The 135,396-nt window shown below is 40.7% G+C and overlaps 1 protein-coding gene and 1 pseudogene across 7 annotated transcripts; one reads left to right on the top strand and one right to left on the bottom strand.

Moving 5' to 3' along the window:
• The first annotated feature begins 28,049 nt into the window (after positions 1 to 28,049).
• ATL2 (atlastin GTPase 2) lies at positions 28,050 to 108,235 on the top strand. 7 transcript variants are annotated; one of them, XM_007970904.3, is made up of 14 exons: positions 28,050 to 28,189; positions 59,676 to 59,920; positions 84,248 to 84,382; positions 84,628 to 84,732; positions 87,965 to 88,015; positions 88,636 to 88,692; positions 89,694 to 89,786; positions 91,775 to 91,913; positions 92,798 to 92,925; positions 101,858 to 101,914; positions 102,872 to 102,943; positions 103,616 to 104,047; positions 105,496 to 105,510; positions 105,605 to 108,235. In XM_007970904.3, the coding sequence occupies exons 1-14, from the start codon at positions 28,072 to 28,074 to the stop codon at positions 105,710 to 105,712; spliced, it is 1,755 nt and encodes a 584-aa protein (XP_007969095.1). In that variant the 5' UTR covers positions 28,050 to 28,071; the 3' UTR covers positions 105,713 to 108,235. The 7 variants fall into 7 exon arrangements, with proteins under 7 accessions (XP_007969095.1, XP_007969098.1, XP_037862738.1 ...); XM_007970909.3 differs by lacking the exon at positions 28,050 to 28,189 and adding an exon at positions 28,816 to 29,218; XM_073022928.1 differs by lacking the exon at positions 28,050 to 28,189 and adding an exon at positions 49,011 to 49,309.
• Positions 108,236 to 116,283: 8,048 nt separating this feature from the next.
• LOC103220459 (glyceraldehyde-3-phosphate dehydrogenase-like) lies at positions 116,284 to 117,510 on the bottom strand (annotated as a pseudogene).
• Positions 117,511 to 135,396: the final 17,886 nt, after the last annotated feature.

Here is a 135,396-nt window from a genome sequence, read left to right as displayed (position 1 = left end):
AGTTGTGAAATGGTGATAATTTTTAAAGGCTGTGACTCCACCACCAGTAGGGAGCCATATCCTATTTAACCCAAAGGAAGGATTAGCTGTGGAGGCTTCTGTCCTCCCCACCCCTGCCAGCTCCCAACTGCTGAGTCTCATTGTTGGTAGAAAGTTTATAGGAAAAGTACTTGGAAACTGTTGCTGGTCTTCCTTCCTTCCTTTAACCTTGAGATAAGAATGCCTTTGTTTGAGTCTCAAACATGTCTCAAGTTATGTAACTCACTTGTATTAAAACTCTCCCTGACTGTTTTATATTCAGCTTTCTAGCTGCCCTGGTTTGCAGCTTTAATTGAATAGGTGGCCTTGTATTTATGCTAATTTTTTGTCTTTCTCTTTCAGATCTTGATGGGATAACCACATTGGTTTGTTTGGTAAACACTGAGACCAACTCCACCATCCAGAGGCCTGACAGACAAATGGCCTGAGACAGGGCTGGGAAAGCTTTGTGTCTGGTTGGGATTTCAGGAAGAGTTTTTTTTTGTTTTGTTTTGTTTCCCCAAGGGAACAAGCCCTTGAATCCGGGAGGCAGAGGTTGAGGTGAACCGAGATGGCGCCATTGATTTCCAGCCTGGGCAACAAGAGTGAAACTCTGTCTCAATAAATAAATAAATAAATAAGAAAGAAATGTATGTTGATGTCAGACTTTCTGAGCTGGGTGGAAGGACTCTGAGCTTACCAAAGGAAGCGTATTTATAAACCTCTAGGTACTGACTTGTTGCTGAAGGTGTGATACCAGACATTTGCAATGATATTTGGATACATTCAGGGGTGGAGGGGCAGGTTTGGGGAAAGTTCTTTTAAAGAAAAAATGAAAATTTGATTACAAGAAGCTGGGGTGCCTCCCAGGGCCTCGGAAGGGGCTTGCACAAGTGAAGCACCCTGAAGATAATGCTTTATTAGCTTCATAGTGAAGCCACCTCTGAATCTCTGTGTGGTGTTTCTCCAAAATATTGCAAGTCTGAAGGCAGGCCTGATTAAATGATTGCACAGCAATTGCCCTGGGAGAAAAGTCTTTTGCTGCTAGTTCTTCCTTTGCTATGAATAGGTCTTAGTCTCGTGCCCTCTTTTCTAACTATGCCCTCTCCCTACTCTAGGGGTCCCCAACCCTTGGGCCACAGGAACCAGGCCACAAAGCAGGAAGTGAGCAGGGTGATCGAAGCTTCATCCCTATTTACAACTGCTCCCCATTGCTTGCCTTATGCCTGAGCTCTGCCTCCTGTTAGGTTAGCAGTGGCATTAGATTCTCGTAGGAGTGTGAATGCTATTGTGAACCGTGCATGCAAGGGATCTAGGTTGCACACTTTTTATGAGAATCTAATGCCTGATGATCTGTCACTCTTTCCTATCATCCCCAGATGAGACCATCTAGTTGCAGGAAAACAAGCTCAGGGCTCCCACTGATTCTATGTTATAGTGAGTTGTGTTGACAAAAAGAGTCAAACTGAAAAATATTTGAAGATATTTATTCTGAGCCAAATATAAGTGACCAGAGCCTGTGACACAGCCCCCAGGAGGTCCTGAGAATACGTGCCCAAGATGGTCGGGCACAACTTGGTTTTATACATTTTAGGGAGATATGAGACATCAATCAAATACATTTGAGAAATACTGTAGGTAAATTTAAACATTTTCTGATTGACAGTTGGTTGAGTTTTCACCATGTTGGCCAGGCTGGTCTCAAACTCCTGACCTCAAGTGATCTGCCTGCCTTGGCCTCCCAAAGTGCTGTGGTTACAGGCATGAGCCACCGCACCAAAATGGCCCTGCAAAGCTGTCATTTGTGGGGGGAAATTTGCATCTGTAAAGAATCTCCCAATCCTAAAGGCCCTCCCAATCCTAAAGAGATTAACTAAAAATCTAGCACCTTTTAAAGGTCTGAATAGGAAACATTTCTCATCTATTGTCTCTAAGGACGGCCACTGTAAGAACTTAAAGGAACTTTGGCCTCCACAATCTTTTATCTTAACCTGAACATTTCTATCGATCCCCGAGTAGCTGGGATTACAGGAACCTGCCACCATGCCCGGCTAATTTTTGTATTTAGGGACGAGAATTTCACCATGTTGGTCAGGCTGGTCTCGAGCTCCTGACCTCAGGTGATCTGCCCGCTTCAGCCTCCCACCATCTCAGCATCTTTGCATCTGCTCTTCCCTTTGCTTGGAGCACTGTTTCCCCAGAATTTCATTATCATATTCAAGATGTAGCTCACATGCTGCCACCTTCTCAGAGGTTCTCAAGGAGAACATCCCTGATCACCCAACCTAAGGAAACTTCTAGACCCTTTCTATTGCACTGCTTTGCTCTATTTTCTTTTCTTTTGAGACGGAGTCTTGCTCTGTCACCCAGGCTGGACTGCAGTGTCATGATCTCGGCTCACTCCAACCTCCACCTCCCGGGTTTAAGTGATTCTCCTGCCTCAGCCTCCTGAGTAGCTGGGATTACAGGCATGTGCCACCATGCCCAGCTAATTTTTTTATTTTTAGTAGAGATGGGGTTTCACCATGTTGGTCAGGCTGATCTCGAACTCCTGACTTCATGATCCTCCCGTCTCGGCCTCCCAAAGTGCTGGTATTACAGGAGCGAGCCATCGCGCCCAGCCATGGACACTCATTTTTTAAGGACTCCAATAGAGTTCACTGACAGCATTCTTACGTAATTATAATATTTTGCATCTGTACTTTTTACTTTTTAGTTTTCAAAAGGCTTTTACATATGTAGTCTCATTTCCACCTTAAAACAACCAATGAGGTAAGTAGGAGAGGGGTAGTTAATGTCCCTGTTTTTTTAAAGATGAGTAAATTGTGACTCATCTTTAAAACAAATTAAGTAAATTGAGGTGGGATGGCTTATCCGAAGTTTTCCAGCCAATAAGTGACAGCAGCAGTCTTCTTCTGTCAAGACCAGCTCTCTTCTCATTCGGTCTCCTATTTCCAAATCTTGTTATTTCTCCTGGCTCCTTAAAACAAAAGAATTCATCCATGTAAGGTATGAGAAAGCACCTCTCTCTCAGAAGGAAGGAAAAGAGAGCTTGGGTTCCATATGAAGGTTTATGACAGAGAGCCCAGACTTCACTTGTGGTTTACCAGTCAGGCTATTTATGAGCTAATGATAACGATTGAGGTTGGACAATAATAACACACTCCCTCAGTGCAGTAGACTTTGTCACCTGCCATGAAAATGGTGAGAGACTTTAATTGTCATTTTGCTTTAATGTCAAAAGCATTGACTGCAGCACAATTTCACATATTTCACCTTAAAGGCAAATCTAATGATGATGAATGAAAAATGAGAGCTAACTTCACTATTTTTAGAAATAGAGGTAATAGGAATAAGAATAGGAATAATGTTTTTCTAAAATTGCCTAGAGAATCAGTGACGGAACAGGGAGTTAGGAAGCATGAAATTCCTGGTCCTTGTCAAAGACTATTGGAAGTCAGTTTCCACAACTTGTCTGGGGTTCAATTCTCCACTAACAGAAATCTTCTTTTTTTCTTTTTTTTTTTTTTCTCACTCTGTCACCCAGGCTGGAGTGCAGTGGTGCGATCTTGGTTCATTGCTACCTCCGCCTCCCAGGTTCAAGTGATTCTTCCAACTCAGCCTTCCAAGTAGCTGAGACTACAGTCATGTGCCACCACATCTGGCTAATTTTTGTATTTTTAATAGAGACAGGGTCTCACCATGTTGGCAAAGCTGGCCTCAAACTCCTGATCTCAGGTGAGCTGCCTGCCTTGGCCTCCCAAAATGCTGGGATTACAGGTGTGAGCCACTGTGTTCAGTCCATTAACAGAAATCTTTGAAGAAATATGGATGCATTTGTAATACCTGAATGTGACCCTTCTATGGATTTTTAATTGATAAATAACATATATAAAAAAGGGTGCAACTCATATACAGCTCAATAAATTTTCACAAAGTGAACTCAACCACATAAGTAGCTCCTAGATCTAGAAACCAAGACCTCAGAGTTTTCCTTTTGCCTCATTTTAATAAATACCATCCCCAAGGAATGGTAACTCTTATCCTGAGTCCTACTACAATGAATTATTTTACCTGCTTCTGAGCGTTATATACATGGAATCACGTAATATGTTGTCAGCCTTTTTGGTCTGGCTTCTTTTGTTCCACATGATGTTGGTGAGACTCATTCATATTGTCGCTTGTAGCTATAGTTTTGTTTATTCTCACTACCCTGCATTATCTTACTGTCTGAATATGCTACATATCCATTCTACTATTGATAATCATTTGGCTTGTTTTCACTTTGGCTCTATTATGACTAGAGCTGCTATGACCATTCCTTATATCTTTTGGTGAAAAGATATAAGGATTTCAGTTGGATATAAATCCAGGGTTAGCTGGGTGCGGTGGCTCACACCTGTAATCCTAGCATTTTGGGAGGCCGAGACGGGCGGATCACGAGGTCAGGAGATCAAGACCATCCTGGCTAACACGGTAAAACCCCATCTCTACTAAAATACAAAAAAGTTAGCCGGGCGTGGTGGCGGACGCCTATAGTCCCAGCTACTTGGGAGGCTGAGGCAGGAGAATGGCGTGAACCCGGGAGGCGGAGATTGCAGTGAGCGGAGATCGCGCCACTGCACTCCAGCCTGGGCGACAGAGCGAGACTCCATCTCAAAAAAAAAATGAATAAAATAAAATAAATAAATAAATCCAAGGTTAGAATTGCTGGATTATAGGATATACGTGTATTCATAGACATTACCAGTTTTCCAAAGTGATTTTACCAATTTATTCTCCCATTGTTGATGTATGAGGGCTCCAGTTGCTCCACAACCTTGTCAACACTTGGCACTGTCTAGCTTTCCACTTTAGTTATGCTTGAATGTGGCCCATAATGGATTTTAATATATTTAAATTAGGATTAATTTGATCTTTTTTTTTTTTTGTGACAGGGTCTCACTCTGTCGCCCAGGCTGGAGTGCAATGATACCATCTTAGGTCACTGCAACCTCTGCCTCCCAGGCTTAGGTGATTCTCCTACCTCAGCTTCCCAAGTAGCTGGGACTACAGGCACATGCCACCATGCCCAGCTAATTTCTGTATATTTAGTAGAGACAGGGTTTTGCCATGTTGCCCAGGCTGGTCTTGAACTCCCGAGCTCAAGCCATCCATTTGCCTTGGCCTCTGGAAGTACTGGGATTACAGATTTGAGCCACTGTGCCCGGACAGATTAATGTTTTATAATTTTGTAAATTTAACTGTGAAATGATACATAAGAAAACTAAGATTAGACGGAGATTAGACCAATTTTGATGCCCAATTTTGTTCTTGTCTTGTTCCCTAGTTCCTTCATGTGTATAGGTTTGGCCCACTCAACAAGTTGGTAAACTTCCTGAGGTCAAGGTCTTTGTTGTAGGCTTCTTCTATCATTGCTATGGTCCTTAGCACAGTATTGGCACAGAGTAGGTGTTGAGGAAGCACCTACTCTGAAATGGGCTGAATTAAATGACAGAGGCAAGGCCACCAATATCGATGGAATATCTCTCTGTTCACAGTTCTCTGCCTAATCACCCCATCTTCAGGTACTTCTTCTTTTTTTTTTTTTTTTTTTTTTTGAGACAGGGTCTCGCTCTGTTGCCTAGGCTGGAGTGCAGTGGCGCGATCTTGGCTCATTGCAGCCTCTGCCTCCCAGATTCAAGCAATTCTCCCACCTCAGCCTCCCGAGTAGCTGGTATTACAGGCACACCACCAAGCCCAGCTAATTTTTGTATTTTTAGTAGAGACGGGGTTTCACCATGTTGGCCAGACTGGTCCCAAACTCCTGACCTTAGGTGATCCACCCTCCTCGGCCTCCCAAAGTGCTGGGATTATAGGTGTGAGCCACTGTGCCTGGCTCAGGTACTTCTTAGGGTGATGAAAGGACCGAGAGAGAAATTCTAGAAAATATCCAAATCCTTTGTGTTCTTCCAGAGCCTACATTCCAAGTGCTGAAAATCTTTAGGTAGGATGAGCCCTTCAATTTTTTTTTTTTTTTTGGAGACAGGATCTCACTCTGTTGCCTAGGCTGGAATGCAGTGACATGGTAATAGCTCACTGCAGCCTAACTCTTGGGCTCAAGCAATCCTCCTACCTCAGCCTCCTGAGTAGCTGGGACTACAGGTGTGTGCCACCACGCCTGACTAATTAAATTTTTTTTTTTTAGAGACGGGGTCTCCCTATGTTGCCGAGGTGGGTCTCAAACTCCTACAGCCCTTTTATTTTCAACTGCATTTTCTGAAGCATGTACCTTAGACTACCAGAAAGGGAAACAGAAGACTGTCTTACTCTGGCTTGTTAGGAAAGAGCACTGTGGTGTCCCTCCATGCTTAAAGAAATGTTTTGGACTCAAAATGTCTGATCTTATAACACTAACCCGATTTCCTTATGGCTGAATCCAGTTTGATAGAAATTGCTCCGAAGGCCACAGTAATCTCTAGGATACTTAGTTCCCCTTTTTGCTGAGTTTTTAAAAAGCCATACTAATTTTTAAGAACTATTTCTGTCCTCTCAGAAGCTAAAGGATTTGTAATCAATGGCCCATTTCAACATGCAGCACTATGTCATGCTATGCATATTTTTGTTCATATTGAATACTGACTATTTCTGGATTGAGATCCTGAGATGTTAAGCTAGCACATCCTACTAGCTTTACATAGTACTGAGTTTGGCATTAGACACTTATTGAAAATAATTGGTGGAAATACCCCTCCTAGCCTTTCAGTTTTGAGCCCCGCCATCCAACAAGAAAGATGAGTTTCAGGCCAGGTGTGAGGGCTCAGGCCTGTAATCCCATCACTTTGGGAGGCCAAGGTGTGCAAATCACTTGAAGTCAGGAGTTCAAGACCAGCCTGGGCAACATGGCGAAACTCTACTAAAAATATAAAAATTAGCTGGCCATAGTGGCACGTGCCTATAATCTCAGCTACTCAGAAGGCTGAGGCAGAAGAATCCCTTGAACCTGGGAGGTGGAGACTGCAGTGAGCAGAGATTGCACCACTGCACTCCAGCCTGGGCAACAGAGTGAGACTCTGTCTCAAAAAAAAGAAAAAAAAAAGGCCAGTCGCGGTGGCTCACGCCTCTAATCCCAGCACTTTGGGAGGCCAAGACAAGCGGATCATCTGAGATCAGGAGTTTGAGACCAGCCTGGCCAGCACGGTGAAACCTGGTCTCTACTAAAAATACAAAAATTAGCCAGGCACAGAGATAGTCACCTGTAATCCCAGCTATTCAGGAGGCTGAAGCAGGAGAATCACCTGAACCCAGAAGGCAGAGGTTGCAGTGAGCCGAGATCGTGCCACTGCACTCCAGCCTGGGCCACAGAGCCAGACTCCATTTTTTTTTTTGAGACGGCGTCTCGCTCTGTCACCCAGGCTGGAGTGCAGTGGCAGCAATCTCGGCTCACTGCAAGCTCCGCCTCCCGGGTTCAGGCCGTTTTCCTGCCTCAGCCTCCTGACTAGCTGGGACTACAGGCGCCCACCACCATGCCCGGCTAATTTTTTTTGTATTTTTACTAGAGACGGGGTTTCACCATGTTAGCCAGGATGGTCTCGATCTCCTGACCTCGTGATCTGCCCGCCTTGGCCTCCCAAAGTGCTGGGATTACAGGCGTGAGCCACCGCGCCCGGCCCAGACTCCATCTTAAAAAAAAAAAAAGCCAGGCACAGTGGCATGGTGGCTCACACCTGTAATCCCAACAATTTTGGAGGCCAAGGCGAGCAGATCATCTGAGGTCAGGAGTTTGAAACCAGCCTGGCCAACATGGTGAAACCCCGTCTCTACTAAAAATACAAAAATTAGCCAAGTGTGATGGCAGTCACCTGTAATCCTAGCTACTTGGAAGGCTGAGACAGGAGAATTGCTTGAACCCAGGAGGCAGAGGTTGCAGTGAGCTGAGACTGCGCCACTGTACTCCAGCCTGGGCAACAGAGCAAGACTCCACCTAAAAAAAAAGAAAAAAAAAAAAGATAGTTTTCAATGGTCATAATCATGACATGGGGATTAAAGAAGGAAGAAAATTGGACCTTGAGAAACATATATAGAGAGCTAGTAAAACAGAGTCTATCTGAGCCAGTTTCCAGAATCCATTTGGGACAGGCATATCAAAATAGGATGTGTAAGTGTCTGTGGGTAGGGGATGGTAGAAGAAATAAATTCCTGAAAAGCATATTGTGGTAAGATCCTGTGAGCATGTCGGCTAGTAATTGTATACTGTCACTAATGGGAGCAGGCTTGTTCTGCAAGCTGAAATCATGATCAGCAGGTAATCAGATCTAGCGCTCTGGGGCTTCCCATGACTCAGTGATTGTTGTACACTAGAAACAATGTGATGTTTTATTCGCTATTCTTCTACTATCAGTGTTGGCCAGCTTCCCAAGATTTGTGAGGAGAGGGAGGAGGGCTGTGAGGTTCATAGTGTTTTTTTCTTTGGGGATGCGACTCATGTCTCAGATCTCCTGAAATTCCTTCATCAATGTATTTGCTTTTCATTCTCTGAACTGTCTATAACTTTTTTTTTTTTTTTTTTTTTTGAGACGGAGTCTCACTCTGTTGCCTGGGCTGGAGTGCAGTGGTGTGATCTTGGCTCACTGCAACTTCTGCCTCCTGGTTCAAGCAATTCTCCTGCCTCAGCCTCTCAAGTAGCTGGGATTACAGGTGTGTGTCACCACATATGGTAATTTTTTTTTTTTTTTTTTTTTTTGAGATGGAGTCCCGCTCTGTCGCCCAGGCTGGAGTACAGTGGCATGATCGTGGCTCACTGCAACCTCCACCTCCCGGGTTCAAGCAATTATCTTGTCTCAGCCTCCCAAGTAACTGGGACTACAGGTGCCTACCACCACACCTGGCTAATTTTTGTACTTTTAATAGAGACAGGGTTTTACTGTACTGGTCAGGCTGGTATCAAACTCTTGACCTTAGCTGATCCACCTGCCTTGGCCTCCCAGAGTGCTGGGATTACAGAAGTGAACCACCACACCCAGCCAGCTAATATTTGTATTGTTAGTAGAGATGGGATTTTCACCATGTTGCCTAGGCTAGCCTCTAACTCCTCACCTCAACTGATCCAACCTCCTCAGCTTCCCAAAGTGCTGGGATTGCAAGCATGAGCCACCAAACCTGGCCAACTTGTTTTTTTTTTTTTTTAAACTCTTATTTTAGGGTCAGGGCTACATGAGCAGGTTTGTTATATAGGTAATTGCATGTCACTGGGGTTTGGTCTACAGATTATTTCATCATACAGGTAATAAGCATAGTACCAGATAAGTAGTTTTTCAACCCTCATCCTCTTCCCACCATCCATCCTCAAGTCAGCCCCAGTGACTGTTGTTCCCTTCTTTGCGTCCATGTGTACTTGATGTTTAGCTCCCATTTATAAGTGAGAACATGCAGAACTTGGTTTTCTGTTTCAAGGTTAATGGCCTCCGGCTCTATTCATGTCCCTGCAAAGGACATGATCTCATTCTTTTTACGGCTGCATTTTTTGACTTTTTAATGATAGCCATTGTGACTGGTGTGAGATGATGGTATCTCATTGTGGTTTTGATTTGCATTTCTCTAATGATTAGTAATGTTGAGCATTTTGTGGCTTGTTGGCCACATGTATGTCTTCTTTTGAAAAGTGTCTGTTCTTGTCCTTTGCTCACTTTTTAATTGGGGTTGTTTGTTTTTTGCTTGTAAATTTAAGTTCCTTATAGATTCTGGATATTAGACCTTTGTCATAGGTATAGTTTGCAAATAGTTTCTCCCATTCTGTAGGTTGTCTGTTTACTCTGTTGGTAGTTTCTTTTGCTGTGCAGAAACTTTAGTTTAATTAGATTCCATTTGTGAATTTTTGTTTTTGTTGCAATTGTTTTTGGCATTTTTGTCATGAAATATTTGCCCGGTTCTATGTCCAGAATGGTATTTCCTAGGTTATCTTCCAAGGTTTTTATGTTTTTAGGTTTTACATTTAAGTCTTTAATTGGTCTTGAGTTGATTTTTATATATGGTGTAAGGAAGGGGTCCAGTTTTGATCTTCCACATATGGCTAGCCAGTTATCCTGGAACCATTTCTTGAAGAGGGAGTTCTTTCCCCATTGCTTGTTTTTGTCAACTCTGTCAAAGATCAGATGGTTCTAAGTGTGCGGTATTATTTATTGGCTTTCTATTCTGTTCCATTGGTCTATGTGTCTGTTTTGGTACTACTACCGTGCTATTTTGGTTACTGTACTGGCTATGACTCTTGAGTTAGGTCTATTAGGTAACTCCATGGGCATTTTTGATTAGGTAGCCAGGGGCTGTGAGTTCAAATGCTTGAGATGGGCCAGGCAGGTAGCACAAGTGTGAAATGGAGTCTGTGGCATGTTGGAGAATCTATTTCTGATCAAAGGGGGACCCTGTAGTCAGCTTCAGACAGTGGTCACTATATAAGTAGACTGGCTCAGGTGGTCAGATCTTCAGATAGCTTTTAAAACCAGAAATCTACTTTTTTTTTTGAGGCAGGGTCTTGGTTTGTTGCCTAGGCTAAAGTGCAGTGGCACGATGATGACTGACTGCAGCATTGACTTCCTGGGCTTAGCAATCCACCCATCTCAGCCTCCCATGTAGCTAGGACTACAGCTGTGCGCCCCTACACCCAGGTAATTTTTAATTTTTTTTGTAGAGAAAGGACATACTTTAAAAAATATGTGTACTTTTCCGATTTTAATTGTTTGTAATTAATTTAAAAATTTTAAAAACACTTTGTAAGTCAACTATGTGAGTATCAAACAAAACAAACCTTCAGGTTTCACTCAGTCTCCCAATCCTAAGTCCCTTGGCTAAATTGATTTTCTGAAGGGAAAAACCCAACATTTATTCAAGTCACTTCAATTTATGGGGGGTTATATTATAAGGATACACGTGACAATAAGATAAACAGGATTTTCAACCATGCAGCAAGGTCTCATTAAAACCCAGGAACTCTGTACACAACCCAGGTCAAGGGAAGAACAAGGACAGCACATGGCTGATGCTTAATGGTAACTGGAAGGTCCTTTCTCACCATCAGTGGTGTAACTTAAGCTTCTCAATTGGTGGCATGTTTCAATATAAACCACATGTAACTCACATTAATTTCTCTGGGAACTGTAGAATTCTTGATTGGTTCTCAGGGGTTCCTGTTGTATAAAGGCCTTCATTACTTTAGTTATACTCAAGTAAATGGGGCATTTACCTCGTGACAAGTGGATTATAGGAGAAAAAGAGGAGATGGTAGGTCAGAGTGTGCTTAGAAGTCATGCCCAGTGTTCTTATCAATGCCAGACATTACGGGCTGCCCTTCCATCAGCCATTCTACCCTTCTTCCTGCTAACGATATCCCAATTTTGTTAAGACATCAGGCCACTTATATGTTTCAGGGAAAACTGTTTCCAGCCCAAAGCAGTGTGGACTTTGATTACATCAAACTAATCATAGTGAGTCCATTTTCCTTGCCAGAAATTAGTTCAGGAGTGGACATATATATCACTTCTGAGTACACAAGAGACTGAGGGAAAGTCTAAGGGGGCTTCTGGGAAATTTTCCTTCTAATAAGAAGAGATTCAAGGCAGAAAATAGACACTCTTTTGTTCCCCTTTATGGAGCACTTACAACTTTGGCAAACAGTTTGAGCTATGCAGGATAAATATGCGAACAAAAGTCAACCTATAGAGGAAGAAAAAAGCAGAAAATTGGAAAACAAAACAGGTGCCTTAATGCTGTAATTGAGCAGTGAGTTAACCCAACCCTGAAACCATCCTACCTTTGAACTTACTGTGATATGAGATATTACCATCTCCTTTTTTTTTTTTTTTTTTTTTTTTGAGACAGAGTCTTGCTCCGTCACACAGGCTGGAGTGCAGTGGTGCGATCTCGGCTCACTGCAACCTCCACCTCCCAGGTTCAAGTGGTTCTTCTGCCTCAGCCTCCCGAGTAGCTGGGACTACAGCACGTGCCACCACGCCCGGCTAATTTTTGTATTTTTAGTAGAGACAGGGTTTAACCATATTGCCCAGGCTGTCTCGAACTTCTGACCTCGTGATCCACCTACCTCGGCCTCCCACATTGCTGGGATTATAGGTGTGAGCCACAGCGCCCGGCCTACTGTCTCCTTTTTATTGATGCCATTTCTGGTTGGGTTTTCTGTTACTTTCTCCTAAAGCATCCTAACTGAAAAATATATTATCAATGATTTTCCACTTAGAATATTGAAAAAAAACCAGCTTTCTCCTCAAGACTAGATTGTGTCCACAAAGAACTTACTAGAGGCGGGATATAAATGCTAATGTTGGCCTTTATGCTCAAAGAAAAGGCCTCCACAGGTTACAACTCTCCGTGTGTGGAGGAACCTGCTGAAGGTGTGGGTGTGATCAGAGGTCTCACTGGTGGGAGAAGAGAGCTATTTTGGGTATCTGTGGTGGATTGGGAGCTTGTGCCCCATGCCATATCCCTAGGTGCACTATGTGGGGAATCAAGTGCCATCTTGGAAGTTTTTTTCTTTTCCTTTTTTTTTTTTGAGACAGGGTCTCTGCCACTTGGGCTGGAATGCAGTGGTGTGGTCATAGCTCACTGCAGCCTCGAACTCCTGGGCTCAAGCGATCCTCTTGCCTCAGCCTCTCTAGTTGCTGAGACTACAGGTGCACACCATCGTGCTGGGCTAATTTTTAAATTTTTTGTGGAGACAGAGTCTCTCTATGTTGCCCAGCTGGTCTTCAACTCCTGGCCTCAAGCAATTCTCCTACCATAAGTGATCCTCCTGCCTCAGCCTCCAAGTTTCTGGGGTTACAGGATGAGCCACTGAGACTGACCTTGCAGTCTCAGACTTAAATCAGCATGCTTATTGAACTGTGTAAAGGGTCCAGATTATCAAAAGATCTCAATCCTACAAAAGTACCTTTTGGCTATTATCACTATTTGCAAGCCCAGTGCAGACACTGCTCCCCCAGGCTGGGTCTACCAGATTCCCGCCCCCTGTAGATCCTACATTTCTTTCTGTTTCCCCAGCAGCACCTCCTGAGTCTCTCCTCTGTTAAAGTATTTGCTGCTGTTGTCCTTTCTATTTCCCTCCCACCTTCTTTGTCTGCATCCTTCTCCCTGCCCCACAAGGGGAAATGAATAGCTGGCCAAATTACTGCTTTGGGGAATTGCTTTAGTGAATGTTGGAGAGGATAGACCAGAAACTAAGATGTTATTCTTCATTCCTTGCTTGTGGGGCTTGGGACCTCCATTATTTAGTGATTGGGTTCAGATTCTCCAGAATCATATTGGACTTGAGTACATTCCATTATTTCTCTTTTTTTTCGTTCCAGAATTTTTGGTGCCTGATTTCTCTTTCCTTCCACTGGACACACAATGGACACTCCTTTGCTTCAGTTACACCTTTATAAATCTGACTTCCTCTTAGTCCCTCTTTCCCATTCTCAACTGCTCACAAAGAGCTCCTTTACCCCATAATATTCATTTTCCTGACTTTTCATCAGAGGCCTGTTATTTTTTCTTCCACCCTTCTGAGAGCGTCTGGGTGTGTACCTGGAATGGCAGTGGCCTCCTAGAATTCTCCTGATTTACTTGGGGGAAATAACCACGTAGCAGTCTTATGACTATAGTGCTTAATCTCCACCACTTTCAGCTCCCTGAAGAATGGCTACCAGCTCTCCAGTTTTCATATAAGCATTATGATATTAAAATCACTCAATAGTAGTTCTCCTTGTCAAAGAATTAGACTGAAAGAGTCTGTGTTCTTTTACACAATTGCAACTTTTATGAGAGAAATAACCTGCCAATCTTGTAGAGAACAAGTATCCAACCTACAGACATGATGAATTCCTTCTAGCTTTTTGTCATTGACCTGTATGTGATAAAATCCTCTCAGTCACCATCAATTAAGGATGAAATAAAGGAAAAACATGAATGTACGTGAGGAGAGAGCCCTAATTTGGGATACAAGGGAGGTATAGGTCTTGACCTTCAGATTTAAATATGCCCGTGAACTAGAATCTAAAAATGCTGTTTTCCCGTATGAACCTGCACGGTCTTGGTTCTCCCTATTTAAAATAAGAACATGAGGAAAACACTTAATCTATGCTGAAATTACTAACTATGATTATGATAAACATCTGTTATGGGGCAACTTTGACCTACCAAGCTGGGGCCAAAATATAGCTAGTGAGGACAATATTTCTTTTTCAAGTCCCTTTCAGCTCCTGCCTCCCTCCTCCCAGTGTCAGTTTTCACCTACTGTTGTCTCCTTGTTTTGTGCTGGATTGGTCAAACATCCAGGCCCTTGTGGGGAAGACAGATAGGATTCATTGCAAGCAAGGCCTGAGAGGTGAATGATGGGGAACAGGCACAGTCTCTGTTCCCTGCCTGCCCTCTTGGAAGGTGTCAGAGACCCATGGTTAGAACGGTGAGGCCAGAAACAGAGGAATTGGCTTCATGAGACTTTGAGGCATTCCCAGCAAGAGGTGAGAGCAAGAAACCGCAAAACTATTCATGAGAGACTTTAGGAATCTTCAGGCACAAGCAGAATTGCTTAGGAACAAAGCACGGCTGTGCACAGAATTCTTCTCAGCTGTGGTACCCAGTGGACCAGAGACTCTAGGAGCATCAGCAGTCTGCAGGCTTGGCACAGACCCTGGCTTTCTTTATGGGCATCGTCAGCAGCAGCAAGGATATGGCTCTGTCTTGAGAGCGCTGAGGGAAGCAGATGCTGATGGAGGGGGTGTTGGGGGGGATGGCAAGGCTGGGCACAGAATCGCATGAACATCAACACTTGCTCAAGAAATAAACCAACCAACAAGCCTATAAATGATACTGGTATGTTGCACTCCCTTCAGTTTTGTGGTAATGAAGGTGCATAAAGGTTAAGCACATTTTCAAGGGATCTTATCACAAATTCAGAATTGGAATCTGGAGCCCTGTTGCTCCAGTCTCTGGGTTACCCACTGCAAGTGTGGTTATTTCTAAAAATATGCAACACATGGTTGTGCTGGGAGAGAGTGTGGCCTGGAGATGCTGCAGAGGCTTCTCGAATGGAGCAGAAAATGGGTACAAGATACAAGGGTGGGTTGCTGCTGCCAGCACAACCCTGCTACCAGGTCTCCTGGTTACCCCAAGAAGGGCTCTTTCCTGTTCAGCACACACAAAAGTGAAAGTGAGTGTCAAACAGTGCAGGCTTTACTTCATGGCCACGGAATGGGAGAAGTGGGAGCATAGCTCACAAATCAACTTCTCGGCTCCTGGGAACCAGGAAGTTACGCATATAGGGTATTCTTGATGAAGGGGTTGGGCATTAAGATCGAGGAGGGGTATATTTCTGCTTTTTCTTGGGAAGGGACAGAGATTTACTTGGAATCAAGGAACTGCCTCCCTTTTGTCCTTTTTTGGTTTCCTCCTGTTGTTGTCGTGGTAATTGTCAACTGTTATGGTGTCCCTGGGAGTATCATTTAGTATGGAAATTGGATTATAATGAAGTTAGAGGTTCTTCAGAGGTGGAGTAAGCTGCCTAAGAAGGAACCTCTGATCACAGACATCCTGTTTTCTTCTTTTTTTTTGATACGGAGTCTTGCTCTGTCGCCCAGGCTGGAGTACAGTGGCACGATCTTGGCTCACTGCAACCTCTGCCTCCCGGGTTCAAGCGATTCTCCTGCCTCAGCCTCCTGAGTAGCTGGGATTACAGGCGCGTGCCACCATGCCTGGTTAATTTTTGTATTTTTAGTAGAGATGGGGTTTCACTATGTTGGTCAGGCTGCTCTTGAACTCCTGACCTAGTGATCCGCCCACCTCGGCCTCCCAAAGTGCTGGGATTACAGGCATGAGCCACCGCACCCGGTCCCTGTTTTCTGAAAATATGCAGAGTCAAAGCAGAGTAGGAATTTTGCTAAGTCACATAGGCATTGCATTGGGCAACAAAAGCAGGGTAGGGGTCCACCTAAGTCACATAGGCCCTGCAATGCCTTTGTGACTCAACGCAATGGGTAACAGCCCCAGTGTGGTATCCACAGAGTAGTGACAGCAGGCATACAATGCTTTTCCAGCAACTAAGCAACTTGTGCTCTGAATTTGAGAAGCAGACTGCGCTGAATACATTGGAGCAGCACTCATTTTATCTTCTGAGATCTGCCATTGATGTCACATGGTGATGGTGGTGGCCAAAAAAAAAAAAAAAAGCCCAATGGAAACACTATAGGTATTCAACAAGATCTTTGGCTCAGCAGTGGAGAGTTGACAACTCTGAACCCTTGGATGGTTCGTTCATCACCTAAATCCTAATTCAAGGAAGGGAGCTGTGGTGGTGAATGGTTAGGCCAACTCCAAGGAGTTATTTGTATCATACATCTGGAGTTCTTCAAGCTACTACAAGCAACAGAGTTTAGTAGTCCGAGTGTGAACCCCAGAGTTCTATCTGTGGAGTCAAAGCCCAACTCCACTATTTTTTACACTGGGTAGTCTGGGGCAAATTATTTAATTTCTCTTGGTTTCAGGTTTCTCAGCATAAAATATTAAATGTAAGAGTGTCTCTGTTTTAGAGTTATTGTGAGGTTTAACTGGGAAAAAAAAAAAAAAAGTAGGCCAGGCGTGGTGGCTCACGCCTATAATCCCAGCACTTTGGGAGGCCGAGGCAGGTAGATCACCTGAGGTCAGGAGTTCAAGACTAGCCTGGCCAACATGGCGAAACCCTGTTTCTATTAAAAATTTAAAAATGGGCTGGGCGTGGTGGTACACATCTGTAATCCCAGCTACCCAGGAGGCTGAGGCAGTAGGACTGCTTGAACCCAGGAGGCAGAGGTTGCAGTGAGCCGAGATCATGCCATTGCACTCCAGCCTGGGTGACAAGAGTGAAACTCCCTCTCAAAAAAAAAAAAAAAAAAAAAAAAGTAATAAATTATTACTTCATATGAATTTGGCACATATAAGTATCTAATAAATGTTAGATGTTATATTAAGTGTTAGCAGACGATTCTAGTGAGTTATCTCTGCGACTTGAGAATCTGATTCTGGGTATCTTAGGCTCCGTTGTTTCTACTCCCTCCTAGAACAACAGTTAAAGGAACAAGACTGCAGACAGGGTGGGAAGCTTTCTCGTGTGACCACCTAGCAGTGGGGAGGAGGCCTGGGATGTGTGCCTAGATCCTAGTGCTCTTGTGTGGGGCTTTGGTGGGCTCTACTGTGAGGTGGGTTGGCTAGTCTGGTTCCTGGGTCCCTTGTGCTCATATCCCTGGAATTGGAGCTGACCCTATGCTTTGTTCTTTGGTTTTTACCCAGGACCTGGTACTCCTTTTTGTGATTCAGGTCTCCTTGGTGTACCTGTCTTAATCTTACCTACAGCATCCATCTGATTCCTGGCATAGACTGACACCCCTGTACCACTATGATGACCTCTGGTTCTTAACTCAGCTCCCTCCCTAATCCTCTATAGTGAGTGTGGTGACCTCTGGGTCCCAGCCAAGGGAAGCTAAGAAGGGATGACTAAGGCCCATTTCCACCCAACCACCATGAACCATCATGTTTAATTTGCTGAGTCCTTTTCTTTTCCCTCCCTCTCTCCCTCCCTCCCTCTCTCTCTCTTTCTCTCCCTTCCCTTCCCTTCCCTTCCCTTCCCTTCCCTTCCCTTTCCTTCCTTCCTTCCTTCTTTCCTTCCTTTCTCTCTTTCTCTCTTTCTTTCTTTCTTCTTTTTTTAGATAGGGTCTCATTGTGTCACCCATGCTGGAGTGCAGTGGCACGATCATGGCTCACAGCAACTTCAACCTCCCTGGCTCAAGCAATTCTTCCACCTCAGCCTCCCGAGTAGCTGGGACTACAGGTGCACACCATCACACCTGGTTAATTTTTATATTTTTTGGAGAGATGAGGTTTCTCTATGTTGCCCAGGCTGGTCTTGAACTCCTGGGCTCAAGCATTAGCCCACCTTGGCCTCTCAAAATGCTGGGATTACAAGCGTGAGCCACCACACCCAGACTGAAAGAGAATTTTCTAAGTCACAGATAAATAAAAACTTTATTCACTACACTACAGGAAAAACTGAATTGCCTTTCTATTCTCTCTTTAGAAAATGATATCCCCAAATTGGCATAATATGAAGAGTCAAAGACTATACAGCAAAAAAGTCAGAAAAAATGGTTTAGGCTGGGCGAGTTGGCTCATACCTGTAATCTCAGCACTTTGGGAGGCCGAGGCGGGTGGATCACTTGAGGTCAGGAGTTCAAGACCAGCCTGGCCCACACGGCAAAACCCTGTCTCTACTAAAAATACAAAAATGAGCTGGGTGTGGTGGTGCACCTGTAATCTCAGCTATGCAGGAGGCTGAGGCAGGAGAATCCCTTGAACCTGGGAGGTGGAGGTTGCAGTAAGCTGAGATCGCACCACTGTACTCCAGCCTGGGCAAAAGAACTGAGAAGACTCTGTTTAAAAAAAAAAAAAAAAAAAAAAAAAGGAAAGAAAAAAGAAAATGTGGTTTTATTTTATTTTATTTTATTTTTTTGAGGCAGAGTCTTGCTCTGTTGCCCAGGCTGGAGTGCAGTGGTGTGACCTCGGCTCACTGCAAACTCTGCTGCCTCCCGGGTTCATACCATTCTCCTGCCTCAGCCTCCTGAGTAGCTGGGACTACATGGGACTACAGGTGCCCGCCACCACGCCCAGCTAATTTTTTTTGTATTTTTTTCAGTAGAGACGGTGTTTTACCATGATAGCCAGGCTGGTCTCGATCTCCTAACCTCGTGATCCACCTGCCTTGGCCTCCCAAAGTGCTGGGATTACAGACGTGAGCCACCTCACCTGGCCAGAAAATGTGGTTTTAGAAAGATATGCCATGAAGTTAATAAATAAAAAAATTATTTTTCTGTATGTTTGTAATGTTTGTGGTATGTGTTAGATAAAATTTGGGATTTTGAGGGGATTTCTTTTCTTATGCTAAATAAGCATCTACTTTCTTTCTTTTTTTTTTTTTTTTTTTGAGACGGAGTCTCGCTCTGTCGCCCAGGCTGGAGTGCAGTGGCCGGATCTCAGCTCACTGCAAGCTCCGCCTCCCAGGTTCACGCCATTCTCCTGCCTCAGCCTCCCGAGTAGCTGGGACTACAGTCACCTGCCACCACGTCTGGCTAATTTTTTGTATTTTTAGTAGAGACGGTGTTTCACCGTGTTAGCCAGGATGGTCTCGATCTCCTGACCTCGTGATCCGCCCATCTCGGCCTCCCAAAGTGCTGAGATTACAGGCTTGAGCCACCGCGCCCGGCCAGCATTTACTTTCACAGTTTGTTTTTTGTGGGTTTTTTTTTTTTTTTTCTCTCAAGACAGGGTCTCACTCCCATTGCCCTGGCTGGGGTGCAGTGGCACAATGTTGGCTCGCTGCAGCCTCAACTTCCTGGGCTCAAGTGATCCTCTCACCTCAGCCTCCCAAGTAGCTGTGAATACAGGTGTGCACCACCACACATGGCTAACTTTTTGTATTTTTTGTATGGATGGGGTTTTGCCATGTTGCTTGGGTTGGTCTGGAACTCAAGTGATCCACCTGCCTCGGCCTCCCAAAGTGCTGGGATTACATGCATAAGCCATCACGCCTTGCCTCACAATTTGTTTTCTTAAAGAAATTCCTCAAACTTGTAGAAGCTTCAGGCCCCCCAAAATACTAAATCTGTTCCTGATAGGAGCTACATGGCACAGGCTCATTTACAGTGGTCACCAATGGATATTGGGTCACACCTATGGAACATGTCCTGTTGGTGAGTGCCATTTGTCATTTGTATCACTGTAAAATAAAACAATATGAAAAAATTAAGAACCACTGCTTTAGACAGCAGAAGCAAACAAGTAGTTTTATCAGAGAGTGATTAGCACTATCTGAATTCAGAGCTTATTATTGCTATGTATTTGCTTATGCATTTACCACATATATATGTTTATATATTGGTATGACACCCTGGATATGTGTTCTGGTTACCTATTGTTCTATAACAAATTACAGAGATGAAAGGAAATATTTGGCTGCTCTCCAGTTACAAAACAAAATGTCTTAAAGCAACAATCATTTTATTACATCTTCTTTTTCTTTTCTTTTTTTTTTTTTGAGACGGAGTCTCGCTCTGTCGCCCAGGCTTGAGTGCAGTGGCGCGATCTCGGCTCACTGCAAGCTCTGCCTCCCAGGTTTATGCCATTCTCCTGCCTCAGCCTCCGAGTAGCTGGGACTACAGGCACCCGCCACCTCGCCCGGCTAGTTTTTTTGTATTTTTTAGTAGAGACGGGGTTTCACCGTGTTAGCCAGGATGGTCTCGATCTCCTGACCTCGTGATCCACCCGCCTCAGCCTCCCAAAGTGCTGGGATTACAGGCTTGAGCCACCACGCCTGGCTATTACATCTTATTATAGCTAGCCTTCTTGGAGGGTGATCAGGATAAGCTTGAAAGATAAATATTTGCCAGTCCGACCAAGTGGCAGTGGCATTACATGCAATATTTGAGTCTGAGCAAAGAACTATTGGGAAAATGAAAAGATGGAACTCATATTCTGAGCATTTATAATTGAAGACAGACCCCAAAAATATTTGGGAAGGGGAGAAATGGTGTGAGGCTAGGAGGCAGTGTTTGAGGTGAGTACAGATTTCACTATCAAAGTATAATGAAATGACTCTAGTGGCAGTGAATCCAATAATTAAATAGGTTATGACATGGACAGTGACTCTAAGGACATTGTCAAGGTATAGTGGTTCTTCCTCCCAATCAGCCAGCCAGTTTTTAGAAGTTAGGAATTAAGCTTGAGTGTGAGTTGGAAACAAAGATTTGGCTGCTCTCTTACAGAGAGGTTATGTTGGCTGTAACAAGGCCAATGTAGATATTGTCTTAATCTTAAAAGAGGCCAAGATATGCAGTTGCTTCTATGAAGTCTGGATTTCCCACTGATTTCAAAGGCATTCCTGGGGGCAGGCAAGTTATGAGAAACACATGAGGCATGGTCCAGATAGGCTGTCCAAGGAGGATACCATTCATTACCCCGTTTTCAGAGGAAGCTAAAGCACATGGCAATGTTTGCTTCAAACTACAAGCACATTTTCTGTGTCATGGTGTTTACTTTCACTCCTTTATTTTTTGTTTTTATTTATTTAATTGTTGAGACTGAGTTTCGCTCTTGTTGCCCAGGCTGGAGTGCCATGGCACGATCTCAGCTCAACGCTATCTCCGCCTCCCAGGTTCAAGCGATTCTTCTGCCTCAGCCTCCGGAGTAGCTGGAATTACAGGCGTGCGCCACCACACCCAGCTAATTTTTTTTTTTTTTTTTTTTGAGATGGAGTCTCGCTCTGTCACCCAGGCTGGAGTGCAGTGGCGCGATCTCGGCTCACTGCAAGCTCTGCCTCCCGGGTTTATGCCATTCTCCTGCCTCAGCCTCCCGAGTAGCTGGGACTACAGGCACCCGCCACCAAGCTCGGCTAGTTTTTTGTATTTTTTAGTAGAGACGGGGTTTCACCAGGTTAGCCAGGATGGCCTCGATCTCCTGACCTTGTGATTCGCCCGTCTCGGCCTCCCAAAGTGCTGGGATTACAGGCTTGAGCCATGGCGCCCGGCCACACCCAGCTAATTTTGTATTTTTAGTAGAGATTGGGTTTCTCCATGTTGGTCAGGCCCATCTCAAACTCCCAACCTCAGGTGATCCGCCTACCTCCGCCTCCTAAAGTTCTGGGATTACAGGCATGAGCCACTGTGTCTGGCCACTCCTTCATTTTTATTTTTTAAAATGTACTATAGGATATTATATTGTGCCTAGAGTTCCTGCCAGTGTTCTTTTGTATGAGAATTGTAATTAAAAAACCAGTATCTATCTACTTTTCAGAACATAAACAAGTCCAGTTTCTGGATTTGAACTTTTGTTCCTCCTGCTACTAAATCATTTCAGTAACTACAAGACACCTATGAACTCTATAGAAGTCAGTCGTTCAAGTAGGAGCTACCAATTGCATCTAGGACGGTGCTGGTTATCTTGATCATGGGTGACCTAAATCTGAACCTTGTCCTCGCCAGCTATTCAAAACAGTCTCCTGGACATCCAGAAGCCATGCTTCTAGCTATTTAGTTGTTTGTAGAAGGTGATTATAGAGTTTTCAGTACCTAGCCACAATGCTAGTCTGTTATCTGAAGATACATGTTTAAGAACATAGGCTCCAGCCTGACCAACATGGTGAAACCCCATCTGTATTAAAAATACAAAAAGTAGCCAGGCATGGTGGCACGCACCTGTAATCCCAGCTACTCGGGAGCCTGAGGCAGGACAATCGCTGGAAGCCGGGAGGTGGAGGTTGTAGTGAGCCGAGATCACCCCACTGCATTCCAGCCTGGGGACAGAGTGAGACCCTGTCCTTTTTTTTTTTTGAAACGGAGTCTCACTCCCCACCGGGACCAAGACCCAGTCTTAAAAAAAAAAAGAACATGGGCTCTCGTCAGGCGTGGTGGCTCTTGCCTGTAATCCCAGCACTTTGGGAGGCTGAGGCGGGTGGATCATGAGGTCAGGAGATCGAGGCCACCCTGGCTAACAGTGAAACCCCATCTCTACTAAAAATACAAAAAATTAGCCAGGCATGGTGGCATGTGCCTGTAGTCCCAGCTACTCAGGAGGCGGAGGCAGGAGAATTGCTTGAATCTGGGAGGTGGAGGTTGCAGTGAGCTGAGATCGTACCACTGCACTCCAGCCTGGGTAACAGAGCGAGACTCTGTCTCAAAAAAAAAAAAAAAAAAAAGAAAAGAAAAGAAAAAGAAAAAGAAAAAGAAAAAAAGAACATGGGCTCTCAGAACAGACAGAATTCGGTGGTTCAAATTTCAGCTCTTCAATTTACTAGTCATATGGCCTTGAAGAAATTATGTAACATTTTAAAGTCCCTGTTTCTGTAGAATGCTGATGGTGAGGATGATGTCAACAATCCTTGCCTCATGAAAGTATTTCGTAGATTAAAGGAAATTATGAACAGGTATTATTACTAATTGTGTTCTTGCTCTTTAATCCCTTCTTAGACTTAAAAGAGCTGTTTTATTGGAGCATTAATCATGATGGCTATCGTTTATTGCCATGTGCCAGCACTGGGCTACTTTATCTATGTGATCTACAATCATAATGAAAAATGCAAGGAAGAGACCTTTACTTTTTATAGCAGAGGAAACTGAAGGTCAGAGAGGTTAATGATCTTGGTCATAAAACCACGAGGTAGATAGAGCTGGGGTGTGAACTCAAAGCTGCTGTTCTTTCCACTAAGCCCTTCTGATACTCATGTATCCCAGTTTAAGTCATTGTCCCTGCAGAGGAATATGGCTAGGAAGGATCATTATTTCCCTCTTGCATTAACAAGGGACAGCTGTCTATCCCTTGCTCCAGAAAAAAAAGAACTTTGGCCGGGCGCGGTGGTTCATGCCTGTAATCCTAGCACTTTGGGAGGCTGAGGTGGGTGGATCACGTGGTTAAGAGATCGAGACCATCCCTGACTAACATGGTGAAACCCCGTTTCTACTAAAAATATGAAAAAACTTAGCCAGGCATGGTGGCGGGTGCCTGCAGTCCCAACTACTTGGGAGGCTGAGGCAGGAGAATGGCGTGAACCTGGAAGGCGGAACTTGCAGTGAGTTGAGATCATGCCACTGCATTCTAGCCTGGGCGACAGAGCAAGACTCGGTCTCAAAAAAAAAAAAAAAGAAAAGAAAAAGAAAAAGGAAAAGAAAAAAAAGAACACCTAATATTAAGAAGTAAACCCAGGCAGAAACCCATCTACCCACAGTGTTTCATATGGGGCTAATATATGCCTTTGAAGATGCCCGCAAGTCTCAACTTGAACGACTGTGCCAGAGAGGTATGCGCCCATGTCCAGGCTCCTACAACAAGTATTAGCCCCAAAAACCCTTGATGTTCTTTTTCTTTCTTGTTTTTTTTTTTTTTTTCTAGACAGGCTGGAGTGCAGCGGTGGGATCTCGGCTCACTGCAACCTCTGCCTCCCGGGTTCAAGTAATTCTCCTGCCTCAGCTTTCTGTGTAATGGGGATTACAGGCACGTGCTACCATGCCTGGCTAATTGTTGTATTCTTAGTAGAGACAGGGTTTCACCATGTTGGCCAGGCCAGGTCTCAAACTCTTGACCTTGTGATCTGCCCACCTTGGCCTCCCAAAGTGTTGGGATTACAGGCGTGAGCTACCGTACCTAGCAATTCTTGATGTTCTTAATTTGATCTCTCTTAGAAGGTCTTCCTAGACCCTGAATCACTAGCTTTGGATATAAATAAAATTTTTCTGCCAGTCAGTAACCCAGAGTCCCTATTCTATTCTCTTCTATTAACTTACTTTTCAAGTACAAAGATAAAGCCAAGACCAGAGTCCGTTTTCTTGTTCACATCTACTCCAGCAGAAACTCCGATTTCCCTCTTTCTCTACAAAATATTTCCTCCCTGGCCCCTCCCCCAAAGGAAGCCTCGCCTGTGGCAAATCAGTTCATTAGCCACAGTCACTGTACAAGTTCTGGGACAAATCAGTGGTCTCTACTCCTCAGGTCAATGAACGGAGCCTACAGAGTCCATCATGAGAATATCGGCGACTGGGTCAAGTACATTGCTTTGTAGTACCTCCAGTGCTTCAGGTCTCTGAGGCCAATTTACCAGCCCTGTTCTGCTTTTTGTAACCTGGGCCCTGAAGCAGCTCTGCCTGTGTCCAGAACTCCACATAGTCTCAGAGAAACAACTTCTTCATTTCTGTAAACCATGCTTGCACAAGAAAATACGTATCTTCAGGAGCAACAGTTTGCAAGCAGGGTGTAGCTTAAACAAAACTTCCAGGAAACACATCACTGAAAAGATAACAAGGTCTGCAGAGATGCGGTTTGCCCACAACATAGACAGCCTTTTTCATTCTCAGAGAGTGTAGTTTATCTCATTTCAGCCTCAGCAATATCCAACACCTTTTCTATTGACAACACTGCTTTGTATTTGTCTTTGGCTTTTCCCTACTCTAACCTTGCCCCATCCATCTGATATCACGCCAGGCAAGAGAGTGGTTGCCGCGAATGGATATCTAAATCGCTACCTCTCACAGGGAGGACCTTTCCTTCTATCTTTTTTTTTTTTGGTCACCCAGGCTAGAGTGCAGTGTGGTATGATCTTGGTTCACTGCAGCCTCGACCTCATGGGCTCAAGCAATCCTCCCACCTTGGCCTCCTCAGCACCTGGGACTACAGGTGCGTGCCTGGCTAATTTTTGTATTTTTTGTAGAGACAGGGTCTCATTATGTTGCCCAGGTTGGTCTCAAACTCCTTAGCTCAAGGGATCCACCCACCTCGGCCTCCCAAAGTGCTGAGATGACAGGCATGAGCCACCACGCCGCCCGGCCCATTCCTTCTATCTTACACCATCTCCATGAAGGTTAAAATGATCTAGGGCAAGTTCTTGTCAGTTCTCATATTCTCAGTACCCTGTGCTTTCCCATAGAAGACTTATAAGAAGGAATGTCTCCCTGAGAGGTGGCAGGGAAAAAATTTCCTTAGGAATCACTGACTTTTTTCTGGACAGCAAAAAATTAATTAATTAATTCTGTTTTTTGAGCTGGTGGTGTCAGGCAGCAATCTTTTTTGAATGGTATCGCTTCTTGCGGAGCAGGGCTAACTCACAGGCAGTGTACCAAGGGTCAGTATTTTTTTTTTTTTTTGAGATGGAGTCTCACTCTGCCATCCAGGCTGGAGTGCAATGGCATGATCTCAGCTCACTGCAACCTCCGCTTCCCAGGTTCAAGTGATTCTCCCACCTCAGCCTCCCAAGTAGCTGGGATTACAGGCACCCGCCATCATGCCTGGCTAATTTTGGTATTTTTGTGGAGATGGGGTTTCACCATGTTGGCCAGGCTAGTCTTGAACTCCTGATCTCCGGTGATCCTCCCACCTTGGTCTCCCAAAGTGCTGGGATTACAGGCATGAACCACCAAGCCTGTTTTTTTTTTTTTTTTTTCCAATAAGGGTTTGACTTCTCTTGATTCAGGTATAGTAACCACAGACTGGGGAGAGAGTGGGTTTGGAAGACAAGATAGGCAAAACACCAAAAAGAGAAGAACATAGGCAAGAAAAAAAAAAAAAAAAAAGAGCAAAGCAAAGCAAAACATGAAACACACAGGGTGGCAGCCTAGATTAGTAGATAGAATTGAAGTCCTTAAAATCGAAGGCACAGTGAAAGACACCATAAGGTCTTTTATTACATGTAAGATGTTCAATATCTTCCAAAGGAGTGCCTATGCTAAGCATAGAGAGTGATCTGGCTTAGGTAAATACTGCAGTTTGGTAAGGATTCAGGTAGATTTTGTTGTCATTGACTGTATCAACCTTAATTTAGCAAATGGCCTATGCTGTGCTGTTTGTAAATGGTTTCTTTTTTCCATGTGCCTAAGCAAATGTTGTTTAGTGAGTAAATGACAGCAAATAAATCTTTGTAGAACAATCCTTGTGAAGATTTTTTGCCCTTCTTCTCCTCCTCCTCCTCCTCCTTCTTCCTCTTCAATACTATGTTTTTCAGGCCAATGATAAAACAGAAAATGTCTTGACAAAGTGAGCTCTCCAAATCATATATCACAAGGACATAAGAGGAATATCACTTAACAAGTTGATAAAGAGCCTGTCACCAATATGAAGGAGGGGGAAGGGTAACTGTTCTTTGGATTGTGGAGGTGGTTCAAGTCCCAGAACTAGAACCTTAGTAACTCAAAGAATATTGCCAAGAACATGTATATAGTTATTTACCTAGATTTATATGACAATGAGAACAAACTCCATATTCTGTTGAAATATATTTGGATGGGCTGGGTGCGGTGGCTCACGCCTGTAATCCCAGCACTTTGGGAGGCTGAGGCGGGTGGATCACGAGGTCAGGAGTTCAAGACCAGCCTGGCAAAGATGGTGAAATCCCGTCTCTACTAAAAATACAAAAATTAGCAGGGTGTGGTGGCGGGGGACTGTAATCCCAGCTACTGGGGAGGCTGAGGCACAGAATTGCTTGAACCCAGGAGGCGTGAGCCACCACGCCCTGCCTAGAATGAGATTTTGAAAGCTTCAATAACACCAATGCTTTTCTAGAGATCGTGCAGGGTGTGAATTTTAGACTTATGAGAAGACCTGGACAAAACAGCTGTTTGTACACCCGGACATCTGTTTTTATTGGAGAAGAGGAATTTCTAATGCAGCTGGCAGCATGGTAAAAATCCAAAGGGATCATGTTTCACAGACGCCTACCACAGGCTGACTTGTATTTTAAAAAGTGACCTGAACTTTCTACTGGATGTCACTGGATCCCCAGAAGAAGGTTCATCACAATTAGGAAAGAACCTGCCACGATTCATTTTACGATCAGAGTGCTTTGTGGCTTGCCTCTGCTAGGTGCTAGGAGCACAGGGCCAGCGTATACACAGTTGAGAAGATGGGGGAGGGTCTCATAAGTAGATGGGGAACGAATGCAAACGAACCTTAGGATGGTGGGGGGGAGGGGAAGCAGCAGTAGGGACTTGGGTAAGGAGAGAAAAGATCAAGAGGAAAAGCACGGCACTGGCAACATCTTGGGGGGTGGGTGGGGAGAGAGGAGGGGAATGGCTGTGATGAGGAGGGGGCGATGAAAAGGAGAAAAGGGGTGCGAAAGCGACCTCACGTGCAGGACGCACGAATCAATTAGAGATGTAAAGCGAATTGGGAGGGAGGGACTTAGTTCTGTGGAGATCCCTTCTGCGTTTGCACAGCCTGGCCCAGCGCTAAGGGGGTGTGGTGCTGAGCTCAGGGAGGTGGGGGTGTGAGACGGCGGCGACAGGGACATCCCCGCTCCAGTCCGACCAGAAGCTTGGAGCCGGGGAGACGGATCTGCAGGCGGGCAGGGCGGGGGCGGAGCGAGAGAGCGATGGGCGGGGCGGGGGCGGAGGGAGGGCGAGGAGATACTGGGCGAGGAGATACGGGCCGAGGGAGGCGCTAGGACCCGCCGGCCGCCCAGCCGGCTCCCGGGAGGTTGATAAAGCGGCGGCGGCGTTTGACGTCAGTGGGGAGTTAATTTTAAATCGGTACAAGATGGCGGAGGGGGACGAGGCAGCGCGAGGGCAGCAACCGCACCAGGGGCTGCGGCGCCGGCGGCGGACCAGCGACCCAAGCGCCGCGGTTAACCACGTCTCGTCCACAACCTCCCTAGGTACGGGCCAGCGGGGCAGAGGCCGCGGGTCCCTGGTGGGGAGAGGACGCTCGCTGCTCGGGCTCGCGGGCACCGGCCGCAGGCGGCGGGGTCGGAGTCCGCGGCTGGCTGAGGTCTCCTCCCGCCGCCCCGCCTGCCCGCCGGGCCTAGCCTCAGCCGCGCCCCGCGCTCCCGCAGCGCGCGGCCTGAAAGGGCTGCTCGTGGGCCGCGGCTCCAGTAGCTGGGAGAACCAGTGGCGCGCGCGTCTGCGCCCGGCCCGGCCCCCTGCCCGCCAGACCGCCGCGTGGCTGCAGCCGTGTCCGCCCCCACCTTAGGGGGCGGCCTTGAGCTGTGGCCGCATGCCCAGGGCGCGGGGAGGTCGGCTGCGGCTCCGCTCTGCCCGGCGAGCTCCTGACGTGGCGGGGCGACCCGTTAGCTGGCGGGCGCTCGCTGTCCCTCGCGCGGACCAGGAGGAAGGGGTGGCCGGGGCACGATGGGCCCCGCGGAGGAGGAGGTCGCGCGGGGAGCAGACACCTTGCTGCCGGGTCCGAAAGCTCCTTAGACACCCTTCCTGGAGGGAACCGCAGTCCGCAGGCCAGGGCTCTGTCCCCGGGCTCGCGTTTCGGGGCTCCTCGGCTCCCGAACCCATTCGCGCGGGTTGTGCGTGGCTAGGGTGCAAGTCCAGATTTTCCGTCAAACTGGGGTTATGAGCAGTTTACGAGTCATTTGGACGATAGTAAGGCCTGATCACTCTGAAAGTGTCTGTGGTGTGAAGTCACCTGATCCTTGACTCCCTGCTTTTGCTGAATGTGAGCTCCTACTGTACGTGTACCAGGAGCGCCCCTGCCCCCTTGAAGACGCAGTTGCGTTGGCAGCGCAGTGTTGTGTATCCCTCTCACTCATAACACCCCTATTTATAGGAGTTTAGCATTTGATCTCGCACTGTGGTGCGAATTGATCGCATGAAATCCTGATTGAAAATTTTGATGGTACTTAAGAAAGGCGTAAAGTTTTTTCAAAGGCTTATAAATAGTAAAAGCCTACGGTTTGGTAAGTACGGCCAAGATAAGAGTTTATTATTAAATACACTAAATACGAGCTCGGGTCTTAAGATTCCTTTTTTTACAGTCTGTAAAGGTTTTGCTGGATACAATGTAAAACATTTTGGTATGATATTAACCACAAGGACTCGCTTTAATAGGAAAGTTTATTTGAAATATACTTCATCATTCCTGGTAGTCCTTGGCGCATGTCAGAGGTGATGACAGACCGGAGTTTTGCTAAGGGAGAAAGAAAAGGAAATAAAGCTTATTTTATTATTGTCTGCCAACCAAAACACTTGACAGAACTGTTTGTACAATGGTAGCACTCTGTAGAATAAAATACTACCAAAGAAGAAGCTTCGCCTTAGATCGGTGCTGGTTGGATTTCTTAAGTAATTAGTTGTTTTGGAATGCGGATGGATTAATTTCGCTCTTTTGGTTTGACTCTAGGGGAAGATGTGTGTATTCTTTTCTTTCTTCTTTTCCTTTTTTTTTTTTTGAGGTAAGAGTTTTAGATGCAGTTTCAAAATATTCTATGTATTTACTTTATGAAAAGAAACATACATTTATACTTCAGTTATGGTTATCAAAGTTTTTGTGCTGTGGTTCCTTGAGAAGAGGTGATACTCTTCAGATTGTTGTTGAAATAGGGCCCACCATTTATTATTTAATAAATGCTTTTGTCTACTACTCATAGGTTTTTGTCTTTTATTTTTTAGGACGGGGCAGGAAGACCTTCACTTGATAGCCATTCCTAGCAAATGATTGCCTAAAACAGCTCCTATATCTGCTTATTTGCTCCGAGTCACTCATTAATGAGTTAAAAACTAAATGAAGTTGGTAGGATTTGTGTTTAAAGTAAGAAGAAACAGGCTGTGAATGAACAGGGAATCATCTGTTTTTGACTGTATAGAAACTGTCTCCCTCTGCTTCCTGGAGAAATAAGCTTCAAAAACCAAGTTGGGGTAACTCAAGTGTCACTTTAGTAGTTTAGTGTTAGGAAGATGATTTGTGTTTATTCTTTTAGGAATGTAGGATCTTTAGAAAGCCAATAAGCCCTCATTTTATTTGCTTTTAAAGTTGATAGGATTCTGTAGATATGATTAAATCTATTTAGTAAAGTGTTTTGGAATACTTCAAAATTATTTAGGGAGAAGGAGCTGCCTTACAGTAAAGATATTATAGGGAAAAGAAACCCTGAGTGAAAATAAGATTATGGCCTTAAGTCAAGTACACATAGGTGTATTTCAGGATTCGTTTTTCTGTGACTGTATTGTAACTTTAAAGTTTTGGAATATTCACAAGTATAAGTAACTTTCTTGAAATTGTTAGACCTTTTCCAAAATTATGCTTTTTCCACAGTTGGTATTTGGCAGCTGCTAAGAATACGGGGAGACTGATTAACTAGTTTGATGATGCTGAAGTTCAACATATGTTTTTTAAATTTGAGAACTTCATAGCAAGATGTATTAAAAAATTGTTAACGGTCATTTGGAAGACCTGTTTGACACACACAATTGTCAGCAAAGCTGTTTGGCAGGCTCTTAAAGTTAACAGCCAGAAATGTAAGGCATAGGAGTAGAAGTTAAACATTTTTTTGGTAATGGTGGTTTAGAGCTTTACAGAGCAAGGATTTTCTCCAGATAGGTGCAGTGAAGCAGCTTTTTTCTTTTCTTTCTTCTTTTTAAAGTGTAATGGTATTCTGATTTTCTAGACATTTTGGGTTTTCAAAGTCCAGGTGTATTATTTACTTTCTCGAAAATTTGCGAGTTATTTACTTTAAGGAATGTAGATGTGAACATAGAATAACTGAACTTGATTCCACAGTTAATTCTTTACTCTAGTTGGTTTCTTCCTATCCGTTAGTCCTCCACACCACGCGTGATACAGAACACTTGAGGGCTTTCTCTACGGCTTTAAAAATGGATAGCAGTCTGAGTGTGATGGCTCACGCCTGTAATCACAACACTTTCGGAGGCCGAGGCAGGTGGATCACCTGAGGTCAGGAGTTTGAGACCAGCCTGACCAACATGGAGAAAACCTGTCTCTACTAAAAATACAAAATTAGCCGGGTGTGGTGGCGCATGCCTGTAATCCCAGCTACTTGGGAGGCTGAGGTAGGAGAATCTCTTGAACTTGGGAGGTGGAAGTTGCAGTGGCACATGCCTGTAATCCCAGCTACTTGGGAGACTGAGGCAGGAGAATCATTTGAACCTGGGAGGTGGAGGTTGCAGTGGTACATGCCTGTAATCCCAGCTACTCTGGAGGCTGAGGCAGGAGAATTGCTTGAACCTGGGAGGTAGAGGTTGTAGTGAGCTGAGATCATGCCAGTGCACTCCAGCCTGGGCAACAAGAGCAAAATTCTGTCCCCCCGAAAAAAAGGATAGCAGGAAGAAAATACCAACCTGAAAATATGATGGCAATAGGATAACACTTGGTAGATATTATAGAAAGAAGTAGAACAATTAGTAAAGGAAGTAGAACAATTCTGTTACGGACATGGAGAAGCATGAAGTATTCAGAAGTGCAAGGCCAAAATAACTTTTACAAATGATTTTCTAAGTTATGGAACATGTCTCTATGTGCTTGGGTGTACACACATATTGCTAAACTTGGATACAGTTTTGTAAAAATATGTGTATTTAAGTAGCCACCTTCACTACCTACTCTGAGACAAATGGCTGTGTGGTGTATGGTCTGATGATAGTTACTAGAAACAACTTTCAAGTCATAAAAGACTAACATCCTCTGTTTTCCCAAGAAGATAGTATGTACTTTTGATTGACCTTGGATTTGGTCTTCTGACCAGTACAAGTAGAATCTAGGGGATTCCCTTGCTTAAGCTACTAGCTTAATAAAAAGTAGTATTCATACAACTCTTGTTCATACAACTTTATAATTGGCACCCAAACAACCACTTAGAGGCTAGCTGGATATCCTGCTGGCCGGTAACTGTAATAACTTGTTGGAGAAGTATGTAACTGGTGAAAGATACTTATCTAGGATCTCTAGTACATTTTATCTTTTATTGCAAAGATGCTCTGATTGTGGCGGCATTGCAAAGATGCTCTGATTGTGGTGGCAATGCCTCTTTAATCATAAGGAGGATATAATGTAGTGGGAAAAGAACGAGGAATCAAATGAGTGATTTCACTTAAGCTCTCTGAGCCTTGAGCCCTCATACAGTAGTGATAATCTGTAACAAGGCTGTCATGGGAAACAGATGATAGGGTACAAGTGTTTTGTAGTACTTTACAGTTTGTAAAAGTGTCTTAAGGCATAGTAACATATATGTAACAACGTACCAGTGTGGCTACTTGTGTTATTATGCTATTATATATAACGTGTATATTTGCAATAAAAAGTTATAATTTTTCCTGTAATGTGGACAGAGATTTAGTTTGGGCAAGGGTGGTAGGCAAGTTTTAAATTTTAGCTGTAAAATGTTGATAATATGTTCATGATAGGGTTATTGTAAGTATCAAATGTGTTAAAAGTGCTTAACCCAGTGCCAAATAGTCTGTTGGAGGTAGTGGTTACTATAACAGGTGGTTATTTAAGATGAACCTTTGAACTAAAAAGTAATTTTCAAAATAGGCAACTTGGAAGGTGTTTGTTCAGTTTTTAACATAAGATATGATTATATATTCATGCTTCTTAGCTATCTTCATTTTAATAAACGTGCATTTTAGACAGTTTAATCCTGGGGGCAAAGTAGTTCTTCTGGAATTGTTTATTTCAATTATAGGATTTCATGTGAGTAGTTACAGCAGTTTCCAAGTACGCTTGTCCCTTGGTATCCATGGGAGATTAGTTCCAGGACCTTCCTCTGATGACAGAATTCAAGGATGCTACAGTCCCTGGTATAACATGGTATAGTATTTGCATAGAACCTATGTATATCCTCCCATATACTTTAATCTCTAGACTGTAATACTTAATACAATGTAAATCATTGTTATACTGTGTGCTTAGGGAATAATGACAAGAAAAAATTGTACATGTTCAGTACAGATGCAATTAAAGAATTTTTCTATTCCTGGTTGGTTGAATTCATGGATGTAGAACCCATAGATATGGAGGGCTGACTTGACTGTATAGTGCATTGGCTTTTCAAACAGTAAATCTGCAAAATCTAACTTGGATCTGTTATGCACAGGATTGCCAAAAAAAAAAAAAAACCCTATTAACTTGAAACCGTACTAACAGTGAATCTCATAAAACCTTATTTTTCCCTTCATTTAATCCTTTAGAATAGAGTCATGGACAGTGATTAGAACTACATCCATCTTTAACATTTTAACTTTAGTTCTGTAAACTTCCTATGACTTTTGAAATGGATTTAGAATGGAGAGTTGGATTTTAATACTAGGTCTGTAATGTTTTATTTTTATTTATTTATTTATTTATTTATTTATTTATTTATTTATTCTGAGACAGAGTCTCCCTTTGTCACCCAGGCTGGAGTACAGTGGCATGATCTTGGCTCACTGCAATTCTCCACCTCATGGGTTCAAGCGATTCTCGTGCCTCAGCCCCCCGAGTATCTGGGACTATAGGCGTCTGCCACCACGTCCAGCTAATTTTTGTATTTTTAGTAGAGACGGGGTTTCACCATGTGGGGCAGGCTGGTCTCGAACTCCTGACCTCAGGTGATCTACCCGCCTTGGCCTCGCAAAGTGCTGGGATTACAGGCATGAGCCACTGCACCCTGCCTGGGTCTGTAATGTTTTTCTGTAACATTTTTTTCCCCTTCCCAGTGGTTAATATCTACCCTAGCAAACTTATAGTGATTTTTTTTTTTTAATTTTGTTTTGTTTCTATTTTTTGAAATGAGGTCTTGCCCTGTTGCCCAGGCTGGAGTGCAGTGGCGTGATTACCACTCACTGCAGTTTTGACCTCCCTGGCTCAAGTAGTCTTCCTGAATCAGCCTCTTGAGTAACTAAGACTACGGGAGTGTACTACCATGCCTGACTAGTTTTTAAAATTTTTTGTGGAGATGGGGTCTCCCTGTCTTGTCCAGGTTAGTGTCAAACTCCTGGACTTAAGTGATCCTTCCATCTCGGCTTCCCAAGTGTTGGGATTACAGGCATCAGCCACCATACCCAGCCATTTCTTTCTTTCTTTTTTTTTTATTAAAGAGGTAAAACCTATAAATGCACTTTAGAAATTTGAAAGCCTTCTATAAAGAAACTCGTTAAAGGAGGAAAGTTGGCGCAGTAAATGGGGAGCTTTTTAAACATTTCAATGAATGAATTTGTGGGATGCCAAAAGTTGGTTTAATTTTACCTTTATCAGAATTGGGGAGTTGATTTTTGCCATTTCCTAATCTTTTTAAATCTTTTTATATTTTTTTCTTTAATTCCTCCCCCCCACCCCGAGATAGGGGCTAGTCTTGTTGCCCAGGCTGGAGTGCAGTGGCTCTGTCACAGCTTGCTGCAACCTTGAACTTCTGGGGTGTGCCCTCCGCCCCCACCACTTCAGCTTTCTATGTGGCTAGGTCTACAGGCTTGCACTACCCTGCTGGGCCAGGGATTGATTGATTTGTTTTGTTTTGAGATCGAGTCTCGCCCTGTTGCTCAGGTTGGAGTGCAGTAGCACAGACTTGGCTCACTGCAACCTCTACTTCTGGGTTCAAGCGATTCTCCTGCCCCAGCTTCCAAAGTAGCTGGGACTACAGGCACCTGCTACCATGCCTGGCTAATTTTTGTATTTTTTAGTAGAGACAGGTCTTACCACATTGGTCAGGCTGGTCTCAAACTCCTGACCACAAGTGATCCGCCTGCCTTGGGCTCCCAAGGTGCTGGGATTACAGGCATGAGCCACTGTGCCGGCTGGGTTGATTTTTTTTTTTTTTTTTTTTTTGAGACAGAGTCTCACTCTGTCTCCCAGGCTGGAGTGCAATGGCGTGATCTCAGCTTACTGTAATCTCCACCTCCCGGGTTCAAGTGATTCTCCTGCCTCAGCCTCCCGAGCAGCTGGGATTACGGGCGCCCACCACCGCACCTGGCTCATTTTTGTATTTTTAGTAGAGACAGTGTTTCTCCATGTTGACCAGGCTGGTTTCAAACTCCTGATCTCAGGTGATCCGCCCACCTTGGCCCCCAAAGTGCTGGGATTACAGGTGTGAGCCACCTTCTGGTCTTGATTTTTTTAAATGACAAATCTGAGAGAAGTTTTGACGGGAAAACACCCCTGTTCTTAGATTTTTTTCAAGATGGCTATTAATAACATCTTCATAAATTGCTGTTTTCTTTTTATCAGCACTTTTTATTTTTTATTTATGTACTTAGTTTTGAGACAGGGTCTCAAATATGCAGCCTTCACCTTCTGGGCTCAAGTGAACCTCCTGCCTTAGTCGCCTGAGTAGCTGGGACTTACAGGTGTGTGCCACCGTGCCTGGCTAATTAAAAAAAAAAAATTGGTTGGTGTGGTGGCTCACACCTGTAATCCCAGCACTTTGGGAGGCTGAGGCAGGTGGATCACGAAGTCAGGAGTTCGAGACCAGCCTGAGGGACATAGTAAAACCCCGTGTCTACTAAAAAAAAAATTGTTTTTTCTTTGAGACAGAGTCTTACTCTGTCACCTAGGCTGGAGTGCAGTAGAGTAATCTTGGCTCACTCTACCTTCTGAGTTCAAGCGATTGTCGTGCCTCTGCCTCCCAAGTAGGTGGGATTACAGGCATGTGCCACCATGCCCAGCTAATTTTGTATTTTTAGTAGAGATGGGGTTTCATCTTATAGATGGGCCTCCCAAAGTGCTGGGATTACAGACGTGAGGCACTGCACCCGGCCTGGCATGTACATTTCAAGAGTAATGCCACACATGGCTAGATCCATTCAGAAAGGTTTTACCCATTTATTCTTCATGAGGGTTAGGTTTGTGCTTGTTTGCAAGTACCTTTGTTCATGGTGGGTGTTGTTAATTAAAAATAAATGCCAACGTATAGGTAAAAATGGGCATAGTACTAGTTTAATTTGCAAATTTTTGATTGTAGTTGATGTTGGAATAGTAATATGGTAATTGAAAATGTGAATTACTTAATTTACTTTTTTAGAGATGAGGTATCAGTATGTAGCCCAGGCTAGTCTCGAAATCCTGGGGTTAAGAGATCCTCCTACCTTCACCTCTCAAAGTGCTGGGATTACAGGTGTTAGCTACTGTGCCCAGCCCTGAATTCTTTTTATTAATTGCTTTTTAATATTTTTTGAGCATTTCTCAGTATTTCCTTTTTTGTTTTATAAAAGCCTGTTTGCATGCAGGAAATTATTTTTCATATTTGCTTTTTAATTTTGTATTTTTTTGGTGAGAATTGTGTGTGTTGGTTTCTTTTGTGTTTTTCTTAAATAAATTGGCAATTTTTTTGAACGTATTAGTGGTAGTCTGTTAGTCTTTAGGCGTACTATTGGAGTACTTTTAAAAAGTTGTTTTAGGCCAGGTGTGGTGGCTTACGTTTGTAATACCAGCACTTTGGGAGGCCAAGGTGGGCAGATCACCTGAGGTCAGAAGTTTGAGACCAGCCTGGACAACATGGTGAAACCCCATTTCTACTAAAAATACAAAAATTAGGTGGGCCTGGTGGCGAGCGCCTATAATCCCAGCTACTACAGAGGCTGAGGCTGGAGAATCACTTAAACCCTGGAGGTGGAGGTGGCAGTGAGCCGAGATCGCACTGTTGCACTCCAGCCTGGGTGACAAGAGTGAAACTCCATCTCAAAAACAAACAAACAAACAAAAAATTGTTTTAAATTGTTTTTTTGAGACGGAATCTCGCTCTGTTGCCCAGGCTGGAGTGCAGTGGCATGAACTCAGCTCACCGCAAGCTCCACCTCCTGGGTTCACACCATTCTCCTGCCTCAGCCTCCCTTGTAGCTGGGACTACAGACACCAGCTACCATGCCCGGCTAATTTTTTTTTGTATTTTTAGTAGAGACGGGGTTTCACCATGTTAGTCAGGATGGTCTCGATCTCCTGGCCTTGTGATCTGCCTGCCTTGGCCTCCCAAAGTGCTGAGATTACAGGCATGAGCCACCGCACCTGGCCTTAAATTGTTAATGATATATTGATTGTTTATTCCTATCTCTTTTTATTGTCAGAGAGTGGGCATCTCTTTTTAGTGCCTAGTAGTGTGGTAGAAGAGAAGCAAGTTTCCTGAAGTAAAAACAACCTACCTGAAAAGTTTTAAGATTAAAAGATAATGTCTTGGCTATGTGCGGTGGCTCGTGCCTCTAATCATAGCACTTTGGGAGGCTGAGGCTGCAGGATGGAGCTGAGCCTGGGTGACATAGTGAGACTCTGTTGCTAAAAAATAATAGTAATAGTAATAAAGATAATGTCTTAAAGTGTTTGGCATGTCCTGAGTGCACAAAGTTATCATCTCTTCTCTTGAGGGTAGGACATGAAAGGACTGGGGTTAGTTTTCTTTTGGGACTAGAGGCCGGAATGGGACAGGCAAATAGAGGACCATACTTAGACAAAGAATTAGCTTTTCTCCCTTGATAGTTTTAGTTGACATATTGTGTAGCTACCTTATAAAAGGGTTTTTGAGCTGCTTGTAGCGAATACCTACAAAAAATAATGTGGGACAGGTGCTTGCTCTAAGCTTCTGCATAGATCATAGAGACTTTTTTTTTTTTTTGAGACGGAGTCTTGCTCTGTGCCCCAGGCTGGAGTGCAGTGGCGCGATCTCGGCTCACTGCCAGCTCCGCCCCCCGGGTTCACGCTATTCTCCTGCCTCAGCCTCCCGAGTAGCTGGGACTACAGGCGCCACCACCTCGCTCGGCTGGTTTTTTGTATTTTTTAGTAGAGACGGGGTTTCACGGTGTTAGCCAGGATGGTCTCGATCTCCTGACCTTGTGATCCGCCCACCTCGGCCTCCCAAAGTGCTGGGATTACAGGCTTGAGCCACCGCGCCCGGCCTTAGATCATAGAGACTTTATGCATATTTGTGAGTTAAGTTTATCATTAAGCTTATATGTTCTGAATAGAAATTGCCACGTGTTAGAGTTGTAGAGGAACATTTCATGGAAGAGGGAGGCTTTGTCACACTTTGAAGAATGATTAGATCTTAGAGAGCAAAGTGTAGGCTTTGCCACTGGTTTGAAGATGAAAAGATAGGCAGTATTTTGGTAACTTTTTAATGACATAATTTAAACATTTGACCCTGATTTCTGAGAATTTTCAATCTAAGAGAGATGCTTAAAAAACACTTAAAAGCAATTAGAGGCAACTGAAAGACCAAATGGTATTAGAGGATGCCTAATTAAAAAAAAGGAATGGAACTGTTTTTCCGTAGCCAAATAGAGCAAAGAATTGGTTTAAGTAACTGGACAATTCCTGGAAAAACTGTCTGAGGGGCTCAAAATGCAACTTAAAAGCTGTGCTAATGTCTCCTTCCTTCTTCCTGTTTTTGAGTGTGTGTGTTTATTTACTACAAGGAATCCTGACATGTACCCTCAAATTGCCAAACTAGAGAGGGGACAAAAGGAGAGTATAGTGCGAAGCTCTGACTTTATTTTTGTTTTTTTGTTTTTTCCAAATTAGTCACATTTTATCTAGTTGGAAGGATGTTTATTTGTCTCTTTTTGGCACCATTCCCTTCTTTTCACAGCTGCTCTTGTAGTAGGAATTTTGTCTGTATTGAGCCAAGTCTGGAATTTGAGTGAATACTTACCTTTTGTTTTATTGAGACAGAGTTTTGCTGTCGTTGCCCAAGCTGGAGTGCAGTGGCGCTGTCTCGGCTCACTGCAACCTCTGCCTCCCAGGTTCAAACCATTCTCTTACCTCAGCGTCCCGAGTAACTGGGATTTTAGGTACATACCACCACAACCGGCTAATTTTTTTCTTTTCGAGATGGAGTCTCATTCTGTCACCCAGGAGTGATCTCTGCTCACTGCAACCTCTGCTTCTAGGGTTCAAGCGATTCTCCTACTTCAGCTTCCCAAGTAGCTTGAACTACAGGCGCCTGTCCCCACGCCCAGCTAATTTTTTTTGTATTTTTAGTAGTGATGGGGTTTCACTGTGTTGGACAGGCTGGTCTTAGACTCTTGACCTTGTAATCCACCCACCTTGGCCTCCCAAAGTGCTGAGATTACAGGTGTGAGCCACTGCACCTGGTCAATTTTTTGTATTTTTAGTAGAGAAGTGTTTCACCATGTTGGCAAGGCTGGTCTCGAACTCCTGACCTCAGGTGTTCCGCCTGCCTCGGCCTCCCAAAGTGCTGGGATTACAGGCGTGAGCCACCGTGCCTGGCCTTCTCTTTTTTTAAACTGCTGCTGTAACAGTCATCAGAGGTAGAGAGATGTGGCAGAATGGAACTTCGTGTCTAAATTTCCAGAGTATTGGCATAAAGCTTTTTGAAATTTGTCATAGTAGCCCTATTCAATCTAAATGTCTATTCTAAATTTAAATATTCTAACTTTAAGAGAGTGTGTGTGTGTGTGTGTGTGTGTATGATTCCCTTGCTAACTGGCTCTCCCAAATTTCATAGTTTTGATTAATTCTTGATCCCTGTGCTACAAAATCTTGAAGCTCTTAGAGTCATTGTACTAAAAATACTTCTGGAAATACAAATGTAAGTACATTGTTTTTTTTATAAGGCATGTAAGAAAAGTGAGTGTCTCTTATAACAAATATGGAATAATTTAGTGTTATCTGTGGCCTTAGGCCAAAGAATGATGTTGAAGAACTGGCTCTTCCATTTTTACTGTCACCTCTTGACTTTGGACTTCTCACTTTATATCCAGGCTCTTGAAATTGCCTTATATCTGATTTGCTCATTACACTTCTTACTCATCACTTTGAGTTTATCTCTGCAACACATTTTTGAATCTCTCTTTCCTCTGCTCTGAAATTGTCAGTGGTACTCCTCAGGGATGATGTCCAGCATTCTTAGACTATACTTTTATTTTTGTTTTATTTTATTTTTTTTTGAGATGGAGTCTTGCTCTGTTGCCCACGCTGGAGTGCAGTGGCGCAATCTTGGCTCACTGCAACCTCTGCCTCCTGGGTTCAAGTGATTCTTCTGCCTCAGCCTCCTGAGTAGTTGGTATTACAGGCATCCGCCACCACGCCCGAGTAATTTTTGTATTTTTACTAGAGACAGGGTTTCACTGTGTTGGTCAGGCTGGTCTCCAACTCCTGACCTTATGATCTGCCTGCCTTGGCCTCCCAAAGTGCTGGGATTACAGGCTTGAGCTACTGTGCCCGGCCCAGACTACATTTTTAAAGTTAGCCTTAATCTGGTCCTCAGGGCTTAAGAGATGCAGCCGTCTTCAGAATGTCTTTATTGATAACCCTAGTTTAGATAATCTAAAAAGGACTGCTTTTTTTACTCAAATAGCATTTCCTTTATATTATAGTATCCTTTTATACTTGTTTGTGTTAGAACCATTAAGAGTAAGGACTGTTGTTATTGAATTGTACTTCTTCTGTCTAGCATAGTGCCTTGCTCTCTAGTTACCAGTGTGAAGTAGGTAGGGTGGGAAGTCTTCCTCGTAATTCATGACACATTGGATAGTAGGTGTCCTGAGAATTGTTGGAGTCAGTGAATAGGAAACAGGGAGTTGCACATTTACTTATATTTAAATATATGTGCATATCTTGTCAAAGATGGGCAAATAGACTTTTATTGCATCCTATATTTTAAAGATATGCAATTTAACACTTGCCCTTCTAGAAAGTTTATGAAGAAAAAATTGTTCCCCAAATATTGGGAGACTGTGTAAATTATTTGCTGACTGTATAAATAAATATTAACTAGGAAATTTTTGGAAAAATAGCTGTATGCCAAGATTTGTTACAAAGATGATAGATAACCTCCCCCCCCCCCCCAACTTTTAAATAAACAACTTGTATTTTTGGTAACTTTTTTCAGGTTTCTAGAAATACTAAGCATATAAGAATTCAGTTTTGAGTTTATTCAACAAACATGCTCATTTGATAATTAAGACACTAACAGTTTGGCTTAGTTGGAAGATGATGCATTTTGACAATTACAAAGACCTGGTCGTGCATCCTGAGCTGACTACTTACAAAATGTGTGTCCTTGCAGATTGCTTAATCTGAGCTTCAGTGTCCTCCTTTATGGAAACAAGGAAACTCATAGCTACTCCACAAAATGATTTTGAGGTTTAAAGAGATAATAGGCACATAGTAGGCACTCTGTGTTTTTCACTCTTTGTAGTAAAAGCTACAACACCTAAAATTATTTCATACAGTAAATTATTTTGAGGGATGAGAAAGTTACTAATAATATTTCCTGTTTTCCTCCAGATGTCCATGTCTTTCAGTTCTTTGATCAAATGTCATCTTATAGGAGAAGCTATCTCTGACTATTGTCTTAAATGACAACTCCTGCCTCCATTTCCCTTGGCTTGCTTTGCTTTTCTCTGTAGCACTTAACACTCGCTGATGTCATACATGTTTTCTCTTGCTCTATCTTTAGGATGTAAGCTCCTATGGGCAGAATTTTTGTTGTTGTTCTTAATTTTGTTTTACTACTGAATCTGTAGTTCTCAGAACTGTGTTGTAGGTGTTCAGTGACTATTGAAAGAATAAAGATTTATGCATCTCCAGTTCTAGACCTTTCACCACTTGTGTCAGAATTGCCACGGTGCTGGTTAGTGGGGTGCTTGTTAAAAATGTAGATTTCTGGACTCCATGGATCAGCTGAATCAGACTCTGGAGGTGGGGTCTAAGAATCTGTATTCTGCCGGGCGCGGTGGCTCAAGCCTGTAATCCCAGCACTTTGGGAGGCCGAGATGGGCGGATCACGAGGTCAGGAGATCGAGACCATCCTGGCTAACACGGTGAAACCCCGTCTCTACTAAAAACACAAAAAACTAGCTGGGCGAAGTGGCGGGCGCCTGTAGTCCCCGCTACTCGGGAGGCTGAGGCAGGAGAATGGCGTAAACCCGGGAGGCGGAGCTTGCAGTGAACTGAGATCCGGCCACTGCACTCCAGCCCGGGCGACAGAGCAAGACTCCGTCTCAAAAAAAAAAAAAAAAAGAATCTGTATTCTGAGCCGGTTACCCAGATGGTTCTTAAACTCTAGTGGGTGTGAGACTCACCGTTTTACAGTGTGGCTGTGGCTCGTTCAATATTGACAGTATTAACTCAGTCATAGGTCCATGATAAATAATTGAATTACAAATGTGTTGACCTTTCTTTAGTGAGCAGTTTTTTTACCCTGTGATATGTATGGTGAGGAAGGGTTATGTGTATTTGTAATTGTGATTATTTTGGTTACTCTAGTTTTTTCCCAAACGTCTAGTTTAATGTGGAACTTTAGGGAGCTAGAAATCTCAAATACCAGATGTTAGTGAATCCACCTTTCCCAAGCAAAAACAAGCTCTTTAAACCCATTCTTATTCTGCACTTGTAGTTTTTTACTCATAAGAATTTATTAGCTAATATTAGGGATTTATTTTAAATGATAAACATCATTATGTGGACTGATTTGAATCTCCTTTCTATGGCTGTATCACTGGGGAACAATGATTGATCTGTTTAAGAATTAATCCTGTAACATCGAAAAGCAGTTTGGTATAGTGGAAACAGCATGGGTTTAAAAGAAATCTTGATGCATACATTACCTTTTAGCTGTAGAATCTTAAATAATTTTTTAAAAAATATTTGAATATCCACGTTTCCTCTCTCTGAAATGGGGCTAATAGCTAAGTTACTGGGTTGTTGAGAGGATTATTTCATTGAGTCAGTTCAGTAAATGTAAGTTTTCTTGCCTGTGGAAGTAAATTTTTAGGCAAATTAAAATGTTTCATTCAAAGCAATTGTAATGTATTTCAAACTTACAAAAATGACAGAGAAAGATAAAATAGATACCCAAGTAGCCATTGCATTAATCTAATATATAATATTTGCCATATTGATTTCAAATCCTTTTTAAAAGAGAAATAAAATGTTACTATGCAGTTGAATGGTTCTCCTAATAACCTTTCTCTTTTCCCCTTTTTTCATAGATATACACCTGTCCTGAAAGTGGTGTATGCTTTCTGGTTTTTAAATAGTTTATAACATTTGCCTATTTCATAAATAATATACAGTATTTTGTTGTGTTTAAAACATGATGAGTGGTTCAGACTGTATTCTTTTGTAGCTTGATTTAATTTTTTTCATTCCACATTGGTGTGGAAGCTTATCCGTATGTAAATATTTAGATCTTATGCATTAATTTCAATTCTCTGGCTTTTATTTATCCATGCGTATTTAGGTTGTTCCAAATTTTTTTTTTTGTAATTACAAACAATACTTTGGTGAACAAGGAACCATGTTTCGTTCTTCTTGTATATGTATGCAGGAATTTCTCTAGGATATAAACAACTTACCTAAAAAATATTAAAGTAAGAAAGTTTCAATATTGTGTGCTCTCATTCTTTAAAAATCTGGTCCACATAACAAAAGTATGTTCTCCCTCATCTCTCCCCAGAAAAGTACCTAAGAGCCAGTCCAAGACCCTTTTTTTTGGTCTTGACTTGAGGTGAGATTTTCTTCAAGACTTCTCTGTAGAAGGAAATGAAGAGCCTTAATGCAAGGACTTGCAGAACCTGAATAGAATGTCTGAATTTCTGTCTTGTTGATTATAGAGTTCCCTGAGGCTGGGTGTGGTGGCCCACACCTGGAATCCCAGCACTTTCGGGAGGCCGAGGCAGGAGGACCCCTTTAGTCCGGGAGTTTGAGACGAGCCTGGGCAACATAGACCTGGTCTCTATAAAAAATAAAATTAGTTGACTGTGGTAGTGCATGCCTGTGGTCCCAGCTACTCAGGAAGTTGAGTTGGGAGGATCACTTAAGCCCTGGGGGTCAAGGCCACAGTGAGCTGTGATTGTGCCACTGTACTCTAGCCTGGGCATCAGAGCAAGACCTCATCTCAAAACAAACAAGCAAACACCCAAAATCTTAAAAAAAAATTCCCCTGAGCCATCGTTCATTCTAGAATCTCCTGACTAGCTAACAAAGTTGACTTCATAAATTTCAACCTCATTTAAAATACCAAATTTAAACTTACTTTAGTATTCTTTTTTTTTTTTTTTTGAGATGGAGCCTTGCTCTGCCTAGGCTAGAGTGCAGTGGCACGACGATCTCATCTCACTGCAACCTCTGCCTCCGGGGTTCAGGCGATTCTCCTGTCTTAGCCTCCTGAGTAGTCGGGATTACAGGCATATGCCAGCATACCCAGCTATTTTTTTGTGTTTTTAGTAGAGATGGGGTTTCACCATATTGGCCAGGCTTGTTTTGAACTCCTGACCTCAAGTGATCCACCTGCCTCGGTCTCCCAAAGGGCTAGGACTACAGGCGTGAGCTACCGCACCCAGCTAACTTTAGTATTTTTTTTAAGTACACTTATATTCAGGTGTATGCTTTAAGAACTGGTTAATATTTGATGACAAACTTTGGGAAAAATAGTTTGAGTTTATACATTTATAAACCATTTTACATTTTTCTTCATCTATTTTAATAAATGCATAAAGGCATTTTTATGCCTTAGTGTTCTTTGAGTGGGAACAGCAAAAATTCTGTGACATCAGTGGTAGTTACTATGGAAACGGGGTACATTTCAAGTGGAAAATAGTGTGTGAATCCTATAGGAAAAACAACTCTTTGTTTCCTGATTTAATAGTAATGAAGGAAGATGAATGATATTATATACTCTTTAAAGCTTTTTTTTTTTTTTTTTCCGCAATAGAGTCTGATTCTGTCACTCAGGCTGCAGTGCAGTGGCGGGATCTTGGCTCACCGCAACCTCCATATACCGGGCTCTGGGGTTCAAGCGATTCTTCTGCCTCAGCCTCCCCAGTAGCTGAGATTGCAGGCGTGTGACACCACGCCCAGCTAATTTTTGTATTTTTAGTGGACACAGGGTTTCACCATGTTGACCAGGCTGGTCTGGAACTCCTGACCTCAGGTGATCCACCCACCTCAGCCTCCCAAACTGCTAGGATTACAGGCATGAGCCACTGCATCTGCCCTCTTTAAAGCATTTTTAAAAGTCTATTTTAGGGTGGTCTTTTGTTGTTGGCTAGAAAGGGACAAGGCTAATGCAGAAAATACTTGGTAACTGAAATTGTTAATAGGTCCTTTCCTGGAGTCTCTAAAATTTTTGCTTTTGTAATTTGCATTGTAGTTCTAATTTTATATGAGATACATTTGATTTTATAAGTTCTTAATGTTTTATAGGACCAGATTATAAGTTAAAATATTTTCTTGTAGTATCTGTTTGACTAATAGCTGTTTTTTTTCTTTCAAAAAAATTTATTGAAGTCCAAGTTTGTGTCTTTGTCAGTACTTGTAATTCTCGTATCCCAGGGCGCATCAGTCTTGTGGGGGAGACCCAGCACTGTTATAAAAGCTCACCCAGGTGATTGGATGAGCTAGACTAATAGTTTAATAAAGCTCAACTAGCTAATAGTTTTCAATCCTAGCTGTATATCATGTTAACATTTTAAAATAATTTCTATAGCTTTTTCCTTTTTAAAGTAGAGATTGTTTTATGTACCTTGACTGTTTTGAACTTTGGTTTATCAAACCCTTGATAGCAGCCCTGGAGTGGCTAGTTGTATCAGAGTATTAGCAGTCTCCCAGGAAAAATAGAGCATTACAGTTTTAGCTTGAAAACTTTTTTCCTTCCTTGAAAGTTTTATTTTAATATTGTTAGAAACTACATGAAATAAAATTAAATGAATGGCACTTACCTAAACACTTGTGAAACAGAGTGAACCTTGTTAGTCCTTATATCCTGAGGACCAACAATGTTGGCATCATCTTGGATTTAATAATGTGGTTTCAAGCTCAAGCCCAGATTTATTGAATCAGAATATGTATTTGAACAAGATACTCAGATGATGTATATTCATGTTAAACTTGACAAGCACTGCTGTAGACGAAATAACATTAAATAAGACCTGGCCTTGATTTCCCCCCAAACAGTGGTTAATTGTATGTAAATGAGCAAATTGGGCTGCATAATCTCTAAAGCCTGTGGGAGTGATATAATAGTTTTAATTTTAAGTGTTGAGGCTAATTTTTAAGCCTATGTACTAGAACTTGAATGTTCTCATGTATCTTGATATATATTCTAGGGTATATATGTATATTCTATTAATGCCTAAAACCTTGTAGTTCTTAGAAAATGCTTTTCCTCCCCAATATAAAAAAGTATCTCTAGAGGTTTTTTTTTTTTTTTTTTTTTGAGACGGAGTCTTGCTCTGTCGCCCAGGCTGGAGTGCAGTGGTGCGATCTTGGTTCACTGCAACCTTCGCGTCCCAGGTTCAGGCGATTCTTCTGCCTCAGCCTCCCAAATAGCTGGGAATGCAGGTGCGCCACCACGCCTGGCTAATTTTTGTATTTTTAGTAGAGATGAGGTTTCACCATGTCTACTTCTTTTTTTTCCTTAATCCCAAATGTGATAGGAAACATTTCTGACTGAGGGTTCTGTAGGAAGTTAATCATAAATATATTAAACAAACATGTATAGTAACTATAAACCTTTTATTTTATTTATTATTTATTTTTGAGATGGAGTCTTGCTCTGTTGCCAGGCTGGAGTGCAGTGGCACGATCTTGGCTCACTGCAGCCTCCACCTCCCGGGTTCAAGTGATTCTCCTGCCTCAGCCTCTCGAGTAGCTGGGGTTACAGGCACCCACCACCATGCTCAGCTAATTTTTATATTTTTAGTAGAGACAGGGTTTCACCATGTTGCCCAGGATGGTCTCGATCTCCTGACCTCATGATCCACCTGCCTCAGCCTCCCAGAGTGCTGGTATTACAGACGTGAGCCACCGTGCCCAGCCGGCTAAACCTTTTAAATTAGAGTTCCAGCATTAAATTATGTACTGTATACAAGGTACTCCAGTTTACAGGCAACACAAAGTTTTTTGAATTAAAAAACCTGTCTGTAAAATACTGTTTAAGCATCTGATTTAGTGTAGAATTAAAGGGACTTTAGGGTGGCAATTTAAATATTTCTTTAAAGCTATCTAGATGGTGAATAGACAGTTCATATAAGAGGAAACATGTAGAGAAATGGTTGTTAGTGAAAGAAATGAGTATTAAAGCAGTTTGAATGGTGTGACTGAAGAACTTTTCAGTTTTATTTAATTTTACTAATTTACATTAAAAACAGTTTTGTTAGTATGGATACACATATGAATGGAAAATGATTAATATTTGATTCAGTTATTGTGCTGGAAAACTTTGTTGGAACAACTTTTATACATAAGTCTACTTTTTCAGTTGTAAGTTTTATGAAATTAAATGATTATGTGTTTCTGATAAGCATTTAGTGTCTTAAGTTGAAATGTGCCGTAGGTGTAAAATACACAGCAGATTTAGAAGACTTATGTAAAGTAATAATCGGCCAGGCATGGTGGCTCATGCCTGTAATCCCACCACTTTGGGAGGCTGAGCGAGGTGGGTGGATCACTTGAGCCCAGGAGTTTGAGACAAGCCTGGGCAACATGGTGAAACCTTATCTCTACAAAAAATATTAAAAAAAAATTAGCTGCCTCACGCTTGTAGTTCCAACTACTTGGGAGGCTCAGGGAGGAGAATTGCTTGAACCCAGGAGGAAGAGGTTGCAGTGAGCCAAGATTGCACCATTGCACGCCAGCCTGGTTGACGGGAGTGAAATCCTGTCTCAAAAAAAAGAAAAAGTAAAAAATACTGAGTAGGTTGAAATGATAATATTTTGGGTTAGTAAATAAAAATATTATTTAAACGATTTTTTTAAAAATGTGACTTAGAAAACTTAAAATTACATATGTGGCTAATTTTTCTTGTGGATAGGGCTGTCTATTTAATATATATATATTTTTTGAGACAGAGTCTCGCTCTGTCGCCCAGGCTGGAGTGCAGTGGTGCAATTTTGGCTCCGCCCTCTGGGTTCACACTGCAAGCTCCGCCCTCTGGGTTCACACCATTCTTCTGCCTCAGCCTCCCGAGTAGGTGGGACTACAGGTGCCTGCCACCACACCCGGCTAATTTTTTGTATTTTTAGTAGAGATGGTGTTTCACTGTGGTCTTGATCTCCTGACCTTGTGATCCACCCACGTTGGCCTCCCAAAGTGCTGGGATTACAGGTGTGAGCCACCACGCCTGGCACTATTCTATATTCTTAATAGTAATTTTTTGTTTTCTTATTATATTGATTGCTTAGAGTTGTTAAATTCTCCAAATGTGTCCAGGCATGGTGGCTCATACCTGTAATCCCAGCACTTTGGGAGGCCGAGGTGGGTGGATCATTGAGGTCAGGAGTTCAAGACCAGCCTGGTCAACATGGTGAAACTGGTCTCTACTAAAAATACAAAAATTAGCTAGGCGTGGTGGTGCGTGTCTGTAATCCCAGCTACTCAGGAGGCTGAGGCAGAATTGCTTGAACCCGGAAGGTGGAGGTTGCAGTGAGCCGAGATGACGCCACTGCACTCCAGCCTGGCTGACAGAGGGAGACTCTCAAAAAAAAGAAAAAAAAAAAAAAAAAGAAAACATCCAAATGCGACTATGCATTTATCTATTTTTCTTTTTGGTTCTCTGAATTTTTGCTTCATGTATTTTGAGTTTCTTACTTGGCATTGTTACAGCTTTCTGATGAGTACACATTTTATATCTGGTAATGCTTTTAGTCTTGAAGCCAGCTTTGATGTTTATGTAGCTACTTTAGCTTTCTTATGATTAATGTCTGTATAGTATACCTTTTCCCCTTTTACTTTGAAACTTTTGCTTGAACCAAGCTCTGTCTTTCTATTAAAAGGGCACCTCTAAAATACAGTATGGCCAGGCGTGGTGGCTCACGCCTGTAATCCCAGCACTTTGGGAGGCTGATGTGGGTGGATCATCTGAGGTCAGAAGTTCAAGACCAGCCTGACCAATATGATGAAACCCTGTCTCTACTAAAAATACAGAAATTAGCTGGGCGTGGTGGAGGGCAACTGTAATCCCAGCTACTCTGGAGGCTGAGACAGGAGAATTGCTTGAACCCAGAGGCAGAGGTTGCAGTAAGCTGAGATTGTGCCGTTGCACTCCAACCTGGGCAACAAGAGCGAAACTCCATCTCAACAACAACAACAGCAACAACAAAAAAATACAGTATGTAGTGTTGCTTTTATTACCCAATCTGACAATCTCTGCCTTTTTATTGGAGTGTTTAGTGTATTTATATTTGATGTATTTATTGAATTTAGTTGGGTTTAAGGTTGCCATCTTGCGTGTTTTTCATTCATCTCTTTTGTCTTTTGTTCCTATTTTTTTACTTTGGGTTCATTGAATATTTTTTAGTATTTTATTTTGGTTCCTTATTGGCTTTGTTTTTGTTTTTGAGAAAGAGTTTCACTCTTCTTACCCAGACTGGAGTGCAGTGGCGCAATCTCGGCCCACCGCAACCTCTGCCTCCTGGGTTCAAGGGATTCTCCTGCCTCAGCTTCCCAAGTAACTGGGATTACAGGGATGTGCCACCACACCCGGCTAATTTTTGTATTTTTAGTAGAGACGGGGTTTCTTTGTGTTGGTCAGGCTGGTCTTGAACTCCCAACCTCAGGTGATTCTCCTGCCTTGGCCTCCCAAAGTGCTGGGATTACAGACATGAGCCACCACACCTGGCCCCTTATTGGCTTTTTAAGCTATACTTTTTTTGTTTGTTTGTTTGTTTTAAAGCCATTGCTCTAGGTAGGGCTAATGATACTCATCTTTAATATATCTGTCTATTTAGAATCAAAGTTTTACCACTTTCCACTTTAAAATCATAACCTTAGGGTGTAATTTCATTTACTTTGCCTCGTAACATGTCTTTTAAAATTTTCTACTTCTACATACTTTATAAACTCCATATTGATCAATTATCTTTTAAGGAAATTAGTTGGAGGAAAGAACTAGTCTTTTATGTTTGTATCTATTTACTATTTTGGATTCAGAGCAATAGGAAAGAATAAAGAGACTTTCCATTTGATAATGTTTCATTTCAGCCTGAAGAACATTATATAGCTCTCATGTAATGCACATCTGCTGATGACAGATACTCTTTGCTTTTTTTTTTGAGACAGAGTCTTGTTCTGTCGCTAGCTGGAGTGTAGTGGCACAATCTCAGCTCACTGCAGCCTCCGGGGTTCAAGTGATTCCCCTGCCTCAGCCTCCCAAGTAGCTGGGATTACAGGCGTGCACCACCATGCCTGGCTGATTTTTTGTATTTTAGTAGAGACAGGGTTTCACCATGTTGGCCAGGATGGTATTGATCTCCTGACCTTGCGATCTGCCCACTTTGGCCTCCCAAAGTGCTGGGATTACAGGTGTGAGCCACTGCACCCGGCCATACTCTTTGCTGTTGCTGTCTTTATTTTACTTTCATTTTTGAATGATCATTTTCACTGAATATAAAAGTCTAGGTTGACACTTTTTTTGAAACGCTATAAAGCTATCAATCCCTTGTCCTCTGGCCTTCAGTGCTTCAGTGATGATGTGATAAGAAGCAGTTATTTGAATTATTCTGCTCTGTATAATAAGTGTATACTTGTTAAATAACTATATAATAATTATTTGAATTATTCTGCTCTGTGTCCTGTTATCTTTGGTTTTTGGTTTTTAGCAGTCTGGCTGATGTGGTTTTCTTTGTATTACCCTACTGGAGGTTTGCTGAGCTTTTTGGACCTGTAAATCTCTGTCATCAAATTTTGATAACATTATGACTATTACTTCTTCAAATATGTTTTCAGCTCCAGCCTCACTTTGTTCCTCTGGGATTTTAATTGCATGTTGGTTAGTGTTCCACAGGATCCTGAGACTCTCTTAGTTTTTCTTTATTCTTTTTTCTCTCTGTACTTAAGATTAGAAAATCTCTTTTGATCTCTTTTTAAGTTTACAAACTTTCTTCTGTTACCTACAGTCTGCTGCTGTCCATCCAGTGAGTATTTCATTTTAATTATTGTACTTGCCAGTTCTAGAATTTTCATTTGTTTTTTTAATAGTTTCTGTAGTGTTTTGGCTGAGACTACTCATCTATTTATTTATTAAGACTTTATTGTCCTGTAAGTCCTTGAACATATTTACAGTATCTGGTTAAAAGCATTTGTCTGCTAAATTCAACATCTGGGTCATGGCAGAATTGGTACTGTTAACTGCTTTTCTTTCTTGACTGTGGGCTTCATTTCCTTCTTTGTTTGTATGTCTAGTAATTTCTGATTTATATACTGTATGTTAAATGTTATGCATTGTAGAGATTTTGGATTCTCTTACCTTGTTTTTGGTTTGGCAAGCAGTTTAATTACTGATGGATCTTGACCTTGACTTTGCTTCATACTTCGTTAGTGTGGTTCTGTGGAAAGCTTAGAGGAAATCTCCCTGACTTAGTGGTACTAAATTTCCAAACTGTGTACCTTGCTTGCAGATCTTTTCAAGTCTTGGTTTTATTTAGACTTTGGATGGATTGTCAGTAGGCCTTACTCTAGAACTTGACCCTTAATTCTAAGATACGTCCATTCTAGTGTCTCAGCGTGATGCCTGAGGTATAGATGTTTCTTTCCACTCTGGGTGGGCCAGAACTCCAAAGTGTCTCAGTAATGTTTGACTTATGTTTCTCTCTCAACCCTGTAGTAGCTTCCTTCTGGTAAGCGTTGCATAGTATTATGTTCCCCTGCACCTGTGATGCTTGTTGTCCTTGTCCAAGGACTTCTGGGCTCCATGTCTGCATGGATCCCTTTTCTCTGATATCCTGCCTCATAGATGATTCCTACTGCTCTAGTAATCTTGAGCTCAGATTTTTGTGCTCTAGTTCCTCACGCTATAGTTAGGAAATTGTTCCCAGGCGAAGAGCTGGGAATGATCATGGCACTCACCTTGAAAGTTTCCTTGTGCTGCTTGTTGTCTATTGCTTGAAAAACAGTGCTTGAAAAGCTGCACCTGGCCAATTTTATGCTGTTTAAAACAATACATATATTTTTTGGCTGGGTGCGGTGGCTCACGCCTGTAATCCCAGCACTTTGGGAGGCCGAGGTGAGTGGATCACCTGAGGTCAGGAGTCGAGACCAGCCTGATCAACAAGGTGAAACCCCGTCTCTAGTAAAAATACAAAAAAAGTTAGCCAGGCATGGTGGCAGGTGCCTGTAGTCCCAGCTACTTGGGAGGCTGAGAGAGAAGAATTGCTTGAACCCGGGATGTGGAGGTTGCAGTGAGCCGAGATCACGCCACTGCACTCCAGCCTGGGCGACAGAGCAAAACTCCGTCTCAAAAAAAAAAAAAAGAATTTAAATATATATATATGTATAATTTTTTAAGAGTGTAAATGTGTTTTTTAGGCTGCATAATATGTCAGTATATGGCTAAAATAACTGTTGGGCCACTTGCCAGTTTTGAGGTATGCAACATTAATTTTTGCCCCCAGAAATAAAATTGGTAAACTTGAACATCTTCATTAGCATCTTTATTTCCTTATAATAAATCCCTAGAAATATATTTAACCATGGTATAACCTCTTTAAGGCTCTTAAAAAATATATGCTAGAATAAACTTGAATACCTAGGTACTGTTTTCACTTGGTTGTGAAACATAAATGTTGAGGTTCAAGTACTAGGCACTAACACATTACTTAGCTTTTGTGAGATAACTGATTTTTATAAGTAGACTGAATAGACTGAATCAAGGTTACTTTCCATAAAAATTTGTTTCAAGTTTTTGTTTGGAATGTGAATAATAAAATATACTTTTCATTCCTTTTGAAAGGTGAATTATTCTTTGTTCTCTTTTTATAAGTTTAGTTTCGGGTTGATGTAATCTAACATTAATGCTACATTTTATTATTATGTAGATTTGTAGCACTTTTTTATTATCTTAGTTTATAATTAAGCTTGAATTTTGCTGATGGATCTAGGTCACCCCTGAAGTGTAAATTTTGCTGTTGGAATACATGCTGAGTGTATGAATTTGGCAGATTTAAGATAAAGTGTGATTAGACAACAAAAAGACAGGTGTCTTATTTAAATAGACTTTTTGTTTTTTTTTTAGAGCAATTTTAGCTTCACAGCAAAGTGAAGCGAAAGTGTAGTTAACACATACTGTCTGCCCCTCCATATACACACTCTACCCCGCCATCAGCATTTCATCCACAGTGGTGCTTTTGTTAAAATCGATGAACCTTCACTAACACATTATTATCATCCAAAGTCTATAGTTTTACATTAGGGTTCACTCTTGGGATTGTACATTCAGTGGGTTTTTCACAGATGTATAGTGACAGGTATCAACCAATTTTGTATTATAGAGAATAGTTTCACTGCCCTAAGAAATCTTTTGTGTTATACCTGTTCATCCCTCCCTGTCCCCCAACCCCTGGCAATCACAGGTCTTTACTAAGACACCTTTCTTTCGTTAGGCCTTGTGGCAAATAGATATTAGGTAGGTACCTTAGTGTTAATGTGTGGAGAGATATTTGAGAAGCAGGTGATCATCTGTAGGCGTCTTTTAGCTTTGACCTTGAAAGACCCATTTGGGGGCTAGAGTAGGGAGAACTGACTTGGAACTGTGAATCACAAAAATGTGCTGGAGGACTGAAATCTACTTCTCCCAGTAAATTTTTGACATTGAAAAATGGAAATAAAATCACTATTGTATACACAGGATGTAACTTCAGTTTAAAATTTTAGAGTAGTGCCGAAATTAAAGACTTTTTTTTTTTTTTTTTTTTTTTTGAGACGGAGTCTTGCTCTGTCGCCCGGGCTGGAGTGCAGTGGCCGGATCTCAGCTCACTGCAAGCTCCGCCTCCCAGGTTTACGCCATTCTCCTGCCTCAGCCTCCCGAGTAGCGAGGACTACAGGCGCCCGCCACCTCGCCCGGCTAGTTTTTTGTGTTTTTAGTAGAGACGGGGTTTCACCGTGTTAGCCAGGATGGTCTCGATCTCCTGACCTCGTGATCCACCCGTCTCGGCCTCCCAAAGTGCTGGGATTACAGGCTTGAGCCACCGCGCCCGGCCAATTGTAGGTAATCACTAAATGCTAATACAGTATTTGCAGGTATCCTAATGAACTTTACATACAATTCTCTTTTATTCAATTGCTTATATCAGTGTTTGATGGAGTACTGTATTTAGTCCATATTTGGTAGAGAAATCACCATGGGGAGTAAGTAGACAGATGCAGGTGAATCACATCATTGTTATGCTCCATTATACCTTTGAAATCTATTTGCTACCCCTTCTCTTTAAAAGGCTGTAGAATAGATAATGGTGACAAATATGTAGACATATTCTGTCTATTTGAAAGGCCTGTCTTTGTCTATGCTAATAGATTTGGTTGCATAGTAACTGTGGCCAACTAATGTAGGTGAATTTTCAAGTTAACAAAGGTTTTCTGCCCAGTGGGGTTTTTTTTTTCCTTAAACTTCTGAAAAACCAACTAATGCTTTCTTTACAATAAGAACAAAACTGTTTGTTGGTTTTAGCAGAATCACTAACCTCCACATTTGGTCATTGTGATATTTTAGCAGTTATTACTTTTGAGTTCTTTTTAAAAGTGTTTTACTTGGTTCATAATTGTTTTTTGTTTTTGGTTTTTGAGACGGAGTTTTGCTCTTGTTGCTCAGACTGGAGTGCAGTGGCGCAACCTCCGTCTCCTGGGTTCAAGCGATTCTCCTCCCTCAGTCTCCTGAGTAGCTGGGATTACAGGCATGCGCCACCACTCCTGGCTAATTTCGTATTTTTATTAGAGATGGAGTTTCTCCATGTTGGTTAGGCTGGTCTCGAACTCCTCACCTTCGGTGATCCGCCCTCCTTAGCCTCCCAAATTGTTGGGATTACAGGCATGAGCCACTGTGCCTGGCCAAACTTCATAATTTTTATGGAATTTTTGTGTTATATATACTTAATACTCTTGAGTTGCTGGAGGTATTTCCCTAAACTATTTGATTATCACATTTGCTTATAAACTAGGTAAGGATAGGGCCAGATGTAGTGGCTCATGCCTGTAATTCTAGTACTTTGGGAGCCTGAGGTGGGTGGATCACCTGAGGTCAGGAGTTTGAGACCAGCCTGGCCAACATGGGGAAACCTTGTCTCTACTAAAAATACAAAAATTAGCCTGGCGAGGTGTTGGGCGCCTGTTGTTCCAGCTACTCTGGAGGCCAAGACAGGAGAATGGCTTGAACCCAGGAGGCAGAGGTTGCAGTGAGCTGAGATCGCACCACTGCACTCCAGCCTGGGTGACAGAGCACTCTGCCTCAAAAAAAAAAAAAAAAAAAAAAAAAAGGTAAGGGCAGATGTAAGACTCCTGAGTGAAATGCTTAAACTAGGCACCTGCTAGACTAGGTGTCAGGCACTGTTCTTGGTGCTGGTAGAGAATGGTTAATGGGGTGATTGGGATCCTTACTTTAGTGGCACACACATTCTGTGGAGCGGGAGATATAAGGTACACATTTAAACAAATGAAAAAAGGTTGTTTTAGGAATTGAAAAGAACTATGAATAAACCTGTTTCATTAAAGTGTTAAGGAAGGGGATCTGTGATTTAGATTGAGTGGTCAGGGAGGGCCACGCTGAGGAGATAACCTTTGAGCTGAAGAGCTGGATGATGGAAACATAAACCATGTGAATTTGTAAGGACAGAGCATTCCAGATAGTGGACAACACACGACAAAAATTCTAAGGTGGGAAACAGGGTTAGCTTCCTCAGGGAACAGCAAGAAGGCCAGATCGTCCAGGCTTCGGGAATGAATAGGAGTGTGTTGTAAAATGAAACATGCTTTATAAGGTCCCCTGCTCACTTCTAGAGAGAGGAGGCTGTGCCCAGATCGCATACGACTGTGGAAGCCATGGTAAGGTATTTAAGGGCTTTCTTCTTATGTTTGTCTATTTTCTGCTTATGATGGGAAACTAAGTGGTAAATTGGCAATCCAAGAGGGGAGACATTTAGTAAGTATGTACTTACATAAATATTCAAGTGATAGATTAAAATTTGGGGAGTATAGGATGACTAAACTTGGTTGGAATCCTCAGGGAAGATTCTTGTTCCTGGAAAGTGACTTTTGAGCTGAGCTGTAAGGAATAAGTCTGAATTGATTAGGAAACAACACAGGAAAGAGTACTTTAGGCAGAGGAATATTATAGCAGAATCTAGAAAGAGCTTAGCAGCATGAGGATCTGATGAAAGGCTAGCTTGGCTACCTAGTTTAAACCAGGGGTTCCCAACCCTAGGGCTTTGGACTGGTACTCGTCTGTGGCCTGATAGGAAGTGGGTCGCACAGCAAGAGGTGAGTAGCAGGCAAGTGAGCATTAGTGCCTGAACTTTGCCTCCTGTCAGATCAGCGGTGACATTAGATTCTCATAGGAGCGTGAACCCTATTGTGAACTGCATGTGTGAGGGATCTGGGTTGTGTGCTCCTTACGAGAATCTAACTAATGCCTGATGATCTGAGATTGAACAGTTTTATCCTGAAACCACTGCTCACCGTTCTGTGGAAAAGTTGTCTTTCATGAAACCAGTCCCTGGTACCAAAAAGGTTGGGGACCACTGGTTTAAAGAGAAGAATAGCACCAAATGAGGTAACAGAGATTGGCGGTGAGTACGGGACCTTATAGAGCATGTGTAGGATTTTAGTCATTAGTCCTCTGTAACAATGATTTTAAGGAGGGTAACTTGGTCAACTTTACATTTAACTATATTATTTAGTTGCTACTCTGTGGAGATTACATTGCATTGGGTAAGAGGACAAGAGTATTATTAATGAAGGGAGACCAGTTAGGTGCTACAATGTGAGATAAGATGGCAGTGACAAGTGCAGGAATGTTATCAATAGAGATTCAGAAATGAAGACAAATTAAGAAGATGGTTATTGATTAGATTTAGGGGTAAGTAAAAGACGCATAGATGTATCTCTGTATGTTAAGGACAGCCAGCAGGTCTGTGCCAGAGCAAATGGGTGGATGACAGTGTCAGTACACAGCTACACTGGTCAAGTGAAAATCACCATAGCATTTTGACATTTCAAGGGGAAAATAAAAGCTTCTGTTGGATTGGTTATTTTGAAGTTACTGTTAACTTACACCTATGGTGCTTACTGTGTAGCATACATATTTCAACTCATTGAATCCTGATGACAACCCTGTGAGTTAGGTACTGCTACGCCTGTTTTACCCCCATTTTCCAGATGAGAAAACAGGTGCAGAGAAGTTAAGTGACATACATCGAGGCAGTTTTGCTCCCTAGTTCATGGTCTTAAACCATTAATTAAGCTTAGAAACTTATACCTTTTGCATCCTGTTTTGTTATTTATCTGGACCTACCTAATGAGACATTAGTTTAGAATTTATCTGTATTGGAACTTTTCCTGGAAAGTTCACTTTTTTGCATGCATTCAAATAGCATACCTGACTATTGCTATATACCATTGATAGAGGCAGTGATAATGTCCTCTTTAATTAAATAATGATTGCTTTTACTTTCAAAGATTCTCCTTTGAAGCGGCTTGCTCTTTATAATGCATTGTCATTGTTTGCAGCACATGTTGAAATAGTGCTGTTGACTTCGCTATGTACGGTTAAAGGTGCCTTGTGATGTGGAGGTAAAGGCTCTAATAGTCTTTGCAAATCAGAGAAATGAGATGCTTCTTTTGGTAATAAGATTAAAAATCCACTAATGTAGTTATATAATATTTGCTCTGTGAATATTGGTTATGTGGATAAGGTATTGAACTGTTGATTAATAATGTACCACGCCTCAGTGGACTGGCTTTCTCCTCAGAGTAGAAGGACAGTCATTGATTGCATTGAAAACGGTGGATACCGTATGTGTCCTTAGAGTGGAAACTGACACTTAGTAGACAGGCTCAAGGAGGGAGTCTCTTAGAAATTTTGATGTGGGAGAAGATAAGGTCCCCTGGAGTAACTAGTTGCTACATGGGATCAAGCAGTTGGTAGAGAAGAAAGTCAGACAAGGTGTGTGTCCTCTGAAGCTAGGTGTTTTTTTAAAGAAGAACAGAAACCTAGACTTTGGAAGTTTATCTCTGCTGTTTACATTTTCTGTACTTCTTCATCACTATTCAGTAAAGTTATGTCTGCAAAAGTTACCTTAATTTTAGTGTGTTGTGGTGAACAAAGGAAGGGTTTATATGGCTGTTTTGGGGAACTATGTAGTCTTAAAGTGGTGGCTGTAGTGTTTGGTAAGAAAGAGCTCCAGTGGGAGATGAAATTCTGAGATATAAGTGCATCTCACTGACTGTTCTTTACTGAACATTAATCCTATGCTTTGCTTTAATGAGGAGGCTATAGTACTAGGTTACTGTTATTAAATTAGGGACTCATTGTAAGTGTCATTTTTGGAAACTTGTTAGAACCCTAATTTTCCTCTTTAGGTTTCAGAATGAAAAATAACATGAATAATTTTTTTTTGTTTTGTTTTTTGAGACTGAGTCTCACTCTGTTGCCCAGGCTGGAGTGCAGTGGCGTGATCTCAGCTCATTGCAACCTCTGCCTCCCAGGTTCAAGTGATTCTCCTGTCTCAGCCTCCCAAGTAGCTGGGACTACAGGCACCCGCTACTATGCCCAGCTAATTTTTGTATTTTTAGTAGAAACCGGGTTTCCCCATGTTGGCCAGGCTGGTCTTGAACTCCTGACCTCAGGTAATCCACCTGCCTTGGCCTCCCAAAGTGCTGGGATTGCACCCACCGCACCCAGCCACATGAACAATTTTAATATACATTTTTAACGTTTGTAAAGGAGAGTAATGTTTGTAAATTTTCTAGGTGATGCTTACAGGAAAATTGGGATCAGAAGCATTAGGTGAAATTGATTTTTCCCCTCTTTAGTTTTTGTGTGCGTACAGTTGCAAAAGTTATTTACAGAATAATACAGGACTCAAAAACAGCTGCTGTTCACATTTAGCTGTTAAGACTTCATTGAGATAGAGGCCATATTTAGTATTATTATCTGTATGTATAATGGTGTATGAGTCCATTTTCATGCTGGTAGTAAAGACATACTTGAGACTGGGCAGTTTGCAAAAGAAAGAGGTTTAATGGACTCACAGTTCCATGTGGCTGGGGAGGTCTCACAATCATGGTGGAAGGTGAAAGGCAAATCTCACTCACATGGTGGCAGAGGAGAAGAGAGCTCGTGCAGGGAAACCTCGCATAAAATCATCAGATTTCGTGAGACTTACTCACTATCATGAGAACAGCACAGGAGAGACCCTCCCCATGATTCAGTTACTTCCCACTGGGTCCCTACCACAACATATGGGAATTGTGGGAGCTACAGTTCAAGATGAGATTTGGGTGGGGACACAACCAACCTTATAAAGTGGGAAATCTTATCAGCATTCTTTGTCCTGTTACAGAGAGAGTGAGAAATCCAAAGGAACATTGTAATAATATATAATGAGGGAAGGGGCAATCTTTTATTTGAAATTTTGCTTTAGTTGTGGTCCTTAATGAAAGTTCGTAATGTAGGGATTAAAGTAACCACTTTCTTTCTTTTTAAATTCTAGGTGAGAATTATGAAGATGATGACTTAGTAAATTCTGATGAGGTTATGAAGAAACCATGTCCAGTACAGATTGTTCTTGCTCATGAAGATGACCATAACTTTGAACTTGATGAAGAAGCTTTGGAGCAGATACTGCTACAGGAGCACATACGAGATCTTAACATAGTAGTGGTATCTGTAGCAGGAGCTTTTCGTAAAGGGAAGTCATTTCTACTGGACTTCATGCTTAGATACATGTATAACAAGGTGAATAGTCTTTTAAATTGAACCCAGTTCAAAAGAAAAAAGTACCAACCAAGCCTGTTAAAAAAATAGACAAAAACCAGAACTGTATCTTTTTTTTTTTTTTTTAATTTAAGTGGTCTCACTCTTGTCACCCAGGATGGAGCACAGTGGTGTGATCATGGCTCACTGCAACCTCAACCTCCCAATCTCAAGCAATCCTCCCACCTCAGCCTCCCGAGAAGCTAGGACTACAGGCGTGTGCCACCATGCCCAACTCTTAAAAAAACTTTTTTTTTTTTTTTTTTTTTGTTACAATGGGGGTCTCACTTTGTTGTCCAGGCTGACAGAACTGCATTTTTAATTCTATAGAAATATAATTCTTTATAGGACTTCCTGGTCAATACAGTAATGTAAGTTTGAGCTCTTGATTCTTCATCGCCATAATTCCCTTCTGCATATACTGCATAAGGAAGCATATGATTGAGCTTCTGTGTTGCAGGCATTGTAGCTCTAACCTAAGTTGTCTGAGTATATCCTAGAAGTCTCTGAAGTACTATTTATCTTCTTTCCCTTTTTGTTATTTCTTCACACTTTCCTTTTGGCCACCTTTACAGTGAGTAAAGTAGACGGATAGAGACCTTTGAAAAAGTGTATCTATGTTCCTCAGACGAGTCAGTTTTAGTGACTATTACCTTTGGAGATAAAGTCCAGCTCCTTAGAGTGGCTTCTGCAGGCATCCATGATCTTTGAATCTCATCTCTTGCCCTTCATATGTCAAATAAACTATAGTTTTTGCTGTTCCTTGAGTATGCCATGTTTTTTCTCAAATATTATGGTATTCTTGTCTCATCTTTTCATGGGGGCCTTCCCTGACATTTAGGACTATATTACATCCTCTTCCTAACTCATGGTTGTATGTTTTTTTGATATTACTTTAGTTGCTTATTTTTTTCTGGCTACTTTAATCTCTGTCATGGGTGGGCCCTCTGTTGATTATTAAGCACCTGGCACAAGAATTGGGTCTTAGGAGATACTTACATTTTAATTGATGAATCTCTTTCCCTTCTATGTGTTTTCACTTTGAGATGGTACTAGACAATTGTTACTTACCTATCTCTACCTGACTCTTTCTCTCTTGGAAAAAAAAAAGGGAAAAAAAATTTTTCACTTGAATTGGAATGTTTTTCTGATAATTGCAAGTTGGACTGAGGGAATGGGAGTTTGAAAGGGAACAGGAGAAGGAATTGGAAATTTTGGAGTGGAGCACTTAGTGGAATTGCTATATAGGGAACTTGTGACATTCAGAAGCCACATGAATTATTAGAAATAACACTTTGACAGAATTATGTAATTGTCTAAACACCTGTCAGGATGATCACCTTTATGAGTTCTGTGTACATTTGTAATTGGGTGTGCATTCTCTTCGAGATAAGAAATAAGGTAAACATTCTCATTTTGTTTGTTTTTCCAGGAAGCTTTACAGTAAAGTTTTTTTCATGGGGATCATTTCAGGCATTCTCAAATATACCCGAGTATCAATAACATAGTTTACATTAGAGAACAATATTTTACATGTTTGGGATATTGAGAATGATAAATCATTTTGAAGTTTTTCTCATTGATTGAGATGCGATCTCACTCTGTCACACAGGCTGGAGTGCAGTGGTGTGAACATGGCTTACTGCAGCCTCAACCTCCTCTGCTCAAGTGATCCTCCCACCTCAGCCTCCCAAGTAGCTGGCAGTACAGGCATGCACCACAATGCTTGGCTGATTTTTAAATTTTTTTTGAAGATGGGGTTCTCACTATGTTGTCCAGGCTGGTCTTGAACTTCTGGCCTCAAGTGATTCTCCCACCTTAGCCTCCCAACGTGTTGAGATTACAGGTATGAGCCACCACGCTCAGCTAAAGGTTTCCCATTTAGACTTGATCTAGAATTTTACATCTGAAATACAGAAATGTTTAAGTAGTGACATATTTTTTTAAAAACTGTACATTTAAAGATGATAAAAGATTTCTATATTTTGAGGTCCCCTTAAGTCCTTAAGTTAGCTTGTGTATATTGTATTTATCTGTGTCTAAGCTGTTCAGTGCAAATGTATTTTGTTGCAAGTAGGTCACAGACAGTAGAAAGTTAGAAGGGGAGGGAAGCTTAGATCACTTATCTAGGAATGGCAGATAAGTTTCACCTGAGGTGCCATTTCTGTTTCCATCTCTGATCCATTAGTAGTGGCTGTTCAGAGTGGAGTAGCAGCCCCATTGTCATATATTTGCAGTATCTGTGCAAATGGAACTCTCTTTCCTGGGGGAGTTGCAGAAGCCTTGCAAAAGTTATGGTGGCTTGAGCGAGGTTGTACATCTAGTTAATGGCTTTTAAGCTGAAATATCTTTATTAGCTTTCATTTATAGTGTTGCCCTATAGAATTCCTGATATAAATCACCTTATTCTGTCAATCAAAAATTGCGTTTAAATGATAATCTGGTTTTTGGATAATGTGCCTCCACTACACTGATGACGTGGTGGGTCATGCTTTTCCTATGAGGTGAAAGTTAAGAAGGAGAAATAATGGGATAGTTGGATTTATTTTATTAACCTATATGCCTGCACAGGTGGGATGCTAGCTGAAAGAAGACTAGTGACATATTGACAGTGTAAGTTTTCGATGTTGACCTGAGTCAGTGTGTGTAAGTATGCAGTTGACGAAAGTAGTGAGTAGTTTTACAAGAGGAGATTAAAATCTAATCAAAGACAGAATTGGTGGGTATGGTTCTGGTGTGAGGGATGTTGACTTTCCCCTCCTAAATAAATGTTACACTCAAGTATTCTATGCCCCGCCCCCCCCACTTCTAATTCTTATTTACTTATTTAGGGGTGTGCTTTAGATAAATGTATCTTTTCCTTAAAAAGTTTTTCCCCTTGAAGTATAATTTACATGCAGAAAAGGTGTACAGATCTTAAGTGTACAGCTTGATGAAATTTTACATAGGTATACACCCTTACTACCACCACCCAGATGAAAATATAGAACAACCCCATTTTGTGTTCCTTCTCAGTTAATATCTACCCCCGCAAAAGTAACTGCTATTCTGAACTTCTCACCACAGGTTCATTTAGCTGTTTTTGAACTTTACATGAATGAAATCATACCATAGGTATTCTGTGTTAGGCTTATTTTGTTGACATTCTAACTTTGAGATGTACCCATGTTTTTGCATTATTTTTGTTTCCTTAATCTACTGTATGAGGGCAGGGCGCAGTGGCTCACACCTGTAATCCCAGCACTTTGGGAGGCCGAGGTGGGTGGATCACCTGAGGTCAGGAGTCCAAGACCAGCTGGGCCAACATGATGAAACCCCGTCTCTACTAAAAATACAAAAATTAGCTGGGCATGGTGGTGGGCACCTGTAATCCCAGTTACTTGGGAGGCTGAGGCAGGAGAATCACTTGAACCTGGGAGGCGGAGGTTGCAGTGAGCCGAGATTGCGCCATCACATTCTAGCCTGGGCAACAAGCGCGAAACTCTGTCTCAAAAATAAATAAAAATAAAATTAAATATTCTACTGTATGATTATGCCACATTTTACTTATCCATTTCACTGTTGATGAGGTTTTGCTTTGATATTACAATTTTTAGTCAACTGATTTTTTTTTTTTTTGAGATGGAGTTTCGCTCTTGTTGCCCAGGCTGGAGTGCGATGGCACAATCTTGGCTCACTGCAACCTCCACCTCCTGGGTTCAAACGATTTTCCTGCCTCAGCCTCCCAAGTAGCTGGGATTACAGACATGTGCCACCATGCCCAGCTAATTTTGTATTTTTAGTAGAGATGGGGTTTGTCCATGTTGGTCATGCTGGTCTCACTCCCAACCTCAGGTGATCCACCCGCCTCGGCCTCCCAAAGTGCTGGGATTACGGGCGTGAGCCACCATGCCCAGACTGATTTTTTTTTAAAGTTGTTTTTTCTTTTTTTCCATTTTTAACACAGTATTAGAGGTCATATATTTTTTAAGTTTTCAAACACATTTTTTGTATTGAAATATAATAAAGAGAGCATGTATACCTGTACCCTTTACCTAGTTTCTTCTGATGTTATCATTAGTGTGATACATTTGCAAAACTAAGAAACCAATATTGGTACAGTACTGTTAACTAAACCCCAGACTTCATTCAGGCTTCTGCAGTTTTTCCATTGGTGCTTTTCTTTCTATTACAGGATCTAATACAGAATACGATTCCTAGATTTAGCTGTCATGTCTCCTTAGTGTCTTCTGGTCTGTGAGAGTTTATCAGCCTTTCCTTTTTTTCATGATCTTGCCTTTGACTTTTTTTTCTGGGTTTTTTTTTTTTTTTTTTATTGAGACGTAGTTTTGCTCTTGTTGCGCAGGCTGGAGCGCAATGGCGCAATCTTGGCTCACGGCAACCTCTGCCTCCTGGGTTCAAGCAATTATCTCGCCTCAGCCTCCCAAGTAGCTGGGATTACAGGTGGCTGCCACCACACCCAGCTAATTTTTGTATTTTTAGTAGAGATTGGGTTTCACCATGTTGGCCAGGCTGGTCTCAAACTCCTGACCTCAGGTGATCCGCCTGCCTTGGCCTCTCAAAGTACTGGGATTACAGGCGGGAACCTGGCGATCTTGACTATTTTGAGGAGTACTGGTAAGGTATTTTGAAGAATGTTCCTCAATTTAAGTTTGTCTTACATTTCTGTCATGGTTAGACTGGGGTGATAGGATTTTGGAAAGGATACTACTGAGGTCAAATACCCTTTTTATCACATTGTATCTGGGGGTGCGTGTAGTCATGTGATACTGCTAGGAATGTTACTCTTCATCTCTTGGTTAAGCTTGTGTTTGCCAGGTTTTACCACTGCAGACTTGCTATTTTTTAGTCATTAATTCCACCCCAACCTCAAAGAATAGGGAAGGAGGAGGATTAAGCTCTACCTTCTGATAGGAGGAAGGCATCTAAATATATTATTTAGGATTCTTCTGTTGGGAAGAGTTATATCTTCTCCCAGTTTATTTATTTATTTATTTATTTATTCAATCCTTTATATCAGTGTGGGCTCATTTATACTTGAGTTATAATCCAAACTGTTTACTTTTAAAAAAAAATTAACTTTTATTTTAGAATCAGGGGCTATATGTGCAGGTTTGTTACTAGGGTATGTTTCCTAATGCTGATGTTTGGGGTACGATTGATCTTGTCACCCAGGTATTGAGCATAGTACCCAATGGTTTTGCAACCCTTGCCGCCTCCCTCCCTCTCTCCTCTAGTACTCCCCATTGTCTGTTGTTGCCATCTTTGTGTCCATGAGTACCCTTATTTGGCTTCTACTTTTAAGTAAAATCATGTGGTATTTGGTTTTCTGTTCCTGCATTAATTTGTTTAGGATAATGGTCTCCAGCTGCATCCATGTTGCTGCAAAGAACATGATTTCATTCTTTTTCATGGCTGCATAATTTTGGTTAAACCCTTTCAAAGTGAAATAGATTATTCCAGTGTCAGTAGGAACTGAAAAAACAGAAAAATGCTGATTAGATTGTCAAATCTGGCTGTTGTAAAAATAGTTTGAATTCTAGAAATCAGTTTACAACGGTCAAAACTTAATTTAGTAGAATTACATACATGAAACTAAACACAGTGCTTGTGATATTGATGCTAAGTAATAGTGATAACTATTATTACTGAATTATCTTAGATAAAGATTCTTAATTCTCTATAGAGTTGCTTCTACTTTTATACCATTTCCTGTTTTTTCTTTTTAAAACTTTATTATGAAGAATTTTATTAATAAACACATGTAAAAGTAGACAATAATATAATAAATGCCCAGATACTAAACAATTTTTAGCACTTATCAATTCCAATCTCATTTCATCTATAACTCACTCTACACCTGATGTATTATTTCAGAGTAAATCCCAGAAATCATTTAATTTATAAATATTTCAGTATGTGTTTCTTAAAAATAAGAACTTTTTTGAACATTACAACAATTATCATAAAAATAATTTCTTAACATTATAAAATGTCTTGTAAGTGTTCAATTTTCAAGTTGCCTTAACTGCTTTTGTATTTTGTTTTTTTTTGTTTTTTTTTGAGACAGAGTCTTTCTCTGTCTCCCAGGTTGGAGTGCAGTGGCGCGATCTCAGCTTATTGCAACCTCTGTCTCGTGGGTTCAAGCGATTCTCCTGCCTCAGCCTCCCAAGTAGCTGGGATTACAAGTGCGCACCACAACGCCCAGCTAATTTTTGTATTTTTAATAGACATAGGGGTTTCACCATGTTGGCCAAGCTGGTATCGAACTCCTGACTTATAGTGATCCTCCTGCCTCAGCCTCCCAAAGTACTGGGATTACAGGTGTGAGCCACTGTGCCTGGCCACCTCAACTGCTTTTTTTTTTTTTTTTTAAATAGTTTGAATCCAGCCAGCTGAGGTCTACATTGTGATTGGTTGTCTTTAAAGTGTTTTAATGCATTTTAGGTTTCCCTTCCTCCCTCTCTCTTTCTTGGCAGTTTATTGTTGAAGACACTGATGTTGGTTATAGGGTTTCCCACTCTGGATTTGCTGATTGCATCCCATTGTAGTTTTACATGTTCTGTGTTCTGTGAATCTTCTGTAAGTTGTTAGTTGAATCTAGAGACTTCATCAGACTCAGGTTTGACACTCTTTTGGCAAGAGTACTTCATAGATGATGATGTGTTCTTCCATTAAGAAGCACATACTAATTTATGATGTAACGATTTTTGAATCTGAATTCTAGATATTTTGATTACTAAGCATTTAACAGGCATTATCTTACTTAGTATTCAGAAATAACCCTGTGTAGTGATAACTGTATTTCAACTTGGTAGTTGAAGAAATGAGACTCAAAGTAAGTGGCAAGGCTTAACTTCCAGACTAGGCAATTTGATGCCAAAGCCGTTATTCTAAAAACTATTATGTAAAATTATGTTTGGTCATTTTCTCATATATCTACAATATGTAAAGTACAGGTTACTTTATAGGATATACCTACACTAAATTATTCTTTTGTAAATATTTTATTTACTTCAGAGTTGAACTAGACTGATGGGAGGATATGTGTGAGTGCAAATGTAAATTTCTTGCTATCCACTGGTATCTAAGCTTAGTAAATAAAGGGTCCTTGCTCTATTTGCTACACAAGAGTTTTAACTCCATCCACAGCATGTTTGCTAATGGCACTTTTAAAAAACTGTCCTTTATGTTTTTATTCTTTGCTATTTAAAGAGCTGCTCCCCAAACTGTTGCCAGAGACCAGGAGTAAAAAACTATCTTTAAGAATCAATATGCACTGCTACATATAACTGGCCACAAGCACAAGTAGCTCAGAATGAGCCCTATGAGATGTTGAACTTGATTTTACTTTCTTCTTTAAGGATAACAGTGTCTGAGATTTCATGAGACATGTGCGAAACGTGAAGAAAAGCTTTGTTTTACGTTCTTTCTCAAGAATGAAGTGTATTTGGAGAAGGAACAATATTTTAAAATGCTTCTTCCTTGGGTTATTTATTTATTTATTTATTTATTTATTTATTTAGAGACGGAGTCTTGCTCTGTCGCCCAGGCTGGAGTGCAGTGGCGCGATCTCCGCTCACTGCAAGCTCCGCCTCCCAGGTTCACGCCATTCTCCTGCTTCAGCCTCCCGGGTAGCTGGGACTGCAGGCACCTGCCACCATGCCCTGCTAGTTTTTTTGTGTTTTTAGTAGAGACGGGGTTTCACCGTGTTAGCCAGGATGGTCTCGATCTCCTGACCTCGTGATCCGTCCGCCTCGGCCTCCCAAAGTGCTGGGATTATGGATTACAGGCATGAGCCACTGTGCCCGGCCTATTACTTATTTTTTATTGGGTGTAACTTATATACATAAAGTGTATAAACTTTAATATAGCCAGTGAATTTTTATATACATATGCTATTGTAACCACTGTCTCTCAGATCAGGAGAGAGCATTTCCTGTATTCTAGGAGGCTCTCTAATTCCCCTTCCCAGTTACTGCTATCTCCAGCTCTCAAGGGCCACTTTTGTTCTGACTTGTATTAATGTAGGTTAGTTTTGCCTACTTCACATAAATGTGATTATAGAGTATGTACTCCTGTGTCTGGTTTCTTTCACTAAGCATTAAGACTGGTGTATGCACGTTGTTACGTGTGTCAGAAATATGTTGTATGTTATTTTTATTGCTGAGTGATATTTCATTGGATGAATATATCGTAATTTACCCTTTCTACTTATAGACATACGGGTTTTTAGTTTTTGTCTGTTATGAATAAAACTGCTAATGAACATTCTTGTACAAGTCTTGGTGATGTAAGCAGTAAATTCTTTTGGGTTTATACCAACAGAGTAGAATTGCTGGGTCATGGGAAAATACCCATTTAATTTTAGTAGGGATTGCCAAAGTTTTTTCCAAAGTGGTTTCACTAATTTTACACTTCCACCAGCATTGTGAGAGACTTACAGTTGCTGTATATCTTGTAAACAGTATTGTCAATCTTTTTAATGTTAGCTATTCTGATGTGTATTTTATTGATTTAAAATTATCTATATACATCTGTATACAAGTTCATTTGCTCATAAAACTGCCAGATTTAATGTAGAAGTCTAACTTATTCATTTAATTATTACTTTAACTGAATTCACTTTTGAATATTTATTATAAGTGAAACTATAGAACTTATGTAACAAAATGTTGAAAATTTGAATTTTGTATTATTTTTGCCAATGTGAGAAGCAGGCAAACCTTGACCAGAATTTTAAGAGTCAGTAAGGAAATAAAAATTGTGGGCTGCTTCTTCTTCTTCTTCTTCTTCTTCTTATTATTATTATTAACCTGAAAATAAGATAAGGGGATTGGGCTGGGCTTGGTGGCTCATGCCTGCAATCTCAGCACTTTGGGAGACTGAAGCGAGTCAACTGCTTGAGGCCAGGAGTTCAAGACCAGCCTGGCCAACATGGTGAAACACCGTCTCTACGAAAAACAAAAATTAGCTGGGGGTGGTGGTAGGCACCTGTAATCTCAGCTATTCAGGAGGCTGAGGCAGGAGAATCTCTTGAACCTCAAAGGCAGAGGTTGCAGTGAGCCGAGACCGTGCCACTGCATTCCAGCCTGGGTGACAGAGTGAGACTCTTTCTCAACAGAAAAAAAGAAAGATAAGGGGATTGGATACAGAGGTTATGTGGACTATTTTCCCCTTAGCATATTGGGGTCCCTGGTGCTAAGACTTGGATTTTGGAATCAAAACTAATTTTTAATTCTTCCATATGCAGGTTTTAAATTGGATTAGATTTCAGTTAGAAAAACTTCATCAAATGTTGCCACAGGTAGAGGAATCAGAAATAAACGAGATGGAAGGAAGTGTTTACAATATTGTTTGAAGTCTTTATTGCAGTGTTTTAGGAGAGACTTTCTTGGTTACATTCCTGAACCTGTTGCCTGAAAATACTCTGTCCTTTGCAGCTTTTAGCCCCAAATGTATGTACTGCCTCTTTTGCAGTATCGTAAATATTATAGCCCTCCTGTCATCACATATTTCCATTTTGGATTTGAGAGAACATAAATTATAGATCTTTTTTCATTCCAAAGTCTTTGTTCCAGTAGGTTACATTAACTGTTTCTAAAGTAATTTGTTTTATTTAGGCTATTTATTGAAAAATACTTCAAGCAACAACCCGTTACACATAAACACTGACTACTCAAACACCAGCTTTAGAACATTTAGGGAGTTAAGCCATCTTGTATAATGTAAGTTCCTTTTATGTTAATATTAACTGTTTCTGGAGGAGACTTTTTTTTTTTTTTTGAGTTGGAGTCTTGCTGTGTCACCCAGGTTGGAGTGCAGTGGTGCAGTCTTGGCTTACTGCAAGCTCCGCCTCCCGGGTTCACGCCATTCTCCTGCCTCAGCCTCCCAAGTAGCTGGGACTACAGGCGTCTGCCACCACGCCCGGCTAATTTTTTGTATTTTTAGTAGAGACGGGGTTTCACCGTGTTAGCCAGGATGGTCTCAATCTCCTGACCTCATAATCCGCCCACCTCTGCCTCCCAAAGTGCTGGGATTACAGGTGTGAGCCACCACGCCTGGCTGAGACTTTTTTTTAAAGGTAATTAACTCTCTACCTCCTTCCCTCACTCTGCCAGGACAGTTTTGCTTTTCAGTTTGAAAATTTTTTAAAAAATTATTATTTGTTTAAAGATATGGTCTCAGTCTGTTGCCCAGGCTGGAGTGCAGTGGCATAATCACAGCTCACTTGAGCCTCGAACTCCTGGGCTCAGGTGGTCAACCCTGAAGGACCTTACTCTTTAGCCCAGCTTGGTCTTGAACTCCTGGGCTCAAGCAGTCCTCTTATTTTGGCTTCCCCAAAGTGCTTGAATTGTAGGTGTGAGCCACTGTGCGTGGCCCAGCTTATAAATTTTAGTTCAGAATTTCTTTTTCTTTTTCTTGTGAGACTGGGTCTCACTCTATTGCCCAGGCTGTCCTTGAACTCCTGGTCTCAAGCAGTCCTCCTGCCTCAGCCTCCCAAGTAGCTGGGACTATAAGACATGCATCGTTGAGCCTGGCTTCAGAATTTCTTTCCTTTAATAGGATACATTTTCTATGGATTGGAGAATGTATACCATAATTCTTTCATCAAGAAGCAAGTTCAAGCCATAAGATTTATGTCACATTGCACTAATACATGGACGGTTAACAGAAACTTCAGTGGGCCATTCGTTCTCCCCTAGACTCTGGTAGTGTTATACAAGTGGGTTTCATGTGACTAGGAGTCTTTGTTGAACTTGTACACTAAGGGTATTTGATTTTTTTGTTTTTCCTTTTAACAGTGTTATTGAGATATAATTCACTTACCGTATAAGTCATTCACTTAAAGTGTGCAGTTTAGTAGTTTTTAGTATGTTCATAGAGTTGTGCAACTATTACCACAATTTTAAAATGTTTCCATTGGCGGAGCATGCTGGCTCATGTTTGTAATCCCAGCACTCTGGGAGGCTGAGGTGGGAGGATTGCTTGAGCCCAGAGTTTGAGACCAGTCTGAGCAACATAGGGAGACTCCATCTCTACAAAAAATTAAAAAATTAGCCGAGCGTGGTGATGTATATCTGTAGTTCCAGCCACTCAGGAGGCTAAGGCAGGAGGATGGCTTGAGCCCAGGAGGTTGAGGTTATGTGAGCCCTGATTGTGCTACTGTACTCCAGCCTGGGAGAGAGAGCAAGATGCAGCCTCAAAAAGAAACAAAGTTTCCATTATCTCAAAATGAATCCCGGTAACAGCCCTTTAGCTGTTACCCCCAGATCCTTTCTCCAAACCCTCAACCTGAAGGAAACAGTAATCTATTTTGTATCTCTATGGATTTGTCTATCCTGGACATTCATGTAAGTGGAGTCTTAAAAAATGTGGTCTTTTGTGACTGGCTTCACTTAGCATAATATTTTCAGGGTTCATCCATATTATATTATGTATCAGTACTTCTTTTTATGGCTGAATAATATTCTCTCGTATGGATATACCACATTTTATTTATCCATTCGTCAGTTAATGGTCATTTGGTTTGTTTGCAACTTTATGACTATTAGGAGTAATGCTATAAATCATATTAATGTATAATATGTTAATTATGTAAAATATATGTGTATATGTTATAATAATATGAAAGATGGTTCTTCCTTCATTTTTTGGTAATTTGTCCCAGCACCATTTTTGGAAAGACCGTTTAACACTTTATTGAATGCTCTTGGTACCTTGTTGAAAACCAGTTGATTATAGACATGAATTTATTTCTTGACTCTCAGTTCTATTCCATGATCTATATATGTGTTCTTTTTTATGGAGTCTTGCTCTGTTGCCCAGGCTGAAGTGCAGTGGTGCGATCTTGGCTCACTGCAACAACCTTCGTCTCCTGGGTTCAAACGGTTTTCCTGCCTCAGCCTTCCAAGTAGCTGGGACTACAGGCATGCGCCGCCACGTCCAGCTAATTTTTTTTTGAGACAGAGTCTCACTCTGTTGCCAGGTTGGAGTGCAGTGGCTCCAGCTCAGCTCACTGCAACCTCCGCCTCCTGGGTTCAAGTGATTCTCCTGCCTCAGCCTTCTGAGTAGCTGGGACTGCAGGCACGCACTACCATGCCCAACTACTTTTTGTATTTTTAGTAGAGATGGAGTTTCACCATGTTGGCCAGGATGGTCTTGATCTCTTGAGCTCGTGATACGCCTGCCTTGGCCTCCCAAAGTGCTGGGATTACAGGTGTGAGCTACCGCACCTGGCCAGTTTTTTTTGTATGTTAGTAGAGACGTGGTTTCACCATGTTGCCCAGGCTTGTCTTGAACTCCTGCGCTCAGGCAGTCTGCCTGCCTTGGCCTCCCAAAGCGCTAGGATTACAGGCGTGAGCCACCACGCCAGGCCATGTCTTGTTCTTATACCGGTACCACACTATCTTCATTACTGTTGCTTTGTAGTAAATTTTGAAATGAGGAAGTGAGTCCCATTTTGTTCTTTTTCAAGATTGTTTGGCTATTTGGGGTTCTTTGCAATCCCATATGAATTTTAGAGTTAGCTTCTCAGTTTCTACAGGAAGTTAGCTGGGATTCTATTGGCGATTGGTTGAATCTGAAAGATCAATTTGGGAAATATTACTGTGTTAACAATATTAAGTCTAACAGTCCATAAATATGGGATGTTATCTTTTAATTTCAAAATTTTTAAAATAGTTTTTGAGTATAAGTTTTGCACTTCAATTTATTCCTTTTGTGGATGTTACTATGAATGGAATTGCTTTCTTAATTTCATTTTTGAATTGTTCATGCAAGTTTATAGTTCATATACTTGACTTGCATATTGATCTTGTATCCTTGAAACAAATTCTGAATTTGTTTATTAGTTTCAATAACTTTTTTAGCGAATTCCTTAGAGTTTTCTATATACAAGATCATGTCATCTGCAAATGGTGATTGTTTTACTTCTTTCTTTCTAATCTGGGAAACTTTTATTTCTGTGTCTTGGCTAATGGTCCCAGCTAGAACCTCCGGTAGTATTGAGTACAAGTGATAAATAGTGAATATCCTTGTCTGTTTTCTAACCTAGTTTCTGGAAAGGATCTAGTTTCTTACTACTATGTTAGCTGTAGGATTTTTTGTAGATTTTTTTTTTTAATTGAAGTTTCTCTTTATTCCTAGTGTGCTGGGAGTTTTTTTTTTTTTTTTAAGTCCTGAATGAGTGTTAGATTTTGTCAAATAGTTTTCCTATGTTTATTGATATTATGTGTTTTTCTTTTCTTTCCTTTTTTGAGACAGTCTTGTTCTGTCGCCTAGGCTAGGGTGCAGTGACACGATCTCGGCTCACTGCAGCCTCTGCCTCTCGGGTTTAAGCAATTCTCCTGCCTCAGCCTCCACAGTAGCTGGGATTACAGGTGCGCGCCCCCATGCCTGGCTAATTTTTGTATTTTTGGTAGAGATGGGGTGTCGCCATGTTGGCCAGCCTGGTCTTGAACTCCTGACCTCAGATATTCTGGCCGCCTTGGCCTCCCAAAGTGTTGAGATTACAGGCGTGAGCCACCATTCCCAGCTGATTTTTTTTTTTTAGACTATTGTTATGATGGATTACATTTATTGACTTTGAGTTGTTGAGCCAGCCTTGTATTCCTGGAATAAATCCCACTTGATCATGGTGTGTAATTCTTTTTATACATTGTAGATTTGATTTGCTAATATTTTGTCAGGGATTTTCACATCTATGTTCATGGTATGTACTGGTCTGCAGTTTTCCTTTATTTGTAGTATCTTTGTCTGGTTTTGGTATTAGGGTAATACTTTGAATTAATTAGGAAGTATTCCCTCTGCTTATTTTCTGAAAGAATTTGTAGAGAACTGGTACCATTTCTTCCTTAAATGCTTGGTAGAGTTTTCCAGTGAAGTCACTTGGGCTTTGTAAATCCTTCTTTTGGAAGGTTATTTATTGGTCTTCTTATTTTATTTTATTTTATTTGAGATGGAGTCTTGCCTATCACCCAGGCTGGAGTGCAGGGGTGTGATCTCAGCTCACTGTAGCTTCTGCCTCTTGAGTTCCAGCGATTCTCTTGCTTCAGCCTCCTGAGTAGCTGGGATTACAGGCTACCACCACCATGCCTGGCTAATTTTTGTAGTTTTAGTTGAGATGGGGGTTTCACCATGTTGACCAGGCTGGTCTTGAACTCCTGACCTCAGGTGATCTGCCCCCTCAGCCTCCCAAAGTGCTGGGATTACAGGTGTGAGCCACTGCACCTGGCCTTTTTTTTTTTTTTTTTTTTGTTTTAATAGATGATCTAGTTCTCCTTGTGTGAGTTTGGTAGTTTGTTTCTTTCCAAGAATTGCTCCATTTCAACTAAGTTACTAAATCTGTGGGCATAGAGTTCTTAGTATTCTTTTTTTTTTTAATGTTCATGGAATTAGTGATGATGATTCTTCTTTGATTTCTGATATTAGTTTGTCTTCTCTTTTCCCCCCCCCCTTCAATCAATTATATTGATCTTTTTGAAGGACCAGTTTTTTGTTTCATTGATTTGTTTTTTCTGTTGTGATTTTCTGTTTTCTTGTTTCAGTTTCATTGGTTCTTGCTCTGATTTTATTCATCTTACTTTAGGTTTATATTGGTCTTCTTTTCCAGTTACGTGAGGTGGCAGCTTAGAGTATTGGTTTTAGAACTTTTTTTCTTTCCTCCTCTATGCCTCTAATGCTATAAATTCTCCTCTAATCATTGTTTTTTCTTTCCTACTGTATGCATCTAATGCTACTAATCTCCTCTAATCACGGAAATTTTAATAGGTTTTATTTTCATTTTCATTTAGTTCAATGTATTTTAAAATTTCTATTGAGATTTCCTTGATTCCTGTGTTATTTTGAGGTGAGTTGTTTTAAACTCCAACTATTTGGGGAGTTTTCCAGCTGTGTTTCTGCTATTGATTTCTATTAATAGTTCAATTCTATTGTGGTATGAGAGCATACTTTGTATTATCTATCCCTTTAAATTTTTAAAGGTGTATTTTAAGGCTCAGGATATCGTCTACCTTGGTGAATGTTCTTTGTGAGTTTGAGAAGAGTATGTATTGTGCTGTTGTTGAATGAAGTGTTCTGTAATGTCAGTTAGATCTATTTGATTGCTGATTCTGTTCAGCTCAACTGTGTTACTGTTTTTCTACTTGCTGGGTATGTCAGCTACCTATAAAGAGGTGTGAGGTCTCCCAGTTTAATAGTGGATTTGTCTATTACTCTTTGGAGTTCAATTTTTGCTTCCCGTATTTTGGTGTAATGCAACTCTAACCTTTGTTCAGAAGTCGTTTTTCTCTTAGTTTGAAAACTGCTTTGTCTGTAATTAATAGAGCTATTCTAGCTTTCTTTTGATTAGTGTTGGCATGGTATGTCTTTCCCATACCTTTACTTTTAACCCGTGTCTTTGTAAAGTGGGGTTTTTCAAATAGATAGCATGTAGTTGGCTCTATTTTTTGAAAACCCACTGTGACAATTTCTTTTTTTGGGACAGACTCTTACTCTGTCACCCAGGCTGGAGTGCAGTGGTGCAATCTCGGCTCACTGCAACCTCCACCTCCCTGGTTCAAATGATTTTGCCTTAGCCTCCTGAATAGCTGGGATTACAGGCACCTGCCACTATGCCCGGCTAAGTTTTGTATATTTAGTAGAGACAAGGTTTCCCCGTGTTGACTAGACTGATCTCGAACTCCTGACCTCAGGTGATCCACCTGCCTTGGCCTTCCAAAGTGCTAGGATTAGAGACATGAGCCACTGTGCCCAGCTGACAATTTCTTTTACTTGGTATATTTAAGTCATTCACATGTAAAGTGATTGTTGATATAATTGGATTCATAGCTGCCATGCGTATAATTGTTTCTGGTGTTTTTTTTGTGTGTGTGTACTTTTTTTTTTCTTTTTTATCTTCCCCTTTTTTTCTGCTTTCTCTAATTTTAGTTGAACATTTAACTTGATTGCATTTTCTGTACTCTCTGAATGTATCTGTTAAATGTGTTTTTTTGGTGGCTGCCTGGAGTTTGCAATATACATTTACAACTAAGCTAAGTGCACTTTCACATATTATACTGCTTCGTGGATAGTGCAGTTACCTTAGCATAGTCCCAGTTCCTCCCTCCTGTCTTTTATACATTGCTGTCATTTGTTTCCCTGATCTATATACTATAACCATCTAAAAGATTTTATTTTACCTTTTTATCCTTCTCTGACATTCTTTCTCTCTTTATGTAGATTTGAGTTTCTCACCTATATCATTTTCCTTTTTGCTGATGTATTGGCAACAACCTTCCTCAGTTTTTGGCTAAGAAAGTCTTTACTTTTGTAGGATAACTTTACTGGATACAGAATTTTAGTTTGGAGGAATTTTTTTTTTCCCCCAGCTCTATAAACATTTTACCCTATTTCCTTCTTACTTGCATGATTTTTGTTTTGTTTTGTTTTTTGAGATGAACCTCACTCTGTCACCCAGTCTGGAGTGCAGTGACGTGATCTTGGCTCACTACAAGCTCTGCCTTCCGGGCGCAAGTGATTCTCCTGCCTCAGCCTCCCAAGTAGCTGGGACTACATGTGCGGGCCACCACGCCCGGCTAATTTTTGTATTTTTAGTAGAGATGGGGGTTTTGTCATATTGACCAGGGTGGTCTCGAACTCCAGACCTCAAGTGATCTGCCTGCCTCGGCCTCCCAAAGTGCTGGAATTATAGGCATGAGCCACCGCACCCAGCTGCTTGCTTGATTTGTAATGGGAAGTTCAGTGTAATTCTTATGTTTGTTCCTGTATAGGTAAAGTGTTTTGTTTCTGACTTCTTTCAAGATTTTTCTCTTTGTGTTACTTTGCAGCTAGGCCCGTGACATACCTAGTAGAGATTTTTTGGTATTTATCCTGCTTGGTATTGGCGACATAAATAACTTTCTGTCTAACTAAGTCTGTTCACGTTGTTGTGCAGCCATTGCCACCATCCATCTCCAGAACTTCATTCCCCAACTGAAGCTCTGTGCCCGTTAAACACTCACTCACTCCCCATTTCGCTCCCCCATCCTCTGGCATCCACCATTCTACTTTCTGTCCCTGTGAATTTGACTAAGCACCTCGTATGAGTGGAATCATAGAATATTTGTCTTTTTGTGTGTGGCCTATTTCGTTTAGCATAGTGTCTTCAAGGTCAAAGACACCTTTTAAACACCTGTCTTCTTCCTGGATCAGTTTCCTATTTTATAATTCTGAAATATATCCAAGTCTGGTTCTGATGTTTGCCTTGTCTTTTCAGTCTATTTTTTCTTGCCTTTTGACATGGCTTGTAATTTTTTGCTGAAAGCCAGACATGAAGTATCAGGTAATAAAGACTGAAGATTTAGCCTTTTATTATGAGATTATATGTTAATCTAGTTAGGAGATGGGCTGTGTTTAATGTGTTTTGTAGCTGCAGATCCTAGCAGTTTCTCCCTGCTCTCACATTGTCTTGGGGATTTCCCAAGAAATTTTATTGAATTTACTGAACTCTGTGTCTTGCAACTTTTTTTATTTATAATCCACTGTCATTATATTGGAGCATTGTTGATGAGGTGGTAAAGTGTAGGAGAGCAGAAGCATCATATGTCACCTTATGGTTAAATCTTAGTTTTATTTTTATTCTTTTTGAGACAGAGTCTCCTTATGTTGCCCAGGCTGGTCTCGAACTCCTGAGCTTAGTCTCCTGAATAGCTGAGACTACAGACACACCACTGCACCTGGCTCCTTAGTTTTTTAGTGGGCCCGAGTCCTGGTCTATGACCCTTTTTTAAAAAAAAAACTAGACAGGAATCCTAGATGTGGCTGGAGTTGGCTGATGGCTCCTCCCTAGCGTCAGATAAAGCTCCGGTAAGGTAGTTTTCTCAGGAGGGCAGGCTTTTGTTGTGGGGACTGCTCTGTGTGTGTGTGTGTAGATTAGACAGACAGACAGACAGACAGACAGATAGTGGTTACTTTCCCAGGGTTACTTCCCCTCCCTTGTCAGTCATGAGGGAAACTTTCTTCCGTTATTACTTTGAGAACTTTATGGAGTTCTTTGAGATAATATTCAGGAAAGTGTGGGGTTTGCTAAGACTCTAGGGTTTTTAATGCTTAAACTAGTTCACTCTCAGCTTCTGACAATTCATTCAAATTGTCGTTTAAGTGTTCCTACCAGTTGCTGCAGCAGTTGCTGGTAAGCTGACCTCAGCTCATGATTCTTTGTGTTAGTTTGTCTGTCATGATTTTGTAGGGGTGGTTTGACTTGTGATCTCAATTCTTTGGTCTGAGAAAGGAGAGTTATTGATTTTTCAGTTCGCTAAGGTTTTTTCTTGTTGTAAAGATGGGTCTGATGACTTCTAAATTTTTACAAGAGAAAGTTGAAACTGGAAGTCCAACGGAAGACTCTAAAGTCAAATCTCAGTTTAATTACCAGAGGTGTCTGCTCCTTCCGTTTTGTTAGCCCTCAAGGGCCCCTTTTTTGTTTTAATTGTGGTAAGATAGGCATAATGTAAAATTTACCTCTTTAACCATTTGTAAGTGTACAACTTCACTGGCACTAAGTCTGTTCACATTGTTGTGCAGCCATTGCCACCATCCATCTCCAGAACTTCTTCATTCCCCAACTGAAGCTCTGTGCCCGTTAAACACTCACTCACTCCCCATTTCGCTCCCCCATCCTCTGGCATCCACCATTCTACTTTCTGTCCCTGTGAATTTGACTAAGCACCTCATATGAGTGGAATCATAGAATATTTGTCCTTTTGTGTGTGGCCTATTTCATTTAGCATCGTGTCTTCAAGGTCAAAGACACCTTTTAAACAGAACCTTCTATCAAAATATATTAAATTCCTCTTCAGCATGTACCTGAGTTGTTAGAGTTGTCCTTTTCCGGGGCTCATGACTTGTTTCAGTCATAATTTCATTGATTTGTCCAACCCCAGATGGGAAGAGTTGGGTATGGGATGAGGATGGGATTGGATAAGATGTTAGACAGTTTTTAACTATTTTAAAGTCAAGTGTTTTATAATTTGTTCCAGGACTTGCAGAGTGTTCTCACATATTCAAATGAAAATAGTAAATACAGTTGGTGGTTAGAATGTGTACAGTATTTATTCTGTCCATCAGTTTGGAGGCTGAGTGTTCATAACCTGTCTCCTGAATAGGTACTAGTTTTATACAGATGAAGATTTTCATTTGTGGTGTTGTGTGGAATGCCATGCAACTAGGGAGGGTCTCGCTTATTATTGTAGTGCTACTTGGATCTTAATTTCATTGTTTTTATTCCTTTTGCTCCTAGTTGTGATGATTTATGGCTTCTGTATGAACCTTTATTTTTTCCAGCCTATCCATTGTGAAAGGGAGTCAGCTTGCCAGCAGTTAGACATGTAGGCCTGGCAGGAGAACCAACACTTTGATCACTAGAGCCCAGGAGGTTGAGGACAGCGAGCTATGATCGTGCCGCTGCTCTCCGGCTTGGGCGATAGAGCAAGACCCTGTCTGTCTGTCTGTCTCTTTTTCTTTCTAACTAACTAAATAAATGTTTACATAGTTGTTTCACTTTGTTGCTAGGGACTGTACCTTTCCTTTGACAAAATATGAATTTGTTTCTTACTGTTTAGAATAGGTAAGTTTTCTTTATTGCTGATAATTATATTATGTAGGACATCTTTTTGGCAAGGGCTGTATTTATTCACTATTTGATTATACTTAAACTTTAGGCTGGGCATGGTGGCTCTTGCTTGTAATCCCAGCACTTTGAGAAGGCTGAGGTGGGAGGATTGCTTGATCTCAAGAGTTCAAGACCAGCCTGGGCAACATAGCAAGTGAGACCCCATCTCAAAAAAAAAAAAAACTTCTGGTGATTTTAGATTGCCTTTGGCAGTTGAGATTTATTCTGTAAGTACTCGTTTGTTTGTTTGTTTGTTTTTCGTATTTCTGAGTTTTGAGGCTTTTGTCTCCATAGTAGTAAATAGTATCAGATTAGTGTTTTCAAGTTTTTAGGTTTGCTTTTAGTAAATTATCACAGCAAATAGGGTCTGTTATCAGCAAAGCTGCCTCTAGCTCCCACTAAAATTCTCTTTGAGGGCAGGAATGTTTATTCTTGTTCACTGCTGTATCCCTAGAAAAATGGCTGGCACGTGGTAGATGTTCCATAAATATTTAATGAATGAATGACTGTATTTTATGAAAGCTGTCAGTGTTCACTATGTTAGAGAAATTATAGACTTTTACAAGTTTTGAAGAGTCTGATTAGTTCTCTGATTTGTTTTTTCATCTTTGTTGTTGTTGTTGTTAAATAGAGACGAGGTCTCACTCTGTCATCCAGGCTGGAGTGTGGTGGTGTCTTCATAGCTCACTGCAGCTTTGAACTTTTGGGCTCAAGTGATCCTCCTGCCTTGGCCTCCCAAAGTGCTGGGATTACAAGTGTAGCCACCACACTTAGCTTCTTTCATCCTTTTGCTGACTAATAAGTTTAGTATTTTTTTTTAAACATTTCTATTCCAAGGTAACTTAGGAAGAGATGATACATAGTAGATTTTTATGAGACACCAATTCTTTTTAAAGTTTCTTTGGAAGAGGCGGCTAGCAAACATATAAGCCTATTATTTCAGTCATCTATACTTTTAAAAATTTATTTTTACTGTCTATGTAATTGTTTTGTTTCTAGGAATAATAACAAAGATCATATTTCTTCTGGATTTATTACCCATGCTCAAAAGGGAGTACATCGAAACTTATAAGTAAACTTTTTTGTTTATTTAAGAAATACTTAGAATACCTACTGTGAGCCAGGCACACTATTCTCTGTGCTGGGAATACTTGTGCTGAGAATGAAACAAACACAACTTTAGTGAAACTTACCTTCTTGTAGAGGAGATAGAAATAACTAAAATGTAGAGTAAAACCAGAGTTCTCTTAGAGGAGTTATTTGTGTAGGCTGTAACTTTTACAAATCATAAATTCATTAAGTACCAGATTTTTTTTTGACATTGTGGGGGAATGAGATTCTCCATGTGAGAACTTACAACAGTGCAAGGCCCTTTGATAGGAGCAGTTTGGTGAACAAAGATGATTCTTTACAGCCTTTGCTCTCAAGAGACTCACATAAGAACTGCAAAACTATATAAAGGTAACCATGCAGTATCAATAATATGCTTTAACAGTATAGAAAAGTTGAAGTTTCTTGACTGCTGGCTAAGTCTAGGCAGACAATAGCTGGAACAGAGGTATACCTAAGCTAAACAACATATGCGTTTGGGGAATGGTAACTTTTTTTGGTATGGTAGAATCAGGAAGATGTGTGTTGAGATCTGTGGGGAATATCAGGAGCACAGACAAGAAGAGTAAATTAGAGATGGATTGTTATCAGCCTGGGCAACATGGCGAAATCCCGTCTCTACAAAAAATACAAAAATCAGCCAGGTGTGGTGGTGTGCACCTGCAGTCCCAGCTACTTGGGAGGCTGAGGTGGGAGGATCACTTGAGCCCAGGAGGATGAGGCTTCAGTGAGTGCTGATTGGGCCACTGCACTCTAGCCTGGGTGACAGAGTGAGACCCTGTCTCAAAAAAAGAAAAAGGAAAAAGGATTCTTAATGCAGCAGGTCTCCAGATGGTCTTATTGGTAGTGGGGAGCCACAGATAACTTTTCAGCAGTACAGTGGCACGATTACATTTCTTGTGAACATTCAGTGACTATGGAAAAATGGGTTAGAGAATAGAGCAGGAGTTGCATAGGGACCAATATGAAGTATCCAGATATGCAGTCAAGGGGCAGGATCACCAGTTTTGCTTGTCTGGGGAGTGTCAAAATAATCTTCTGAGTCCTGTGAAGGATGCCTCCTGAAACACAAGTCCATCATATGTACTGTGAATGGAATTGTCTCAGGTGGCAGCCTTCTGACCAGCATAGATGAGGTCTTTAAGTGGAAGGTATTGAAAACTGAAGAAAAAGAAATGAATCCAAGAGAAGTTTGTAATTGATAGGATTGGTGGTCTACTGGGGATGGGAGTTTTGTGGAATAATAATAATTAATAATTAAAGATGGTTTGAAGTTTAAGGCTATGTTAGGTGATGGTCTGGATGATACTTTTTGTTTTGTTTTGTTTTGTTTTGTTTGAGACAGAGTCTCTCTCTGTTGCCCAGGCTAGAGCTCAGCGGTGCAATCTCAGCTCACTGCAATCTCCACTTCCCACAACCCATGTGAAACCTGGGTTTGAGCGATTCTCCTCCCTCAGCTTCCTAAGTAGATGGGATTACAGGCATGTGCTTTCACGCCTGGCTAAATTTTTTTTTTTTTTTTTTTTTTTTTTTTAATGTCTTTTTAGTAGAGATGGGGTTTCACCATGTTGGCCAGGCTGGTCTTGAACTCCTAGCATCAAGTGATCCACCCACCTCAGCCTTTCAAAGTGCTGGGATTACAGGCGTGAGCCACCATGCCTGGCTGACACTATTTTGTTTTTGTTTTTGCCACTGTGTGTCTGCTTTTAATAAATTACTTCTTCCCTCATTGGTCCTGTCTTAAACATCTCTCCACACCTAATTCAGGCTTTGTAATTTGTTTTAGACTAGATATCCAGGCTTATTAGAAGTATTTCTGAAACAAAGGAATTTTTCCTGTGGGGTACATTGAGTAAAGGCTATGTGGGCTTTAAGTATACTGAAGTATAGGGATCTTGACGTCTGTCAAAGGTACTCGTTTATTATGTCCCAGATTTAATTTTCTAGAAAAATTACCTTATATGTTAACTTTCATATTATTTCATAATAACAATTTAGCCCTGTGGTTCTAGTTAAAAACTTTTATTGTGGAAAATTTTAAACATACCCTAAAATAAAGAGAATTGTATATAATGAACTCCAGCGTACCTGTCAACATTTTGCTGGTCTTGTTTTATCTGTTCTCTTTTTTCGTCACCTCCCGGAATATTTTAAAGCAAATGCCAGACATATCCTTTCACTACAGATACTTGAGTATCTAATAGATAAAGACTCTATTATTTTTTTTTCTTAACCACAATATCATTAGCACACCAAACAATCTTCTTTACCCTAATTTAACACCATCTAATGAGATAACCAGTTTGGGTTCATATTTTCCTGTTGGTTTCAAAAAAGGCATTTTAAATAGTTGGTTTGTTTAAATCAGGTTCCAAACAAGTCTTGGGGTTACTTTTTAAATTGATTTTTTTTGTTTTTGAGACAGTTTCACTCTTTTTCCCAGGGTGGAGTGCAGTGGTGCGATCTCTGCTCACTGCAACCTCTGCCCCTGGGTTCAAGTGATTTTCTTGCCTCAGCCTCCTGAGTAGCTGGGATTATAGGCATGTGCCACAACACCCGGCTAATTTTTGTATTTCTAGTAGAGATGAGGTTTCACCATGTTGGCCAGGCTGGTCTCAAACTCCTGACCTCAAAAGTGATTTGCCCACTTCAACCACTTCAGGTGATCTACCTGCCTCGGCCTCCCAAAGTGCTAGGGTTACAGGTATGAGCCAGCCTAAAATTGATTAATGTTTAAAGAGGAAATGAAGGCAGTGTGAAAACTTCTTAGTATAAGCTGTTTCTAAAGAGAGCAATGCTATTTTGACAGTCTTTCTACCTGAAACTTAGTTTTGCTTATCTGTGTAAGAACATGTTAAAATAATTGGTGCTGAGTTTTTTTTTTTTTTTTTTTTTTTAATGATTTTTAACATTTTAGGAAATCTTTCTCTCTCTCTCTCTCTCTCTCTTTTTTTTTTTTTTTTTTTTTTTTTGAAGCAGGATGTTACTCTGTCACCCAGGCTGGAGTATAGTGGTGCAATCTCAGCTCACTGTAGCCTTAACCTCCCAGGTTCAGGTGATCCTTCGTACCTCAGCCTCCTGAGTAGCTGGGACTACAGGAGTGTGCCACCATGCCTGGCTAAGTTTTGTACTTTTTGTAAAGATGGGGTTTCGCCACATTGGCCAGGCTGGTCTCAAACTCCTGGCCTCAAGTGATTTGCCCACTTCAGCCTCCCAAAGTGCTGGGATTATGGACATGAGCTGTCATGCCCAGCCAGGAAATCTTTCTAAAAAGGAGGGAAGTAAGTATGACCCCACTTATTTAGAAGCCTAGAGAGTAGTAGTGTGAGCTGATTTGAGAAGATTCAAGTTTGGAGGAGACTACATCTCTACAAGAAAAAGAACCCCACATGGGATTTAAGGACTGCTTTGTAACTACTTGTTTGTTGCACAGTGTTTTCTATCTCTCTGGATTTAGCTTCCCCATCTGTAAAATAAAGAGTGGGTGATTTTGGGGGTTTCTTTTATTTCTTAATTGTGTTTTATTTTACATTTATCCTTAATTTTGACAGGATTCTCAAAGTTGGATTGGTGGAAACAATGAACCATTGACAGGCTTTACATGGCGAGGTGGCTGTGAAAGAGAAACAACAGGCATACAAGTTTGGAATGAAGTATTTGTGATTGACAGACCTAATGGAACGAAAGTAAAAATCTGTTTATACTTTTCTACCCTGTGTTCTTTCTTGGGCTATTTTCCGGTATCAAAAATCAAAACAACACAGAACTAGTAATGTTTGATAACTTTAACATATGGATTATTATGTCAAATGTATGAGATATAAGTACTTTTCTTAATTTAATGACTGATTTTCAAATTTATCATTTGATTTTTTTTATAGTCATTTTTGGCCACTGTTTTACTAAGTATTTTAAATTCTCAAATTCCTAGGTTGCCGTGCTGCTTATGGATACCCAGGGTGCCTTTGATAGCCAGTCAACTATCAAAGACTGTGCAACGGTGTTTGCTCTGAGCACTATGACTAGCTCTGTCCAGGTGAGACACAAGAGTAAGTGGTGCAATCAGTTCACATAATCATTTGACCCCTCTTTTTTTTTTTTTTTTTTTCTTTTTTGAGACAGAGTTTCACTCTTGTTGCCCAGGCTGGAGTACAGTGGCGTGATCTCGGCTCACTGCAACCCCTGCCTCCCGAGTTCATTCTCCTAACCCAAGTAGCTGGGACTACAGGCTCCCGCCACCATGCCCAGCTAATTTTTTGTATTTTTAGTAGAGACAGGTTTCACCATGTTGGCCAGGCTGGTCTCGAACTCCTGACCTCAGGTGACCCGCCCACCTTGGCCTCCCAAAGTGCTGGGATTACAGGCATGGTCCACCGCGCCTGGTGTTTGGCCCCTCTTGAAAATGCCGTTTTAATTTTTTTTGAGAGGGATTCTTACTCTGTTGCCCAGGTTGGAGTGCAGTGGCTGTTCATGGGTGTGATCATACACACTCTAGCTTTTTCCTCCTGGGCTGAAGTGATCCTCCTGCCTCAGCCCCTTAAGTAGCTGGGACTATCAGCATGTGCCACCTTGTGCTGGCAAAATGCCTTTTGATTGAAGGGAAAAAAAGGAATTAAAATTAAAGAGCTATTTACATTTCTTGAAAGCTATTTACATTTCTTATTGGTTATTTACATTTCCATGCATGGTTTTCTGGCTTAGGATGTGAAATTTTGTACTTTGGATAGTTAAAAAGGATGCAATAAACCAACAACCAGTCTCTTATTTTTTCTTTATAGAATATATACTGTTTTTTGTTTTTTGTTTTTTTTTTTTAAAGGAAAAGATATCACATTTGTAATTGAAATCAGTTAGATGGCTACCAGACACAGCAATGTGGAGAGTATATTTTTGGTTTTTTTTTTTTTTTTGGCTAAAACAAACAAAAAACCCAAGTAATTAAGCTTAGAAGTCTAGTTTTTTATTCTATATCTGTGACAAGTGGTACTCAGTTATTTGAACTAAAGGAGATAAAAGCAGAATAATTAATTAATGTTTAATTTAGGAAACCCAAATAATGCTTATGTAATAATAAACAGGATTTTTAGCATCTTCATTTAGGAAGGGATAAAATCCCTTCTCTTTTTCACTTATATTCAAATTGTATTTGGTGTTCTATCAGGTTCTAGTTTCTTCAGGCTAGGCCATTTCTTTTCTGTATAATTTAGATGGATTAGACTGAATTAAACTACCACATGTCATTTGGTATTTCTTTACTTTTTCTTTTCTGAGATCATCTGTGGCTGATACATCTCTGAAAAATGAATTATTGAAGTATGGCGGTTAGGCCCAACTGGTGATGGTGTATCAAGAAGTATATTTGCAAATATTTTTTAAAAATGGGTATGTGATCCTCCCAAGATAAGAAATTGTTCTTATCAATGGTAGATCATAGGTGATGCTGTCACAGTGTCTTGGATTTTTTTAATGCTTTCCAGTAACATCTGGAACATATGACTCGTCTCTCTAAGCTCCCATTTTCCTCCTTCCTCACTTTGAAGTACCTAGCCATCAGAGTGGAAAGAAGGTTGGCTGTTAACATGAGCTAAAGGAAGTATACTCTTCAGCTTGGCTTCAGTTTATTATAGGGTTGGGATATTTGTCATTACCCACTAAGTGATGCTGGTGGGGACCCTCTAAGTCTCTTTTTTCTCTGATCTTGCAAGATGGCACAACTGCAATTCTCTTGAAGCAAGCAGAAGCCCCTCAGGTTAGCTGGCTCTAGAGGGAGTTCTCTGTCTTGTAACTTATCCCTTGGTCTTTTTTTCTTTGTTTATTCAACTTTTTGATAGTAAGAGACCTGGTTTAAAGACAACCACTTAAAGCTGTACAGCCACTTTGTTGTCTGTAAAATGAGTTTTACTCATCTTGCCTATCTCGCATGTGGTTGTTGTGTGCAGTCAGAAATGAGAGCTAAATGAGATAATGCATATGAAAGTGCTTTGTAAAGTATAAATAACCAAGAAGATTAAGATTATAATTATTTTCTTCCTTGCCTTTGAGGGGGTAGTTTTCTTTCCTTGTGTAAGATATCTGGCTGATAGATAAATGTTAATTTGATCTTCTTGTCATTTATTCCTTCAACAAATACATACTGAGCACCTGTTATATACAAGACAGTATGCTAAGTACTAGTGATCTAAGTTAAATAAATCCCTTTCTCTGTTTCCTGGCCCTGACAATGAAAGGATCCAGACTTGTTTTCTAAAAGCAAAGGCCCACATAGGTTAATCATTGTGTCAGAGTTTATGTTAAAAATGTTAAAATCTAAAGTCATCACCTCAGTCATCAATTACTTTTAAATCCTTGTTTGGAATTAGTAGCTAAGAATATTATTTTAGGTTTGCTGGCCTAAATCGACTATATTCTTGACCTCCAAGTGGTTTGGCCAGAGTATCACTTATTTGCTCTTAGAACAGTTTGTTCAGTCTTTGGAGTCACCCTGGTTCCTTAAGATGTAAGTTATTTTAGCAGAGGTGATATCTGTTGATGGCCACTTTTCTCCTCTGGCAGTGTAGATTACTTTCTAAAGATCTGTCTTAGAATTAATGGATGAAAATCCCCCCTTCCTAAGGATGTTTAGACCCTCCTTTATCAACTCTAGTTGCCTCCAAAAAATTCTGGAAAGGGCAAGAGCGCCACCTACTGTTATTTTTATTAGCTTCCACAGGCCAGTAAAATTGTCATGTTGAGTGGAAGTAAAAACTGATGAGTAAGTAAACTGAGGAGTGTGAGTAAAAAGAGAACCACACTAGAGTCAGTAGTAGTGGAGGTACCCACTGAGTCACTGTATACTCTGATTGTACCAGGGAGGAATTTATCTTTGTAAACTATTGCCCCTTATATTCACTAAGTTAGAAAAATGGTGGTGGAAATAACCTACACTCTTTAAAAGATGATCATATCATAACATTTTAAAGAGCTTTGAGAAGGAGTAAAAGAAACCTACTAGATAGCACACTTGTTTTTCTACCACTTTTAGGCCATGAATATGCATATATTCATGTTTTTTACATATTTTACCACCACTGCTTCTTCCTTAGTATTCTATCTTGACTATTGTTAGGAAAAAAGAGAAAATCCTTTTCACATGTCACTTGTCAAGATAGTAGTTAAGTGATTCCTTTGCGCTGAGGTACAAAATAACCTTTTTTCCACAAGTACAGTTATATACAAGCCGGGTATTCAAAACAAAACACTAATACAAAACAAAAATTTTGTTTTAACAGGTATATAATCTGTCTCAGAATATTCAAGAAGATGATCTTCAACATTTGCAAGTACGTGTTTCTTTTTTTAATTTTAATTTTTTGAGTTGGAGTTTCGCTCTTGTTGCCCAGACTAGAGTACAATGGCACAATCTCGGCTCACTGCAACCTCCCCCTCCCAAGTTCAAGGGACTCTCCTGCTGCAGCCTCCCAAGTAGCTGGGATTACAGGCGTGCGCCACCGTGCCTGGCTGATTTTGTATATTTAGTGGAGATGAAGTTTCACTGTGTTGGTCAGGCTAGTGTTGAACTTCTAACCTCAGGTGATCCGCCCACCTCGGCCTCCCAAAGTGCTGGGATTACCAGGCGTGAGCCACTGCGCCCAGCTGCAAGCACATATTTCTTAAAGAAAATGTGCCAAGTATTGAAAATTTAATTCTCACTTTATTGTGAATTTACACTTGGAAGCCTATAGTACTGGTAACACGATTGAATGTTATATGGGTTTAAACTGATGTATGACTTCTTAACTGGAAGAAATTTTGTATATACCTAGTGTGTTAGAAAATTAAATGTTTGGTTTTCAAATGATTTTAAAGGTTCTAGTACCTGGAGCTTTGATGTAGAACAGGTTTACACATGTCTTCTTTGAATCTCTTTAGAGGCATTATTTTAACTAACTCGATTTAATAGTTATTTACAGAGTATGGAAGACTTGCGATGGAAGAAATCTACCAGAAACCATTTCAGGTAAAAAAGTTATTTTAACATTTTAAAGATTTGCCTATGAGAAGTTGTGAAGCCACCTCAGTTTGTAATTTTGGAGACACCAGGATATTACAACAGACTCATCACTAGCAACAGATTAAGTGCAATTGAAACTAACCTTTGGTAATATCATCATCAGCATACTTACCAGTAACAGGCTAACAGGATAAATAGAATAAATGAATCTAGGCTAATTCTTAATGCTTTCACTTAGATTAAGGGGAGTAATGTTTCTCTTAATAGATGTTATTCTAAACTTAATAGGAAATATAAGACAGTCATGCCAATTTTTATTAAGTAGTTGAGCAGATTATGGGTGAAATATACCCTATTTGGCCTATATCAGTTTTTTCTGAACTGGGATAATTTTGCCACCCAGGGGACATTTGCTAATGTCTGGAGACATTTTTGGTTGTCACAGTTTTGTGGGGGAGCTTAGCACCACTTGGTATCTAGCACATAGAGGCCAGAAATATGGTTCAACGTTTTACAGTACGCAGTACAGCTACACATAACTAAGAATTAACTGACCCAAAATGTCAGCAGTGCTGAGGTTGAGAAATCTCACCCTCTATGAGTAAAAACATCCTGTGAAAATGTCCTTATTGACACCAGATCTATAATCAGTCTAGATAGCCATCTAGAATTAGTTGGTCTTGTAGTTATACAACCATGATATAAAATTATGATCTGCATGTCCTGATATACCCGTTTTTTGTTTTTAAAAATTCTGTATTATTGCTTGTGGTGACTCTGTATTTAGTGAAGTTCTTCAGTGCTGGTGATTGCTTGGTATAGAGCCTGGGAATGTTGTTTAAGTGGGTCCTTGATATAACCATGACCGGAAGTAACCATTTGGTTACTATAACTTTTGATAAGCATTGTTCAGGAGAGTAAGGGAGGCTTCAATTGTTAGAGTTGTGATTTTTTTTCATAAATTTTCTTTATTGTAAAATAAACAATTTTTATTTTTGTGTGTATAGACATTAATGTTTTTGATTCGAGATTGGAGCTATCCTTATGAACATTCATATGGTTTGGAAGGTGGAAAGCAGTTTCTTGAAAAGAGATTACAGGTAAGACTTAATTCTTAAAGAGGAGAGCATAAGCACCAAGCCAGGCAAAGGGGTGGGCTGTCCGGACTGCTGGTCACATTACCAGTATTTACGTGTCGTTGGAATAAAGTATTCCAGGTTAGCCCAAGTAACTCTGTTTGTAATTGATGAAAAGTAAAGTGGTTGCATTTTTATCAAATAAGACAGTGCCTTGAATCAAAATTAAGGATCGTGATCCTTTATTCCTAAAGGTAGCCCCCCCATGGAAGTACTTGTGTATCAGTCTGTTCTCGCACTGCATAAAGAACTACTTGAGACTGGGTAATTTATGAAGAAAAGAGGTTTAATTGACTCACAGTTTCACAGGCTTAACAGGAAGCATGACTGGGAGGCCTCAGGAAACTTACAATCATGGCGGAAGGTGAAGGGGAAAGCAAGCACCATTTTTTTTTTAATTTTTAAAATGAGGTTAAAACCAATTCAACATAATTAGATTATTTGAAAGGCATTTCCAGATCCTACTTTTGGAAATAATTTGAGTCATCGCATTTTCTCTCTCTGGTTCATTCAGAAGAAATTAACACAAAGCACAATAGACATACTAACTAAACTCAGAATTATGTAACTGAAAAACAAGAAAGTTGTTTTGAAAAAACCTTACTGAAATGTGATACATATATTCAGAAAATTGCTCAAATCATAAGCGTGTAGCTTGATGAATTTGTAAAAAAGGAACATAGCTATTTAGCCAGCACCTAGAAGCACCCACCTCCATATACCAACCCTCCCCCAAAACCCTCTACCACTATCCTGACTTCTCACAGGCTTTGTTTTTGTACTTTATATGGATGGAATCACATAAAGAATGTATTTGTTTGAGTCTAGCTTTTTTTTACCCAATATTATGTTTCTGAGGTTAATCCATGTTGCATATAGTTTAATTCATTTATTCTCATTGCTGTATAGTATCCATTGAATGAATAGACAACAGTTTTTCCATTCTGCTGTTATTGGAGATTTAGGTAGTTTCCAGGTTTTAATTATAAATAGTGCATATTTTGTTAAAATTATTTTCCAGAAAAGTATTTAGGAGACTATGTGAGTTATATTTGGATAAATGAGTAATTATATAAAATGTTTCTAAGTTTAAGATTTTCTTCCCCCCAATACATGCCAGTTTCCCTTCTCAAAGTTCTGTAACTAGCATAAATCATAAATCACCTAGAGAGGGACCGGAAATCCTAACACATTTCTAAGGTCTTTGTACTGCACTGTAATTTTTTTATTTTAGCTTTTACTTTGCTTAGGGGCTAAACTTTTTATTTGTAGGCAAATTTATGCTTTTTTTGTTTTGTTTTGTTCTGTTTTGTTGCTGTTATAAGTACTTTAAAGGTAAATTCTTAATTTATTTACTGGTATATAAGTCACAACCATAGTTCATTATTTGGCTATTAGATACTGTGATTAACTACCTTATTTGTAGTTTTTGCTGTTCCAGGCAGCTTACTTGGGAAAAACATCTTTTCTGGTTTAAGAAAATGTGGGGTTGGCTGGGTGCGGTGGCTCATGCCTGTAATCCCAGCACTTTGGGAGGCAGAGGCGAGTGGATCACCTGAGGTCGGAAGTTCGAGATCAGCCTGACCAACCCTGTCTCTACTGAAAATACAAAATTAGCCGGGCGTGGTGGTGCATGCCCGTAATTCCAGCTGCTCAAGAGGCTGAGGCAGGAGAATCGCTTGAACCTGGGAGGCGGAGGTTGCAGTGAGCTGAGATCGCACCATTGCACTCTAACCTGGGCAACAAGAGTGAAACCCTGTCTTAAAAAAAAAAAAAAAAGTGGGATCTTAACAAAGTGGTCAGAAATAGGCCTTCGTAATTTTTTGTATTGTCAAAAAAGACTCCTTAGGAGTAGCATCTGAGTTAAGTGTGCATGCGAGTCTGTGTGTGTTTTCTTTAAAAAAATTTTTCTTCTGCTGTTTATAACTTCATCTTTCTCTCTCTGCCCTCAGGTAAAACAAAATCAACATGAAGAGCTTCAGAATGTAAGGAAGCACATACACAATTGTTTCTCAAATCTTGGTTGCTTCCTTTTGCCACATCCTGGTCTTAAAGTTGCAACTAATCCTAGTTTTGATGGGAGATTGAAAGGTGGGAATTCCCATTCTTATTAAAATTTGAACTTATTTATTAGAGGTGGAAAGTTTTTTAAGAAAATACATGACGCCTTAAATGTCCTGTTTTATACTGGAGAATGTTTGGATGCATTGTTCATGGTGTGATTGTAATGCTCTATGTTGTTTCTCTAGCATTCCATTGATTTGTTTGCAGCTGTCTAGCATATTGATTAACCTATTTTATAATGTCTGTAGCTCAGCACTGATGTCCTGAAAATTCTGAAGGCTGAGAGCATTTCTTTTCAATGGATTGCAGTCTGTTAGAAGGCTTTATCATTTTATTATATTGATGAAATCAGACATGACATAAGTCTCTGTTTCAGGAGTGATAGTATAGTTGATGTATGTTGGATTATTTTGAGTGTGATGGCAAAACGCTTGGGGATTGACAAAACTTTTACAGCATGGCTGGTAAAACAAAATCTAGTAGTAAAATTTGATACAATTTTATGAATTGTTTGCCTCTTGAAAAAGGACATTTCGTTAATACTAAATGTGAAATTTGTCTTGGTAGTCCACAAATTTATTTATGGTTTATTTATTATTTGAACTGGCAGTGTTACTGGGGGGTTGGGGAAAATGGCCTAGTAGAGTAGGGGGGGATTATATTTTTTCCTATGAGATATGGCATATTGGATGAGCTTTTTTTTTTTTTTTTTTTTTTTTTAAAATGAATCCACTTCAGTAATAGATACTATGGATGAGCTTTTTTTTTTTTTTTTTTTTTTTTTTAAATGAATCCACTTCAGTAATAGATACTATGTATTCTTATTTCATAAAACAGAATTTTATGAAGTTGTACCAATAGGGACCTAATTTTTTTTGGACTAACACGCTGCTCAATTTTGTGTTTTCTAGATATTGATGAAGACTTTAAACGAGAGCTTCGAAATCTGGTTCCATTGCTGCTTGCCCCTGAAAATTTGGTAGAAAAAGAGATAAGTGGATCTAAAGTCACTTGTAGAGATCTTGTAGAATATTTTAAGGTAGGTGAGCTCTTAAATGGCTTTGTCTAAGATAGAAATGTAGTTGACTTAAAACTCAATTGTATATATAAGAAATTCCTTGTCTTTATTTTAAAACAAAAAAGAGTAAGATTTGTAATTTATCTTTCTGACTTGAATTAGATGTACCTGTGTTTAAGGATATTTAAAAGATTATAGCAGATTTCTGTCTCCTAGACAGTGATTTAATTTATTTACAGAATTATCTTACTTTTTCTCCATCTCAGATATGGAGAGCACAAGCCATTCATCATACTATACTACTACTCTGTCATTAGTGAATGATAATAGGAATGGAGAACATAATTTTACATCCTAACTTCTCACGAAAACACTCCCTCAGAGTTCTGAGGACTTGATAAGAACAGCTGAAAAGTATTCATATTGGTTCAAGTAAAGTATTCATAGGTTTTTTTTTTCCCTCTATTCTTCTCTAGTCTTTATAGCTTGCCTGCCAGAACAAGACCGTTGTGGAAGATTGTATTATTTGTAGTAGTTTTAACTAAGAGTGTATTTTGTTCACTTATTGGATACTTGATAGTTACTCTCATATTATCGTTGTTTAGTTATGAATGAATTTTTTAAAATTTATTTTTACTTTTTAAAATTTTTGTGGGTATGTAGTATATATACTTATGGGGTACATGAGATATTTTTGATACAGGCATACAATGCATCATAATCATATTAGAGTAAATAGGGTGTCCATCACCTCAAGCATGTATCCCTTCCTTATGTTACAATCTAATTACACTCTTTTAGTTATTTTAAAATGTACAGTAAGTTATTATTGGCTGTAACTACCCTGTTGTGCTATCAAATACTAGATCTTATTCTAACTATATTTTTGTACCCATTAACCATCTCTGCTTCCCCTCCAGCCTCTAGTCTAGACTAGAGTCTAGGAAAATATAGTTAGAATAAGATCTAGTATTTGATAGTATAACAGAGTACTAAAACGATGGTTTCCTAGATTCTAGTAACCATCATTCTAGTACTCTGTATCTCATGAGTTGAGTTGTTTAAAGTTTTATCTTCTACAAATAAGTGAGAACATGTGATGTTTGTGTTTTCTGTGCCTGGCTTATTTCACTTAACATAATGTCCTCCAGTTCCATCATGTTGTTGCAAATGACAGGATCTCATTCTTTTATATGGCTGAATAGTACTTAATTGTGTATATGAACCACATTTCTTTATCCATTTGTATACTGATAGACACTTAGGTTGCTTCCAAATTGTAGCTGTAGTGACTAGTGCTGCAGTAAACATGAAAGTGCAGATATATCTTCTATATACTGATTTTTTTTTTCTTTTGGGTATATACCTAGCAGTGGGATTGCTGGATCATATGGCCGTTTTATTTTTAGTCTTTTGAGGAACCCCAAACTGTTCTCCATAGTGGTTGTACTAATTTACCTTTCTGCCAACAGTGTACGAGGATTCCCTTTTCTCTACATCCTTGCCAACATTTGTTATTGCTTGTCTTTTGGATAAAAACGATTTTAAATGGAGGAAGATGATATCTTTCTGTAGTTTGATTTGCATTTCTCTGATGATCAGTGATGTTTTCATATCCTGTGTCCCATTTGTATGTCTTTTGAGAAATGTCTGTTCAGATCTTTTGCCCATGTTTTGATCAGATCATTCGATTTTTTTTTTCTTTTCCCTATAGTCATTTGAACTCCTTATATATTCTGGTTACTAATCCCTTACCAGATGAGTGGTTTGCAAATATTTTCTCCCATTTTGTGGGTTGCGTCTTCACTTTTTTGATGTGCAAAAGCTTTTTAACTTGATATAATCCCATTTGTTCATTTTTGCTTTGGTTGCCTGTGCTTGTAGGGTATTACTGAAGAAATCTTTTCCCATACCAGTGTCCTGGAGGGTTTCCCCAATGTTTTCTTCTTCTTTTTTTCTTTTTTCTTTTTTTTTGAAATGGAGCCTTGCTCTGTCTTCCGGGCTGGAGTGCAGTGGCGTGATCTCGGCTTGCTGTAACCTCCGCCTCCTGGCTTCAAGCAATTCACCTGGCCTCAGTCTCCTGAGTGGCTGGGATTACAGGCACCTGCCACCATGCCTAGCTGATTTTTGTATTTTTAGTAGAGACAGGGTTTCACCATGTTGGCCAGGCTGGTCTCGAATTCCTGACCTCAAGTGATCTGCCTGCCTCCGCCTCCCAAAGTGATGGGATTACAGGTGTGAGCCATCATGCCTGGCCACTGATGTGTTCTTTTAGTAATTTCATAGTTTGGGGTCTTAGGTTTAAGTCTTTAATCCATTTGGATTTGATTTTCATATGTGGCTAGAGATGGGGTCTAGTTTCATTCCTCTGCATATGGATATTCAGTTTTCCCAGCACCATTTATTGAAGCCACTATCATTTTCTCAAAGTTTGTACTGAAATACAACTTTCAGTACTGTGTAGAATAGCAGTGGTGAAAGTGGGTTTCCTTGTTTTGTTTCAGATCTTAAAGGAAAGGTTTTCAGTTTTTCTCAGTTCAGTATGATACTAGCTGTGGGTCTGTTTTATATAGCTTTTACTATATTGAGATCTGTTCCTTCTGTGCCTTTTGAGGATTTTTACCATGAAGAGATGTTGAATTTTTATCAAATGCTTTTTCAGCATCAATTGAAATGGTCATATGGTTTTTGTCCTTCATTCTGGTGATATGATGTCTCACACTCATTGATTGATTGATTGATTTGTGTATGTTGAACTATCCTTGCATCCCTGCCTGACCCTTGGTGATAATGAATGATTGTTTTAATGTGTTGTTGAATTCAGTGTACTAGTATTTTATTTAGGATTTTTGCAACAATGTTCATCAGGGATATTGGCCTGTAATTTTTTGATGAGTCTTTGTCTGGTTTTGGTATCAGGGTAATACTGGCCTTGTAGTATTGGTTTAGAAGTATTCCCTCCTCCTCTGGTTTTTGGAATAGTTTGAGTAGGATTGGTAGTAGTTCTTTAAATGTTTGATAAAATTCAGCAATGAAGCCATTAGCTTTCAGGCTTTTCTTTGTTGGGAGACTTTTTATTATGGCTTTGATCTGGTTACTTGTTATTGGTCTGACAGGTTTTAGATTTCTTCATGGATCAATCTTGGTATGTTGTATATGTGTAGGAATTGATCCATTTCTTCTAGGCTTTCCCATGTATTGGCATATAGTTGTTCATGGTGGCCTCTAATGATCCTTTGGATTTCTGTGGTATCAGTTGTAATGTCTCCTTTTTCATCTCTGATTTTATTTATTTGGGTCGTCTCTCTTTTTTTCTTAGTGTGGCTAAAGGTTTGTTGACTATCTTTTTGAAGAATCAACTTTTTGCTTCATTGATCTTTTGTATTATTTTTATTTCAATTTCATTAATTTCTTTTCTTCTAATTTTGGGTTTGGTTTGCTCTGCCTTTTCTGGTTAAGATGTATGGTTAGGTTGTTTATTTGAAGTTTTTCCTCTGTTTTGATGTAGGCATTTATTACTATATACTTTCTTAGTACTGCTTAACGCTGTATCCCATACATTTGGTATGTTGTGCTTCCATTTTCATTTGTTTCAAGAATGTGTTTTATTTCTTTCTTAATTTCTTCATTGACCTAGTGGCTATTCAAGAGCCTGTTGTATTAATATAATTTCCATGTGTTTGTATAGTTTCCAAAATTCCTTGTTACTGATTTTATTCCATTGTGGTCAGAGAAGATACTTGATATGATTTCAATTTTTATTTATTTATTTATTTATTTTTTGAGACCAAGTCTCACTCTTTTGCCCAGGCTGGAGTGCAGTGGAGCAATCTCAGCTCACCGCAACCTCTGCCTCGCAGGTTCAAGTGATTCTCCCACCTCAGTCTCCTGAGTAGCTGGGACTACAGTAACACACCACCATGCCCAGCTAATTTTCGTATTTTTAGTAGAGATGGGGTTTCACCATGTTGGCCAGGCTGGTCTCGAACTCCTGACCTCAAGTGGTCCACTTGCCTTGGCCTCCCAAAGTGCTGGGATTACAGGCATGAGCCACTGCGCCCAGCCCTCTTTCTTTAGTTGCTAATAATGCTTGCTTTATATATCTGGGTGCTCCAGTATTGGGTGCATATATATTTACAATTGTTATATCCTCTTCTTGAATTGATCCCTTTATCATTATATAATGACCTTCTTTGTCTGATATAAGTGTAGCTGCTTCTGCTCTTGTTTTGATTTCCATTTGCATGGAATATCTTTTTCCATACTTTTATTTTCAGTCTCTGCGTGTCTTTATAGATGAAGTGTATCACCAGTTTTTAAAACCCATTCAGCCACTCTGTGCCTTTTAATTGGAGAGTTTAGGCCATTTACACTCAAAGTTACTGATAAGAAGTTAACCTCTGCCATGTTGTTATTGTTTTCTGGTGGTTTTGTGGTCTTCCTACCTTCCTGTCTTCCTTTTAGTGAAGGTGATTTTCTCTGGTGGTACGTTTTAATTTCTTTTTATTTTTTGTGTATCTGTTGTATGTCTTTTGAGGTTACCGTGAGGTTTACAATTATAATATATTTATTTTAAACTGATAACATTGATTGCCTAAACAAACTAACAAGGAAGGAGAAAACTAATAAAAATTCTACACTGTAACTTTATCCCCCCCTTTTTAAACTTTTTGTTGTTTCTATTGATAGTATACTGTCTATGTCTGGAAAAGTTGTGGTTGTTAATATTTTTTATAGGTTTGTCTTTTAGTTTTTCTACTCAGGATACGATCAGTTTACACACCACAATTAGTGTTATAATATTCTGTTTTTCTGTGTATTTACTGTTACCAGTGAGTTTTGAACCTTTAGGTCATTTCTTATTGCTCATTAAAATCCTTTATTGTAGGACAGGTCTGATGTTGATAAAATCCCTCAGCTTTTGTTTGAGGAAGTCTTTATTTCTCCTTCATGTTTGAGGTATTTTCATTGGATATACTATTCTAGGAAAAATGTTTTTTCCTTCAGCACTTTATGTCATGCTACTGTCTCCTGGCCTGTAAGGTTTCCACAGAGAAGTCTACTCCCAGATGTATTGGAGCTCTTTTGTGTGTTGTTTGTTTCTTTTCTCTTGATGCATTTAGGATCCATTCGTGCTTCTTGTTGTTGTTGTTTAATAGAAATGGGGTCTTGCTATGTTTAACAGGCTGATCTCCAACTCCTGGCCTCAAGTGATCCTCCCATCTCAGCCTCCCAAGGTGCTGAGATTACAGATGTGAGCCACCGTGCCTGGTCTGTTGTTGTTTTTAATAGAGATGTCATTTCTCTACGTTGTTCAGGCTGGTCTTGAACTCCAGGGTCAGGCAGTCCTCCCACCTTGACCTCCCAAAGTGCTGGGATTATAGGCATATGCCACCATGCCCAACCAGGATTCATTCTTTACCCTTGACCTTTGGGAGTTTGTTTGGTAGGTAGTCTTGAGGTAGTCTTATTTGGGTCAAGTCTGCTTGGTGTTCTATAATCTTTTGTTCTTAAATATTGGTATTTAGGTGTGGGTAGTTCTCTTGTTATTGCTTTGTATAAACTTTCTACCCCTATCTCTTTATCTACTCCTCTTTAAGGCAGTGAACTCTTAGATTTGTCCTTTTGGGGCTATTTTCTAGATCTCGTAGGCATGTTTCATTCTTTTCATTCTTTTTTCTTTTGTCTCAGCTGTGTATTTTCAAATAACCTGTCTCCAAGCTGACTAATTCTTCTGCTTGTTCTGGTCTTGTGTTAAGCTCTGAGGCTGGGTGAGGTGGCTCATGCCTATAATCGCAGCACTTTGGGAGGCTGAGGTGAGCAGATCATTTGAGACCAGTCTGGGCAACATGGTGAAACCTCCTCTCTACAGAAAATACAAAAATTAGTCAGGCATGATGGTGCATGCCTGTAGTTCCAGCTATTTGGGACACTGAGGTAGGAGGATCTTTTGAGCCTGGGATGCAGAGGTTGCAGTGAGCCAGTATTGCACCATTGCACTCCAGTCTGGGAGACAGAGCAAGACCCTATCTCAAAAAAAATAAAATAAAATAAAAAAGAGGCTTGGATGCATTATTCAGTATGTCAGTTGCATTTTTCAGATCTAGGATTTCTGCTTGATTCTTTACAATTACTTCAGTCTCCTTGTTCACTTTATCTGAAAGGATTCTGAATTCCTTCTCTGTGTTATCTTGAATTTGTTAGAGTTTCTTCAAAACTGCTATTTTGAATTCTCTGAAGGTCACTTATCTCTATCTCTCCAGGATTGGTCACTGGTGCTTTATTTCAGTTTGTTTAGTGAGGTCATGTTTTCTTGGATGGTCTTGATGCTTGTGAATATTTGTTGGTGTCTGGACATTGAAGAGTTAGGTATTTGTTATAGTCTTTGCAGTCTGGGCTTGTTTGTACCTGTCATCCTTGGGAAGGCTTTCTAACTATTTGAAAGGACTTGGGCATTGTGATCTTGGTCACTGCAGCTATATCTGCATTAGGGACATTTGAAGCCCATAATGCTGTGATTCTTGCAGATTTGTAGAGGTACTGCCTTGGTGCTCTTGGGTAAGATCCAGGAGAATTCCCTGGATTACCAGGCAGAGACTCTTGTTCTCTTCCCTTACTTTCTCTCAAACAACTGGAGTTTCTATCTCTGTGCTGAGCTGCCTGGAGCTGGGGGAGGAGGTGACACAAGCACCATTGTGGCCACCATCCCTGGGACTTCACTGGGTCAGACCTGAAGCCAGCACAGCAGTGGGTCTTGCCCAAGGCCCATGGTGACTATTGCGTGGTTATTGCCTGTGGTCAATCAAGGCCCAAAGGTTCTACAATCAGCAGGTGGAAAATCTAGCAAGTTCCCTCTGGCCTTGGGTGGGTCCCAGAGATGCCCTCTGGTGATCCGCCCACCTTGGCCTCCCAAATTGCTGGGATTGCAGGTGTGAGCCACTGTGCCCGGCCTTCCTCTCCTTTACTCAAGCAGAAGGAGACTCTCCTCATAGCTACAACATCTGGGAATGTGCTGGGTCACACCTGAAGGTAACACATTTCTGAATCTCACCCAAGACCCATAGTAAGTACTGCCTGGCTACCACTGCTGCTTATTCAGAGCCCAAAGGCTCTTGAGTCAGCAAGTGATTAACCCTGCCAGGACTTGGTCATACCCCTGAAGACAGTGGGTTCCCTTCCAGCCCAGGGTGTGTTTAGAAATCTTGTCTGGGAGCTGGGGACTGAAATTGGGGCCTTAGGACTCTGCCTTATGCCGCATTCTACTGTGTCTGAGCTGGTAACCAAATTGTAAAACAAAGGCCTCTTTCCTCTCCCCTCTCCTCTCCTCTCAAGCAGAAGGAAAGACTCTGTCTTACAGCTGTGAACTACACTGCCTGGGCTTGGGGGAGGAGTGACACAAGCACTCCCTTGGCTGCCCTAGCTGGTGTCTTACTATATCATATGCACCAGAAGTCCAGTGGCTCTGAGCCCAGCACGGCACCAGGACTTGCCCAGGAATTGGTTCTTGGGGCCTAGACTGCCTTTCAAGTTTATTTAGGACCTCAGAGCACTGTAGCCCATGGTGGCAGGGCTGGCTGCCTAGGGCTCTTCTAAATGCTCCCTCCATGGGTGCTGGCTGAGTTCTGCCCCGTGTTGCTTTCCACTGTGGCAGGGCAGCACTGAATTTCATTGCAAAAATTCCACAGTCACTGCTTTCTCCTTCCCTAAACACACAGATTCTCTCTCCACACCATGTGGTTGCTGCTGAGAGGATGGGGGAGAGGTGGTGTAGGCGATTCAAGACTATTTTTCCTATCCTCTTCAGTGACTCTTTTCAGTGATTTGAAGTTAAAACCAGGTACTGTGATTGCTTACCTGATTTTTGGTTCTTATGAAGGTGCTTTTTTATGTAGATAGTTGTTCAATTTTATATTCCTGTGAGGCGGTGATCACTGGAGGCTTCTATTTGGCCATCTTGCTCTGCTTCCTTCCCAGTTATGAATGAATTTTGTCAGTAGAAAGTTGAGATGAGCCAGGCACAGTGGCTCAAGCCTGTAATCCCAGCACTTTGGGAGGCTGAGGTGGGCGAATCACCTGAGGTTGAGAGTTCAAGACCAACCTGGCCAACATGGTGAAACCCCATCTCTACTAAAAATACAAAATTAACTGGGCATGGTGGCGCATGCCTGTAATCCCAGCTGCTCGGGAGGCTGAGGCAGGACAGTCGCTTGAACCCAGAAGGTGGAAGTTGTGGTGAACTGAGGTTGTGCCATTGCACTCCAGCAATAAGAGTGAAATTCCATCTTTAAAAAAAAAAAAAAAAAAAAAAGATTGAGATGAAAGACCCTATGTGGACTTCTAACAAACTCTCATCTTTTCCTTCTTACTCTTAAACTACAAATTAGGTATTTTTTTTTTTTTTTTTCCTTGAGCTGAAATACAATTTAAGCTGGTCAAAGTAAAATACTGGATAAAATTGTTTCTTAAGCTGGATGTGGTGGCAGACACCTTGTAGTTTTAGCCACTTGGGAAACTGAGGCAGGAGGGTCACTTGAGCCCAGGAATTCAAGGTTGCAGTAAGCTGTGGTCATCCCACTGCACTCCAGCCTCAGTGTTAGGGTGAGACCCCATCTCTAAAGAAAGAGAAAAAAAAATTTTTTTAAATATTAAAACACTGGCAGTAGGGGGTAATTGTGAATTTATTTTTATAAAGAGGATGGCATTTTATATCTAACGTTGTGCGTTACAACTTTTATGTTTTATTTGTTATAGAAATATCTCTGATATTATCTAGCAGCATATAATTTAATAATACTGAGAATAGGGTTAACTTTGTTGGAATAAGGTGATTTTTAAAGCCTAGAATTTACTTTCAATGGTGTGAATTATTTTAATATTTAATGACTTTTCTTTCTTTGGGGATGGGAGCCAAATTGCATAACCCATCAGTCTAACAAATCTTCTCCCTTTTTAGGCTTACATCAAAATTTATCAAGGAGAGGAACTTCCACATCCAAAGTCCATGCTTCAGGTAGACAGAGTGAGAGAGTGATGTGTGTTGTACATATACTTATTTATGAGGGAGAATAAAAATCTTTGCTTTAGAGAGAAATGCTGAAAATGGGGGGTGCTTTTTTGCACTCAAATACATTTTGCTTAAGGCCGTATGTGTCATGGGTCCTAAGGTTTCATACATTTTTTGTAACTGCAGATTGTAGGCCTTCCATGTGTCTAGGCCACCAGAAATAAGAGTCCACAATACCTTCTCTCCTGATGCTCAAAGTACAGGAAAATTTGTTTTATAAGATGACTTAATGTGGGCCTCTCTGAACTAAGCTGCTTCTATTCTGAGTCTTTGACAATGAATGTTGTTTGAAATAAGTCTTATTTTTATTTGGTGTTAATGATTTAGAGCTACTTCTAGTGAATATATAGTCTTTTTTTTTCCCCCTCTTTCAAATGGTGTTCGTTTGGGACAGTGCCATTTTAACCCATTCATATTTTTAAAAATTTACTACTTTAGGCTATTTTTCCATTTTATAGTAGATTAAACAGTATTTGCTGATAAAAATTTGTGCAATAAGTTTTGTGGGTTTGAAAATGTCTTGTAAAATACTGATTATGAGAGAGAACCAAATGAGTAATTCTCGATTCCTAGCACCTGGAGATCCACACATTTTAGGGTTATATCTATTTATCTTTATCCATTTCCTGAGCATATGTGGTGTTTTCTACAGACACACTTTAACATCAACCTAAGTGAAACAAAATTAGGCAGGCAGTCCTATTGGAACCACTTACCATTGTATCCTTTATACCAATGTACCCTTCCATAGGAAAGAAAAACTGGAAGTTACTTTATTTGGTTCGTTTTCAGAGTTGATTAGGGTTAGGGTTAGGGTTTATTGTACATAACTTATTATGTTAATCAGAATTTTTAGAGTCATAGAGTATTTTTTGCATAATAATGGCACATTTTATTTTTTAGGCAACAGCTGAAGCTAATAATCTTGCTGCAGTAGCAGGAGCAAGAGATACCTATTGTAAAAGTATGGAACAGGTTTGTACCTAAAATTTAAATTTGAAGCTGGAGTGAGAAGATTTTTAAATTTTTTTAAAAAGTATTTAAAAAAAATATTTTAAAATAATTGAGCTAATTCATGCAGCTTTTGGTACATTATTCCCTAATTCCCCTTTATGGTCTTTGCTGGAAATAAACTATAAGAAAATAATTCACATTTTAGAGAGCAGAATTTGAGCAGTAAGTTATTAGATAAACTCTACTGAAATATCTTCTGACAAATGTGTGATTCAGAGTGCTGTTATTTCGTGGCTTCTGATGTTAGTAGCATTAGTTTAAGGCCAGTAGCAGTTTCTGTACTTGCTTGCTCAAACATTAAAATATCTTTTTGGGGCATTATCTTTTACCCACTCTCTTGCCAACAGTTTTGTGTACTATTATGGTGTATGGATGGTCAAGTGAAGGCAGGTACAGAGCGCAGTGTAAAATTTTTTTGTCTTCAGTTTCAGTTAGTCATAATTGGAAAATTATTTTGCTTGAGTAGGTTCAACATATAAAAAATAACTAGATTATGATAACCTGTGAGGTATTGTGAGTTTAAAACTGAATCATGTAAGTGGTTTGACTTTCTGAGACTAAAAACTATGAACAGGAACTTCTTTCAAGTGTTAATTATTTCCAGCATGTAATACTGTAATTCTCTCTGTCCAGGTATGTGGAGGGGACAAGCCTTACATTGCACCTTCAGATCTGGAGCGCAAACACTTGGATCTCAAGGAAGTGGCGATAAAACAGTTTCGTTCTGTAAAAAAGATGGGTGGAGATGAGTTCTGCCGTCGTTATCAGGACCAGCTGGAAGCTGAAATTGAAGAAACCTATGCAAATTTTATAAAGCACAATGATGGCAAAAATATCTTCTATGCTGCTCGTACCCCAGCCACACTGTTTGCGGTCATGTTTGCTATGTATATAATCTCAGGACTGACTGGCTTCATTGGCCTAAACTCTATAGCTGTCTTGTGTAACCTTGTCATGGGGTTAGCACTGACATTTCTTTGTACTTGGGCATATGTTAAATACTCTGGGGAGTTCAGAGAAATTGGAACAATGATTGATCAGATTGCTGAAACATTATGGGAACAGGTTGGTATCTATCTTTTGGTTTTTCAGTGGCTAATCTTATTTTCCTGTGATTTTCCATCCTTTGCAGTATTTGTACTCCTACTTTTCCTTCATATGAGAAATGTCAAAAGGATGTCTTCTGTTTTCAGATGTAGAATCTTTATGAATTTAAGATTTTTTCTTTAAAGTTACAATTTTAATGTACTTTGGTTAGCCTAAATCTGTACTGTCCTCTGGATAGATTCTTAGTGTAGGCCTGATTATACCAGACGGTGGGCAGGGTCAGAGTCTGTAATGATTTTTTTTCTTTGAGTAAAGAAAATATAAACAATGAATTATTTGAAGGTAAGGAGAAGAAGTTTGGAAGTGGTGCTTTTGGAAAGGAAAATAAGTTTCTTCCTAATACTGGCAAGCAGCAATGCAGGAGAAATGCTGGATGGTAGACAGGTCTTCATTGCCTTCCATGAAGATAGTAGTGATTTCCTGATGTACTATGAGGAACAATCCTGTAGGGATTTCTTACCAAGGAAACTTTGACTTTTGTATTATGGAAATATTAATTAGTAAAGCAAAGCGCCATGAGCAGAGAACCACGTTCCATCATAATCTTTTACCTCAAAGCAGAATTCAAAGCCAGGCTGTGAACTCTTGCCCAGCAAGTATCTACTAAGGAAAGCCATTTTGTGTATCTGCCTCCTGTGTGCTGGAATTACCTGTGGACAGAAAATTCCACTTACGGATGTTATTAAAATGATCTTTGTGAAATACTTGAACATCATGTCAAGGACCAGAATGAAAGCTACAGTTATTAATGATGACCACTGTAATAGGCATTTCAGATGCCATTTCTGACTCATGAAATATTGCGCTTATTTGAAGATCTAGGACATGCGAGTCCATGTTTGTTTTGGCTATAAACTCCAAGACTGAAGAAGCAGACCATTTTTTTTTTGAAGAAAGTTGATTGGATATTGACTTTTCTTGTAATGATGTTATTTTATAAGGTGACCCACTATATTAATTTGGATTTTGTATTTATTCTTTAGAGAAATGCTCTATTTAAATCCGATTGGGAAGTTTATGTTGGGGTATTTATTCTATTTAAATTTTTATCTCAATCTCATTACTTGATGTTTCTTTGATATCTTCTAATAGAAGATGGATGCAAAACTATCGCAGCTTCACTTTTAAGAAAAAATTAGCTATTTTAAAATTTGGGATCATTATTTTCTGCAATATAATTTTCAATAATTGTACAATATCTTCTTTTGAGAAATATTCATCTCTTAAACAGCATTGATTCTAGGATTTTAGAGGTACCATTATTACAAAACAATTAAATGGAAGACTCTAAAGTGTATAAAATAATTTTCAGTATAGTTGAGGTAAGGTGATCAACTAGTCAGATCTGTGCTGTGTCAACAAACCTTGTCTAAATTTCTTTGCATTTCTCTTTTCTTTTGCTTCAGAGGAGTCCCAGGAAGGTGAGAACCTACAGTCTCAAGTTCTTGTAGTCTTAAACTCTTTAGCTTCGAGGCACTCTGAGTCATTCTCCTAACAAATCACTTCATGTTTTAGGTGTTTTCCAAACTCTTTGAAGTTACTAGACGTCGAATGGTTCATCGTGCTCTTTCATCAGCACAGCGACAGAGACTGTCATCCAACAATAACAAGAAGAAAAATTAGACAGTATTTTTAACCTTTTTCTCTATCTGAAGTGTTCACACTTATACATGTAGGACAATAAGCAGGACCGTCTGGGCCGGTCTGCATAAATGCTGTATACACAATACCAGATTTGATGCTGCATATAGGGTATGGAATTGCACATCCATCTCATAGGAATTGTAAATGGTTTGAATAAGAGGAAAGTAATTTTTGTTGCATTATAAAATGTCTAGTAGCATCATAAGTTTTTTTGAGAGAAGCATCTTTTTATTTCCCATATTCCTGGTTATTTTCATCATTGCTTTGAATTGAATTTTTATATCTATTTTTATATGTAACTCTTTTTTTACCTCATGTTTTTGTTTGTTTTGCACATTTCTCATACCACAGGTATTGAAGCCCCTGGGTGATAATTTGATGGAGGAAAACATAAGGCAGTCTGTAACAAACTCTATCAAAGCAGGCCTGACTGACCAGGTGTCTCATCATGCCAGATTAAAGACAGACTGACAGTTCATCTCCTCACGGACTCCACTCTCTTTTTTTTCATGCTTGCTGTACAATGAGAACTCAAATAAAAATAAACCAAAGTTTACAATCAACTGTAGAAGTAGTTTAGTGTAACTGGCTTCACAGATGGCTGCCACAGAGTGTGAAAATTGTTTGTTAGTTTTAAGCATTCTTTTAATGGCTCCTAAGACATGCAGATTTGCTGAGGAGCATTGGTTAATCATGCACCTTTGTGCCATGTTTAATTCTTTTATTTCTTTTTACTTAATCTAATGTTAGTGAATTTGTCTTATGTAAAAGGATATTTCAGGGAAATATTTTCAGAAATCTATTTAGAGTCTCTTTAACACAGTGTCCCATTGAAATTTTAGTTTTTAGAGAATTTATGAATCACTGTTTCAAGAACCAGATTGGAATGACAATGAAGCCTTTATTGAGCCACTACATTAAAAGTATATATTGCTTTACCGCCTTCAATACCAGTATTACATAAATGCATGTATCAGAAACTTCACAGAAATTACATGACAACTCTTGTAGCTAAGAAAGTAATTCTGAGGTGTACATTTGTCTTGCCTTTTTAAATTTATAAACCTGCCCTAAAAGGAGATGCATATCTGGGAAACTGAACTGTCTTTTGCAGTTTAGCCTTCATGTACATAAAATATGCCATTAATTTTATTGGGGAAGAAATTCCATCCAAAAATGTTGCCTACAGCTATGAGTTAAGAGTGTCTGTACAGTGTGTAGCTTTTATTTTCTAAAATCACAGATAGGGCATGTATATGAATTATAAATATATAAATACGATTTTGTATTAAAAGTTTTGTAGTTTATGGCAAAATCTGGTCCTGTGGTAGGCTAAATAAGTACAGTCCCTGTGAAAGGAATGTTTGTGGCTCATGTCAGTGTGTGAATGCATAGACAATTTGAAGTTTTTGATATATTTGTGATATTTATCTTGAGCACTGCAATCTCACCCCCCGCCCCAAGGGAATTCAATGGGAATGTTTATTGTGACTTTGTCCTCTGTTGCATTTTAAAGTTATTTCCTGTAATTTATTTTCAGTACATAATTAAAAATTTGTTGTATATATAAAATGAAACTTGTGATTCTTTTTAAAGGAATTTTTCAAGTATGTATTCCACTACATAAACCACATTTGTTTATAGTGAAAAGAGCATGAGCAGGAAACACCCCAGTTGAGAGCTCTAAGGCATTGTACCTCAAAGCTAAGCTTGTAAAAAGTTAATTTTCTCTGTCTGTCTCGATAAGGGAAATCCTATGATTAACCTAGTTGTAGATGGGGATTATTAATTTCTTTCTCTTTTTTTAAAATTTTTTTTTTGGTGGTATATGTAAGGCTAATATTTTTTCAGTACTTTTGTAGTCTTCTTTATGAACACCTATTAAAGTACCTAGTTTTGTTTGTTTTTTTGAGACAGAGTCTCTCTGTCAACCAGGCTGGAGTACAGTGGCGTGATCTCGGCTCACTGCAACCTGCACCTCCTGGGTTCAAGTGATTCTCCTGCTTCACCCTCCCGAGTAGCTGGGGCTACAGGTGTGTGCCACCATGCCCGGCTAATTTTTTGTGTTTTTAGTAGAGATGGGGTTTCACCGTTTTAGCCAGGATGATCTCAATCACCTGACCTCGTGATCCACCTGCCTTGGCCTCCCAAAGTGTTGGGATTACAGGTGTGAGCCACCACGCCCGGCCCTTAGTTTGGTTTTTAAGCGAAGAAAATGCAGGTGTTGAGTTACATGCGTGAAAACTCTGAATTTACTTTGGTTGATACATCTTCCCTCCCACTCCCAGATTCTGTTTTTATATGGATTGTATTTGTTTCCATCTGTATTAAATTGCTAACTTACTCATCTGTTCTTAAAGAATCTACCTGAAAAGTGTCTTTATTCTGCCACCCTGTTTTATGAATGCTCTGGACTGTTTTTTTATGAATGAAAAAATAATTTGTTGTATAATAGCAGATTTTCTGAAATTAAAGACTTAGCTTACCTTTAAAAAGTTAAAATCTAGACCATTGGCTTTCTTACATTTCTTATTGGAAAAGCGTGCTTTCCTCAAAGAAGACAATTCTCTGCAGGATTCCAAGAAAGCACTTTGGTGTTTCTGTTGGAAGATTCCGAACATTGGTAGGCACGAAGCAGTAAGAGGATGAAAGACAAACTGCAAATTGTTGATTGACACATCAGCTTTGGTGTTAGCATCTTTTCTGTGGCAAAGTTTTTAGTAATCTATATTACCAGTGTGGTTTTTAAAAAGAGATGAAGATTTTTCTCAAGAACAAATGATTTATCCTCCTAATTAAGATACAGATAATTCGCTGTTGGGAAAGGGGCAATCATCTGTGACCCTGCTATTTAGTATTCCTTACATACTTCTCATGAAGATAGCTAGTCTTGCTTGCACTGTGAAAATACTCTACTTACAGACCTCCATAGCAGTATTTCTATGAGGGCTATATTTCCGGAGAACTTTGGGCTGGGGTTGCTATGTTTTTTTACTTCAGTAAGCTTGGCAGGCTGCAGACCTCTTTTGCTGTAGGTATGAGTGCTGTTTTAATTACGTTGTTTTGTTATGGGATTTTTTTTTTTTTTTTTTTTTTTTTTTTTTTTTGGCCTTAGTGTGGTTAAGAACCTATTAAAATATACCACAAAATTTTGGAAAGCACTGTGGTGATGGCTGTTATGTATATATCGAACTGGCTTTTTGGAAAGCAGATGCTTAGGCTTTTAACCAGGTAATAAATAGGCTTTTTGATTAGCCGCTTATCTGCCAGTGTGCATTGCTTAAGTCCATTTCACACTTTTAGGCTTTAGCCTAAACATGCGTGTCCTGAATTCCCTCCCTCCCTCTAACTTGACCAGAATGGATCTGCACATCTTGGGTTTTTTCCATTCGTGTCATAGTCGTGGAGTGAGGATGAAAATTAGCTTGAGTTGCTGTGCCTCTGGTAGCCATCTTCTCACTTGGCCGGAGATTACTCATCAAATGACTGTTAGATTCTGTTTGGAACCTCTGCCAGAAAGAGAATGTGACTTTGGGGAGTCTTCCAGTTACTGGTTCCTGTCAAATCTAGATGGGGGGTTTCCCAAGCAGCACAGAGAATTGCTCCCTTACCTTCTCCATACTGAAGTCTTACATTAGATCCTAGGAACTTCTGTCTTTCAGATTTGCATTTTGCTGGAAGTTAGACTGAGGAATTGAGCTGCCCTTAATGTACTCAGTGAAATACAACTTTCATGTCCTTTTAGGATTGTGACATTTGCTGCTTTTCAGAGCCAAATATATCAGCTGAATAGGTCCAAACTGCCTAGAGATATACAGGAAAGGGCTTAGGGGAGGGAAGTCACAGCCTTTGCATAGCTCAATAAAGCACCTCCATATATATGTTAGTACTCTCCATACTCAATGGCAGTCCTGTGTGATAGGTAGGAAACCACTTCAACCAAAAGAACCTTGGGCATCTCAGGCTTGCAACTTAGGACTCGACTCTACACACCTCCAGAGGTTTCAATCAGTTAGAAGCTTTAGACAATGACAAGTAATGTTCCCAACTCAAGATGCAAGGACTGTCTTGCTGCATTCCTAAAGGCAGTAAGTGGAGGAAGTAACATCTTGCTAATACCGAAACAAGCTGAAAATTACCCGTAACATTACCACTCTAAAAAATGACGCAAGAAGTAGAAATGTTCCTGTCCATTTGATTGTACACCTGAGAGAACCATTACTTTGGTGTGTAGTATTGGAACCTTTCCTCTGCTTATTGACATGTCTACATATGCATAAAATATACTCGTTTTTTGTTTTACACAAAAATAGAATTATCCCGCACATGATATATTTTTTTCATGTAACGGGGATATTTTCCTAGGTCATTATGTAATTATTTAATGGTTACTTTGATTCTTAGGGTAGGTGGAGTTTTAAGGAGAGAACACTAGACCTGGGATCATTGCTGAGATAGCGCGACTCTGTGTCCCCACCCAAAGCTCATCTTGAATTGTAATCCCCGTAACCCTCATAATCACCAGGTGGAACCTGGTGGGAGATGATTGGATCGCGGGGGCAGTTTCCCCCATGCTGTTCTCGTGATAGTGAGTTCTCACGAGATCTATTTGATAGTTTTATAAGAGGCTCTTCCCCCTTCACTCATTCAATCTGCCTCACCTGCTGCCGCGTAAGACGTGCCTTTTTGCCTCCGCCACGATTGTAAGTTTCCTGAGGCCTCCCCAGTCATGTGGAATTGTGAGTCAACCCTTCTTTTATAAATTACCCAGTCTTGGGCATGTCTTTATAACAGTGTGAAAAAGGACTAAAACAACTGCTAAGAGTTTTCTTTTTATGACAGTTTTCCTCCTATAATAGGATTGTTGAGAGAATCAAATAAAATGTGAAGGAAGGGTGCATGGGAAGCAGGTAAAAGAACAGAAAATTGTGCCCTCAAGTTTGCTTGTTTTAAGGCTGGATCTGCTGTTTAGCCACCTGTACTTGAAACTTGTCCATAACTTACTCCTCGACCACCCCCACCCCATCCCTGGCATTTGGGCTGTTATTTAAGAGTTCTCTAACTTTCTGACAAATTTATATGGTAATTAGTAAACAACATACTCATTCTGGAGCCAAATGGGTCTGCAGCCACGGACAGTAAGACAGGTCATCTAAAATGGCATGGTTTAGACTTCTCGGTTACAAAACATGAAGACTACCTAAAAACTCAACCTAGATCTGGAAGAATACTTAAATTTCAATACTAAGCAAAGGAGATGAGCTTATAGTTAAAACTGAACTTTGTTCCTAGCTCCACCACCCAAGCTTCATGAATTGGTGCTAACGCTTATATAGCAGTTGAGCCTCAGCTTCTTCATCTATAAAATAGGACTAATATTACCGCTCACAGATGTTAGGAGGATGTGATGAGAATTTCCACATCCTGGCAGACAGTCTTTTAAATCTTTTTTATGACGCTGATATTTGTAAACAAACACCTATCTTCCAAATTGTACTTATTTTTAACTTCCTCTGTTTCCTGAAGAGGATGGACAAGATGAAGTTTGGAGGGTGGTGGTCATTGCTATTTTTGTCTATGGAAGAAAGCATTTTGTCAGTACTTTTCCCCAAATAGGTTGAGCTCCTTGGAAAGAAGAAACCATACTTTATGCACCTTTTTTACATTATCAAACATTTTTGTGCATACTAAATGCTCAGAATGTTTTAACATGGACTGGATTAGTCAATTTCAACTCCATCTGCCTTCCATACTTAGGCATATGCCACCTACTGTAGGTAAACTTGGTTATTTGGCAACTGTGGGATCCTAAATATTGGTTGCTTTTTCTCCCCTTGGCATCAAAATATCAAAATATGAAGAAATATGATCATTAAAAAAAAAACCCTCAGTAAAATAACTTTGGGGGGATGGTGAGAGTAGGCTACCTTACAGATTTGGATTATCCTTTTTTTGTTGTTTTTTTTTTTGGACGGAGTGTCACTCTGTCACCCAGGCTAGAGTGCAGTGGCACAATCTTGGCTCACTACAACCTCTGCCTCCCAGGTTCAAGCGATTCTCCAGCCTAAGCCTTCGAGTAGCTGGGATTATAGGCACCCGCTACCACGCCTGGCTAATTTTTGTATTTTTAGTAGAGATGGGGTTGGCCAGGCTGATCTCGAACTCCTGACCTCAGGCGATCCACCCACCTCGGCCTCCCAAAGTGCTGGGATTACAGGTGTGAGCCACCACACCCGGCCTGTCTTATTTTTAAAACTTTAGTATGCTGATTTGATTTAATGCAGCGTCCTGAGTATCTGCTTATATAAGTCCTACCAGAATTGGGTTTACAGGTTGTCCTGTGAGGACAGGCCTGTATGTGTGTGTGTGTGTGTGTGTGTGTGTGTGTGTGTATATGAACACACACATATACATATAAAAATATGTGTGTGCATTTATCTCCAAGAGGGATGTTTATATTATTTAGAGAGGACAGGGCAGTTTTTCCTGGGAAGACTGAAGGTTTTGTGTGTGTCGGGGGATATAAACATGTTTGTCATCTATACTAAATGCTGCCAGTGCTCATGTAGTAGCCTTGGGGTGGGTTATTCTTACCTCTGATTTTATAGAGGAGTCATCTCAGGCTCAGAGAGGTCAACCACATTTACCAAAGGGAGGGTGCTCTGGGATTTGAAACCAGGTCTACTGGCTTTAGAGTTCAGAGTGCTATGTACTTACCCACCCTATCACACCACTGTGAAGAGTAAATAGTCCCTCCCAGAGAAGAGGAAAGAGAGAGAAGGGCCAACATCAAGGAGGAATGCAGCAATGGTCCAGCATGGCTCTGCTAGGGAGTTACTGAAGGGCAGAGATGGATGTAGGAGTGGAATTGAAGTTTAAAGACCTGGGCCAGATTGTGAAGGGCCTTTCAGATCAGGTAGAGGGGCTTGACATTTAGATATTAAGGTTACATGGACGATTCCTAGAAACATAGAACAGCTAAGCGGCCAATTCTAATACTCTAGTTTCTCAAAGTATGAATTTTTATTTTTATTTTTTACGGGCTAGGGGTGGGGTCTCAAACTCCTGGGCTCAAGCAGTCCTCCCACCTCAGCCTCCCAAGTAGCTAGGACTATGGGCATGCACTATTCTACCTGGCTCGCTTTTTATTTTCGATTAGAGTCACCTGGAGTGCTGTGTTGTAAGTGTACACTCTCGGGCCCCACCCACATTGCATAGTGAATTTAAATCTGTATTTCTACCAGGTCTCTCAGGTAAGTCTAATGCATTACTGAAGCTTGAGATCAGTGTTAAGTGTTTCCTAATGAGTAGCAGAATTATGGATTTCTCCTGCTGTTTCTATACTTTTCTGACTAGGAAAGATTTCTGCACAGACAGAGCTGAAATTACGTTGTTGTACTGTGTTCTTTCCCTGGGAGGAAGGTGGAACTTGTATCGGGAGGGAAAGATCTTGGCCATAGATTGGAAGTGTGCGCTTCTTCCATGTTAAAGTAAATGTTGTCTCTCAAATTATAGACGCATTCTGAAGCTTGGATATTCTTTCAAAACTATGCCATTTTGCTTCACAAGCTTTGTACTTGTTCTTTCCTTTTGAATACTTTTGTGAAGGAACACAATAGTTTTAGACATAGCTGATTATTGCAGTCTTCTTTCATTTCATTAGGGAAATGTTTAAGAATGATTATGACACTTCATAATATTCCCTGTTCTTTCATCAGCTTTGGAATACAGAGAAAAGAACCTCAGGACTAATTGTATAAATCAGCAGATCGTACCTCCTATCAAAGTGTAATCCTTAAATTTATACATGACTGTCATCCAAATACACAATGAATACATAATAAAATTTATTCAACTCCTTAATGAGGAAACCAGAGATGGCAAAAGGCTGGTTCAAAGCAGAATTGGAGAAATAGGAGTTATGTAGTCCACCAGGAAGGGCATTTTGAAATGAGTATGCTGAGTAATGTGATCCCTTAGTAGTAAATGGCAATGCCAAACAGATCTAGATCAGTGAGTCTTAGACTTTAGTCGCAGGAACCCCTTTGGCTCTTAAAAATTGAGTCCCCCAAATGGTCTGCCAGTATTTATCATATTAGAAATTAAAACAAAAATGTTAAAACATTAAAAAACAAGCCAACTATATGTTAACTTTTAAAAATTGTATATATTAAAGGTATGCAACATGCCATTTTTATATACATAGTGAAATGATATAGTCAAGCAAATTAACATATTCATCATCTCACGAGGTTATCCCCTCCTTTTTTTGTACTAAGCACACCTAAAAGCTGTCTTAGCAGATTTCGAATATACGATACAATATTATTAACTGTAGTCTTCATGCTGCCTGTTAGAGCTCTAGACTTACCCTTTGACCTACATCTTCCCATTCTCCTGCCCCTGGTAACCACCATTCTACTCTCTGTTACTATGTATTTGATTTTTTCCCCCTTTCTTTCTTTTACTTTTAGATTCCACACATAAGTGAGATCATGCAGTATTTTTCTATGTTTGACTCTTTTCACTTACCATAACGTCCTCTAGGTTCCTTGTCACAAACAGCAGGATTTCCTTTTTTAAGGCTGAATAATATTTCATTGTGTGTGTGTATATATATATACATACTATATATATACACATACTATATATATACACACACACACACACACAATCTGCTAGGATTCAATATATAAAGAAATATATAAATTTCTTTAGCAATTTGCCTAGAAGCCTTCTTGATAGGCATGCTAAGCAATGCCCCAGTATAACTTTGAAAGGACATAATCTACTGCTTTTTCCTTTAGTTTTAAGTTTTAGATATTTTTTCAAAGCTCATGTCATGCTTCTTTTACCAGAAACAGATTGGGTCAGACAGCCCAAATAAATTCCATGTGTAAACAGTAGAAATTGAGACTGTATTATAAACCGCTTTCTTTAAGCAATCCCCTCAAACAAACGAAAGCCCTTTTTAAAATTCAATCTGAAATATGCACAAGAAAATTTGAAAGTATAAAGACATTCACCCTTAAGATTCTGATGTACTCATCAGAGATAAACACCGATACCATTTTCCCCCTTCTCATCTGTTATTTGTGTTAGTGTGTACAAGTAAGTGGTCCTCTGTATTTGTTGGTTCCGCATCCATGGATTCAGCCTACCTCGGATGGACAATTGAAAAGAGTGAATGGTTGCATCTGTACTGAGCATGTACAGTACAGACTTGTTTTCCTTGTCATTATTCCCTAAGCAACTAGTTTCATAGCATTGACATTGTACTAGTTATTATAAGTAATCTAGAGATGATTTGAATCATATGGGAGGATGTGTGTAGCTTCTATGCAGGCCATTTTCTATAAGGGACTTGAGCATTGTGGATTTTGGTATCCACAGGGATCCTGGAACTGATCACCCATGGATACCGGGTGATGACTGTATTTGAAAGTTTGGTTACTGTGCTGTGCATACCCTGGCCTTACCCCCAAGAGATTCTAATTCAGTTGCTCTGGGTGCAGGAATCAGTATTTTCAAAAGTTCCCCAGATGATTCTGTTGTGCGGCTAGGACTGAGAACCACTACCTAATCTAACCCCATCTTCAGCTCTTCCTGGCCTCCCACACCTGTCTTTTGTGTTCTCTATAATCCACAGTCTGTTATTAACAATTTGCCTAAACAATTTTTCTCTCTGTGTGCATTCTCTTCATTGTTCACTTTAACTGAAACCCTGGTGTCTTCTATTCCCCTAGTAGAATTTCTCCCCTGCAGCCCTCTCAAGGCTGGCTTTCTCCCTCCCTAGCTACTGTTGGTCCTAACAGAGGTGATGTTCCTGTGCTCCATTGCTCCCTTTCAAGTCTTTTTTCTATTAAACAGCAAATAAAACAGCTTCTTTAAAGTTGTTGGACTTTTCCACTTGTCACCCCAACTTACTGTGGGCAATCTACTGACCTCCCTACCATGCCCCCTCCTTCATTGATAACTCTAGCACCTGGCTTCCAGCCTTTTTCTCTTGTTCCTTCTGTGGTCATTCTTGGATCCTTAATGCCACATGAATGACCCATCTCATTTCTTGACTTCTTCAGCCCCCAAAAGACCTCCTTTCCTCCATGTCTACTCACTCATAAGTCATACCCTTCTACTGTGTCATTACTACCTCCCAAATCTAGATTTTATGGCTTCCTTTCAGTTCACTGACTGCGGTGTTTCCTTTCAAACAATCCTCTGATCTCATCGAAGCCTCATCCTTTCACCCTACTGCTTGTTCATACATATTGCCCTCATCTCCTTGCCTTCTTACTCAGCTGAGATGCAGTGGTCCAGCACTACAAATATTCCTTAAAAATATCCTTAGCTACTCTGTGTACCCACTTAATGAAACTTCAACTCTGTTTATAAACCCAAGTCTCTACCTGTACCTACACCTAGCAGTTGAATATTGTTGGAGAAAAATCATGGAATCCTATTGATTAGAGTATTTTTTTTTTTTTTTTTTTGGCTGAGCACGGAGGACTTTATTGATGATACATGACAAGGTGGGGCTCCCTAGACCCCTCCCTCTTCAGGGGGGTCTGCATGGAAACTGTGAGGAGGGGAGATTCTCAGTGTGGTAGGAGACCTAGTGCAACAGGGAATTCCTAGCAGCTGAGGGCCTGAGGCTGGTGGTCTTGGGGTCTTACTTCTTGGCGGCCATGTGGGCCATGAGGTCCACTGCCCTGTTGTTGTAGCCAAATTCATTGTCATACCAGGAAATGAACTTGACAAAGTGGTCACTGAGGGCAATACCAGCCCCAACATTGAAGGTGGAAGAGTGGGTGCCGCTATTGAAGCTGGAGGAGACAACCTGGTACTCAGTGTAGTCCAGGATGCCCTTGAGGGGCCTCTGATGCCTGCTTTACCACCTTCTTGATGTCATCATATTTGGCAGGATTTTCCAGATGACAGGTCAGATGCACGACTGACACATCGGTGGTGGGGACGTGGAAGGCCATGCTAGTAATCTTCCCATTCAGCTCAGGGATGACCTTGCCTACGGCTTTGGCAGCACCAGTAGATGCACAGATGATGTTCTGGAGAGCCCCGTGGCCATCATACCACAGTTTCCTGGAGGTGCCTGGGATGAATAGAAAGGAAATGTCTGGGTTAAGATAAAAGATTGTGGAGACCAAAGTTCTTATATGCAGAGGAAGTCTTCAGGTAGCAGGCTTCAGAGAGAATAGGCTGTAAAATGTCTTCTGGGGGGCAGTGATGGTGTGGATGGTGGTCATGAGTCCTTCCGCAATGCCAAAGTTGTCATGGATGAACTTGGCCAGAGGGGCTAAGAAGTTGGTGGTACAGGAGCATTGCTGATGATCTTGAGGCTGTTTTCATATTTCTCATGACGCCCATCATGAACATGGGGGCATCAGCAGAGGGGCAGATATTATGACCCTTTTGGCTCCCTGCTACAAGTGAGCCCCAGCCTTCTCTATGGTGGTGAAGACACTGGTGGACACCACAATGTACTCAGCGTCAGCATCGTCCCATTTAATTTTGGTGAGATCTTGTTCCTGGAAGATGGTGATGAGATTTCCGTTAATGACAAGCTTCCCATTCTCAGCCTTGACAGTGCCATGGAATTTGCCATGGGTAGAATCATACTGGAACATGTAGACCATGTAGTTGAGGCCAGTGAAGGGGTCATTGATGGCAACAATATCAACTTTACCAGAGTTAAAAGCAGCCCTGGTGATCATGTGCCCAGTATGGCCAAATCTGTTGACTCTGGCCTTCACCTTCACCATGGTATCTCAGGATGTGGCTGGTGCTACACGAGAAGATGTGGCTGTCTGTCAAATGGGAGGAGCAGAGAGCCGCTTCAATTGCATTACCACAATTCTGAAATAGGTACTCAGTTGTCAACCCAAAATAAAATTCTAAGACCTCCCCCAACTATCTGAATGGACTTTGTCCTTGGTCAGGGCTCTCTTAAAATTCAACCTGAAAGACCAGTTCAGGCCATGATGGGAAGTGGGCGTCGGATATGCCTAATTAAACCTCTCAGGCATTCACATCAACACAGACTTTAAGTCTGATAGGAAACATTTTACAGCCTATTCTCTCTGAAGTCTACTACCTGAAGACTTCTGCAAATAAGAACTTTGGTCTCCACAATCTTTTATTTTAACCCAGACATTTCGTTTCTATTTATCCCAGGTCTTCAGATAAACTCAACCAATTGTCAGTCAGAAAAATTTTAAACCTACCTATAGCCTGGTAGATTTAAAAGGTTGTTTAAAGACATTACTATGAAGATTTTCAAACATGAAAGTAGAGAGAATAATGAAGTTTCATGTACCTATCACCCAGTTTAAATGATTATCAGCACATATCCAGTCTGGTTTTATCTACACACTTCCATTCCCCCCACCTGAAGCTTGACTATTTTGAGGGAAATCCCAGATATTATATCATTTCTATCATAAATACTTGGGCATATATGAGCAACCACAATACCTTTATCCTAAAATAATAGATCATCACTTAATATCAAATATCCAGTCAGCATTCACATTTCCCCAGCTGTCTCATCAATATCTTTGTTATCACCAATGTCCCTGACCATCCACTACAAGAGGTTGAACTTACTATTTATGTGCATTGCCCCATTGGGTGGCACGAACTCTGTGCATCACTGATTTTCTCAAAATTTAAGGGGGATCCATCTACCTTACCTCTTAATTCTTTACAAGTTGCACTTCTAGCATAAATCATTCTAGGTTTCATTGATCAGGGCATGTTTTAGTACAAACAAATGAGAACACCCAGTACATTCCTTCTACCTTCTGTTTCTCCTACCCCCCAAACAAAACTGCATTTCAGAATTAAAAGCTTTGTGTTCTTGAGATAGTTATATATACACTCACTTTTATTTATTGATACCCAGACATACATTCTGGCTGTTGGCGAAATACCATTCGATTCCTGCTAAGAGCCTGTCCTGCACCTGGTAGGAGAACATCCACTTTTACAAAGTGCTGTTTCTTGGCTGGTACTGGAGAGTTCAGAAGGCCATTCTGCTATTCTAGAAGGTTACCTGCTTCACAACAAAAGCATTCACTGGTCTTGCCATATATCTTGTGAGCACTGGCTTATTGCATTATTAGTTTCATTGTAAAATAAATTTCTTCATAAAAAGCACCTTTGGGGCTTGGCGCAGTGGCTCACGCCTGTAATCCCAGCACTTTGGGAGGCCAAGGCAGTCTGATCACTTGAGGTCAGGAGTTTGAGACCAGCCTGCCCAGCATGGTGAAAGCCCATCTCTACTAAAAATACAAAAAAACTAGCCAGGCGTGGTGGCAGGAGGCTGTAATCCCAGCTACCCGGGAGACTGAGACAGGAGAATCACTTGAACCCTGGAGGCAGAGGTTGCAGTGAGCCGAGATCGTGCCATTGCACTCTAGCCTGTGTGACAAGAATGAGACTCTGTCTCAAAAATAAATAAAATAATAAAATAAAATAAAATAAAATAAAAGCACCTTTGGGTGGAATATTATGGTCATGATTAAAGTATTTAGTACGTCTGAAAAGGATACCATGCAGGGAAATCTAATCCATAACCGGAATGAGTGTCTCAGTGGAGACAAATTGCAGCCTTTCGGTGATGAAAGTGGTCTTGGCCGGGCGCGGTGGCTCACGCCTGTAATCCCAGCACTTTGGGAGACCGAGGCGGGCGGATCACAAGGTCAGGAGATCGAGACCATGGTGAAACCCCGTCTCTACAAAAAATAGAAAAAATTAGCCGGGCGCGGTGGCAGGTGCCTGTAGTCCCAGCTACTTGGGAGGCTGAGGCAGGAGAATGGCGTGAACCCGGGAGGCGGAGCTTGCAGTGAGCCGAGATTGCACCACTGCACTCCAGCCTGGGCGACAGAGCTAGACTCCGTCTCAAAAAAAAAAAAAAAAAAAAAAAAGAAAGTGGTCTTTGTAACCTTTTTTTTTTTTTTTTTTTTTGATACAAAGTCTCTGTCTCTTACCAAGCTGGAGTACAATGGCACAATCTCGGCTCACTGCAATCTCCGCCTTCTGGTTTCAAGCAATTCTCCTGCCTCAGCCTCCTGAGGAGCTGGGGTTACAGGCGCGCGCCACAACAGCCAGCTAATTTTTGTATTTTTAGTAGAGACGGAGTTTCATCATGTTGGCCAGGACGGTCTCGATCTCCTGACCTCATGATCCGCCCGCCTTGGCCTCCCAAAGTGCTGAGATTACAGGCGTGAGCCACCGGGCCCCGCTCTTTGTAACCTTTTAACCAGATGCCAAACTAATCTCCTTGGGTTCCTGCACCATATTGGAAGCTCAGAGTTGACAGTTTGGGCTCTCAGCCATGGTTGTAGGCAGATCAACTTCGGTGTGAAGTCTGCTTGCTGAGCCCAAGTGTCCCCTCCATCCCTCCTTCCATGGTAATGGGGTTCCTGAAGCTATCGAGCAGGCACTGGAGTGGCTGGGGAAACAGTCTTTTACATTGTACTCAGGAATTCCTGACATCTCAACTTTATTTCGTGTAGGCCACCATTGAGTCCAGATTTTAGGACATAATTAGAATCATGTCCTAGGGCAAACAATTAGAACCTCTCCTAGTTGGCCTAATCCTTTAACTTTGGAACCTCTAAAGTGAATTCTTGTGACAATGTAGCCCAATCTAGCATGATCTAGCATCCACAGAATCCATTCTCACGAATAGTATTACTCAGGTTTTTTGAGTAAATAAGCAAAACTTGAAAAGCTTTTTTTTTTTTTTGGTTTTGGTATGTATTTTCTCTAGGATTTGACTTTCTAATTGGCCTCATGGGATAAATGGATATAATTATAGTTTTAGGTCCAGTAGAAATGACATGAGGAAAACTGGCATATCATTAAGGTAGTTATTACAGAGTCTTTAAGCAAGGCAGGCTGGGCACGGTACTTCCTGCCTGGATTCCCAGCACTTTGGGAGGCCGAGGTGGGCGGATCACTTTGGATCACTTGAGGCCAAGAGTTTGAGACCAATCTGGCCACTGCACTCCAGCCTGGGTGACAGAGAGAGGCCCTGCCTCAAAAAAAAAAAAGAGAGAGAGGGGGGAAAAAGCAAGGTGGGATCACATTTATCAGCAGAGAAGAAAAGTCACTTCTCTCTCCAGAGTGGCTCAGGGCATGCCAGTGCTCCATCTGTCTCTACTCATTCACTTACCCCAGTGTGAAATGCTTGCTTTCTGCTTAGGTGATTCATATCCATGTTTCCCAAGGCTCAGCTTCTTCATGCCTGAGAGGTCAGGCCCATTTGATACTTCCTTTGTGCAGAGTCCTCTAGCCATTGTCTATGTCACATCCATTGCTACTTACCTATATTCCCTTTAGAATTGCCCCACACATGCACATTATGTTGGCTCCTCAGGGAAGCCTCGGCTGCTCCAAGGAAGGTGTGTAGATAGGTGCAGGCACCCCTCATCTCACTGTGCCTTGCTTTATTGTTCTTTGCATATATCACACTTTTTTAAAAAATGGAAGATTTGTGGCAACCCTGCCTCGAGCAAGTCTATTGGTATCATTCTTCCAACAACATGTGCTCAGCTTGTGTCTCTGTGTTGCATTTTGGTAATTCTTGCAATATTTCAAACATCTTCTTTTTTATTATATTGGTTATGGTGATCTCTGGTCAGTGATATTTGATGTTACTATTGTAATTGGGGCACCACAAACTGTGCCCAAAGACGAAGACAAACTTAATTGATACATGTGTGTGTTCCAACTGTTCCAACCACTGGCCTTCCCCCATCACTCTCCCTCGTCTCAGGCTTCTCTATTCCCTGAGACACAACAACTTTGAAATTAGGCCAATTAATAACTCTACGATGACCTCTAAGTGTTCAAGTGAGAGGAAGTGTCACATGTCTCTGACTTTAAATCACAAGCTACAAATGATTAAGCCCAGTGAGGAAGGCATGTTGAAAGCTAAGATTTGTCAAAAAAGTAGGTCTCTTGCACCAGTTAGCCAAGTTGTGAATGCAAAGGAAAAAGTTGTTGAAGGAAAGAAAAAGTGCTACTCTAGTCAAGACACAAATGATAAGAAAGCAAAACAGCCTTACTGCTGATACGGAGAAACTTTGAGTAGTCTGGATTTTCAGAAGATTAAACCAGTCACAACATTTTCTTAAGCCAAAGCCTAATCCAGAGCAAGGCCCTAACTCTTCAATTCTTGAAAGCTAAGAGGTGAAGAAGCTGTAGAAGAAAATTTGAAGCTAGCAGAAGTTAGCTGGTGATATTTAAAGAAAGAAGCCATCTCTGTAACATAACATAAAATCAAGGTGACACAGTAAGTGCTAAAGTAGAAGTGGCAACAGGTTATCCAAGAGATCTAGCAAAGATCACTGATGAAGGTGGCTACAGTAAAGACAGATTTTCAATGTAGATGAGATAGTCTTATACTGGAAGAAGATGCCATCTAGGACTTTCATAGCTAGAGAGAAATGAATGCCTGGCTTCAAAGCTTCAAAGGACAGGCTGACTTTCTTGTTAGGGTCTAATGCAGCTGGTAACTTGAAGTTGAAGCCAATGCTGATTTACCATTATGAAAATCCTAGCTGGGCGCAGTGGCTCATGCCTGTAATCCCAGCGCTTTGGGAGGCAGAGGTGGGTGGATCACTTGAGATCAGGAGGTTGAGACCAGCCTGACCAATGTGGTAAAACACCATCTCTATTAAAAATACAAAATTAGCCAGGTGTGGTGGTGGATGCCTGTAATCCCAGCTACATGGGAGGGTGAGGCAGGAGAATGCTTGAACCGGGGAGGTGGAGGTTGCAGTGAGCCGAGATCATGCCATTGCACTCCAGTGTGTCAGAGCAAGACTCTGTCAAAAAAAAAAAAAAAATTCTAAGACCCCTAAGAATTATGCTAAATCTATTCTGCCTGTTCTCTGTAAGTGCAACAACAAAGCCTGGGTGACAGCACCCCTGTTTACGGCATTATTTACTCAATATTTAAAACCCATTCTTGAGAATTACTGCTCAGAAAAAAAAATTCTTTTGAAAATATTACTGCTCATTGACAATGCACCTGGTCACCTGTGAACTCTGATGGAGGTGTATAAGAATATGTATTAACATTGTTTTCATGTCTGCTAACACATCATCCATTCTGCAGTCCATAGATCATGGAGTCATTTTGACTTTCAAGTCTTATTGAGAGGTGAAGCCAGCTGGACTTCCTGGGTCGAGTGGGGACTTGGAGAACTTTTCCGTCTAGCTAAAGGATTGTAGATGAACCAATCAGCACTCTGTGTCTAGCTAAAGGATTCTAAACGCACCAGTCAGCACTCTGTAAAAACGCACCAATCAGTGCTCTGTGTCTAGCTAAAGGATTGTAAATGCACCAATCAGCACTCTGTAAAATGGACCAATCAGCAGGATGTGGGCGGGGACAAATAAGGGAATAAAAACTGGCCACTCCAGCCAGCAGCAGCAACCCGCTTGGGTCCCCTTCCACATTGTGGAAGGTTTGTTCTTTCACTCTTCACAATAAGCCTTGCTGCTGCTCACTCTTTGGGTCCACACTACTTTTATGAGCTGTAACACTCACCGTGAGGGTCTGCAGCTTCATTCCTGAAGTCAGCGAGACCATGAACCCACCAGGAGGAACAAACAACTCCGGACGTGCCACTGTTAGGAACTGTAACACTCACTGCAAAGGTCTGCAGCTTTACTCCTGAAGTCAGCGAGACCACGAAACCACCGGAAGGAAGAAACTCCGGACATATCTGAACATTGGAAGGAACAAACTCCGGGCACACCATCTTTAAGAACTGTAACACTCACTGTGAGGGTCCGTGGCTTCATGCTTGAAGTCAGTGAGACCAAGAACCCACTGGAAGGACCCAACTCCAGACACATTATGATTTAAGACACTTAGTTTGTAAGATATAGCTGCCATAAACAATGATTCCTCTGATAGATCTGGGCAAAGTAAATCGAAAAACTTCTGGAAACAACTCACCATTCTAGATACCATTAAGAACATTCATGATTCATGGGAGGAGGTCAATATATAAATATAAACAGGAATTTGGAAGAAGTTGATTCCAGTTCTCCTGGGTGACTTTGAGGAGTTTAAGATTTCAGTGGTGGAAGTAGCTGCAGATGTGGAAATAGCAAGAGAACTAGAATTAGAAATGAAGCTTGAAGATGTAACTGAATTGCTGCAACCTCATTATAAAACTTTAACAGATGAGGAGTTGCTTCTTGATGATAAACAAAGAAAGAAATTTCCTGAGATGAAATCTATTCCTGGTGAGGAGGCTGAGAACACTGCTGAAATGACAAGGGATTTAGAATATTACATACACTTAGTTGATAAAGCAGTGGCAGCATTCGAGAGAGCTGACTGCAATTTTAAAAGTAGTTTTGCTTTGGGTAAAATGTTATCAAATAGCATCACATGTGACAGAGATCCTTCATTAAAGGGAGAATCCATCGATGCCGCAGACTTCCTTGTCTTATTTTAAGAAATTGCCACAGCCACCTCAGCCTTCTGCAACCACCACCCCGATCAGTCAGCAGCCATCAACATTGAGCAAGACTCTCCACCAGCAAAAAGACTTGCTGAATGCGCAGATGATTGTTAGCACTTTTTAGCAATAAAGTGTTTGTTAATTAAGGTATATCCATTGTTTTTTCGACATGATGCTATTTCACACTTAATAGACTACAGTATCATGTAAACATAACTGTATAAGCACTAGGAAACAAAAAAATTTGTGTGACTCGCTTTATTGTGGTATTGGCTTTATTTCAATTGTCTGGAGTTAAACCCACAATATCTCCAAGGGATGCCTGTATATGAAATGTTGAAATCTTGGCCCTCGCATGACTTCCTTCATATTCAATAAATGTACCTCCAATTAAATATAATGCCTATCTTCCAATCTGTGCCTTCACTAATCCTCGAAAGACAGAAATAATCACTGGAGGGCTGGCAGCTGCAGGGGTCACCTGGGGCGAGGAATGGGAGATGGCATGGAGAACTTTGCATGAGCTCTGCAAGTTCTGCTGTCTTGGAGACAATTCGATGGTTTTGTGCCTTATGCCTTTCAGATTCTAAGCTCTCAAAAATTTATTTCTTGACAGTCACATTTAGAAAATTTACCTATATCCTTAAGTCTGAATATTCTAATTAGTTTCTTTCAGCCTAGTGAAATGATTAGAGGATAGCAAGTTTGAATTGCTGACAATGCATACCCAATGAGCACCAAGTTATTTTCAAAAACATATGAACATTGCAAAACATTTGCGTTTTTTTCCTTGGGCCTGTAAAACTTGGTATTATGCCTACTCAGTCTGTAAGCATACTTTCCTTACCTGTATGCTCATTCGCTCAACACATTTATTGAGTGCCTACTATATCCCAGGTACTATGTTACATGGTGGGGCACAGTGGTGAACCACGTGCTGTCTTTTTTGCCGTAGCCTTTACATTTTAGCGAGGGATGCCAAATAATCCTGTCTACCAATGCTAAATTAGGAAGTCCTGTTATTTACCTAGAGTACAGCAGGGGGCAGATGAAGCCCATCTTTCAAAATCATTTGCTGTAGCTCAGCACATCTGATGTAGCAGGTTGTGATTGTTACTTAGTCCAGCTTTCAAAGGAAACTACGATCTGCTTTTGCGTTTATGCTCATTCAGTATCTCATTTAAGGTATCCCTGGGATCAAATCTGGGGAAAAACAATGAACTACAAGTACATTTCACTTTTCAGAGTAAATATTTTTCTGAAACAGTTGCTAGGAGAGGTTGCTAAATAAAATAATTCTACTCTGATTTTTTTTTTTTTTTTTTTGAGACAGGATCTTGCTCTGTCATCCAGGCTGGAGTGCAGTGGTGCAATCTCAGCTCACTGCAACCTCTGCCTCTCAGGTTCAAGTGATTCTCAGCTTCAGCCTCCTGAGTAGCTGGGGCTACAGGCATTTTATATTTTTTAGTAGAGATGGGGATTTCACCATATTGGCCAGGCTTGTCTCCAACTCCTGATCTCAAATGATCTGCCCGACTCAGTTTCCCAAAGTGCTGGGATTACAGGTGTGAGCCACCGCAGCCTAGCCTACTCTGATTCTTTTCAAAAATAAAGACTATTAAATTGATTTAATATTAATTTAATACTTTACATAAATCTAAATTTTTATTCAGGTGTTTGCTTAAATTGAACTGCAACCACATTTTTATTGTTACTAAGAGGATGGATAAAGAAACCATCATTTTCATTAGTGAATTTTGTGTCTATTTCAGCAATAGGAGCCCCTCCTACATTCTCAGACTTTGAGAGTGAATAAGGGGAAGTTTTCAGAAACACAGAGAAAGTAAATGTGTGTGTGTGTGTGTGTGTGTTTTATGTATCGTTATGTCCACAAGAATGTTGTCCGCGTGATGTTTGAAGGGGCAGGAGAGAGGAAGGTCCTGGGGATGCTGGTCTTGCATTTTGGGCAGAGACCTCAAAAGAATATTTCTAATTTTGGACTTTTTAATGCTATGTTAGATTTGCTGGGTGCGTTAAAGCAGTAAGTATTTATTTGAGGTATGAAGCTAGATACTTGAATTTCTTTTGTAAAGGAAAAGCTGAGCTAGAGAGCAAAGTCACCTAAGTAAACACCTTTTGTTAACCAGTATCCCACTGGGTCTTTTTTTAATCTGAGGTTTCCCTGGCCCTGCTGTTCTATTACTGTCTTAGAAACAATCACAAGAAAACTGTACTTATTCTCTCAGATTATGACTTCATAGGGAGCTAGTGGTTGAGTACATGTGGAAGGTGAGGTTAAATCAATTTCTAGTGGATCTGAGATCCAATCACATCTTATTATTCTACCAAATTATTTATCTTCCCTGATACTTAGTTCTGTGGAACAGGGTCATTTTTCTGTTGCTCACCATTGACTTTCCTATGTCTATTATGTTTTCCATATACCAGTGCTTTAAGATGATAAATAACAGCCCTCCCATTGACTTCATTTTAAAAAGTCTAAAGAGATTAAGAAACATGGATAATCCCAAGCATGATTTATTTGGTAATTGTGTTTGTGTAGTGTGTGTGTGTGTGTGTGTGTGTGAGAGAGAGAGAGAGAGAGAGAGATTTCCAAGAGGTTTCCAACCATCTGTACCTGATCCACCTATGAGTGTGTTGAAATGAGGAGGTACTGAGTAAGAATAGCTAAGGGACTCTTTGAAATGCCCTCTAACTTGACCATCCAACATTGCAGATTCTTTGAATTAAAAGGCCCCTACCTTGCCCCACCCATCACTGAAGGGAAGTCACCCATATTTATTGGATCAGCCACTAAATCTTGAGGCAACTATTCCATTATTAGACAAGTCTTGTTTCTTTTTCTTTTTGGGGACGAAGAGGAGTTTTTTTTTTTTTTTTTTTTTTAATGCTCTTTTTTTTTTTTTTTTTTTTTTAAAGACACACTTTCACTCTTGTTGCCCAGGCCGGAGTGCAATGGCGCGATCTTGACTCACCGAAGCCTCCGCCTCCCCAGTTCAATTGATTCTCCTGCCTCAGCCTCCTGGAGCAGCTGAGATTACAGGCATGTGCCACCACACTTGGGTAATTTTTTTTTTTTTTTTTTTTTTGAGACAGAATCTCACTCTGTCGCCCAGGCTGGAGTGCAGTGGTGCAATCTGGGCTCACCGCAAGCTCCGCCTCCTGGGTTCACGCCATTCTCCTGCCTCAGCCTCCACAGTGGCTGGGGCTACAGGTGCCTGCCACCACGCCTGGCTAATTTTTTGTATTTTTAGTAGAGACGGGGTTTCACCGTGTTAGCCAGGATGGTCTCGATCTCTTGACCTCGTGATCCACCCGCCTCGGCCTCCCAAAGTGCTGGGATTTTAGGCGTGAGCCACCGCGCCCAGCAGATTTTTGTATTTTAGTAGAGACAAGGTTTCTCCATGTTGGCCAGGCTGGTCTCCAACTCCTGATCTCAGGTGATCTGCCTGAGATCAGTGACTTAAATAAATTCAGTGACTCAGCCTCCCAAAGTGCTGGGATTTCAGGTGTGAGCCACTGCGCCCGGCCAAGGGGGAGATGTTTTAAAACTATTTCAGAAGTCAGAAAATAGTGTAATGACATTCATATGGCCACTGCCTAAGGATTAATGTTTTGTCCTTTCAGCCTCAGCTACACATCGCTGGGAAATAATTATTCATGGGTCTCTTACTGTTTTATGCATCTGTGAGCCAAATACCGACTGTCCCTTATACTGGACTATCTTTTTAAGGTTGTTAGTATAGTAAATAACTTTGGAAGATGGAGATAGTGTTTCTCTTCAGAGTAAAGTGTAGGTTTGCTTACAACCTTGGAAGATACAGTGTCTCTTTCCGGAACAAAGAGTAGTTATGCTTCATGCTTTTTATAAAACAGTCAGATTCCTAAGCTCAGGATGCCTCTCCTGTGATCCAACCTTTTGTATGTGCAGGTGTCAGCTGTCTCTCTTCACATCGGCCTGGGGGAGATAGGGCTTAGGACATTGGTGCACAGATGCTGATATCTGACTACTGCTATTGCTATGAGTAATAAATTGTCTTTTGTCTCTGATCTAGGAGGGTCGTATCAGTATCCATTAAACAGTAGCAGGCTATTATTTAAACTATCCTAGGCCATAGGAAAATATGAAAATAGCTCCAAATTCATTTTATAAAGCTGGAATAATTAATACTAAAGCATGATAGAGATAGAAAAAACTAGGCAACTTCATCTACACATACAGAAGCAAAAATTCTAAGCAAAAATTGGTCAATAAAATCCTGTGGAAAATTGTAAAAATAATACATGGAAATTGAATCAAGTTTATTTTAGGTGTGTAAAGATAGTTTAAAATTAGAGTATTCATCAACAAAATATATCTACTAGGTTGACAGATGAAAAGAGAAAACAACTGTATTGTAACAGTAGATGATAAAAGGCATTTCATAAAATTTAAAAATTACTAATAAAAACTCCATGTAAAATAGGAGAATAAAACTTTTTAAACATAATGATAACTCTAGCAAGTTATGAAATACTGAAGCCATTTTAAAACCAGGAACAAGAGATTGCCTGCTATTACCATTATTATTATTTTTTGGAGATGGAGTCTTGTTCTGTCAGCCAGGCTGGAGTACAGTGGCACAATCTGGGCTTGCTGCAAGCTCCACCTCCTGGGTTCAAGCGACTCTCCTGCCTCAGCCTCCTGAGTAGTTGGGACTACAGGTGTGTGCCACCGTGCCCAGCTAATTTTTGTATTTTTAGTGGAGAAGCGGTTTTGCCATGTTGGCCAGGCTGGTCTTGAACTCTTGACCTCAGGTGATCTGACCACCTTGGCCTCCCAAAGTGCTAGGATTATAGGTGTGAGCCACCATGCCCACCCTTATTACCATTATTTAGTATTGTTTTGGAAGTTTTAAATAATGCAGTAGTACAATGTGTAAAATATTGGAGTAAAACAAAACAAATTATCTCTTTTTTTTGCAGAAAATATAAGCATAATTCAGTTACTTAGATAATTTGTTAGAATTTAGTGACTTCAATAACTCACCAGGATGGAGAGGAGAATTAAGGTGACTGAATACGAGAAACATACAAAATCAATAGCTTTTCTCTTAATGAGCACATCCAGTTAGAACTGAAAATAAGAAAAAAACTTATTCTTTTTTTTTTTTTTGAGACGGAGTCTCGCTCCCTAGCCCAGGCTGGAGTGCAGTGGCCAGATCTCAGCTCACTGCAAGCCCCGCCTCCCAGGTTTAAGCCATTCTCCTGCCTCAGCCTCCCAAGTAGGTGGGACTACAGGCGCCGCCACCTCGCCTGGCTTGTTTTTTGTACTTTTTAGTAGAGACGGGGTTTCACCGTGTTAGCCAGGATGGTCTCGATCTCCTGACCTCGTGATCCACCCGTCTCGGCCTCCCAAAGTGCTGGGATTACAGGCTTCAGCCACTGCGCCCGGCCAAAACTTGTCCTCGATAGAAACAAAAACTACAAAATACTCAGGAATGAGTCCAATAAGATGAGTAAAAGACATACTTGAAAAAACATCAAATTATGGTGGAAGACATGATACAAAATTGAATAAATGAAGAAATATACACTAATTTTATAATGTAAGATTTAATTTACAATGTTAATTCTTATTTATAATCCATATTAATATGCAAATATAATTAAATTTAATTGGAATAAAAATGATTATTTTCAGTGAGTGGAGAGGAATAGACAAAAAGATGTTAAAGGTGATATGGAAGAATAAGTGTCTGAGAAGAGTTAAGAGTGGTGACTTGCTTTACCAGGTAGTTAAATTTAAAACAAAGCTACAGGATTCAGACAGTAAGGAACTGGTGCTAAAATAGACCAGTGGAGAGAAGAAGAGAGTCTAGGAGTAGAGTGAATGAATATAAAAACATAATAAATGACAAAGGTGTCATATTCAATTCAATGGGAAAAGGATAACTTTAAAAAACAAATTGTACTACCATACATGGGTAGGCCTTAAGACAAAAATAAAACCCTCCTAATTCAGATCTCATTCAAAAATAAATTCCAGGTAGATTAAAAATATGATTTAGGGCATGGTGGCTTATGCCTGTAATCCCAGCACTTTGGGAGGCCAAGGCAGGTGGATCGCTTGAGGCCAGGAGTTCGAGACCAGCCTAGCCAACATGGTGAAACCCCATCTCTACTAAAAATACAAAAATTAGTTGGGCATGGTGGCCTTGTAGTCCCTTGAGGCAGGAGAATCCCTTGAACCTGGGAAGTGGAGGTTGCATTGAGCCGAGATTGCGCCACTGCACTCTAGCCTGGGTAACAGAGTAAGACTCCATCTCAGGAAAAAAAAAATTAAAAATAGCATATTAGCAAAAGGATGTTAATAAAAGGAGTTTCCATGTTTCCCATCCTTTCTGCCCCAAGACTTTCACATGAAACTGTAAGTCAAGAATGAGCGCCCCACAAGCAGCCTAAGTACTTTCCTTCATGGGCTCTTTAGGTTCCTAAGGTCCTGGGGAAACCAGTCATAGAATGGCAGTATGATGACACACAAAAACCAGGGACTTGAGACAGACAGACATGGGTCAGAATCTCAGTCTGGCTCCATAACAGCTGTGGGGCATTGGACAAGCTATTTAGTTTCTGTAAACTTCAGTTTTCTCTTCAGTGAAATAGTACAATAACTCTTGGAGGTCTTGAAAGGATCAAGTTCACTGCTGTCTTGTGAAAGGCCCCAGCTCACTGCCTGACACATGTCAGGCATTCAATAAATGCTCATTTCCTTCCATCATTTTCAATTTCTGAGGACTTGCCAAAGAATTAAATTCTGGATGTTTGTGAAAGCTTTCATGATAGCAATATTCACTCTCTGTGACTAGGAAGAAAGCTGATATAGAGATACTCATTTTAATTCTTTTGGTTCGTGCTTCTTCCAGAAACCTAATAGCTTTCAACACTGGAAACCAAATGGATGATTCTGCCTTGTACAGAAGAAAATCAATAAACATTAGCTCTTCTGAGGCAGACAAATTATAGAAACCACAAGTCCCACAGTGTTTCATAATCTTATGACAAACACCATCTGAGTTACTTACAGCTCTGGATGAGGAATCTATTCTTACCAGGATCCCAGTGACCATGCCCGAAGTTGGCCATGTCTCCTTCTCTTAGTTATGTTGCTTTGTGCATATGATTTGTTTGCGTTTTGGCCTACTGTGAGCTTGGCCATCTCTTGGTTTGGTGGGTTTCCCAACACTAGTCAGCCAATCTCTGCAGCGGGTCCTGGGAGACTGCCTGCACTGGCCACCAACTGTTGGCCCTCAGCTCCAGCAATAACATGCCAGGCTGACGCTTTGTTTCTTTGGAACTTTTTCCTGGTTTCTGGCTCAACCTCCTCTGCTCATCCAAGAGTAGTATCTTTGAACATCCTCAGAGAATGATCACTCCCACCATCAGCCTTGGGATTCAGTTTGTTCTGGGCCAGAGGAGAATCCTCAGATTTCCTCCTGCCTCCAATGAGTACATGTGACTCAGCCCTTGTGGGTGTCTTTTTCTTCTCCTTGTAGATAAGATTGTACCTGTTAATAAGAGATTGTATCTTGTTTTCCCAGTGTTTTAATGAAAGATTATTTGAGTGTAAGAAACAGATTACTCCAATCCCCATTCCAACCCCAGCCTAAGCAAAGGATTTCTTCTACAATGTCAACGGAAAATCTCTCAGACTTCCAAAGATAAGACACAAAGTACAGTCAGACTGGAAATGTGACTGGAATGTTGGGAACTGAGATCTCCTCTCCAGTTCTAAGGCCTAGATGATCTCTCTCATCTCTGTCTCTCTGTCTCCCCTCTCTTTGGTTGCTTCTCGTGTAATGGACCAATATGCCTGTCCCAGCCATGACTCTACATAATGTTTCTGTTCAGTCACCCACTTTCATCTGATGATTTATTATTTCGGTGACAGTTCAAATACTGGAAGAGTCTGGTTGTCTGTTTGTCAGCCAATAGATGAACAGATTTGAGTTAGGTGTCAACCTTGAATCCAATTGCTTTTGACCAGAGGGCAGGGGCAGGTAATTGGCATTGGCTGTGGGCCAGGGCAGGTCAGCTACCCAGGAACTAGTTAGGTCTCATCCCTGGTCCTTCACATTTAGATCAAGCCTGATAGTTGAAAAGACACTTTCACACACGCTATGTTATTTACTTGCTTGCTGAATTCATTTGTTCATTTAACATTTCTTGAGCACGTCCTATATCAAGTCCCAGAACAGGTATCATTGCACTAGGCCCCATGTCTAAATATGTGTATGTTGTCTCCAAGGCAATTCTATTAATGGCAGGGGTGCAGGTTTAACGATAAGCAGGGAATGCGATATAAGTACAGTGAAAGAGAAAGTTGGGCTGCTATGGACAGATAGAGAAGGATATAACTTGGGCTTGGGAGTAAAGGGAACGAGTTAGGCTTGATTATCTTTATACATCGCATAAGTCAGGAGGTTGGCAAGGCAGGTAAAAATGTCACCTGATTTGAGAGCTAAGATAACACAGGCTCAGAGGGGTTAAGTGATTTGCCTAGCACCACACAGCACTGGAACAAGGACTGGGGTCCAGATCTTCAGACTCCTGGTCCAGTGCTCACTCCTTTCACCTGAGGTACAACCCCACCCACTCACCCCCTGTCCTGCCCCAGGTCTGCTTTTATGTTGTACTGGGTAGGCCTTATCACATGAGCAGGTGCTGGGAGACTTGGCCTGGTCACTGCCTTGGCACCTGCTGTGGCCACATTCTAGGCAGATCCTAAAGCTTTCAAGGCTAGAGTGTTGGGGCAGGATGGGAAAGGGGAGGAGGGCGAGGAAGAAGAGAAGTTGGGGATTTTGTCACCATTTTTCCTGGGAAGGGGAGACTGGGGCTCAGAAGTCTAGCTCCTGTGACAGGGCACATCTCATTCACAGGCAACATAAATGGGAGACAAGGGGAGACCTCAGGCAGACCCTCACCATGCCTCTAACAGGCTTCTGAGGAGGAACTGGCAGCACTGGAAATCCAGTGTCTGTGCCAGATGACTGTGTCCTGGCAGGCCACAGGATATCCCCAGGAGGTGATGTGGATTTGGCCTAGGGAAAGGTCTTGGGAGGAAGTCAGGGCAGGTATAAGTTTCACCATCCTTTCCCTTCATCCATCCACTTCCTTTACAGTTGGTTTCCCTTCTGACCCACATCTCTCTTTTCTGTTGCCAAATAAGAGGTGAGGACCATGTCACATGGACAGTGGTCACAGAGAGTCACATGGAGGTTTTAGAGAGTGCATCCACACTACTTCCTGTTAAATGCACTTTCCTTAGACTCAGCTCCCCACGTTTCTTGCTCTTGCCTTATTCCTCTTGAAGGGTGAGATTATTTGGGTCTGATATGGTTTGACTGTGTCACCCAAATCTCGCCTTGAACTGTAATAATCCCCACGTGTCAAGGGCAGGGCCAGGTGGAGATAACTGAATCATGGAGATGGCTTCCTCCATACTGTTCTTGTGAAAGTGAGTAGGTCTCATGAGATCTGATAGTTATGTCAGTGGGAGTTCCCCTGCACAAGCTCTCTTGCCTGCCTCCACGTAAGATGTGACTTTGCTCCTTCACTGTCTGCCATATTGTGAAGCCTCCCCAGTCATGGGAACTGTGAGTCAATTAAATCTTCTTTCTTTATAAATTACCCAGTCTTGGGTATGTCTTTATTGGCAGCATGAGAACGGACTAATACAGGGTCTGTTTCTGTTATGATAGAAATATAGAGAATTCTTTTTTACTGTAAGAAAACCAGCACTATGGACATGATCAATGGTAGCTGATGCTGGACCTCCACGCTGAGTAGGCCACAGGACTGGTGCGACCCAAAGAAGACACAGCCCTGGAGGGGCCAACCATTTCTCAGTGCCCACCTCTGACTACCTTGGAGGCCTGGAGTCACTAGCTCTTTCTACTTTTTAAGAGACACTGGAAATCTGAATTGGAAAAAATCAGTACAAAATTAATACAACATTTCTTGTATGTTTGGATTTGGCTTGAAGATAAGTCAGTTTGTAACTTCTTATCCACCTGTTCTTGTTTTGAAAAATCCCTTCCAATCACTTCGCTTTTGGCTTTTCTTCCTCAAACCCTATAACCCTAGTCTAATCAGGAGACAACATGAGACAAACCCCAAATTGAGGGACATTCTACAAAATATCTGAGTAGTATCCTTCAAAATTGTGAAGGTCATGATAAATGAGGAAAAACTACAAAACCATCTCATGTCAGAGGAAATGAAAGAGACATGTTGACTAAATTCAGTGTGGGATCCTGGATGAGATCCTGGAATATTAATGGAAAAATGGATGAAATCTGAATCATGCCTGAAATTTAGTTGATGGTACTGTACCAACGTTCATTTCTTAGTTTTGACAAATGTAGCATAGTAATGAAAGATGTTAACACTAGTGGGAACTGGGTCAAAGGCATATGGGAACTCTCTGTACTGCATTTGCAACTTTTCTGTACTTCTCAAATTATTCCAAAACAGAAAGTTTATTGAGAAGAAAAAGTCCCTTCCTAGCCTGAGATAACCTTTGGTTGTTATGGTTCTGAAAATGAAGCTAGGTTTCCAACGTCAAAACAAGTGCGATCTCATTGGTATCTTTCCTTCAACCTGTGAATACCCATAGCAGTGATCTATAAACTCATCTGGTTCAAATGGTACCAAAGACTCCTATAATGGGCCCGCGGGCCCTCGGGTTCAGGCAGCTTTGGTCTCTCCCTTCCTATTAGGATGGTCAATTTCTTGGCCTCACACACTACTACCTTCCCACTCTGACCGCCCTACGGTTGCTGGAGTAAGTTTGAAATTCAGACAGAGAGTTTTTCACTCTGCTGTATAGGGAAGGAGTGTGGGGGCTCCCTCTGCGGGTGGTCTGAGGAGCTCTGCAAGGCTCTCTTGCCCCAGCCTCTAATGCTTGGAGTTGAACTCATTGTTCCTGAGTTAGAGTTTAGTGGAGGAGGCAAACATTAATTAGATCAGATACTGTGTTAGAATGTAGGCACTGCTCAAATGCTCCAGAACAGGCCTCAGAACAATGACAAAGGCCTTGAGGGGTTGCATTTGAGCTGGTTCTTGCAAGAGTTTAGATGCTGACCTTGTGCC

This window comes from Chlorocebus sabaeus, chromosome 14, assembly GCF_047675955.1.
Source record: "Chlorocebus sabaeus isolate Y175 chromosome 14, mChlSab1.0.hap1, whole genome shotgun sequence".
NCBI lineage: Eukaryota > Metazoa > Chordata > Mammalia > Primates > Cercopithecidae > Chlorocebus > Chlorocebus sabaeus.
The sequence above is the reverse complement of the archived record's forward strand: the minus strand, read 5'-3'. Positions and strand labels throughout refer to the sequence as shown.

Bases quoted from the DNA above. Each gene is read 5' to 3' on its own strand.
- ATL2 (XM_007970904.3), top strand. From the start codon at position 28,072: ATGGCGGAGGGGGACGAGGCAGCGCGAGGGCAGCAACCGCACCAGGGG. The intron at 88,016-88,635 runs GTACGTGTTTCT...TCGATTTAATAG, and splicing joins ATGATCTTCAACATTTGCAA to TTATTTACAGAGTATGGAAG. The intron at 102,944-103,615 runs GTTTGTACCTAA...CTCTCTGTCCAG, and splicing joins ATTGTAAAAGTATGGAACAG to GTATGTGGAGGGGACAAGCC.